The 144,179-nt window shown below is 41.2% G+C and overlaps 3 protein-coding genes and 1 long non-coding RNA gene across 9 annotated transcripts in view; 2 read left to right on the top strand and 2 right to left on the bottom strand.

The window, feature by feature from the left end:
• The first annotated feature begins 46,866 nt into the window (after positions 1–46,866).
• Positions 46,867–75,521, top strand: EYS (eyes shut homolog). Its single transcript, XM_044421441.1, has 4 exons — positions 46,867–46,928; positions 56,722–56,894; positions 69,869–70,030; positions 74,329–75,521. Exons 3-4 carry the CDS (start codon positions 69,916–69,918, stop codon positions 75,519–75,521), a joined length of 1,308 nt encoding a protein of 435 aa, XP_044277376.1. The 5' UTR covers positions 46,867–46,928; positions 56,722–56,894; positions 69,869–69,915.
• Positions 75,522–81,212: 5,691 nt separating this feature from the next.
• On the bottom strand, positions 81,213–130,878 carry PHF3 (PHD finger protein 3). 4 transcript variants are annotated; one of them, XM_044421587.1, is made up of 16 exons: positions 130,598–130,878; positions 120,097–120,365; positions 109,698–109,853; positions 107,390–109,199; positions 96,936–97,251; positions 95,462–95,648; positions 94,081–94,234; positions 93,849–94,005; positions 92,385–92,501; positions 90,830–90,961; positions 89,804–89,939; positions 89,255–89,453; positions 86,954–87,101; positions 86,160–86,249; positions 85,107–85,302; positions 81,213–84,646 (listed from the first exon to the last, which is right to left on the bottom strand). In XM_044421587.1, the coding sequence occupies exons 2-16, from the start codon at positions 120,338–120,340 to the stop codon at positions 82,509–82,511; spliced, it is 6,180 nt and encodes a 2,059-aa protein (XP_044277522.1). In that variant the 5' UTR covers positions 120,341–120,365; positions 130,598–130,878; the 3' UTR covers positions 81,213–82,508. The 4 variants fall into 4 exon arrangements, with proteins under 4 accessions (XP_044277522.1, XP_044277525.1, XP_044277523.1 ...); XM_044421590.1 differs by lacking the exon at positions 120,097–120,365 and adding an exon at positions 110,127–110,197 and having other exon boundaries at positions 130,598–130,877; XM_044421588.1 differs by lacking the exon at positions 130,598–130,878 and adding an exon at positions 110,127–110,197 and having other exon boundaries at positions 120,097–120,228.
• A 123-nt stretch (positions 130,879–131,001) lies between these two features.
• LOC123019089 lies at positions 131,002–131,755 on the top strand. Its single transcript, XR_006413848.1, has 2 exons — positions 131,002–131,531; positions 131,631–131,755. It is a non-coding gene; the product is annotated as an uncharacterized LOC123019089 (long non-coding RNA).
• An 11,076-nt stretch (positions 131,756–142,831) lies between these two features.
• Positions 142,832–144,179, bottom strand: part of PTP4A1 (protein tyrosine phosphatase 4A1) — a 12,958-nt gene continuing 11,610 nt past the window's right edge. For 2 of the 3 annotated variants that reach the window (XM_044421584.1, XM_044421585.1), the window contains exon 6: positions 142,832–144,140. In XM_044421584.1, the coding sequence (XP_044277519.1) occupies positions 144,023–144,140 (118 nt within the window). In that variant the 3' untranslated portion in view covers positions 142,832–144,022. The remainder of the gene's footprint in view (positions 144,141–144,179) is intronic. The other variant, XM_044421586.1, reaches the window with a different exon arrangement.

Below are 144,179 nucleotides of genomic sequence, written 5' to 3'. Positions count from 1 at the left end.
AACAGCATGATTTGTTTATCATCCTTAGCTAAAGACAAAGCAGAAATGAGAGCAGGAATGAACAATCTCTTTCTGCCCAAAAGAGGTTTTCCTATACAAACATCCCCCTAAAAGCCATGCCGAAAGTTTCTCACTGTGATTTAGGTCAAAGTGATCCTTTAAAATATTCAGAACTGACGCAAGGAGGTAGCTGTCCTTGAACAGTTATTTGATCTACACAAAGCTGAATGTGAAGTATCATGATTTGAAACAAACAAGTTTAGCCTCTCGCGGGCATGAACTCATCTTGCTAAGTACAACAGTAACTGTAAAATAGGCAGGTTGTGGATGGGTTGTCAAATCGAGAGACTGTGTAGTCCACTTTGCTGGGTCACAGTGGGGCTTTGCTTGGGCTCAACATAAAAAGGAGCCCAAATGTCTGGATCACCATCTATAAGGAGGCAGACAGAAGGAAATATTTACTGATCTGAAGGAAGCAAGAATAGTACCTTCCCACCAACCTGCTTCTCTTCAGGTACCCACAGAAGAACTAACAGCTGCTTGCTGTAGGCCACAGGCTGTACAAGCTGGAGAGCATGGCTTTCCAATCATAGCAGGACCCTCCTTTCCCCTGCACCCTAACTTTCCATACTGACAGGGCCAGCTTCCCCTCAACCCACTCCTAGGTGACCAAATTAAGTAGCACAGTCCAAGGTGGCCATGGCCTATGCTTCCATCCCTCCAAGATCAAGAACTGCTTTAGAAAGGGGAAGGAGGTGAAAGGGAGCAACGGATGCATGAAGAAAGCAACATGGACAGGTGAGGAATGCAGTGCATTATTATAATAAAAGAGAGTAGGAAAAGGTTTGGGTGTTTTAATTAGGAATATAGGCCAGTGTCAGCAGTCCTGGGAGGCACGGGAGGCACAGGAAAACATGTTGATGGGAGCCTGCAAAGGACGACGTTCCCCAAACAAGCAGTTGGGAGAAAGGCTGCTGGATTAGTGAGGGAGAAAGGAATGGCGGGATGCAGGTTCCACACCAAGGTGCCTGGGACGTGTGCCAGAGGCAGCTGGAGGGCCAAGGAGGAAGGAGAGGCAGAACAGCCACAGCAAGTCCCAAGGTCTTTTTTCTTTTTTGGTTATGTGTTTCCTGGTTTTTTTGATGATGCGTAAGTGACCGCTCTAACAATAAGTTACAAATAGAACCAGGGACTGTATTAAAGTATTTATTATTATTATTATTATTATTATTATTATTATTATTATTATTATTACTATTAGAACATTTCTATGCCACCCTTGCTGAAGCCTTGGGGCGGCTTACAACACAATAAAATACAATACAATACAAAAATGACAATATAAAATTAAAATTAATATATATACACACACACACACACACGATATAAAAGAAGTTATAAAAGAAAAGAAAAGAAAAGAAAAAAGAAAAGAAAAGGGACTTCTCTAGACTAGATAAAGGAATAAAGGGCTTAAAATAAATAAAGCTTTAATGCACTGAATAGTTTTGGATATAATTGTGAAAAAGAGTGCAATCCTATGCATTTCAGACAGAAAAAGTCATACTTTAAAAAATGCATAGAGTTGTGCCCAAAATACCTTATCCTATAGACAGATTGCATTGCAAGGGAAATCTCAGACAAACCATGCCAAGTTAGTTTGAGGCACAGAAACATTTAGGAAGTAACAAAATGTTGTTTAGGCTGCTCTTTGCTTGCTTTAGTTTTGAGCTGCCCAAGAAACAGCCTGCAGCAAGAGAGGTATGCAGAAGAATCACTTGAATTAATAAAATAGAAGAAATCACTGTGGAGTTTATTGCCTGAAAACCAGCTCTAATTTTGCTCCATGACTTTAAGAGGAGATACAAGTCCAGATTAAGTAGAAAATGAGAAGCAAAAGCCAAAGGAGAAAGCAGTGATGATAACAATAATAAAATGAGCAGCACAGTTTATTGTTTAATTTATTCCAAACTGTTGGATGACTGATTCTTTGGTGGTGCCACATTTGTGCTGCTACCAGCAGCTAACACTGTGGAAGCTGCTACTCATGAGTGATTGGAAGTGATTAAGGGGAGTGGTAATGTGGTAGACGTGAAGTTAGACCCTCATCTAAGGCAGCATCTTGGCCATAAGAAAAAAATCCAAACTATATTACATTATAGAGAAGTGTACACTGATAATGGATTGATACTGTGTTACTACCTTTATTAAGTATTACCACATAAAGATCAACTGGGACTAGCTAAAAGTAGAGTGAAGGGTCCCCTATATCCTGCTTTCCATTTTTATTTGTTTGTTTGTTTATTAAAACATTTTTAGCCATTTACATATTGTTCATTTAGCACAGCACTCTCAGAATGGTGTACAAGGTCCTGTTAAAACAGTGTACAATGTAACAATTTAAAAATAAATTTCAAACACAAACATCTGTCATAAAACCTCCTTACAGCAATAAAATTAATCAGGCATGTACAGTAATCAGCAGTAAACAAAAGCAATACATAATAAAAATCGACAATAAAATCAACAACTATTACACATGTACCAATAACAGTCTTAAAGCTAATATAAAACCAGATAATGAATTCAACAGTTAAAATGGTGAGTAAATAAAGAGGTCTTAACCTGGAACTGAAACGTACAAAATGTTGGTGCTAGTCATATGTCCCTCGTGAGCTGATCCCATAAATGGGGTACCACAACCAAGAAGGCCCTTCCCCTCACAGGCACAATATTTGCTTCCTTTAAAGTTGGCTCACGGAGAAGGATCTACAGAGATGAGCTGGCTAGCCATGCTATCTTCCCTAAGTCGCATGCTCGAGCACTGCTATAATGCCTTGAGCCATTACCCAGTGCCAGCTCAGCCAGCCATCGGGCACTCCTTCCATGTGAAGGATACAGTAAGAATTTCTAAATATGAACTGCTGAGAGAACATTCCCATACCCACTGTATTAATCTATAAAACTTGGCCTACAAAACCCAAGACCAAGCCTGCCCTTCCAGGAGGAAGGCAAACCCTGAGCATGGCCTGAGCATCACTTCCACCTCCCCAAGCCATGACCTGGCCATGTGGCTTGGCAGCACAGACGGTGGCAGGCAGGCACAGTTCAAGACCTTGTGTTGCCTCTCCCCAGGCCTTAACTGCAACCCTTGTAGCAGAATCGAAATCCCAGCCTGTGTTTTCTGCTTGTATTGGTCTACTATGGGAAGAGTGACAACACAGAGACCAAGGAGCATAAAAAAGGTAAAAGGTTAAGGTTTCCCCATGACATTAAAGTCCACTCATGTCTGACTCCAGGGGGTGGTGCTCACCTCCACTGCCTAGCCGAGGGAGCCAGCGTTTGTCTGCAGACAATCTCCGTGGGCATGTGGCCAGCATGACTAAACACCGAAGTGTACACCTGCATTCCACCAAGGAGCATAGCTGTTCTCTATTGTGCTGCTGTTCCGGAGCTTAACCTTTAAAATACATTTTTTCCCATCTTAGTGGAAGTAACTTAGCAGACAAGTTCAGGTCACACACTAGCCTGATTTAAAAACAAGAACAGATGTTTGGTGACTTTAAAAATAATTGTGCAGTCCTATTTTTAAAATTTCCTATTTATGGCATTTAATCTTATTGAAGGCTGCATCTAGTTGCTTATGTGTAGCAACTAGTGGTGTGTAACCATGGAAATCAATAGGATTTGTTCGAGCACAAATAGCAGGAGGAGCGTGCCCTGCAGTGAATGCTGGTAATGTTAATGCAGCTTCAGCGCACATGGAGGAGAAGGCAGAGTCCAAGGCTGCATCATGCCTCTTAGCTGGGCTGGTGGCAACGGGGCCAGCCCAGACTCCTTTGCCAGCTAAAGGAAAGCCTGAACGCCTGCCACCCCCAGCTTTACCACTGAAACCAAGCCCAATTCTGATCCCCACTGGTTGCCTTACCAGCAGTGCCACTTCACTCCGACGGCCTCACTCTGTTGCCCAGCAGCGTCAGTCCTGCAGAGGGCAAAACTGACATTACCTTAAATCTGTATCCAGCTGCTACAGGCAACCCCCACCCCCCAGAAATCAGGATCTTTTATTTATTTGTTTGTTTATTTTATTAAAACATTTCTATGCCGCCCCATTCGCCGAAGCCTCGGGGCGGCTCACAACACAAAATTAAAATACTAGAAATAACAATATAAAATATATAAAACAATATAAAAAATCTTTAAAACCTTTTCCCAATCCCCAAACAGAACTGGACTCCTGCACGCACTCAAGAGTGAAAAAGAAAAGAAGACGTGACTGCTAGATGCAAACTAATGTCTGTTTTGGCCAAGAGTTGAAAGGTCTCTTTGTTTCAGCCAGGGCTCAGGCTCTGAGTCTTGAAGTGAGGTCCACATCTCTGGACCAAGTGAAATGATGTTTAAGAAACAAAGTCTTAGCACTCATGGTATCCCTTCAGAGTGCATTTTCCACAGGGAAATAACCGCAGCACGTCTGAGAAAAGACTTCCCAGGTCAAAGCATGCAGTTTCCAGGCATATCAAAGCCCCGGCACCTCTAGATTTAGAAATCCTCTGGGATACATTAGGCACGGAGGAGTGTTTTTAAGACAGGGCTATTAAGTGCATTTGCTAGTGGTATTGCATTAATTCACGTTTTGTCACTTAGCGCAAAGACAGGAATACTGAGCAAACCCTGCTTTTTCTGTCAGTTTTTCTCTATGTATCATTTCAGAATGTGTTTCTGCACATGAAGATATCTGTTAACATCTATTGTTGGAGGAGAAAAATGTACCAGCAAAGGAAAATAAATGACAGCAGAATTCACTTATTTTGCCTAAAAGAAGGGTTTATTTCATTACCTATTCACATTGTGAATAATAACATTACAAGATTCAGTCTAATAATTGTGGGGTTTGCAGTTTGCATCTTGCATTTCCCCCAACTATCTGCCCTGCAGTGTACAAGCTGCCGGCTGTAGTGGATCCCTGGAAAAGTCTTTCTTTTTTATTTATTATTTTGTTTAGAAGAAATATTTATGAACTGCCTTCTGAACAAAGAAAAGCCCCAAAGGTGAAATAAAAAGCAAATTATTAAAACAATATCATATAGACAAATAAGGAACAGAAGATGGCCATAGGTAAAAGCAAGAAGATAAGTTAATTGCTACCAGTACAATAGCATAAAAATGTTTTAATAAATAAATAAATAAATAAATAAATAAAACAATGTTGATGGCCCACCTACAAGCCAAAGATGCAGTCCCAAGTTGAACTTACTACTTGGCCAGTCAGTGAGTGGAAGGGGCACAGTGCGAAGCTCTGCAGGCCTGGAGCATGTGTGCCCGTGCTTTCCATGGCACTAGATATTACCAGGCTGTCTGCCCATAGCAGCAGCCCAACGGCTCCTTCTCCCCCATAGCATCTGGAGTTGCTAAGGTAATGTGATGTCGTCGTCATCACACTGCAAGTTTCTGCAGTGAAGCAGAGAACAGGGAGAGTGGGGGAGACCTGTGCCATGTTTTCATGTTGCATGCTGACGTATCCACTGGTAAGGTGAAGAGGGGAGAAGGAAGTACACAGCAGCAGTCTCACATGGTATCGACCACACTGATTTGGTCCATCCTTTAGTTCTCCAGAGGAGAACGATAGGCGTCGGCCATCTGAGATTCATATGGCAGTGTTGCTGGTTCGCAGGCATACACAACAATTCACATGATAGTCTCTGAAGGAGAAAGAAGATACAGACTTCTATCAAACTTGGGATTCTTTTTATCATTGGCTAGAGAAATGGGACTACACACAGACTTAAATATGTTTATAGTTTAACAAAAAAAGAAAAAATGTGGGGGGCTTATCCAGTAGGTCTGATGTTATCAATGATTGATGCTTTTTTAGTTTTTTATTTTGTTAGGTATATATTAAGAATAAAACTTATTCAAAAAAAATTGCATGGATTATCTACTGTATGAGCAGTATACTGTCAGTGGAGAGAATTTACTAAAGATTATATGCCAGTGCATAGACTGATGTATAAATTTATGGATGTATTAAAGTCCAATCTGACTAGCCTAGCTGTAGTGAAAAGAAGGAGGTGATCATATACAGGTTATCCAGGAGGCAGGTCCAGGCATAAGGGGGAGCAAGGGAAAACAGGTGAGCCATGACAGGGAAGAATCAGGGAAACAGAGCTGTGCTCAAATCCTTAAGGGAAGGAACTCAGGAAGGGAGAGGGAGAGTTCAATAATGGAGACAGGATAGATAATGGCAGGGGAGACAGTTGCTCTAAGATGAAAGAGGACAGGTTCAGGATAGAAAATGAAGGGAGTAAATGAGGATGCTACAGTACTCCATTCATCAAAAGTGGCAGAGGAGAAAGAAGGGAAGGCTGAAGCACGTGCGAGAGGAGGAAGAATGGGGAAGGAGAAAACTATAGATGTCAAAGCGGGTGGATTCCACTTTTGCATTAGGCTGCATTTCACAACTTGACTTAGATTAAGTTCGACTGAACTCAGTAGGATTTCTTTCTGAATAGACATGACGAGGACCGTGCAGTGAAGGTAAAATGCTGAGCAGAGAGTAAAGAGCAGGGAAGGCCTAGCAGGACAACAAGGTTGTTGTTACATGACGTCAAGCCATCTCCAGCTTAAGGTGGCACTATAAGCAGATGCTTTCCAAATATTTGAGAGCCTTGCTCAACTCTTGCAAATTCAAGGCTGTGGCTTCTTTATACAATCAGTCTTATTTGGTCTTCACTTTCTTCTTTTGCTTTTACTGTCCTTAGCAGTGTTGTCTTCTCTGGTGAGTCTTGCTTTCTCTTCATATCCACAAAGTACAATAGCTTCAGTTTCATTAATTTTGCTTCCAGGAAAAGTTCTGGCTTGATTTGATCTAGTATCATCTTGTTCATCATTCTGATGGTCCAAAGAATTTGTGGAGTCCTCCTCTAGTACTATGTCTTGAACACTTCCCCTCAGCTTTCTTCACTGACCATTTTTCATACCCATACATAGTGATCAGGAATACAATAGTGTGGATGGTCTTGGCTTCGATCTCCAGTGAAATGTCCTAATACTTGATGGTCTTTTCTAGCTCCTTCATTGCTGCCCTTCCAAGTCTCAGTCTTCTGCAAGTTTCTTGGCTGCAGCCTCTCTTTGAGTTAGTAACTGAGCCAAGTGATGCGAAAGCTTTCACAATTTCAATTTCTTCATTGATGACAATAAATGTTTTATAATTCTTTTGCTGTCAAATTGTTGTTTTCTTAATATTCAGCTGCAGTTCTGCTTTTGCACTTTCTTTCTTCACTTTTAAAAGGGGTTATTTCAATTCACTGCTGCCTTCTGTCAATAATATGGTATCATCCTTATATCTTAAATGACTAAGGTCTCTTCCACCAGTCTTTGCTACTTCTTCCTCTGACCCTAATCCAGCATTCCTTATATGTTCTGCATACAAATTGAATAGATAGGGAAGTAAAATACACCCTCGTCTGATGTCTTTGCTTATAGGAAACTTTCTGTTACTCACAGTAGCTTCTTATCCATGATACTGGTTATACTTCAAGACAGTTAAGTCCAGAGGCACACCCATTTCTTTCAGGATCATCCAGAGCTTCTTGTGATCCATATAGTCAAAGGCTTTACTGGTCTATATCAGTCTATAAAGCATAGACTGATCTGATATTCCTTGGTGGGCTTCTTTGGCCAATATGATCTCAAATGCCCTTTTCTTTTAAGAATCCAGCTTGGACATCAGGCATTTTGCATCCCATACAGGGTAATAATCTTTGTTGCAACACCTTGAGCATCACTTTGCTTGCATGAGAAATTTGTGCAATGGTCCTATTATTGCATCCCCTGCCTTGGGGGGCTGAATATGTATTGAAGATTTCCAATCTGTGGGGTATTGTTTGTTTTCCATAATTGTTGGAATATTGTTAGATTTGGCCCAATTCAGTCTCTGCAGGTTGGAATACTCTTGTTTCTACCCTATCTACTCTGGGTGCTTTATTCCTTTCAAGTGCTTTTAGAGGATCTTTTAATTCACATTCAAACATTTCAGGATCTTTCTCATAAGATTCCTTGTCAAAGAAACTTATTGGTCCTTTTATATTTTCTGTTTAGTTTTTCTGGATAGTGTTTCCACCTTCTCTTTGTTTTATCCTGGTCAGATAAAATGCCCCCCTTTGGTCTTTCAGTATTCCTCATTTAGCATTGAATCTTCTGAAAGCATCTATTTTCTCATCTTTTTTTAACCAGCCATTGTAATAATTTTTTGATGCTGAAAATTTGCATTCCAGATTCTGACTTTGTTTGCTTTTGCTTCTTGCCTGTCCTTAACAATTATGAGTGTTTCCTCTGTCATCTAGTCAGGCTTTTATCTCCTTTTTGTTCATTTGCATTCTGATAATGTTTCCAGTTTCAGACAACAGCTCTTCTGGTTCATGGTCAATCGAGTTCAGTAATGCAAATCTGTTCATTATGTGTGCCTTAAATTCCTCAGGAATGTTATTTGAGTTGTATTTTGGCACTATGCATCTGTTAGTGATCTTTTTTAGCTTTACTCTGATTTGTGAGTCCGCTCCTAGCCTCGTTTTGACAGTGAGAATGTAGCTTCTCCATTTCCTGTTTCCAGTGACACAGTCAACTTAACTTCTGTATTGATGATGTCCATGTGTACAGTCCTCTGATCAGTTGCCTGAAATATGCATTTGCAATAAAGAGATGGTTGGCTTCATAGAATTCTATGAGTCCTTCTGCTTCATGCCTAAGCTATATTCTTCCACAATGCTGGGATTCTAATTTGTTTCCTACTTTTCCATTTGCATCACCTTTGATTTTCAGCATGCCTTGTTCTGCTGTGTTATCATTTCCCCATTGTATATTTCCATAAATTTTTCAATGCCTCCTTCTTCTTCAGCATCTGTTGTTGGAGTATAGACTGGAATGATGGTTGTGTTGATAGGTTTTCCAAGGGTCTGATTGATATATTTGGTAAGACAGAGTATTCTAGCCCGTTAATGCCAGAGCTACATTTTCCCTCAATATTACAGCCATTCTGTTTCTTCTGTGTTAGTCCTTTCCAGAGTAAAACCCTATATGCTTGTCTGACTGCAAACATCCCTTTCCAGACCACTTGAGTTTACTCACATGAAGTACTGGGATGTTTAATCATTCTAATTTTTGCCCTAAGGCTTTAGGTCTGCCTTGTTTCTCACTTCTCATGTTCCCTGTTCCACCTGTATGTGTTATACAGCATCAGACTTTCCTCTGCCTCTGTGCACATCAGCCCCCAAAATTCCTTTCAGCTTTGGTCTAGCTGTAGCATCAGTGAGAGTGCTATTTCTACTTGTCCTGTGTTCTTCCCCAGTAGCTAGTTGAATGTCTTCTAACCTGGCAGTCTCATCTTCTAGAATGATCTCTTGTTTCATTTTAGATTGCTTCATCATAGACTTTTCAAGGTGAGGCATTTTCAGAAGTGGTTTACCATTGGCTTCTTTTGCGTGGCATTAACCAGAGTTGGCCTGTGGGTCACTGCAGTTATCTGTGAAAGATTGTTTGCCAGGGTTGCCTTCAGCTACTCCTTCTGCCCACTAGAAGGCTTTCAGGAGTTTCTCCACCCCCATCACCATTGGAGATACCTATTCTTTTCTGTTGATGTGTACATTACTGTTGAAGAGTAGATGCAAGTTAGTCTGGAGACTCAGCTTTGACCAACCCGCTTTGGATGACCTTACTAGAACACCAAACTAGTGAGAAAGTTTGTCCTCTTAGTGGCATTACTTTGGCTTCTCCAATAGCTTCAAACCCCCTCAACACATGTGTATCCAAGAAGAGGATAACAAAGGTAGAGTAGAAGTATTTGAGATACCTAGAGTGATTTCAGATCAGAGAGGCATAATACAGCTTTTGGTTGATACTGTCAGTAGCTTAAAGCTCTCACCTTCCTTCAGCTTTAAGAAGACTCCCTTAGCCTGATGTCAGGATCTACAGACCCCACTCAACCGGCAAGGAGAGCTCAAACTCTCTTAATGGGAATACCAAAGAAAAGCTGACATGATGGTCAGAAGCTGAGCTTAATATATCTGCATTTAGAGACAGAGAACAAAAGCCAGAAAGGAAGTCAACACTATATGCCTGTCCATTAAGCTATACCTACATTCTGAAGTGCAGAGGGCACTGAGGAGTACTCTCTAAGCTTACAATAATGCACAGATAAGAACGTTAATAAATATAGTTCCCATCATCAAAGTGATCAACCCTCTTCCTCTCTCTGTGTGTGTATATGGGCTGTGTAAGGAATTTGTCGGAATCCCCAGGCTCAGCTCTGTGGGCTCCATGGACTTTACAGCAGCCCTGAGCCCATGCCCCTGGTGGGCACACCCATCTTTCATGGGGCGCTTGCCAGGAATCAAGCCCCATGCACTGGGCAAGCGATGCTCCTCTTCTGCACCTGCTGCCACCACTGGCTGCCCCGAGTAGGGGAGAAGGTGGGTTGCTGGGAATGGTGCCCGGCACGTCTGCTCACAGCACCCCTCTTCCATGTCCTGCAGCAACTCTCTGGGTGGCTGTAGCTGACATGGAAGGTTGTTAGTTGTGCAACCAGGATTCTGCAAGTGTTCACAGGTTTCCTGTTAGCTCAGCTTGGTTTGCAGGATTGGGCTACGTATGAGAGCAATTAGAGGGACGGATTCTGAAAGGATTTGTTCCAACCCACACATGAAGCATGGCTTACTCTAGCAAGGAGACCACTCTATCCGGAGATGCTTCATCCAGCTTTCCAGACTGGCCAGCTGTGCCGTCTATACTTTATTAAGCATTGCCTTCCGTAAGACAGCTGCTGCCTTACAGCCATCCTAGAGAGGTACTGACTCATATGGCCACAGAGGATTGCCCTCGACAAAATGGCTTCTGCCATAGCCCAATCCAAGGGGGTGTTTTGTGCAGCCTCCTCCAAGCTGGCTGAGCCACATCCTGTACCAGAGGAGCTATTTGCTCCATCTTGCGCAGAAAGCTTCCCTTGAGATGGCTGCTGATTCACATTCATGAATCATTTCATTATACAAGCTACCAAGCAAGTTCAATTGGCTAAGAAACCTTATTGATGTCTAAGATATGCGATACAAAAATGCTTTTTTCCCTCTTTTTTCCCCCACTGTCCTTACTCACATGATGCTATCTTAATACAAATGAGAACAATGAGGTATCAGAGGGGGGTGGTCTATATAATCATTGTGTGTCCTGTACTTGTTGGCATTAAATTTCCCTGGTTTTCAGTTTGCAAAGGAGAGAAACATCACTGGACACTATTTCAAATCACTGTTTAGCAGTAGCTGTGAAATGAAATGCTATTTTCACCTACCTGATGTGGCTTTGATGTCACACTCAGACATTAAAGGCAATTCAGAGTTTTGTCTAGTCACCTCGGGGGTTTTCAGTAACCAGAAACAAAAGGCACATCCATTTATTTCTCATCTATAGAGATCAGGTTTTCCAGGCTCACCAGAGGTATTAGCCACAATCTAAGTAAGCATTAATGCATATGTACACGGTTCATTACTAAGAACTTAATGATGATTTGGTGAACTGAGAAGAGCTAAGACCATTGAAACACAATCCTCATTTAGCAAGCATATTTGTCTTACGTATTGATCTGTGCTCAGGCACCATTACCTTGATATAAGGTTGGAAAGGCTGAAGACGTCTTTTCTTCAGATCTAATTTCCAGTGAAAGTGTAAGGCATTCACAGGTTATTCTCAATTATCCAATGCAGTTTTTACCCCCTCCCCACTCACCCCCCCTTTTTGTTGCTTTTCTTGTCATTCATTATTCTGAGGAAAAATAGGCTTTTTTAAAAGGGGTTGAAGTGAAGTATTGCTAAAATAAGAAAACCCAAGTAGGCGCATGACTGCATTATAGGTCTGTCAGCTACACTAAAGCCTTTGATTGTGTGGATCACAAAAATTGTGGCAAGTTCTTAAAGACATGGGAGTACCAGACCATCTTATTGTCTCTTGAGAAACTTGTATGTGGGTCAAGAAGCGACAGTGAGAACTGGACATGGAACCACTGATTGGTTCAAAATTGGGAAAGGCGTACAGCAAGGCTGTATGTTTCCCCCTGCCTATTTAACTTATATGCAGAGTGCATCATGAGAAAGGCCGGACTGGATGAATCTCAAGTCAGAATTAAGATTACCAGGAGAAATATCAACAAGCTCAGATATGCAGACAATAGCACTCTGATGGCAAAAAGTGAATAGGAAGTAAAGAGACTCTTGAGGAGAGGGCAAAAGTTGGCTTGAAACTCAACATTAAGAAAACTAAGATCATGGCATCTGGTCCTCTCACTTCCTGGCAAATAGATGGGGAAGAAATGGAGGTAGTGACAGATTTTTTTTCCTGGCCTCCAAGATCACCGCAGACGGGGACTGCAGCCAAGAAATTAAAAGACGCTTTCTCCTGGGCAGGAAAGCTATGGCAAATCTAGATAGCATACTAAAAAGGAGAGACATCACCCTGCCAACAAAAGTGTGTATAGTCAAGGCTATGGTTTTCCCAGTTGCAATGTATGGCTGTGAAAGCTGGACCATAAGGAATGCTGAGCGCCAAAGAATTGAGGCCTTTGAATTGTGGTGCTGGAGAAGACTCCTGCGAGTCCCTTGGACTGCAAGGCGATCAAAGCGGTCAGTCCTAGAGGAGATCAACCCTGACTGCTCTTTAGAAGGCCAGATCCTGAAGATGAAACTCAAATACTTTGGCCACCTAATGAGAAAGAACAACTCATTGCAGAAGACTCTGATGCTAGGAATGATTGATGGCAAAAGGAGAAGGGGACAGCAGAGGATGAGGTGACTAGATGGAGTCCCTGGGGCAATGGGTGTGGGCTTGGGTGGACTCCGAGAGATGATGGAGGACAGGAGAGCCTGGAGGAATGTTGTCCATGGGGTCGAGATGGGTTGGGCATGACTTTGCAACTAAACAAAAGAAAAAAAATCTGGTAGAGACCTTTGCCTTCAACCAGCAACAGGACTGGTCTTTCTGTGGACAGAATTGCTCTCATGAGGGTGCAACATGCTGGATAAGGTACAGCAGCAGAGCAGTAGCATTGGATTCCTGTGCAGAAGCTTGTGGCTCATGGCTGAAAGTGCAACAGCAGAAGTCCAGTTGCCAGCTGTGCTCACACTTCCCTGGATTAGAACTGGGATTACTGAGCAGATCAGTGTAAGGTAAAAGTAGGCCAGGGCTACAGTCCTAGGCCCACAGTGTCAGCTGTGGGGTAGTATAGAAATGAAAACCACCACCATCATCATCATCTGCAGCAGCTTCATACCCACACATTTGGGAATGAGCAGCACTGAGTTCAAGGTGCTTCTAGGCAAGGCTTTTGCTGTACAATCACCTTGATTCAAACAGAGAAATTGTATAAGGTCATATTTCCAGATGATGACCTCTCCCACTTCTAACCTTCCCATGTTTTCCCACCGCTTTTGTCTTAATTATTTCCACACACACACAAAATCTTCCAAGGAGGGAAAGACAGGACAGTGACAGGACCTGTCCATCTGAAAGCCATTTCTGAGTAAGCATGGAGCTTGCATGGTAGCAACCATCGTGTGGTTAACTTCTTGCATGGCTGAGGCTCCATGGTGGTGAAAATATAAAGAAAACATAAAGTTCAAAACCTAACATGTTTACCTGTGTGAACACAGTGGGGCTTACTTCTGCATTTGCATGAACAGGATTGAAGTCTTAGTCACAAACCTTTCCCCTGCCATCTCATTTTCTGTCCTCCTTACAGTGATTTGCCCAGTTTGCATGGTGCCTGTTATTTGTGGCACACTTTAACAAAACCTCAAAACTGCAGCTTGATCTTGCTTAGTTACAAGCTGCAATTTTTTAACATTTTTCTCATACTTTCAGATTTTTGGATTCCTATTTCCCTCACACTCCATCCAAACTCCCCCATGTCCACACACATATTTCAAAACAAGAAACCTGGGAGGGTTATTGAATCACAAAGTGCAATAACTTTGAAATTTAATCACACTCAAAAATATAAGTATATGTTTTAAAACATCTCTGAGCAAGAAATGTTTTCTCAAAAAATGCTTCTTACATTTCTTTTGTCTTAAACTTAACATGCTCTGACACTTCCTTTCAAATTTTATTAAATGCTATTTAACAGCCTTGCCTTTGCCTTCTCAGAATATATGGACTATAAACATTCTTTAAAAGTTAGCATGTTAAATGACCACAGACCTGCAGGGAGCTAAATGGCTTTCCCACCATATGCTTCCCTGCCAATGACACCACCACTTACTGTGTAAATTAAACCATGCAGGAAGCCTCCCGGGCTTTCCATCGCGGTAACTTACCAATTTATGCATTACCTTAATGGAACAATCAGTGCTGCTGAATCATTCATCTTTGGTTGGTTCCCATACCACCCTAGTAACCCATGCACATGCCTGACCGTGCCGCTTTGCAGCCGTTGTAGCAACAGCTCCCCATGGGCCAGGAGCTACTTACTTATTTTATTTAAAGCTTTTATATATCGTCCCATTACTGATGTCTCAGGACAGCTAGTAATGGGACGGTCACTCCCATATAGTCACTCACAACAATGCAGGGTGGTGATTAAGCACGTACAGATTGGTGAGTCGCAAGCTGGGTGGTAGAAAAGGAACCGGCTGCATTGGCTTTGCTGTTCACCTGTATTTAGCAGTCCACTGGATGGATCCAGGATTCCATCCATGAGAAGAAGGAGCCACCTGTGAGAAAAAGCTGGCACAGATCACCCCATTCAGCAAGACCTCTTTAATCTCTGGATAGCACTTTCAGGGGGCTGGAGGGGCTGTCATGGAAAAGTGTGGGTGAAATTTTCCTCTTCCGTCAGCACCGCTGATTCAGCATGAATCTTGCCCCTACATTCCATCTGCTCTTGAGCAAAACTCCAACTTTTCCTCTGTCCACTTCACTCCTTTACAATATTTTGGATTGCAAACTGCTCTCTGACAAGGGATATCTTTTCAGTTGTGAAACAAGATAGGAAAAACAGGTCTGAGCCCCCTTCCAGGCTATCCTTTGCATGTTCTATACATCCAGAACACACATTATCACTGATGTTTAATTGCTGATTTGATTTGAAACTGCTGGTAGGAATTTCGGTACTGGGACTGCTGTTAACCTTGACCTGAGATCTGCTAGTTTATGACTTAATCAGAACTGCTGCTTGTGTGGTACCATCTAGTGAGAAATGGCAGCTGAAAAGGATGAACTGAAAACATATATCCTGTATGACAAGTTCTAACTGGAGGTGTGATTCTGGATACTACATGGAGGGAAGGACAGTCAATTTTTATCAGTGGCTGATTCCTCCCAAAGACAAAGTCACCATGGCATGTTGGGGATCAAATGTTGCAGAAAGTTAGTGCTTGACTTGATGTCCTCTAAATTCTTAAAGTCTTTTGAATCCTGCTATCCATGCATGTCAGTGAATGCACTTATAATCTTGATTTCAGGAGGCTGTGTTGTCTGAGAGCGGAGCTTAACCCAACAAAAATCAGAACAGAAACCATTCATGTTACCTGCTTAAGTTTCCATTGAAGTCCTTTAAATAATGCATTAGTACCCATTCTTCTCTTGACATAAGGAAAGGTCAATGTGATCTCATTGTGATCTGTGTAGCTTGCTTGTGCACTAGTTTATGCAGAATCATGATTTCACCTTAGCTCATTTGTGAAAGTCTCCCCATTTTTACTTGTCCATAGGTTCAAGTGAAGTGTACATATTCCATATCTGTCCTGAGCAGTTCCTGCTTTTCCTGTCCTTTCAGGGAACATTATGCCTTTTTTGTCTCTCCTAGCAGCTGCCTCTCCATTCACTTCACTAAATTTATTTGCTTCATATACATATTTATATAATAAGCTACACCATGAGCAAGCATCAGATATTAAATAAAATTATCTATGCCCCTTGTACCACAGCTTTGTCAAAATAGCTTGCCCCAAATTCACCTTTTGTGCTTGAATGTGTCTTGTCAGAAGAAAAATATTTCTTTGATGTACTTTGCGTGTTCTAAACTGGGAAATTTAAGGTGGTGTTGGTGATAAGGGAAATCATAAAGTCTCTTGTTGCCTCTGTATGAAAACAGCCCAAGAACAATGTATAAAAGTATTCCCTGTTGGGCTTATTATTGGATGGTGAACTTACTGAATCTCCTCAGCTAACCTGGGCCAAGCCAAATCAATGCTTTGGTGGGAGTGTTTTGAAGTCAAAGAAAACATATGTTGGCATTTCAGTCCTGTCACTTCTATTTATTTATTTAGTAAACTTCTATGCCGCCCCATTCGCCGAAGCCTCGGGGCGGCTCACAGACATAAATAAACTTTGTTAAAATAATATAAATTAACAGTATAAGTTAAATTATTTTAATGACATTAAATTATATGTCATCTGTGGTATTAAAGAGTAAACATGATGCTGACTTTCAGTTAAGAGACTTGTCAATTTGGTCATATACAAGTCAGGACAATTTACAACTACAGTAAAGTTGTATGCATTAAAGACTGAGACCCTAGAGAGAGTGAACAATTCTGTGATAATCATATTAATTTGAATAGGACTTAAACAAGTTTCATATTCTTAGGATTAGGGCTTTACCACCTTCCCTACTTCTAATCCAGCCCATATCTTTTGTTCCACTGTGTTAATTTACACAACAAAAAGTTGTAGTAGGCAACTACCATTGCCCTCTTCTTTTCCAATAAGAGTCTTGAGAATGTTCGATTTTGTCCTTTCTTCCCTCCATTTAATTCATCAAGTGCTGCTGGCAAAATCCTTATATTTGATGTTCAATCATTTAGAAAACGTCTCTGAAAAAATAATTATTACCCATAAAGCTCTTCTTAAATGAATTAAGGTTTTATGTTTCCCTGTTATAATAGTAGTTTTTTTTAGACCCATTTAAAATTATTGTTGCTGCTTCTAAAAATTTTAAGGCACAGTGCTATGCAAGTTTAGACCCCCTCCAAAACAAAGACCTGCATCTTCTGGCATGCCCCAGCCAGCTATGATCATACTTCATCTTGTTTGTTCACTTCCTTTACAAAGCCTTGGAGAAACTCCTAAACTCAGAAAGACCTGAGCTGAGGGAGTTTTTCTGCCAGTGCCAGCTTTCCTTGATAGCAGTTTCCCACCTATGGTTTCATCCTTCATCTCCCAAGTTCCTGTTTGCAATGAAGGTTTCCAAGCATGGTTGGAACCTCATTGACCAACTAAGGCCTCCTCAGGAATGGACAATAGAGAAACTGCAGTTCTCAGAATCTGTGTCAGCGGTGGAGTTTCTGACCATGATCAGGAGTCTTGACTGAGGACATGAACCATGGAGACCCTCAAGGGACCTTCATAGTCTGCTGTTATTTACTGTTTCTGGTCTCCACCACTGCCACCCAAATCGTAACCAGGTATATTGTTGTAAGCCACTTACAGATTTCTATTGGAACAGTTAGTGGAATACAAGTATAATAAATAAATATTTGTGAAAGGGAGAAGGGAAGACTAAAATAGCAGCAAGGGAGTAGCTTCTGAAGAGGGCTTGTGCCAAGGTGAGTCTTTGCACGCAAAGATTCATAAGGGGAATTGATTCTGTTCATACCAACTTGGAAATTTTTAATGGGGTAAATGTGTATTCTGAGCCCTTCCATTGCAAAGGTTACTGCTCCCTTTAGAGGTGGCAGACTGCGAATACCATGCTCATAGTTTTCCAGCCACTCTTATTCTTCCAGATGGGAATCTGTCCAGTTACAGCCAGTGGAGTTGTTTTCACATGTGAAGCATACACGCCAAAGAACCAAGTCCTGAAATTCCTGGGATCCATTAAGCTTTTCTACACAAAGCTTGACAGGTGCAGGTGATACAAGTAACAAAGGCATAATTTTGCCCTTTTTATATGTCATACAGGGAATATACTGGCCAATTTACATCAAAGGCATCAATTACATGTTCCTCGTTCCCTACTCACAGATGTCTATGGGTTATTTAGAAGGTCTTGTAACCCTCCAGCTTCACTTCTGTGTCTAAACAGAACTTTCACTGAGGGTTTGTTTTTCTTAAAGAACGGGGGGATGCAGCATTTAATTGTGAAAATGAAAGAATACTCTTTTCTTTTTTTGTATTTTTGCCAGTCCACTATACCACACTGCCCTCTATATTACAGAAGCACAGGAAAGAAAGCATCCCTTGTATAGATTTTGGAACTCAATTCTGCAACAAAACGGAAAGCAGATTTGTCAAACTAACAGCCAACTAACTTCCTCATGTTAAAAAAGCTCAGCTGGATGTTATTACTCTGCCATGTCTGCTTTTTGTTTCCTTACAGAATCGAGATCCAAGCACCACACAAGGAGTGTGCACATTCTAAAAATCTTGCCAGAGGTGTTAGTTAGAGGGTCACCACGTCTTATAAAGATAAGTGGCCCTGAATAGCGAATAGCAAGTACATACTTGCATAGACTAAAATCTACAGGAAAGAAACCAGCTGAAATTAAAGGAGGATTTTTAAAAGATCCTGCCTTTTATTTAATAATATGCTTTGTAGTAAAAAAATGATCTTGAAATTTTTATTGGTATTTAGGAAATAATCAGAATTCTTTGTCCCTGTGAATAATTATTAAACACTTGGGAAATTTTACTAACTACCTCATGTTCTTATCATTCATTACTTCAGTGATACAATTCTATTGCATGTCTAACATGAAGATTTTCTTTTTGACAAAAGACTGATTCATTTGGCTGTTCTTCAGTCACATATAAGGAGTCTAAGGAAATCTAAAATGGATATTATAGCTTCATCTTGGGTGCCCTTGCCTCTCTATCTAGCTTAATAAGAGCAGTTCAACTATTCATTAGCCCTGTCCTTAATCCATTAGTTCCATTTATGTTTAAGGTTAGGTCAGTCAAATAAAATCAAGAAATTATCCAGAAGCATGCCAGCTTTTATGCCATGCAAGAGTGAGAGTGATTGCTTTGATGAATGCAAAGTATCTGTTCAAATGATGGAAAGAGTGGTGATGAAGGGAGTATGGGAAAGATGGAGCATCTTTGAAACTTCAGGTACACGTAACAAAGGGATAATGTTGGCTTTTTTATATGTCACACAGGGAATATACAAGCCAATTTGCATCGAAGGATTTTTGTATTGTATTGCATACTGTATTATTGCCTAAGATGACTGATACAGTTTCACTCTGAGCACATTCAAGTGGCAAGACAGGATTACAGAAAGACATACATTCAGTTCCTATTCCTGCCTACTTGGTTGATCATGGTTGGCACCCATGATCCAAGCAGATCCCCTGCTGATCTCTGCTTCTTCACAGGCCAGGCTGTACAAGACGTTGGAAGAACGTGGCCAGGTGAGCTGGTCCACAAAGCTGCCTCAGTACTGCAGTGTATAGTAAAGCCCTGTACTATACCCCAGTGCTGACTGTACTGGCAAATACCTGGAAGCTCACCTTCATCTGGGCTGAGAGGCAGGCAGAAGGGGCTGCAAATGTGGGGGGGGGGCAGGAGGGGAGTGCCCGAGGCCAAAATTTCAGGCCAAAAGCCTAGAGGAGGATGTGAGGGCAATGGAAGGCCTGTGCCAAACGTAGAGCCCATGGGATCCCCCTTGGTATCTCCTCACCATCAGTTGTCAGCCGTAAAGTTGAAGAAGAGCTAGAAAATGAGGCCTAGTTCAAATGTATTTTGTGCTCTGTCTGGAGGCTGCCCCTCTTTGCTCAGATCAGTTCACTGGACACAAAACCCCATTGAGTGACATTTAAAAAATAAATATTCTTGTTAGCAGAGATTAAGAACATTACAGTGGTTTTCCCCACTGATCCTGTGATCTTTCTGGAATTAGGATAAGCAACCGCATTTATTTTACTTATGTAGTTACATCAAAAGTGACAGAGAGAGAGGGTGAGCTAGAGCAAACCAGGCTTAATGAAAGATTATAATGAAAATATTTCCCAAGACTAATTGGCTGGGCATGACATTTATAAACAACTTCTTTTCCAACAACAATAAAAAAGGAGGAATGGACTTTTATTTTGCTTAACCTTTGTTGCCAGAGAACTGTACAGATCTGTCACACAAAATCTCCATTTGTGTTTAATGTACCGGTTTGATATATAGATGGGTTTTGCTGCCATCTAGTGCATTTTGGTATAAATAACTACCACCATCGGGATCTAAACTGATAAGGCTCGGAAAACAGACCAGTAGATCCACCGAATCAAATTTATATTTCAAGCAAAACAAAAACCGAAGGGAATGTGGCCTGGATAAACAGACATGGACAGATCACTCCTTTCTTTTGTCTATAGCAACCTTCCCCAACCCAACATCTCTCAGATATTTAGGCCAGAATCAGCCCCATCAGCTTGGCCAAAGAGCCAAAGCAATGAGAGTTACAGTCCAAACCATCTGGAGGATACCAGGTTGGGGGAAACTGGATTTCAGTAGGATGACCAAGCTTTTCCTGACACACGATGGATGAATGAAATAAATGTAAAACTCAATTTTTTAAAATTAAAATATATAGAAGAGTGACATTAGTAAGTGAATTGTTTTGTAACATTTTACTCTGTTTAGAGATAGTTCTGCCTAAAAGCCCTTTCATGTGTTACTCATAAAGTGGGGGGCATAATGTGATTCCTGCGGGGAGGGTACCCTCCTGTGCACTCATCCCATTACTTCAGGCATCCATGCGCTGGTGCGGTCACTGGAAGTGAAAAGTTCTATGCAGGAACCATAATCATGTGGCAAACCTGCATGTGAGGAGAGCATGAAGGGTGCTTAAAAGAGCAACACCGAGATATAGAGAAAGGGGGGGAGGTTTTCAACCTACTGATAGAAGGGGGTAACTCAGCTTCCCATATACACCATATCAACTAAATAAGAATGGAGAATTTCCAGCAGACCTCTTCCAACATGACCATTTCCAGGGTGTGCCTCTAAAATATTTGGTGGAAAACTTGAAACATGAAAGTGGCAAATAGCTGCATGGGATCCTGGGAAGCTGAACTGGCTGCTGTTCCCACTGGGTGTATTACTGGTGGCTGCAACAAAAGATGCTGGATTTGAGACTGGCAGTACAGGGTATCTCAGGGAACTCAGAACAAGCATTTTTTTTCCTTTAAAAAATGGTCCTGTGTTGTCAGGAAAGCCTATGAAAAATAGATTGCAATGTGAAGCTTTTAGGCCTTAATTGCTACTTGCATGATGAATAAGCTAAACATTGGAAATAAATAGCAAACTGGACCTTTGCTACATTCTGGATGAGCATGCGAGACAGAAAGAGATGCACAAAATTTCATAGTACTTTTATTATTAGCAAAGAACCACTCAAACAATATAATGCAAAGAAAAACAAATCAGGCCATTTGCCATATAATAGTAGTATAATGTTGAGATTCCATGGATTATTATATTGCTCATAAATTCTAAGTTACATTACACCACTGCTTTAAACCAGATACAGTAATACTGTATATTATTTTTTCAATAAAGCCTTTGAGCTTTTGCGCACACACAAAACAAAAATAGTACATTACATTGCAGCAAATGTACAGAAGCTTATTGCAGTAGAGTCCATTAAGATAACTTTAAATGAAAGGAGCTGAAATATAAGAACTAAACTCTGCATGTAGTTTTGATTTACTGTATTAGTGGAAGAGCATTATTTTATCCTTATGGCTACAGCGTTTATATTAAAGGCACTTGCCAGAACCATAAACATTACAAATTGTCATAAAACAATTCTGAAGCCTGATGGATGGAGCCTCTTGACTAGGCAGCCTAGAACTTTTAACATTTACTTGGTCTGTTGATAGCAAACCTTAAAATAGCTTATTACGACCCTATAACAAAGAGCACTCACTAGACATTTGTAATACGCTCTGCAAACTTTGAGTTTTTGCGGTTGTTCAGTGATGAGGACTTAGAGAGCAAATCACAAATCTTAATAGAGCGACTCTGCCATTTGTCCATGTCGTGGGACCCCACAGATGAGGTACCAAGGGCCTCCCTCCAACAAGGAAGTCTCTCAGGCCCTTTAAATGTCATTTAAGCATGCAGGACTCACTTTTCCATTCACAGCTCCCCCCACAGAGACGTCCTTCCGTGGCCCACCAATCTCAGCATGCCCCTCCACCCCAGTGCTCGGAGTGCCAATTCCATGGGAAAAGGCATGCAAACAGGACCAGGCCTTAAGCTAGGGTTATGCTGAGGGGCTCTCACCTGCACGGAAGCTTCTTGCAGAAAATTGTTTCCATGCTGAGTAATTCCCCCCTTTGATGAGATGCTTTTTAGAGCTGACTGCTTGTCCTCCTGTTAATAATGCCTGATGCCCCACTTCACCTTGCCTTGCCTCTCCACTGACTTGCTTCCTTTTGCTACCCTTCAGCTTCTGAATCTAAGTATCCTCTTCCTGCCTGAGGCCGAAACTACACAGGCAATGGAGCAAGGGAACAGAGTGGTGAGGTGGTAGAAAAGGGGGCACCATCTCAAGTTGCAGCTGGGGCTCAGGGTTAGGATGCTCCTCGAGATGTTAAATCTAGATTGCCCTGGGGCTGGGGAGCAGCATGCTGGAGAAGCAAGAACCAGCAGGAGATGCTGCCCAGGAAGATCAGCCTGGGCCCATCCATCAGCCAGCAAAAGAGCACCTGACAGAAGGAGCAGTTAGCCCAGCAACCTGAGGAGTAAATGGCGACTCAGCCCCCCACCTCCTTCCTCTTCCCTTCCTATGAGGAACAACAACATGTCTGCCCAGGAGTAAATCACACTGCCCGCCATGGTGCCCATATGCATGTCTCCTCAGAAGAGTTCAATTGTGCTTGCTTTTTGGGGAAGTCAGAAAAGGAGAACCACCGCTTGCACTTCAGGAACTGCCTCTGAGGAGAAGGAAACAGGGGTGCTAGTTCCACTGGCTCCACCTTAGAGAAGGCAAGAGAATGGCAACAGGCAGCACCCCAGCCTCCCCTCTGTCTCTCCCATTCCTTTCTTCTTCTGTGCAACTTGTGAGGGGACAGGAGCAGTTGCCAATTTAAAAAACTAAATAAATTTCCACTGGTTCATTCCCCCACACTTGCACAGAACAGCAGCAAAGGCGTTTTGCATAGATACCACAAGAGCACCCCCAGTGAATGGAAGGGGCTCTATTCTTGTCCCCTTTCTGGTTCCAGTCTTCATATTTTGGTGACAGGTACTGCAGTTCTATTTGCATGATATTTCTAAATTTGCATCTAAATTAGCATGTGTACATTTTGTACAGATTTTGTCCTCTTCTTTGGAGATGCATGCCCTCTTCCTTGGTGATTCATTAGTGGCCACCCTACCTATGGAAAGTTTGTGATTGTGCTGCTAAGGATAGGATTTCAACACTAACTCTACAAATAAGTAGATGCTTTTTTCTACACCTTGGTATCAGTATCACATGCAAATGCAAGTAGCGATAAACTTTGAGCAAGGAGCATAATATGGACTGGCACGTAGTGTCATTTTCATATTCTTTCTTCTTTCATTCTTTTTCATATTCTTTCTTCAAATGATGTCTCCTTTCATTGACACACTAACAAAATACCATTTATCTGAATTTATGTCAAACTGAAATGTGTCCTGTAAGTTTTACTAAAAGCAAAACTAACATCCTGAATTAAGTTTCATATGTTCCAGTGCCTGGCTTGCTTATCTTTCACCTTTGCTATTTGGAAATGTAATGGCAGATATTTATCTAGAAGGGTAACACAATTCACAATTGTGCAAGCCCCCACAATCTGCACCTCCCTTTTTAACAATGAATCTGAAACCCTGGTGTAGACATTTAAAGAGAAGGAAACTAGGGGGACTTGCAGATGTTTATCAGTTTAACCTGCTAAGGACATGATTACAATGATTCCTACAAGGATTGCAACAAAAGACAAAAGCATTGTCTAGAAATGAAGCCGAGTAGAAATGTGTTCCACTGAAATGATCACCACTGAAATAAATGGTGTTTACTTACTCCATAAGATTAATTTAGTGTGTATTCACTAAGCAATATATTGCTTCAGTAGAGAAAATACAGAGAAGGAGGGGGACAGATACACCTAGAATCACATGAAGAGCCCTGTTGGATTAGACCAAAGCTCCAGCATTTGGGATGCCTCTGGAAAATCCACAAGGAGGGCATGAGGGCAAGAGTCCTCACCTATTAATAGCTGTACTGCTATATGACTTTGAATATGGATGCTCCATGTAACCATCCCGGCTAAGGATGCCTGATCAGCTACCCTCAATCTCATTGCTAAGCCATCCAAGCGCTTACCTATCACCACTTCTAGTGGCACTGTCTCAGTAAATGAATACTGCATTGTTTGAAGAGGTGCAACCAAATCTTTTCCCCCTGGGATAGACTGGTCCTTCAGAGGGTGCTTGATTTATTATTATTATTATTATTATTATTATTATTATTATTATTATTATATTACTATAATGATATTATTGTAATGATATAATCATAATAAACCATTGATTATTATGCTGATAATAATTAAGAATAATTAAGAATAATATCTCCTCTGAGCCTCAGTATTCCAGATAAAAACTAAAACAGATTGCACAAGGCTGAAGCCTGCCCATCCCTTTCTTTCCCATTCTGCAATGATTTGCATACACGGGAACCACTCAAATCCAACCATATGAGCAAATGTTCAAGTCCGTGATGAAAGTTTGTTCCTGTGTGGAAGGTGATGCAGGTCAGTCGTAGCAACTGACTGTGGTAAGCTCTTTGGGATGCCTTTGGACAAGCTTACCAGAGATAATAGCAGGAATTAGATCATGATTTTAAGATATGTATAATATCTTCAATATCTTAATATCTCCTGTATATCTCTCTCAAGATATACAGGAAAAGCAACTTGGTGGAACAGCAGTTCTCCTTCCATACGGTCTCTTCTGCGGAAAGGATGCAAGTTGTCCTGCTTACTCCTGTGGAGATGTTGTGTGTCTTCTACTTTGTTCTGGCTGGGTTTGCTCTAAAATGATTACAGCTAACCCTGAGAAAAGGTTACTGGATAAATATTAGTTTCAGCATTTTTCCCCATTGCTTTTTATGTGTGCCAGTTCACGGGCTTGCGGGCCTCCTAAAGGAATGCCCTGTGCAGATTAAGGTGTCTGCTAATTGGGATGCATTTTGACAGTCACCTCTTTCCCCACGTGATGGAGATAGCAAAGAGTGCTTGAACTCATCGAGCTTTCCACCTGATGAGCGCAAGCAGGCTATACAAAGAATGAAAGCACTCCATGCAATAAGGGGGAAGAGACAGAATCTCTGATCCCTTCAATCCAGCGGCTGCCATTTCAAATATTATGGACTCCTGCCAGTGGGCTACACGGCTGAGCCAAAAGCAGAACTCGGCTTATTAGATGTATTGCAGTCATGAAGAGCTGGGTGCAACAAAAGAACAGAAGCACAGCTCAGCCCTAAAACAGAGTGCGCATTCGTTTAATAGCTACGCAGAACTATCTTTTCTTCAATGGAGCTCCATCCTTTTCCTCATACGTGCCAATATCAGAATTAAGACTACAGTTTAGATCCTGAGTCCACCATAGTCAGAGTAGGTCCATCAAAATCAAAGAGAGTTAAGCCAAACTTGGTTGGCTCCAGTCCCACTGATTTGTATGGGTACTTGCTAATTATGAATCATTATGCATCCAACCTCATTTATTTATTATTAACTTTGACAAGAACTAATGCCTCCATAGTTGTGCAGAACAAAGGACCGTCTAGTCTAGCACCTGTTTCCAGACTCTAAGAAGTCCGTGAACAGGACATGAAGATAATAGACTTCTTCTGTAGACCCAGCAATTGGCCTACAGTGCCATAGGGCACAGTGGGTCACCTCGAGCCCTTTCAAAGGTCCCCCCAAGGGGACCTGTGCTCCCTGAAAGACTGACCAACAGACCATTGCCAGCAGTGAAAGAACTCTGCCCAGAGAAGGAGGTCCACTCTCAGAGGTCTTCTATTGTGGTGGATGAAAGCTAGGCTGCTGGTGGCCCACCATGGTCTGGGCAGGACAGGGATGTGGCAAGAGCAGCCAAGGATCCACAGGATGCTAGGAACCATTATCCCCTCCAAATTCTCCCAGAGGGAACTGAAGCCTATGCCAGCCTTGGAGAAATAATACTTTTCCTCCCACTGAAAACAAGGCAGAGGGGGAGGCTGCTGCTGCAATCCCATGTGGACCCTACCTGGAGAACATCTGTCGATAAGAACAAGACTTAGGTTAGCCATGATCAACTTAAGTTACATGCATTTTAATGGGTCTACTTTAAGTAGGACTTACTTACTTTAGATTTTCCCATTGGATTTCAGGCCGCTGAATGGTGATAGGGCTCAGAATAGAGCAATGGGTTTGCCATTCATCTCTTTCACCATGATGAAATACCCGATTGCCATTCCCACCTCTTTTTCAAACAAGGCCAACATGTTTCTTTTTAAAAATGATTAAACCAGGAACAACACCCCCCCACACAAAGGAAACCATTTCTACGTCTTTCAAGAGATCCTTTCATGATTTTGATTACTTTTGTGGGGGAGGGGCATCTGACAACTATGAAAAGATTATACATACAAGATTAATTTGAAGTCTCTCATTAACTTTTCTGGGGGCTAAAAAGAAAAGATAATTGCACTGATCCATCACTCTCTGCACGATGCCTGGAGATAATTATGCCTCCCTTCAAAGAGGGACTGTGTCAGCTTCCACGAGACGGAGGATAAGCCTGCATTGCTCTGTGTGGGTTTTGTGGCTTCACGTACTGCAGCCAATTTAAAATGCTTATCCTGTGCGTGGTGTTCCACATACCCTTTTCCACACATGCAATCTTGTTCCTGTGCAAAAGGCTTCATTGAATGGCTGCCAATGTGAGCAGAAGCAATAAATTGCAGACCCAGAAAACTCTGCAAGGATGAAATGGCAGGCACCTGCTCTGTAGGCAATACATGATATTAATTACTTGCACTTACAAACCTATCAGAGCATATTCTCTGTGCTTCTGGGGAGGAAAACAAATTAATAAGGTCTAGTAAACAACTCTTTTTTTCTATTCTACCTGTCCTTAGACATTTATGCAAGTAAATATTGTTCCTTCTACAGGATGTACTAATGTATGAATAAACCATATGGTAATGTCCCTTTTATACATACACATGCACAGAGAGAGGGAGAGTTATAGAGGCTTAAAGTTGGCAACTGCTTGAACCAGAAAAAATAGTGAGATGTTCTGCAGTCACTGCTGTGCTTTTAACTGTACTTAATCTGTTGATCTAGGTAGGGCAGCTGATAGTATTTTCAGCATTGAAGGTGATATGACTCAGTCATCACTACCCAGGGTGATTAAATGCACCCACTTTCAGGTCTGGGAAAATGGCTGGATAGGTTGTTCCAGTGTTGGCAAACCAGTTTTCCCAGAGTACACTGGGACAAAAGAAATGCATGTGTACCCCAAGAGGCAGCAAAACTGGCCCCCTGGGTCCACCTGAAGAATGGCCCAATGACATCAACACAACTCCCAAGGTTGATCAAGGTGCCCTCTAAGGACTACCCCTGCTCTGCCTGGCCACCCCTCCTTCTCTCCACTCCCCCCCGCCCTCCAGGAGGGAACAAAATAAGTCCCTTTTTCTTTCTCCCTCCCCACTCACCAAAGCAGAAGTAGGGGGGAAAGACAAGTTTGTTTCCTTTAGAAAAATCCAGGGTGGTTCCAAATGAGCTTGAATTCCTCTGAATCCAGCCTGCCAATTCTGCAGTGGACCAGCTTTCTTAAGTTGCACACATTCTGTGGATTTATCAACTGCTTATTTTAAAAAGCTTTCATAATTTTACACAAAATCCATCACTGAAAAATGAGAAATAAAAAAGACAAATGAAAAATGTGCATGCGTGGACGTGCATGCACAACCCCCCCCCCATAGAGTGAAATGTGAAAATGCATATTTTGGGAGGATTTGCACATTTTCAGCAATGTGAATTCGTGCAAAGTATAAATTTGCAGAAACTGCATTCAAGCACATTTGCACAAAATCCATTTCCATCAGTAAGCAGATTATGGAATGAAAGGTGCCTGCGGATATTAAATCCGTTCCATTTGCATTTCACAGATTGGCAGACCCCTTTCATTCCACAAGCCCATCCATCCTTACTGCCCCTACTGCTTCCCAGATGGTGGGAAGAAAACAAACAGAGCCCCTGAGTCTCCTCCTCCTAAATGCTTTACAGAGCTTGCCAGGCCTGCTGGCGCTTTGCTGCCCAGCACACCCAACCACCTCTACGAAAAGGCTAGGAAAACAGAAGAAGGAGGGGAGCCTGCAGTGTCAGAACCCCGTCACTCACTTCTCCCCACTCTGCCCTCCACCGTTATTTACGAGGCCTGTGCTCAGGCGAAAAGAAAAGGATGCCCTTCTTTGTTTTTCAGGAAGGTTTATCGATGCTGTCAGGCTTCTGTGACAACACCCATAATTTTTGCTTGCTTGTTTGTTTGTGTAAAGACTTCAGAAGGCATCACTAGGATCAAACTGAGGACATGTAGGGAGGCTTGTCAGTTTTACAAAGTGTCTCTGTGTCTCCCCCCAGCCCAAAGTAATTCAGATTTTGGACCTAGACACACACAAACAATAGCCCTGTCACTTCTGGTTATCTGTTGCTAGGACCTGTTTTTGTTGATATGCGAAGATTTCCTAGCAGTATGTGTTATGTTTGCTTACTGACCATTTCGTCTGAAAAGTTTTCTTCTCCAAAATTTAACAGTGCCCCAGGGTACAGATCTCAGAGGGAGAGGTCAGATTCTGAAGATTTTTCACTATCTATTATGGGAGAACAAACCACTGTACTCTAAGCCAGGTAGCCTCCTAAATGTTCACTCTAGCAATGGCTGATTCCATTGCGCTTCTTTAAGCCTATCCCATTAGGGATAATGGGAGCAAGTGACCTTTTGAATCAGCTATAAAGGTCAGGACGTATGGCAGCTTTTCTCTCCCATTAAGCTGTGAATCATCTCATCTTGTATTTCATCCAGTTATGTTAAATTTCAGTGCCTCCAAACTCTCAAAATCACACTTACTGCACATTTGAAAAATGTCAACATTCCATTGCATAGCATTAGATTTCACACTTCTTTGGGGCTTTTTTTCTTTTTGATAACTTTCAACCAGGAATATGCACAATACAGCACTGAAGGACCAGTGAAAAGGTCAGTCTGCAAGAGTCGTCCACAGAGAAGAGAAAGATTGTGTTCAAAATGAAAAGGAAGAAGCAGGACAGTTGCTTGCTTCTGCCTGAATGATTGGGATTGGCATTGAGACGGACCTGGAGAACGACTAGCCACACAGTGCCGGCTCTGCAACGTAGGCTACGGTTACAGCATCGCTTACGGATGGCTGTGCTGCTTCTGCATAAATATCTTCAGAGAAGGAGAATCCCCTTTCCCACATGACGTGGAAGGCTCAAAACTACTTTCACTTAGGACTTTTCTCCTAGGGTTTGGCCAAAAACTGCTTCCCTACTGGCTTCCATCCTCTGGAGTGAAAGAGAAAGAAAAAACTTTCCCATGACAGGCTCTTGGGTTTTGGAAGATTGCAATTATGTCTTCCATTAATCTTCTCTTCTCTGGGCTAAATTTACCCAGCCCTTTCAACAGCTCCTCGGAGGACTTGTTTCCAGCTGTCACATCATCCAGGTTACTTTTCTCTGGAGTTTGGCTGTGGGGAATAGCACCTGCAAAGAATGAAGTATGATGTTTGGTGCTGTGTCCAGCCCTCATCTTGCTTCTACCTCCAGTTGATTGTACAAGGGTTCAGCTTCCTTCCTTCCTTCCTTCCTTCCTTCCTTCCTTCCTTCCTTCCTTCCTTCCTATGTGAGCAGAGCATCTGCGAGTGCCAAGTATTATTACATCACAGTAAGGAAAATTTGCAACCAAATATTAGGACCGGGGCGGGGGAGACCTCTTTCAGTCCAAGGGCTAAACTCCACTTCAAAGACACTCTCACAAGCCAATTTCCACTGGTGATTCAGGCAGAAAGCAAAATATCTGGAGCCACAAATTCCCCCAGATCCAGCATATTCCCCTGAAGCTCTCTGAGCTTTTCTGCTTGAGGCTTTGAACCTTCCACACTACCAAGGCTTCTGCTTGTTTCTTTATGGGATTTAGATCAGCACCTTTACACATGCCCCACCACCTTCTTTCTATATATTCCAGTATACAAGCACAAGGAAGTACTGGGCTATCGTGAAATTGTGTGAGTACAGGAAGGTTGCATACTGCAATTCACGTATAGTGCCAGACTTTCTTGATCTCAAAAGAGCCAAAGACAGGGCTGCAGAGAACGTGTGAGGCCCTGGAAGGTCAGCATGTCATGCAAAGCATTTGCAAACTGCCACAAGCGAGGAATCACAAGAGCACAATACATGTCTTGTGTAGCAAGACCCTAAGCCTTGAAGGAGGCATTTCTGACTTTTCAGAATGGGGGAAATGACACAAAAGCCAGAAAACAGGCAAACAATTTGTGGCTAGGGAGCGGGAATGGGAGCAGGAGAGGGGGTGGCCATCTGGGGGAACTCCAGGAAGGCCAGATGTGGCCACTGGCCTGAGATTTCCCACCCTGAAATCTCAGGTCATTGACACATTCCTAGCAAGTAACCATCCTCAGAGCCAAAACAGACGTGCAAGTGCCACTTTTAAGAGGGAATGGCCTTTCCCCAAAACTTTTTTTCAACCTCACTTTCAAATATAGAAATGATTTTCTAGTTCAGCCCCATGAATATTTTCTCAGGAAATTTATTTCCTAGGGATGAGCTTGTTCAGGTTCCGTAAATCTTCCTCAAAAGCTCCTTTGACTGTGTTTTCATTCTTAAACACAAGCTCCCCGTGCCCCTGCATTGGGAAAAATGTGCATTTTCAGTTGGGGAAAAACTGCATTTTTAAAGTGTGTGCTTTTCCCAGATGTAACCATGTCTGCTTAAACAAATGTGTATTCCTTCCCAGCCTCCATGTAGGCTAAAGCATGAACATGAGGAGGAAGAGAATTTGCACAAGTTTGCATTTTTGGAAGCTCTTTTTTACCCAAGAGTGCACTTCTGGATGCAAACACAGTCTCGGGATATTGCAAAACTATCCTAAGGATTGTAATCATACTCATGTTTAAGACTGTGAACAAGAACTGTTGAAAATTCTCAAAGATCCATATTTCCGAGCTGCAGTGTTGACTGGGCCTGCAAGTTCAGCCCCAGGATGTTTCCTGACACAAGCCTCATTAAAATGAACGGGAGATGCGCAAGAACACAGCCGGCTTGCTTCGGTGGGGATCTGTAGGAAAGCTTCTCAACAGACTGTGCCCTTCATGGGTAGCCTTCACGACTCTTACCTTTTTGACCAGGTATCAGGGCACACTGCAGGTATCCACATGATTGAAAATGCAAGCTCCTCTGTGCCTTCATTGGCATTCCTTTCTGGCTCGCCTCACCAGTAGCACTCACAGAAAACTTATTATCGCCTCTGATAGCAATGCCCGCTTTAAAAGCTGTCTGGAGGCATTATTCAAGAGGATTCAATCTGAAGGCTTTCCAGCTGGGATTCTCTCTGCCTGGGAACGGTGGGTGGGCTACTTTGAAATACACTAATGAACTGTTAGACATGGTGCGTGTCAGGAGAGTCACTTATTTTCATCTTTTAATACATGCAACCTTCTTGGCTCTGGATTTTTCTCCTTGTATTCTGGTTATGTATGTTCTTTCATAAAATTAGCCTAGGCATCACATTTACTTTGTTTTTTTAAGAGATTATCTCATTAAATTCTTAGTTAAGGAATTTGCTATCAGCTAAACTCTAAGCATTTATAATGCTGCTGTCAATATAAACAGTTTAACAGTCAAGAGTTTGGTGCAAAGATATGTGCAGAGGTCCCACTGAAATTGGCAGGCCTGAAGCCCACTGAGTTTGCTAAATGTATGGCTGTGAAAGCTGGACCATAAGGTAGGCTGAGTGCCAAAGGATTGAGGCCTTTGAATTGTGGTGCTGGAGGAGACTCCTGCGAGTCCCTTGGACAGCAAGGCGATCAAACCGGTCAGTCCTGGAGGAGATCAACCCTGACTGCTCTTTAGAAGGCCAGAGCCTGAAGATGAAACTCAAATACTTTGGCCACCTAATGAGAAGGAAGGACTCACTGGAGAAGAGCCTAATGCTGGGAACAACTGACAGCAAAAGAAGAAGGGGACGGCAGAGGATGAGGTGGCCTGATGGAGTCACTGAAGCAGTTGGTGTGAGCTTAAGTGGACTCCAGAGGATGGTGGAGGACAGGAAGGCCTGGAGGAATGTTGTCCATGGGGTCGTGATGGATCGGACACGACTTCGCGACTAACAACAACAACAACCACCTAGGCTTTCTTGTGATCAGTGCTGGAGATATTCTGTGGCTCATGTGCAGCTGCATTTAAAGCATGCACATTTAGAGAATTTGTGTGGTGTAGTGGTTAGGACCAGGACTCAGGAGATCCGGGTTCTAGTCCCTGCTCAGTCGTGGAGCCAACTGGGTGACTTTGGGGCAGTCACAGACTCTCAGCCCAGCCTACTGCACAGAGTTGTTGTAGGGATAAGATTGAGAGCAGCAGGAGGAGAATGATGCAAGCCAATCTGAGTTCATTGTAAGAAAAAGCAGGATATGCATCTATTTGATGTTGACTTTTAATTTATCAACTGGAATTTTGACCATTGCTGTTACTTAAGAATCATGTTATGCTGCTGTTTTATTGAGCTGTAGTCCAGTGCTTTAAAAAATAATTTTAATGGCTTTATCTTTTAAACTCTTCTGAAGAGGTCTGATTTATTTACTTAAACTTCTGCAAACCAGTGTAAGAGTTTTTCTTGGAACTGGTAAGCTTGGATTTAAGGCCAAGGCCAGCTCACTATTGTCCATTGCCATAGGCAATGCAACCTTGGAATGCCAGATACCCGGGGCAAGCATAGCCTTTAGTTCATGCCCCACTGAGTCAGCGATCTGCCATGCTGTAGTGGTTAGAGTTTCTGACAAGGGTAAGGAAGACCAGGACTCAAATTCACACTCAGTGACTAGGTAGTTAACACTAGCCCTACTAGGAGAAGACCCTTTAATGTCAGTCACATTCATTTTAATGGATCTGCAAGTAGGATCAGCATTGGCTCCACCCTATTGAGCAATGCCAAGCTTCCAGACCAAAGCTGCCCTCAAGGAGTTGCTATGGGGAGGGGCATGCATACCATCCCCTGCTCCTTGGAGGAACAGTGGGATGGATGTGCTTGTTCTGTCCCTGCTTTCATTCTTCCATGAGTTTACAGTGTTGTTGCTTTAAATTGTACATTGTGTTGAGGACCCCGGTAGGCAGAAAAATGATGATTTAAAGCAGGCCTTCCAGATGTATTTCTAATGGCAGAAAGTGAAGAGGAACGAAAGAGCTCCTTGATGCGGGTGAAAGAAGAGAGCGCAAAAGTTGGCTTGAAACTCAATATTAAGAAAACTAAGATGATGGCATCCAGTCCTTCCTGGAAAATAGAAGGGGAAGAAATGAAAGTAGTGACAGATTTTATTTTCTTGGGCTCCAAGATCACCCCAGATGGTGACTGCAGTCAAAAGAATTAAAAAGCTCTTGCTTCTTGGGAGGAAAGCTATGGCAAATCTAGACAGGATTCTAAAAAGCAGAGACATCACCCTGCCAACAAAAGTTTGTATTGTCAAAGCTATGGTTTTCCCGGTTGCAATGTGTGGCTATAAGAGTTGAACCATAAGGGAGGCTGAGCACTGAAGAATTGACGCTTTTGAATTGTGGTGTTGGAGAAGACTCCTGAGAGTCCCTTGGATGGCAAAGAAATCAAATCAGTCAATCCTAAAGGAAATCAACCCTGACTGTTCTCTAGAAGGACAGATACTGAAGCTGATGCTCAAATACTTTGGCCACCTAATGAGAAGGAAGGACTCACAGGAGAAGACCCTAATGCTGGGAACGATTGTCAGCAAAAGGAAAAGAGGACAACAGAGGATGAGGTGGCTGGATGGAGTCAGTAGTGCAATGGGTATGGAGTTGGGTGAACTCTGGGAGACAGTGGAGGACAGGAGAGCCTTGTGTGCTGTGGCCCATGGGGTTGTGAGGGGTCGGGCATGACTTTGCGACTGAACAAGACAATTTTCAGATGTATTGGATTAGCTCCTATAATTTTCAGCCAACATGGCCAAAGACGACCAACACATCTGAAGGGCACCAGGATGGAAACGGCTGTCAAAAATGCAGTGGAGGCCTCTGTGTCAACTGATGGAAAGAGGATGCTGGCTGAATGGCACTTTGTCTGGTCTATTCAGGCTGTTCTTATGACCAGGTACCAGAGCAGATGCATGCTCAATGCACGGGTGGTCTACAGCAAACATACATGCCACCCTCTATATTATTTGAGTTTCAGTTTCTCCACCATGTCCATAACCAAAACAAACTTGTTCATCAGACACATCCTAATGATGTATCTAAAGGTATAATTCCTGATGCAGCCGTGCCTTCCAGATGCATATGGACTTCCTCTTGCAAACGCCTCTCCCTTCACTCCAGGGACAGAGGCCCTCTCACATGTGGCTCTGCTCAGGTCAGTGGAGAAGCCCACCCTTTGTTTGGCCTTTGTCTCAGAGACTGATGTCTGAGAAGTGCCATATCACCCTAACCCTATTCTGTTGTTGCCCCTACTGGAAAAAAAACACCTGTAAGAACTTTGAGGGGAAGAACTTGTGCCTTGAGTTTTGTTCCCTTCCTCCTTCCCCTCAGTTCTTTCTCCTTTTCTGGTATATCCTTTAGACTGTAAGCCTGAGGGTAGGGTCCATCTCATTACTAATCCTTGCATATACTAAATAGATAAATAAAATCTAGTGTGATCGCCCCACAACCTCACATCATCTGGCCTTGGTAGGTTGTCCCTGGGTACAATTTCCTACCCCTGATTATATATCCCAAGAAATGAATGGCAAGGAAGGACTTGAAGTATTTTGAAGAGACTCTAAAACATCAACTAGAGTCATCAAGTATAATGCAGATTTGCAGAACATGTGCTTTGAGAGCAAACCACAAGCAAAGAAGTCATCAGATTTTCCAAGTCCATATGTGTATTCTTAGATGTGAGTAGAATAAGTTTAGTTAAATTACTGTGCCTTTCCCTTCTTTAAACATACTTTAAGGGTTTTTTAATAGCTTTTTTTTCTTTTAATCTAACAGTGACACAGAGAACTGGTTTTGTGAATGCTCAGCCCTCTACTCTGGGAAACTATGTCAGTTTTCAAACTGTGAGAAGAACCCATGTGGGAATGGAGCAACATGCTTTCCAAAATCCAACCAAGACACTGTGTGCCTCTGTCCATATGGAAGGACTGGAATTCTTTGTAATGAAGGTAAGTCAAATGCAGAACTCAGAGCTGTTTTGCTGCAACAGACATAGACAGAAATGTAATGATACTTCTTTGTTTTAAAGAACAAAGGGTTTTTTTATGCTTTCATGCAAATTAACACAATAGCTTCTTTCTGCTCCTTCCTTTTCAGTTGTTCATCCATACCTTAATTTCTTATTACCTAGCAAAGAAAGGCAGCTATGCCTTAAGCAGGTATGATTTATTAGAGCAGAGCATTAGCGAAGGTCAAACTCCCTCCAGTCTGATTTTGATTTAGTCCAATTAAATTTGTGGAATATTTGTTAGAAATTATATCCTGTTTAAAATTCTCCATTCGCCTAGAACCTTCTCTGCCACACATCCATTCCACAGAGAGCCCGCTTCCTTTCCTACTGTTAGTGAAGCTGCCATGTGGAATCTGTTAGTCAAACAGGGCATCGGTATCCCTGGGAAATGCCGCTCCCTTGGAGGTTCGTGGATGCTCCAGCTATGTGTGAGATGGCTGGGGAAGGGAACAAGGAGAAAGGCAGTGCTTCCTGTGCTTCCCTCTTTGGACACTGCAGTGAGTGGGGCTGAGGCATGCAAGGACAACCAAGTTCCTTCCTCTTTGCACACCCCCTGGAAAGGATGCTTGACTAAACAGGTTGACTTACTATTGAACCTGATTCCCTCCAGGTGAGGATTGTGTAATTGTGCAGTTTTCATGCTTTCTTCACTCACCTTTTATGTGGGGTTCATACGTTGCCTCCCATTTGCAACCCCCCGTCTTCTTCCAGGGTTATTTCCATCTTTTTTTCCTTCTCAGAGAAAGGTGTGTTTCTTTCGAGAAGGACAGAAGAGGCAAAAGACACAGGGCCAGATCCTCTTAGTGCTAGTCTTCCATATTCTGGAAATGGAAAATGACATATTCTCAATCCCTGTAAAATTTTGTGAAGGAAATAGGGCAAGTGCACCATAAAAGCCTTGAAAAAGTGATTAATCTACCACTCTCTGCTATATCCAAACCATGGAGCCGTGGCTTAATACTGTTTTCCAAACCAAGATCTCAAATAATGGAAAATTGCAGTTTAAGTTGACCAGGATTAGCACATGGAAGCTGGCATACCAAGAGAAGTCAGAGGAGCAGATAAAAGACTCCGGCTTGCATTCTTAACTGCTGAAGCTAAGCTGTGATGTGTGGTTTAGCCAGTGCTTTTTTTGTCATAGAATGCACTGGAACAGAGTTCCGGCACCTTTTTTCAACAGATTTTCCAAGTTTTAAAAGTAACTTTTGAAAATTTGATGTTTGGTCCACGTGGATTTGAATCGCCCTGTCGAGCGTAGCAGGTCAGCGACAAAATCATTACAACGGTGCATGTGGGCTGCTTGTGTGTCGAGTCCGATGCATGCGTGCTTCGTCCGCATTGGTTGTGATGGTGCTGCTCGGCTTGTGATTGGTCGTGTGGTCGCGTACTGAGTGCTTACTGAGGGCGGTGACCATTATGTTTCGTTACACAACTGACGTGTGTGGGTGTGTGTACAGTGATTGACTACGTGTGAAAGGTAAATAATTTCATGAGTTCCGGCACCTTTTTTCTTACAAAAAAAGCACTAGGTTTAGCAAACCACGAAATATGTCTGATCCTGGCCATGTTTTGCTGTTTCACTTGTCCAAACAGATTTCTGTATCTTTATTTTAAACAGCTGTTAATATTACCTATCCTAACTTCAGTGGGACAGACAGCTTTGGCTTTACCTCATTCCTGGCTTATTCAGCAATTCCAAATATCAGCCTCTACTACGAATTCCATGTGAAATTTCAGTTGGCAAAGCACAACTCATCACTGGAAGACAACCTGATCTTTTTTACGGGTCAGAAGGGCCAAGGTAAGCTATTCGAGTTGGTTTTGCTCCCACTTCCACCACTTCCTCTTCATGCAGCAACTGGGAAATAGGTACTTTTAAAAATACATGTAAGTTGTTAGATTTGGATTTTTGGGCAACTCAAGAACCATACATATAAAAACACACAACTTTATCTTTGCAGTTTCTTCAGTTATAGTTGCATTGCATAGAAAATACATCTCTTTAGAGATCTTAAACTATAAAAAATTATACTGTAGTGCTATTAAATGCTCTTTTTAAAAGAAATTATCCTTTCAAATCTATTAATCTTATGGCTGTTAATAAATTTGTTATTAATTTCTTAATATTCCATTTCCATTTCTTTTTGTGAAATGACAATGATGCAATCCCAGGATCTGTTTCAATATATAAATTTAATATTTTGCTAATTTCCTTGAAAACTACTTTCCAAAATGTCCTAATATTTTCACATTCCCACCATGTATGGAAATAAATACCCACTTTTTGACATCTCCAAATATATTGGCATACTTATTATCCATATAATATAATTTTACTGGTGTCAAATGCCATTTCCATGCTAATTAATACAAGTTTTCCTTTATTCTGGTTGACATACTTTTTAATATTTTCTTCATATTACTTATCTCATATTTTCCCCCATTCTTCCTTACTTATATGCCTTCCTAAATCAATTTCCCATGAGACCTTAAGAGGGTCATATTGATCCTCCATATCTAATAAAACCTTACAGATTTCATTTATTATCCCTCTTGTTTTCACAATATCTTGTTTTTCCTGGGGTAAAACAATCTCTTCAAACTTAACAATACTGATGCATTTACCATTTTTCTGCACCCATTCTTTAGTCCATTGTTCGAATTGCATAGCATTAAGCCAGGTTAATTTTTCTTCTCCTACTGCCACCTTTATCCTTTCCTTGTTTTTCATTTTCTCCAACCTATCTTTTAACCTAAAAACATGATTTCCAATCAAGTGAATAGCATAAGAACATTTGGAACATAGCTGTTAATGATAAGTTAACGTGTACTGTCAGGGTGAAAAATAGTTGACAAACAAGAATAATGACATTTGAAGGTTGTCCACTGAACATGTGTTAATAACCAGGAAGGGTATTAAACCTTTGTATGATTCAATGCAATTTTGGGTGGAGAGGGGGTTGTTCTGAGAGAGGGAAAGCATGAAAGAAAAAGAAAAGGAGAAGAGGGGTATATATAGGTACAATAAATAATTATCATTTAGTCAAAGGTCCAGCTGTGGGGGTGCATATTTCGTCTCCAGTGCTAAACAAACAATTGATTCTTTTAATGGATTAGTATGACACAATTTATCTGTATTGTAAGGGTTTTTCCCTCTCTTTTTAAATTTCTTGCTGTTATTGATGCAGTATGGTATAGTATGTATAGTATGATTAAGTTAGTTAATAAAATATTTTTAATGATCCAAACCAAGTCAAAACATAGCAATTTTTAAAAGTATCACTCTTCTGTCCTGAAATTGCTCCATCTAACATACAAGCTTGATTCTAATCACACATAGATGGGGTTGCTTATAGTTAGCCAGTCATGAGGGTCATGCACTTTGCCCAGGTTCAGAAGCAGGCACTTCTCAGTTCTCACATCGTTGTTCCTTGGCAGTGAAGAGAGGCTGCAAGGGCAAGTCCAGCTCAAACAGTTACCAGCAGCCCTGGGAACTGGGGAAGTGGGTTTACCACTTGTGAAACAGTTCATACTTCTGTGCATAGATTTGACTGCAAAGCTTAAAGGAGAAAATTAATCTGAATCATTTCACATTTGCTGCTACTAAAAATACTAGTTCTGACCATTTAGTTCCAGCTGTATGCAAGTGCTCTATAGAACATACAAATCACACATTCCCTACCCCATAAATATTTTATTTATTTGATGAATTTTTTGTATTTTATATGGGATTTTATATGGGATTTTAATGATTGCAAGCCGCCCCAAGGCTCATGCAATGGGGTGGCATATAAGTTGTATAAATAAATAAATAAATAATACCCATTCATCTTACATGAAGTAGTCACAGCAGGGATGTAAGGAGTGGTAAATTGGAAAATCTAAAGGAGGAACAGGATCTAGAAGATGTGGACTGTTATAATAGTAGGTCAGTGGTTGGAATGAGGGGCAGCTCCATCCCCCATACCCTCTGCCACCTGCTAGCACCACTTTGTAAACTGGTTTCATTAGAACTATCATCTTTTCTCACTATATAAAGGATATTAGTTACGGTACAGGTAAATTTCTTACACTGTGCTAAATTTGTTTTACTTGAAACTTTTATACATGAGGTACTTTTGTGTACCCATCATGCCCTGTTCACAGGTGTGATCTACTTCTGCTTGCAAACAGCACTTTCCACAAGTTTTTACAGCACGGAAAGTCATTTAATTGTGAAAGCAAATATGGCACGTCCACTTGTGTGCTGTATTAGTCCATTATACCACAGTGCCATCTAATGGCTATATAGTGGGAAGGCAGGAAAGGAAATGTCCTGATTCTCAATTCTGTGAGGAAAGCTGAAAGCAGATGCAGCAGATTAAAGTCTCATGCAGGAAAGCCCTTTGTCTTCGGTCCTCAGAGGTATTCAAGAGACACCAGTGTAAGAAGGGTCCTCCTGGCTGCGGCAGCCCCCTGCCTCATATCCTCTAGCCCAGGAGTTGCCCAGCCCTCTGGACCACCTTTGGAGGAACACAGGGGCTGAAATGAGAAGGAGACACAGGATAAGCCCAGTGCTATGCCTTACCTGAGTGAAGAGGCCTTCCACTAGTACAAAGCCTATCCTGCACAACAATGAAGCGATCCATATTTTTAAAAATTAGCAAAACACAGAAGGGCTACCCCTTTCCTCTAGCTAAATGAGCCACCATTTTCTAAACCTTGCCTTTTGTTGGAAACATAGAAGCAAAATATTGTTCAATAAATGCTATGTGCACCTCCTCTCGAGGCCTTCTTCATGTTGATATGAGCCAATGTCCTACAATGGGAAGAGTGCTGGACTGGGGACCCGGGAGATCCGTGTTCTAGACCTCCCTCAGCAATGAAGTTCACTGGGTGCATTTGGGCCAGTCACGCACTCTCAGCCTAACCTACCTCACAGGGCTGTTGTTGTGAGGCTAAAAAGGATCTATTTAAGCCTGAGGGTTCCTCACACAAGGAAAAAAGGTGCAATATAAATACAGTGCAATAATAATTATAACAACCGAACAGATCTATGGTCTGGCTCACTATAAATCAGCTACCAATGTTCCTTTGAAAATAAATTATCCTGCTGCAGATATTTTGACTGAGGGCACTTGCAAAAATCATTCCTAGAATTTTATGAAGAGTCCAGGGATCTCTAACTGAAGGTTCTTGTTTTCTTGCATGGCTTCTTCTGTCTTTTTTTCTTTTCCCCTAAAGAATATGTTAAGGTTTGAAAGATGGAATAGTTGCACATGTCTTTGGATTGGTAGTACTAAGAGTGATTCCTGTGGAACTTGAAGCTCCCTGAGTTTTACTGGGAATACGGGGGTGGGGGGGGATATGTAAATACTTTGATGAAAAAATCTGTGATTAACCAGCAGGGGGCATCTGGACACAAGCGGCAAGGAAAGATTCAGGAAGATGGATTTCCTTTCCATGGCTTAATATAGACTAACTTGTAAACTGATCAGGTTTTTAAAAATGAAATACAAGTAAATGTCCCCCCCCCCCCATATATATATCAACTACCTTTTAAAAGAATCAAATTTAACTTGGCTAACAAAAGTTTTCCTCCTCCCCAAAAGGCCTTTTGCACATTATCTTCTATTTTCTTCCATTCATCTGACTAGTTCTAGAAGCAAACCTGTATTTTATATGTTCCCTAAAGCATGATTACTTTGAATGCATTGATTGTCTTCCCGTTGCCTGCTCTAACTTTCCTTCAATTGGAAGAGCATAGGGGTGAAAGCACGGTCCAAAAAGCGCTGAATTAGCTAAGGACTGTCTGCGGAGTCAGCGGTGTTAAGTGCAGCGGGCAGCCCCATGAGAACTCCATGAACCCGACAGCACGCGGCAAAAGCTTCCAGAGAACAGTCGGTCTGCTAGCGTAAGGGGGACAGCGGTGGCCCAACTTCCTGCAGGGTAGGCAGGGACAGCCAATAATAGACCAGTACCACCTGAGCCAAGCCACCCTTAGACCTTACAGGACACACCTGGGGCACAGAAATAAGGATTCAAGTTGACATCCACAGGACATTTCAAGTCCTGAGCCAAAGTCTGCAAGCAGGAGCAAGACCAAAGAGAAGGCTCTGAATTTAGTACTGAGGGTTAACCCTTGAAACCAGAGCATAAACTTTGAAAGCAGTGTGAGGAAGGGGGAAAGGGTAGAAAGGTATATACAGAGGAGGCAATTCAGAGAAGGCATTTGGAACAGTGCCGCAGGCAAAAATAACAAACGAATCCCCAACTTTATCCTGTACTTTACCTAAATAAGAATATTCCATTAGAACAGGGCTCACAAGTCACTTGGAACACGCAGACAGAGACTGAAGACCAAGAAAAAGATGAAAGAAAAGCCTACAATGAAGACCAAATGGCAACAGTAGCTCCCCCAGTCTTAAGCCCCTCCCCAGCCTTTGCTAGTTGTGAGCTGAGCCTCCATAGCCAGTCCCTATCTAGCTGAATCTTTTGCTCAGAGAGAAGCCTCCTGGGCCAATCGTCACTGGGCTGAGCCACCTCTTCAGCTTTCAGAAGGGGAGGTGAGGAATGAGAAGCGCTCGCCACAGCCCAGCCGGGCTCATCTGCCTGATCTGGCAAGTGGTCCACTCCGGTCTTGAAGGCCGGGAGACCAGCTCAGTGTACGATAACCCACACAGGTGGTTTGGTTAGCATGTGCAGGCCCCTCTCCATGGAAAGGAGCATCCTTCCAGCAGCTAAAGCTGAACAGAAAATGGATTTCTCACTGATGTGTAAATTCCATGCACTGCCCATTTCCTGAACCTTCCTGGTCATGCTGCAGGTGATTGCTGCTTTGATGCAATTTTTTACAAATGCTGTTGTATAACAAACATATCCTTTTCTCTTGATTTCTACTAAATGCTGCATAGAACTCAAATCTGGGTCCAGACTGCACAGTACCAGACATCTTTCTTACACTAGCTGGGAAGCACATGCAAAGACTATTTCAGCTGTACCTATGGACTTTAATTCAATTATTGATGTTTTTACTCATGTCCAAACTAAGGTTGTACAAGAAGAGAGAGCTTGCATTCTTCTGGAGAAAATGAAAGAGTCCATGTCCACTTCAGATCTTTGGAATTATTTTGTGAGATCATTGCCACAAACCCAGCAAGGTCTTGCACATCACTTCATCATTTCATGAAAAACCCCTAGAGATTTTTGATTAAATTGAATTCAAAGTGAAAAAAAAAAAAACTGAATGCAAACTTCCTACAAGTGCATGACTAAAAAAATGTAAAAAGGGGAAAACAAGCAAGTCAGTGGTGTACCTAAGGCTGATGAAAAGCTTCCCCATGAGACGAATTTTACATAAAATCCTTTATTCCAGTACCGGGTGCCCTTGAAGCTGACTTGAAGAATAGAGCAATCATATTGTGACAAAAAGATGTATTCAAACCTCAGAAGAGCAGGTGTGTGAAGAGGTAAACCTGCAGATGAAAGGCTGCCCTGAAGATGCAGGTATCAACCTCACTGGAGAAAGAAAACACATCCATGCTTCTGTCAAGCAAAATAACTCAGATAAAGGAAAGTTATGCCACCACAATATGTGTCAAATCATTCTCCGAAATAAGACTCTGTTGGCTTTCCTTGATGTCAAAGTAAAAATGCAGCTCTTTTTTAGTCTAATGGTAACACTGCCATTTTGTCATTTTCACAGCTGAAAATAAATAAAAATGAACTGTGGACTCTTGGTGCTGCAAGAAAAAGATGCCAACACTAAGCATTATGTGCACAGAAAATAAACTTCTTAGCTTATCATTTGATGACATCATCCATGACTTTCCTTTTTTTTAAATCCTGAAAGAAAATGTTTTAAATGTGATGTGCAAAGAGAAGCAACTGTGCTGCTTCTGTTTACAATGTGCTAAACTGTATTGTTCTTATGTTCCTTAACATTAAGTTTTCAATTTCTTTTACACAGTCAAGTAAAACGTTATAAGGTTGTTGTTTTTTTTCATTTCAATTACATGCACAGGATTGCTGCAAATCTGTATGTTTTGTTTAGAATACCAGTATTAATTATTTTAATTACAAGCGACATTGCTATTTCCATTAAATAAATTCTAATCTCTGTGCTTGTATTGCTACAAAATAAAAGTCTTCAGTTTCATATATGCTAATTAAGAAATCATAAGGTATTTGGTAATGGAAGTAAAGCTTTATGCAAGGAGTAGGATGCATGTAGTTTTTTCATTGCCTCTTATTTTGTCATTACACTTTCTATTATAGTATACTTTTTTTTTCCTCTTTAGCTTTTATATCAAGGGGATTTAGAATCTTGACATGATTTAGGGTTTTGGCTTGCCTTAATTTAGCCTTCGCTCAGAGGTATTGCTTGTGATTCCTTTAATTCTCTTGACAAGTTGTCAAGTACCTCTTTTGTGAAGGAAATCACAAGTGATGGCTTTTCAAGCTAATTGTTGGGGGTCCTTAGAGATGTCCTCCAAGACTCGATCTATTGATATATACCAGGGGTGGCCAAACTGAGGCCTAGGAGCTGCATGTGGCTCTTGAGCTTATTCTGTAGCTCAGAGAGCTCAGGGTCCCCCTGCCCCCCATTCCAGCTCCCAGCACTGAGCTTTCCTGAGGCTGCTGGCCCCTCCCACTCAGGGTGGGCCTGCGGCCTCACAAGCACTTGCCCAGCATGTCTCACCCAGTCTTGCTGATGAGTGCAAAAGAGCTTTGGCAGTTCTCCAGGGGGCAACTCTGGTGGTGCTACTGGAGGCGGCGATGGAAGCAGCAGTTATTCTGGTGGTGACGGCATTTCCTTGGTGTCTTCAGCAGCAGCCACCTCAGCTGCAGCCCCATCCCTGGTGAAGAAGCCAAAGATGGAGCAAATCCAGGCTGACCATGAGCTCTTCTTTCAGGCCTTCAGGAGTGAGCATGGAATAATTGTGTAGGAAGGGAAGAGGGGCAGAAGGTAACAACCTCTCATGCACCATCTGCTCCGTCTCTGGCTTCTTCACCAGGGGTAGGGCCACAGATGAGGTGGCCCCCACTGAAGATGCTGAGAAAACACCACCATCAGAATAACCACTGCTCTGAGCAAGAAGAGAGTGAGTCAGCGGGCATCCTCACGAGCGCTCACCCTGCATTTCCCACCCACTCCTGCTGACTCTGAAGAACCAGCTTGGAAAGAGGTATCTTGACCCTCTTCCTGAATGGGAGAGAGTAGGGACCAGCCGCAGCTCCAAAGAGAATTTGTGCGGTTTAAGTGGCAGCCCCTGAAGGTGGCTGTCCTGTTGCTGCTCGTCCCTTCTGGAGCTCCTTCAAAGGTCCCTCATAGGACAAGGTCTCCAAGCTAGAATTCTAACAAGACGCTCTCAGGACTCCTCACTAAACTATAATTGCCAGGATTCTGCCTGTGACAACAGTAAAATGAACCCTGCTATTTTTGATTAATGTGACATTTGCTTTGAGTAGTTCTTGTTTCTAAAGGTCCATTTCTTTGGGGAAAGCATCCAGGTGTCTATGTGTCATATCGTGCACTTTTAAAAAATGATACACTGATAAGCACTTTCATAAAGTCATGATATATGCATCATAATAAATAAGCATTTGTCCATGTCTTGCAGCTCTCAGACATCTGACATTTACCGTATGTGGCTTTTCCTTTGAGCAAGTCTGGCCACTCCTGACGTATCCCTTTGTAATTTTATGGACTCTAGGTCTTAACGGTGATGATTTCCTCGTGCTTGGCCTACGCAAAGGCAGAGTGGTATACAGCTACAACCTGGGGTCCGGATCAGCCAAGATTATTAGTGAGCCACTGAATCTGACACGCCACATTCATGTGGTCAGCCTAGGAAGATCTCTTCAGGATGGCTGGATGAAGGTAAGAATTGCTTTGAAAGAGCTGCTTTGAAAGAGACACTGTTCTAGCTCGGGCCACCATGCATCAGTCACCCTCTTGCACTCTAACCCCTCTCACAAAGCTATTGCAAGGAGGAAATGGGCTGGGGGAAAATCATGTATATCACCCTGAACCCCTTGGAGGAATTGTCTTTTCTAAGGCTGGCATGCAAGCAGAACCTTAAAATACTCTCCAGAACCTTAACGGGTAAATGTCGTTTCTTTCACTGTGGTCCTAAGTGCAACGGGGTGAAGTCTGCATGTAGGATAACTATGAGCAGTGCCTCCTTCTTTCAGGAAAGGCCTTGCTCCATGGTAGTTCAGTGGCAGAGCACATGGTTTCATGGAGAAGGTTCCAGTTCAATCCCTGGCAGGTCCAAGTAGGAGTGGAAAATTCCTGCCTGAAACCCCAGAGAACTGCTGCCAGTCAGTGTTGTCAATACTGGTCTAGATGGAACCATGGTCTGACTTGGTAAAAGGCAGCTTGCTCAGTTCCCTAATTGTGGCCATCCAGTGCTGTGCTGCTTACAAGCTGCTCTTGACTTTCTGTGGAACTCAAGGAAATAGTACAAAAAGAGGCTGCCACTCAGGTGAAGAAAATAAAAAGGCCTCACTGAATTTGCATAAACATAGAAAAATCCCTTCCAAAGCCAACAAACTGAACTTCTGGGGTAACTTTATAACACCAGCAGATGTGCCTGAGGGGATAGCAATGCAAAATCTTTAAAAGCTTTGTTCTGGATGGAATTTTAACTCAAGGAGTTGCAATCAGCATAAGAATGGCAAGCATAGGTTATTAATGTTTTAATTTGCTTTTTTTCCTAAGGCCAGGCAAACTGAAAAATATGTAAAACAATAGTGGGTCTATTGACATTTCTCTGCATAACAGTGATTTGACCTACCAACTTAAAAAAAAAAAAATAACACAGCTTTCCTTCCATGGATTTTTATTAAGTTTGCTGGGGGGTTTAACTCAGAATCTTGGCTTTAAAATGAGATGAAGATGATCTGAACTGAACTGAATCAAGCTTGTGCCCAACTATGTCTGTGGCGCTTCAGGGGTGACTTTATCACCCCAGCCTTTTGGGATAAACACAAAAGCTTGAAATACAAAATTTGGACACATTTTCAATTGCACTTTGTGGCAATGTCATAAAAGAACAAGTCAGTAGGACTATTTATGTGTAAATTCTTGTAAGGTATGTGCACCTGAAGCACTAATGTCACCCCAAAATGCAGCATGAAGGTTGTAATAGGTGGAATCCCAATCTCTCCCCCATTATTAATTTTATGCATCTTGTTCTTCTCTTGGAACATAATAATATGAAAGACTTATTGAATTTCCTATGAGTAACAGATGTTTGTTTGCTTGTCGTTCATTCATTTGTTTGCTTTTAAGGTGGATGATGGTAAAAATAAAACCATTAGATCTCCAGGAAAGCTGGTTGGGCTTAATGTCTTCAGTCAGCTTTATGTAGGCGGTTATGTGGAATACATTCCAGAACTCCTCCCAAGTGGATCCATTTTTAAGAATAGTTTTCAAGGTAAGTATAATTTGCCTTGCATTTCATTCCCCTTTAAAATCCACTGTGTTTATATTAACAAGTTTATGTGTTTAAAAGGAAGCATATGTTTTCCTGGCAAATAAAAAGGACTGCAGGACAGGTGTCAGCTTTATGCAGAGCAATGACCAGGTTAGAAGGCATGCAAGAGAGAGTTGTATGCCACTTTATGTTACTAAAAATTTTATACCTGCCCATCAAAGCAGCATACAATGAAATAACAAGAATGATATTCAGTATATGCTTGAATCAAATAACATTTAAATGGAATTATCCATAAATACAATTGTAGGCCTGTTACAGAAAAGCATCAAAATCACAACTTGGAGGACTCCAAATGCCTTCTGAAATAACCCTTGCTGGATGCTGAAAAGCTGGCAGTAAGAGAAGAGATTACATTTCCCCCAAGAAGGTATTCCAGAATTTGGCGCTATCATGGAAAAGCCCTGTCCTTGCTGATATAGCAGTTGAGAGCCCAGATCACATCTCAGTGAGGGGTATATTCACATGGCCATCATGTCAGGCTGGGAAAAGCAAAACCATAGCCTAGAGGGCTCTGAGAGAAGGGTCAGCATCTGGGAAATGTGGTCCCAGCACCCGCCTACCTGTGTCTAGGCCCTGTCCTGAGCTTGTGCACAGGCACTGCTGCAGTTCATAGGAGCTTCTGCCCTGTCCTAAAGGGCAATTCTGCCTCTAAATGCTACAGCAAGGGGACATGTGCCATTATTCTGGAGCTGAGAAATTACCGCCATATTCATCCTGTCTGCTGCTTCGGCAGTATGGACATACTTCACATCAGCATTTACCAGAATAGCTAAGAAACTTAGGAGACAGGTTCAGGGAAGACAAAGGCCAGATTTGATTTCGTTATAAGCAAAGTCCTTTGGAAAAAATAAAAAGAAGTGGGAAAGATTATACATACGAGCTATACAAAAAGGATAATAGGATGACAGACCACTTTGAAGCAGAATCTGATGAAGAAAAGCCTGCAATATTCAAAAGTGAAGTGAAAGCTACTCTGAAAGTGGTTGCAAAGACTAAAGTACCTGGAATGGATAGGATGCCAATAGAACTATTCCAAGATGCAGAGAATAAATCAGTCCAAATCCTAACAAAAATATGTCAAAAATATGGAAAACAAAACAAGCTGATGCTCAAACTGTTGCAACGAAGAGTACTACTGTATTTGGAGCAAGAAAAGCCAGATGTTCAAGCCAGATCTGGAAAAGGAAGAGTGACTAGAGATCAAATTGCAAATAGACATTGGCTGCTAGAATACACCAAAGAATTTCAGAAAAAGATCGCTCTGTGCTGCATCAACTTCAGCAAAGCCTTTGATCACAGGAAGCTATGGATGGTTCTGAAATAAAGGGCTCCACCTTAGCAAGTTGACTGTCCTGATGCAGAACCTGTATCACAGAGGAGAAGCTACTGTGAGGACAGAATATGGAGAAGCAGAATGGTTTCCCATAGGACAAGATGTCAGACAAGGAAGCATTTGATCTCCCTTTCGGTTCAATCTGTAAGCAGGAAATATCATAAGGAAAGCTGGAATAGAATCGAGGAAGGAGTGAAAATGGGTGGAAGAAACATCACTATTTTAGGATATGCATATGATACCATAGTACTGGCAGAAAGCAGCAATGACTTGAACCAGCAACTGAGGAAAGTGAAAGAAGAAAGTACAAAAGCAAGACTGCAGGTGAATAGTAAGAAAACCAAAAAAAATTAAAAATCAACAAACAGCCACAGAAGAGTAACAGAACTTTACTGTTAATGATAAACAGATTTCACATACCTCAGCTCAGTCATCAATTCAAAGGGAAACTGCAGCCAAGAAGTCTGAAGAAGGCCAAGAGTTGGAAGGGCAGCAGTGAAGGAACTAGAAAAAAATATCGGTTGTATGGGTGTTTTACTGGAGACCAGGGTCAAGATTATCCAAACCATTTTATTCCTGATCACAATGTATGGGTGTGAAAGCTGGACAGTGAAGAAAGCTGATAGGGGGGAAATTGATACCTTCACAACGTGATGCTGGAGGAGAGCTTTGCAAATACCCTGGGCTGACAGAAAGACAAACAGGTGGGTCCTAGTTCAAATCAAGCCAGAGTTTTCCCTAGAAGCAAAAATGACAAAACTGAGGCTGACATACTTCAAAGACATCATGAGAAGGCAAGACTCACAAGAGAAGACAATCATGCTAGGGAAAGTCAAAGGCAGAAAAAGAAGGGGAAGCCCAGATATAAGATGGATTGAATCCATAAAGGAAGCAACAGTCTCCAGTTTGGAAGAACTGAACGCAACTGTCATGAACAAGACATTTTGGAGGGCTTTCACTGATAGGGCCACCCTAAGTTGGAGATGACTTGATGGCACATGACAATAACAAAGCCCTTTGGGAAAATTCTATATTTTGGAGATGAATCTCCACAGAATTTCCAGCTTTTTACTTTGGATTATGTCTAGCATAAATATGTAAACCAGAAGACAACTTGGGTTCTGGAGGTCCCCTGGGACTAGGTCTCCACATACAGACAGAGGAAACTGTTGTCTTGCACACTCTCACGTTTTCCGGAATTTAAAAATGCATTTGTTTGCAAGTGCAATTTGATGTGTATCTTTAGTAATTCATGCAAAGTTTAGTGGGGCTATTGCTATCAATCAAAGATCTAATATTTGAAGGCTGTGGGCTTCCCTCCACCATTTCTGGTGCTGAAAGACCCATACCCTCTGATTTAGGGAAAGAAAAAAAGCAAACACCAAAAATCACAGCCACCCCCAACCAAGCAGGGCTGTTTCCCTTGCAGGGCAAGGCATTGTCCTCTTTTTAATCATCTGGAAAAGTTGCCATTTTTAGTATCTCATCAGATTGCCTCTTAGGTTTAACATAAACTCAGGGAGCTGGCTGTGATTATTCTATGACATGCATGAATAACAGCTTTGTTTGTATTCCAGCAGCACTTCATTTCTGTATTTGGACAGTGTGCAGGTAACCATTAAGCCAAATGTGTCAGCCCTGGCATCACCTTATTTTCCATTACGGGCTTATTATGGTTTCTCTGGAACTCACTGTGCTCTTCTTTGGGTGTTTTCGTAGATCTCTGAGCCCTTTTCATTGGCAATCAAGGGCCACTTCAGGAACAGAACATCCTTCTGTGTTTATCAGATATTAGCAGGCAGGCCCAGAAAAAAAATCGATGTGCAAAAGCAATGAAAATATGATCTCTATCAGGCCTGCCCAGCCTGTCATGCACACACAGAGACGCACATCGGCCAAAACACCCCACTCCCACTCTCGCACTCCAGAGGCCTGAAGACTCCCTTGCAATGTTGCAGCATCAGGCAATTAATTCATGAAAAGTGCTGGGAAACAGGCATTCAGGAAAACAACCTAAATGAGTCTCAGGCACATGTCTGCATGCCATTTACATGTTTTTCAGCTTGTGCCAGTACAAAGTTAAGAATTCTCACAGGATGTTTTGAACTCAGATACCTGAGAACAAAAGGCATATGTTTGCATCCACTTTCAAGGAGGTGTTTATGAAGTTTATTCTTCCCCTTTTAAAATATACACATTGTGTATTTAGCTGCCTAGTTATTGTAGCTACAGGAGTGCAGCTTAAATGTGCAGCTGCACTTTCTCATAACAGCACAATTTTAAATTTTTGTTGTTGTTTTAGCATTTTCATGCCACCTTTTCTTCCAGGGAGGCATACATGATTTTCCTCCTCTCTGTTTTAACTTCACAACAACCCTGTGAGGTAGGATAGGCTGGAAGTCAGAGACTGGGTCAAATTTACCCCGCAAGCTTATGGCCAAGTAAGGATGTCCTACCAAGTCCAATTTTGCTACAACTACTGGCTTAATTAACATCTAGTTGGAGCCTTAGAGAACTACCTGCAATCAAATGGCACTATGGCTGAGCCCGGATACCGTGTTTTGCCTCCTAGTCTTTTGTAATATAAACTTTAAGTAACTATGGCTAATAGTTTGGCCAATTGCTATTAAACATGAGCTCATGGCAAAAACAGGGAGACCTTCCATCGTTTTGAAGTGAGAGCCAGTATGGTATAGTGGTCAGAATGCTGGGGGGGCGGGGGGGGGGGGTTCAAGTCCGCTCTTGACTTTGGGCCAGTCACTCATTCTCAATGCAACCTACCACACAGGGGTGTTGTGAGGGTAAAATAAAGAGGAGTGAAGGGATTGTGTAGGCTGCCTTGAGTTCCTTGCAGGAAAGGGGCAGCACGTACATACTCATATAATAAATAACAATGTAAGCTCCTGTTTCTTTCTTTGAAGGCTGCATTTTTGACATACAAGTTCGCACTGGGAGGGATCAACAGCTGAAAGCACCAGGGATCCCGGAAGGTCATCCCAATGCTGGCCGCAATGTGGGACAATGCGAACAATCTCCATGCCAGCTGATAAAATGTAGGAACGGTGGGACATGTGTGGAAAGCGGATCGACCCTTTAGTAAGTGTAAAGCATTTCAGTTAGCTCTTCTATGGGGTTGCATCAATTTCTTGCAATTTTCCCCCGCGCTTTTCAAATAGGTCATGTTTCCATTATAAACATGTCAGTGTCTTCCAAGGTTGTCCTTGTCCTTACACACACACACACAGTCATACCCAAGCACACCCAGCCCCCACCTGGCCCTAGCTCACCCTTGGCACCCCAAGCGCCATTTCTGGGTTTGATTGCGGCAAGCTCACCCTTAAGTAGCACATGCTTCATGTGCTGTGGGCAAGAAGGTCTGTTGCCTGGGAACCTGACGATGCTGCACAGACCAGCTTTTTGCCCATGCACAATGGCAGCTTCTGATCGTCAGATATGCACCTATGATTGATCTAGCCCAGTCTTCCTTAGCCAGATGTTCCGGACTGCAACTGTTATCATCTCCAGCCATTGCCCAGGTGGGGTGGGACTAATGGGAGCCACAGCGCAAAACAGCTGGACAAGGCTGCTCTCGCCTGTTCTTTCAAAAGCCACTTAGCGCTTATCTAGGCCTTCCTCCCACCCTATTATCCTGCTTCACCCTACACCCCAGGTGCCTTCTCTCATGACCTCTGCTGTGAAGGTTGCCACAGTCCCCCACCTTGCCTTTGCCTATGGCTGAGCCCAACACCAAGAAGCCGTGTGAGGCCATCACTCCCGGTGCTGTCGCTCCATCCTGCATCTGAATGGAGTCTTCTGACTGACAGCACTAGGAGCTCTCCATCCAAAAGTACCCCTGGTTATCTGACAGATGATAGTAGCCCAGCAAGGTCTGCTTTTAGCTGATTTTAGCTTTGAAGAGAGCGCAAACCCTGTTCGTGGTTAGGTCGTGAGCTAGGAAATGAGGAACTGCATTTCAGCAGACCATCTCGACCCCTTTCCGACGACCTCTGCAAAGCCAAAGGATGCCCCTTTGTAGTGCTTTCCCCACTGTTGCCTCAGAGCAGTCACGCTGCTTCCGGAACCTTCCTCTGACCTCAGAGAAAGCAGCTTGTCCCAGCCAGGAACAGGCAGGCTGCCTGTGGTCCCTGTCAGCAGTTGTTACTTGTCGGGGCCATCTTGCAGCATCCTTTGGATTACAGGACCATTTCCCAAAGCCCCTAATACAAGCCCTGCTTCTCTAGGAGTCTGCTCTGTTTTCAGACCCCATTTTGTTTCCAGGAAATAATTTCCTCCCAGGAATGTTACACTTTTTGAGATCGTACCTCTATGCCAGGGGTGGGCAATTAATTTTCCTATGGGGCCACAAGAGAAACTTTGACAGTTATTAAGGGCCAGACCAATACACTTACAGCTCTGCTCAATATATATCTCTGTAAAAACAATAAATGAAACATTACAATGATACAATGAAAATGTGGAGCACAGAACAACACTATTTAATGAATATTCACAAAAACATTAACATTACATGAAAAGCAATAAATTCAATTCAATATTACTTGTATAGCACAAATGTACAACATATGTAATCTCCCAGCACTTAACATAGTAAGGTACAGACCTTACGAATTATAACAGAACAGAGAAACAGAAAACTCAACAATCCAAGTTGCCTTTGGATTCCCTATAAATGCATCCAGCTTTGTTTGTTTGCATTACCTCAGTTCTTTTTTTGTTGTTGTTCAGTGAGAGAAATCTAGTCTGTTTTGGGCTTCAACAAGTGCACTGAAGTCAGGTTGAATATTTGCCAGTGACCTCATGCGGGCCAGTCAGGGTCAGCCATCGGGCCGGATGTGGCCCGCCGGCCGTACAATGCCCAGGTCTGTTCTGTGCTGATATTCTGTTCAATGCACTTAAATGGGACAGCCTGTTGCTATGGGGACAATACTGCTGACTTAAGTAGGTGCATCCATTTCCTCTGGAATTTTGTAAGGTAAACTGCACATTCTGCTTATCAGCTGGGTAAAACTCTGTTCTCTGGGTAAGTGAAATATAATATGTCAGATGCATTGAAATGGACCTTCAAAACTCACACTAATGTGTCTATAATACCAGCCATGCTTGAAAAAGTTTCCATTGCACAGTAACTGTCAGTATCCAATATGAAGAATGAAACTAACAGGAACAAGACTCTGACATTTGGTGATTTCTCAGTATTTATGAAAAATGAATGCATTAGTACGTGATCAAATGGTGCATTTTAGAAACGTTGGTTGTGTGAGGCTATCTCTAAAGTGAAACAATACCATAAAGCCAAAATTGTATGCTAGATCTGGCTGTTATGGATGAACTGAACAGAAGTCTATTATGCCTAGATCGTTGCTTATATATGATGAAGCACAGGTCATCAGTGAATGCAGGTAACATGAATAACAAGTTCCTAAGCAGATAGCAGTGGTTTTTTTCCTTTAACCTTTTCAGAGAGCCAAAAGGCATCTGTATGCCTGTGCGTCTGAGGGCTGTGACGGATTGCTCAATCTGGCAACCTGAAATGTACACCCAACAGGATCCTAATGCCCCTCCTACAGAAGCATGGGATCTAGTCCTCAGCCCCTGCGCTGATTCCATGCCTTAAGTTCTTTCCTTGTTAACCAAAGAGGGGGCAAATTACAGATCCACAAATTGCATCAATATCGTTTCCTCCCTATGGCTAATAGCCTGATGATTTAGACCTCTTACCCTTACCCATGGTGTATGTAGCAGTCCAAATGTTTCCTTTCATTGCTATATTTTAAGACAGAAACCGTAAACATACTGTGTGTACACACACAGTATCTCTCTCTCTCTCTCTCTCTCTGTGTGTGTGTGTGTGTGTGCGCGCGCGCGCGCAAAGTTCCTTAGAAGCGCCTTCAAGACAGGGCTGGGCAGACTTTGGGCTTGTGGACTCTACTTTACTGGAAACCCAAAATCCACCACTTGAAGCCTGAATCAAAAGACATCCACCTAGAATCATTCTGGGTCCAGGCCTTTGCCATGAGCACCAGAAAGGAATACAGCTCACAGTTCTTCCACATGAAAACCCAATGCTGGTTCACCCAGCCTTTCATTTCAACAGGAAGATGTGTTCCCCAGTGGCCATGAACTGCTTTGTTGATACCTGTTTGGTTTTGCTTTCCCATTAAAATGTCTTTTTGCATGGTCAGGCATGCTGCAAAGTACTGGCCTCTGGCTGCCTGCCATCTTCGTTCCCCCGAATGCTGCTAGACCCCACGTGGACCCAAATATGTCATTGAGAAGTAAATATGATGGGCAGCATCTTCAGCTTTAACACCACACTGGTATTGTTTAGGAGAAATTAAGACAAGAAGAGAGGAAAGTTAATTGAACAGTGCAATCCTATGAATGTCTACTCAAAAGTAATTCCTACTGAGCACGGTTGGACTAAATGTTTTGGGTTGAAGCCTAATTGAGTTAGCCTACATCAGATTAGTTTTGCTTAAATATGTTGTTGTTGCTGCTGAAATTAGGAAACAGCAAGATAAGAAAGTATGGGTCCCAAAATAGAAGATATTTTCAGGTGCCTGAAAAAAACCCTTCTGTTTTACTTAGCACATTTCAAAAAGAAATTTCTTTCATGAAGGGCTGCCTCTCTTTCCCCAGATATGTCATGGAAAATTTTTCTAATGTTTCCCCTGTTTAAAACAAAAAACATTAGAAAGATTTTCCACAGCATACTTGAAGAAAGGTAAGCGCCCTCTGAGTAAAGCCCTTTCCAAAAACGTGTTGGGCATAATAGACAGGCTTTTTTCCAGGCCTCTTCTCTTCTTTGTGCTGCTGACAATAGTCAACTAAGCTCTCCACAATGAGTGGTTTACATGACAAGGCAACCCAGCGTCATCGTGAGTTCTCATGTTGAGCAATCTGGAACCTGCAAGGTGGCTTGTTCATAGGCAACAAGCCACCCAACGGCCTATGATTCGTTATTGAGCCTGTTGGACCAACAATGGGTTTTTGTGCTGTGGAAAGAGGTATTAAGGAGCTTAGCAAGATTTGCAAAAATCCCTTGTCCCCAGTGTCAGGTGCCCCACGAATACCCAAGCAGCGCACAGAAGGAACCGGCAGTGACTTAGCGCCCCTCCCCTGCCATCATAAGTCCTTTGCCACTCACCTTTGGCTCCCTGCCCAAGCGGCACTCCGGAAGGGCTGACAACTTTTCATTACCCCATTCTTTATTTATTTTTTCAGAGCAAGAAATCCACACAACATTTCAAGCATTTCTTTTTTATCTTTTGTTGGACTTATACAAATGTCCACAGTTGCACGGGCCCAAAATGGTGGAGCGAGGATACACCATGGACATTGACTGAGAGAGATTGCAAACACTTCAGTTCCTCTTGATAGCTGTTGCAAATCAAGCTGCTGAGAGAAAGCAGAACTGAGAACATTCTTTATTTCTGCAACAGGGTGGTCATGAGATCACCCCCTTCACAACAATATCCTTAAGGTTCTTTTCTTCTTTTTTTGGTGCTGTGGGAGGTATTTTCAGGTTCCTAACACTTCTCCACCCTTTCCCAAGGTTCTGGCATCTCAGGAACATGAAGAAGTATGAGTCCACCAGCTCTACCGGCTGTCAAAGCCCCAGTTCCTTTTAAAAGGATATTCTTGGCAGGGCCATTCTGGATTTCTGGCCAGATTGATATGCAGGCATGAATCATATGCCCCTGTCAAGAAAACACATGGGTAGACCTGTCAAAAAGAAAAAAGAAAAAGCAGTGGGTTTGTTGAGAGCTGGCTCACACTTTTCCCAACACATTTTTTAAACATTTGTTAGGGAAAAGTTGCCAAAATTTCTTGTCCTGAAAAAAAAGGGCATTGATGAGCCAGTGACAACTGCAATGTGGGCAATTTGAAAGAGCTGTAACCACCTGTCAAAGCAGCAGGGAGAGCAAACATGGACGGTCCTGCTGCTTGGTCTTCTGCAATATCTGCAGGAAGGCTGGAGGGGAAGTAGTGGAGGAGGACCCACAGCAGGGCTGATATCTGTCAGCCCACCACGAGTTGTTTCATTCGAACCCACCCCGTTTAGCTGGGTAAGCTGTGACGTGAAGTTGCCCAGTGGGTAGAACAACTTACATTGTGTTACGATGGTATGGCATTACTAATTTAACCCCTTCCCCCATCTCCTTTCAGCTCCAAATCCACCTCCTAATCTTTCAAAGTAGAAGGATTATGTGGAGTTGAAAAGGAATACCAAGGGAAAGGGGTGAGATCACTGTTTCTTTGCTCCAGATTGCTTTTCTTTAAAACAAAATGAAAATGAAAAAGGCACAGGGGACGTCTTGTACATGGCTACCTTATTAATACTGTCTTCTTGTTTCTGTGTTGGGCACACTCTAGCTGTCTTTGTCCCACCGGCTGGAAAGGGGCGTTCTGCACAGAGACAATTTCAGTGTGTGATCCCGAGCACAGCCCTCTGCATAAGTGCCGGCAAGGTTCCACCTGTGTCCCACTGCCCGATGGCTACACCTGCCACTGTCCACTAGGAACCACTGGCATCTACTGTGATCAAGGTATGGCACAGACCTCCAATCCAGACCCCTGGGATGCTGTTACCAGACAGTTTTCCAGCAGCCTCTACTTTAATGTTAAGGGGGAAGTCGGGAGAGTTTTTCTGAAAATGAACTACAGTTAATAACAATATTATTAATAGATTTTGGTTCACGGTCTAATTTCCTAGGATTGGAAGACAAAGAACCTGAACTGCATGATCTGTGTGCCATTGTTGAAAGATTTCTGTGCCTGTTAGAAAATGAAAAGAGCGAATGCATTCTCAAAGTATGCATCTTTTTTCTTACTATATTGTGCTGTGGTTTTAGATCCTTTATCAGAAGAGTCTTTGAGTCCTGCTGGTCATGTTTGTCTGAATAACTTCCAGAGTCCAGGGAGAGCTCCAGGGCTTGAACTATACCAGTATTGGCTGGTTTGGCCAGCAAAGATGGTTAGCACAAGCTAGTGAGTGATGAAGATCTTCATTTGCGGGGTGATGCCTACATCTTTGAAGGAGACAATAAAACTTTCACAGACAAATCTTCAAAGAGATGGGTTTGTCAGGCTTTTTCTAACTGCTTATAGCTCAAGATTGTTTTGTAGAGGTACGTAGAGCAGTTCTTTCATTTTGTGAATTCGTGTATAAACAGGCTGCCCATCTCAGCAACCCAAGTACTGAATCATACAGTTCCCAGTCGCAGAGGAAGCTCCACATGGAATGCGTCGCAGTACTCCAGTCTTACCAAGGAATGAATCAGTGTGGTCAGTCTCTGACTGCGACACTACTCAGTGCAACTGTGGCATTGGACCAAGGTGCCCAGTGCAATGCCCTGAAGCTGGCCCTGCAGGGATGAGCAGAATTGCTGGAGTGCAGTGCCTTCTGCCCCACAGCTGGCAGAGCTGGTCCAGCAGGAAATCATGGTCAGTGGCATCAAAGCCACTGAGCAAAGAGAAGCAGCAACAGGCTGCATTCCTCCCATCCCTCTCCCAGTCAAGACCACCCATCAAAACTGATTCTCTCCAGAAACCAGGCCTCTCTGGGCATGAAATAAGAACCGACTGTTCTTCAGACAGTAGTAAATAACTGAATCAGCACTTAATGGCCTTAATTAGTAGCACACTGCCCTCTCATGTGATGTGCTACAAATGCAGATTATTCACATCTGACCCATATAAGACAGACAAGAATTAAAATATGTTCCTATGTTGTTATTTCAATAAACGTCATCAGTGAATAAAACTGAGAACAGAATCACTAGCAGAGAAATAGAGACTTAGTAATGAAAAGGCCTAGTGTCTGCTTTAAATTCCTTGACCTCCCGTTCCCCTTCTACTGGCAGCATAATGAACTGTCATGAGAATTTTCAAAGTACAGTTTTCCTTTTTTTATTGAATGGCAACCTGGAAACAATCAGTTGTTTATCCAGACTAAATACCACCTCATCTCTAGAGCGAAGATGGGGTACAGCATTGTGTGGCCCAGGAAAGTAGGAAACAGTGTGAAGAGACGAAGGAAATAAGCACTTAGGTAGTTAAGATATATAAACAGGAGTGCAAAAGAAATAGCAAGCACTCAGGATAGCAATGTAGCCTTGTCCGATGTCCAAGGGCAGCAGACAAAGGAAATGGCCTCAGAAGCAAGCTAAGCATTGGGCACCGAAAGCTGATTTGGACAGATGATTTCATGGTGCAGCAAGTGTGAATGAATATAACTGGTTGAACTTACTTATTTTATGGGGCAAGGAGCGCACAGGCATTCACCATGTTTCAGCCCACTGTCTTGCCAACCCGGTGCCTTCCTGATGTGCCAGATTGCAAATCCAAACATTTGCAAATGCAAATGCCCAATGACCATGATGGTTGGGGATGATGGGAGCATGGCTGGATAGCCCCAGACTGAGGGAGGGTGGCTTTGCAGCTGATGTTCATTGTAGTCCAGCACATCTGGAGGGCCCCAGGTTAGAGAAGGCTGCTTAAGAGCACGAGTTGGTGTCAAGTCATTGTGTTTTCCAGAGTTTGGGAGCTGCATGTGAAAGAGCTTTACCCAGCTGCCCTGGCGTCGTCCTAGTTCCCTATGAAGCTGACCCAGACAACAGCCACTGCACACGTGTTCAGTGGCGGTTCCCCATTGCTGGCAGCTCAGTTATGGGAGGCATCTGACATGAGCTGAGTCTGATTGGAGACGATGGGTTGGATCCAGGATTTGCCTTCTGTGACCAGAAGGGCTCTTCCCATAGAAGATGCCTCTGGCAGCTTGGTGGTGGTGGAGACATCCCCCTCCACCCATATGCCACAGCTCATCCCATTCAGCAGGGTTTGGAGCAGCTGCTCTGGGGAGGAGTGGTTGAGGAAACCTGCTTCTGCTTCTGCCAGCTTGGTGGATGCAAGTGGAATTGGATCCTCCTGAAGATTGTGTGCCCCATGTTTTCTTAGAATATCCATGTGCAGAGCCAAATCAATCCGCGTCGTCATTTGTCGACCCTGTTAGACCCAAAGCTCTTTTAACCTAGTAGTTTCCCTACAGTTGGGAAAAGATGGAAGAGGAGCATGCGGAGTTGGCTTGTTGACCATGCAGACTTCAAGCTCAGGCCTGCCTAAGGCTACAGGCCTGAGAAGAACACGAGCATCCAAGGCAATAGCTGACAATGGGCTCTCACCACCACCAAGGGTGATTGGCATGGGTTGATGCATCAGCTCATTGAATCAGAGCTCATGGAGTTACCTGCTTTGGTTAAAAAGATAGCCAGTTAGTCAGACAGATACTTTTTTCTATCATGAAAGGAACATTTGGATCTGAGCTAGCATTTGGCAGCCTGCAACAGTGTTTAAGTCTGTTGCTGAGGTGAAAACTATGTGGCATGAGAATTGATGTCAGGATTAGCTCTTTGGCAGAAACAAGTGAAGCTTTGGTTGTATGAAGGGCAAGAATATTAGGAGGTCAAAGTATTGTGTGTTTTTTGTTTAGTATGGTTAACATCACCCATTTGTTTCCTCCCCTAGTAAAGATTGTTATGACTCAAATATCAACAGGATCCAGTGCCTGTAAAGGTCATGGCTCTCCCCAAAGCACAAACTATTCCAGCCCCAACAGCCTATCTACCACCGTTCCATCTGGCATGTGCAAAATCTCCATTTCCAAAGCTTCCAGCATCGCGGGAATGTGAGGAAAGGCACTGTGCAAGCTTCCAGAAAAGAACACGTAGTATCTGACTAACCAAATAAAAGGGGTTTAGGCAAATGCAGTTGCTTGTAGAAATCAGACAGTACTCACTGAGAAGTGAGCAGCTTTGGAGTGGTCAAAATCCTAAACACATTTAGGAAAATAACATGTTTAGGAATTCCATATAAACAAATTAGGAGGCTAGGCATATTTCTCAGCCATGTCCAAAGCAAGAATCTCTTGCTTTTGGAAAGAAGAAGGGGAAGAAAAGGAGAAGAAGGAAGGTCAGCTGTTACATATGGTCATGCACATGCTCTTAGTACGTATGTAGTATGCATGTATAGATACGTATATCTGTATGCTCGTAGATACAGATCCTGATCCCCAGGAGGTCCCTGCTGCAAGGCTGGTTGCTCTCAAACAGGAATGAAGATTTGTGCACCTAGAGGAGCTTTCAGATGTGATAGGAAGTAGAAGAGACAGCTGGACCTCATCTTGGCACAATGCCCTTCCTTCTCCTGCCCCTGCTTCCGTATCATAGAGACACTGCAAGCAGCTCCTAGGCCATTCATTCTAAATCCACAGTGGGAGCCCTCTTTACACATGATCCCTTGCAGCTATGCCTTAGCCCCACAGAAAGATACCTGGCAGCAAGCCCTAAAAACTTCCATAAAGCTTATTCCCAAGTAATAAGTTTAGATTTTGACCAATCCAGAACTGTTTGCTTTCAAGTGAGTATTCTTGATTCCAATTGAACAAGCCTTTTAATGTCTTTTTTGTCCCGCTTCAACTGTGATGCCAAATGGACTGTAAAATTTCCAAAGCTGAAGAACAGCTGTGTACATTATATTATTTGGAAATCTTAAATAAGGTTCTTGGCACTCTTCTCTGACATTTTTTCTAGCTCTCTTCAACTTTCCTAACCTTTAATACTGAGCTTACTCCACTTGGCTTAACCTGAAATTGAGCTCAGCAAGCAAAACGATATATTTTTCCAAGCTCACGTCACATTCTGCTTGTGCTCCAAATGACACGAGCAACCTGGCCACTGACCCCTTACCTTCTGAGGTGACAACAATGGCAAAGGTGGCTCTCTGGGCGCTCCCTCCTGGGAAAATGGAGTCTCGTGGGGCAGCCTGCCAGGCACCTGAGAAAGTGCTTCCCCAAAGAACTCCACTAACTTCAGGAATGCCCCACTTCCCACAGACATTAATACCTAGTGTGGAAGATGCATGGGACCAAGGGAGGGAAGGGGACCTCTAGGGAGAGACCTGGCGTGCCACCCAATCAGATAAATGGGAAGCAGGGGAGAGAATCAAGGGCCAGGGGGTGATGGGAGCGCGCTCAGACTAAAACCTGAGCTGGATTTCAGCTCAGACTGGAGACCAGCAATATAGGCTTTGTATTGTGAATCAGGAAATTGCAGGCTTGGGTCACATTGCTAGTAACTTTTTTTTTAGCATGGGGTTAATCATCTCCATTTAAACAAAGCAGCAAGGTGGTTCTCCAAGTGAAAGGTATACCTTTTAGCCCTACCGAATAGGGTGAGAGAAGGAAAGTCACATGTCAGGTATGTGGGTTTTAAAGCAGCAAACTGGCATACAGAAGGACCAGAGCACAACCCAGATCCTAAATGTCCATGGAAAGAGCTCTGCTTTCGAAACACGCTGCCAGATACTATCTTTGTCCCTGCTGTTATTTGTAACTTTAAAGCCATGTCGATAGAGCCATAATGAAAGGTTTTCCCTAGATGGCAGTGTAGGACAAAAATTTGGCTGCCTAAAAGCATTGCTTAAACAGCATCGTTATTGCCCCTATACTTATAAATGGGCACTTGGGAAAGTTTCTGTTTCTCTTACATTCTCTACATAAGCAGATAAAATATGGGGAGAAAGGGTTTTAGAAAATAGGTCAGATAAGAAGAGAGCGTGGCGATCAAAATGGCTAACTACACTTAGTCAGGTTTCATGTTCCAGATATGCAAACTAAGCGTGTGAATATTACTTATTGTCATAGATTTGCCACTCCTGCAGTCAAATCTTGCATGTTTACAGAGGACTAGTGAGGTTAGCAGTGCTAGTAAGGTGAGCAGGCTCAGTGCCCAGTAAGTACGGACAGGATTGCAGTTCGGTAGCTAACTGCTGGCCATCTGATCCATATCCTGCTGGAATGTGTGAGCTGTTTGACAGTGGAACCATTTGCCTCAGAAGCTGGTAGACCAGCAGTCTGGGTAGAAGTTTTTCATCAGAGACCAGCAATCCAGCAAGCTGCTGCAGTGGGTTTCGTGGGTGAGAGGCCCCTTCTAATTTCGTGCTTCTGCCTAGCCATTTTGTCCTGCTGAACTAGCTGTGCAAGCGTGTGCGTGCATTTAAGGTTCCATGAAAGCTGACCAGTGTTTTTAAGCCATGCAAAATGCCACAAACTGAAAGCATCTGATGCAGTGCCACTTTACTGAGCTGATATCTCTACAAGTGAAAAAAGGGTGGGCACTTATTTGCTAGTTTTTTAAAACACAATGTGTGTCTTGCAGAAGTTTATCCAACTGAATCTTATGCCCTTGTTAGAATATTTGCAGCACGTTGAACTAACACCTTTCTGTAGTTACCATAGCAATGTTGTTTGGTACAGATAAACTGCGCTTTTTGCATTTTGTGCAAAGGCCAAGCATACATTTGAATATTAGGGAAACACAAAAAAGATACGTATGAAATGCTCTCATATTATATCAAGACATCGTTCCTAAGCAGTGTCGTTGTACAGATCCATTTACATTAAGTTTATTTTATTTTATTTTATTTTATTTTATTTTATTTTATTTTACAGTTATAAAATTCTATCCAGTTCCAGGGATCCCAGGATGGTGATACATTAAGCAGCACACATAAATAGAATATAGATATACAATCAAACCACTCATTAAAACAACATTAAGTCTTAAAATATATGGCCCGGCACCAAAATGAATAAAGCATCGGTGCCAGGCTCCCCTCTCTGGGGAACAGATCCCAAATCCGGGGCATACCGCAGAAAAGGCCCTTCTCCAGGTAGCCGCTCTTCTGATCTCCTTCAAGTTTTGCTTGAGAACTCTTTTTCAGTAGAATCTGAGATCACATGGTTGATCCTTTTTCATGTCACAGCAGTTATCAAAAAGAGTAATCCTAGAAGACACCTTGCAGGATAACATACCTGCTTTCTCAGAAGGTGAAGGAACTCAAAATAGTGGTAGCAATATACCCTGTGCAAGATGAATGCAAAGTCCTTGTGGATACCAATAGTATATAGGAAACTACCTTATGCTGGGTCAGACCATCTAGCTCAGTACTGGTAGCAGCACTCCAGGATGTTATGAGGTTGAATTGTTTTCCAGCCCAGCCTGGAGGATTGAGGACCTTCTGCATATAAAGACTGTGCTCTGCCACTGAGCTGGGGCCCTCTCCCTCTAGGGATATAGGAATCCAGGACACAAACCATCTGGTGATGACTCTCACAGGGCATTTACATCTGGTGCCTGGCCATCGCACGGATAAACGCAAGCCTTTGCAGCAGCGTAACGAACCAGTTTTTGTATTTAGAGCCTTTAGGATTCATTCAGAGAGCAGCCTAATAACCAGCATCTTACAAGCAACTCATTGGCCTTGAAGTCAAGAGCAATGCCATGACCTGGGCTTCAGCCTGCTCTGGCTGGTTATGTTGGAAATGTTAACCAACAGATCTTCCAGCCTGTCTTATCAAATACAGGATGCCACTTCAGTGGATCCTGAAATGAAGTTGCCATGCCTACTGGTTACAGCTATGGTGATGAAAGAGCATGACGTCAGGCATATTTTTTCAGATTCCATGGTAAAATATTGCTTTGGGCTGGGTTGATTTTCGCTGATAATAGAGAAAGCAAACTTTAAAGTGAGGCAATCTCTTGATTAGGCAGACTGGAGATGCAGGTCATTCTCTTCCATACCTGGTGCAAATCCCATTCAGGTAAGTTAGCTGACACAGACACTGCTCAATAAGTCTGGACATATAACGCATTTAACATAGCTTGAATGGTTATATCTTCTTTTCCCCACAACCCAACACAATCTGAGAGGGTACCATCTCTCAGAATTGAAGATCAACATGGTCACGCCTTTAGATTTCTGTATTTCATGACATGCAGATGTCAAACACAGCTGGAAAGCCACCTTTGATTGAAAATGAGGTTAATATTTTATTGTGCAGTTCTGAACCATCCTCAAGTTCTTCAGTGAATCCCATATTCTGAAGTCCTTATCCACAATCACTTTGAGGGCACATCCCTCCAGACTAGCAGCTTTGGGAGACAACCTGTTGGGAAACACAGCCAATTATTGTGCTCTGTGAGCTGTGACATGCTCTGTTCCACATCTTTGTGCTCTTCAGGTTTTTTTTTTAATATGAAAACATATTCCTAACTAAAGAAATATATGAGATGAGTCTGGCCTGCAGTCTTGCAACCTGTTTTCCTTGACATTGTCCCTCTCCTTTTTCCCATTATTGAAACCAGTTTTGCTTTTAACCAGTGCATGAGCGGGACTCCTGCCATGTATTTCTTGAATTCATGGGCCATTAGACGATATCTAAAAGGGCATCTTGAAGTGATATTTCCCAATACAAAACAGAACAGTTAAAACGTTTAGAAAATAAAAACATGCCTCCGTTAAAGACAATTTAAACCATAAAGCAAGCACCCTAGATTAAAGCACCACAGCTAGAGTGCTAGCAATCAGTGAAAAGAGTAGCACAATCAATCAGAGGTGGCCTGGTAAACAGAGCACAATTGGCAGCTCCCGGAATAGCAGCTGGGAGGCCATTCTGTAAGTCGGATGCCACCATAGAGCAGGCCCACTTCAGAGATGCTGCCCGGTGGCAGTTTGGAGGTGGTGCTCAGCCCAACAAGGCTTCCTCCAAGGATCTAGCAGCTGAGCAGGCTTCTACTAGGGGGGCTGCAAGTTTTCATTTCATTGCTGCACTGCCAAAGTTCTCTGGACCCCATACAAACATTAAAAACGTACAAAATTGGATTTATTTATTTATTTATTTATTTATTTATTTATTTATTTATATCCTGCCTTTTTCCTACAAAGGGCTCAAGGCAGCTTACATCATTTTCCTCCTCCATCTTATCCCCACAACAACAACCCTGTGAGGTAGGCTGGGCTGAGAGTCTGTGACTGGATATGGTACTGAGCATAAAAGTGGCTTATATATAAACAGCCCGTGCACACCCACCAGTACACCTCAGAGTGTGTGAGTGATTACAACTATCAACAATAAGAATAGTAGAACTTGCTCTTCTCTTATGCCTAACAGCAGAGGAAGGTCCTAGGCTGGCACCAGAAAAAATGTTGGCATAATTTGGGCATTTATGCGGAGGCTGCTCCATAATAGAGGTGTGTGTGTGGCATGACCAAAAGACCTTGCTGGCATATTCTGAGCTTCCCTTGGAGAAGGTGTGCAGACAATGGCCTTGGATGACGAGCACAGTGTACTGGTCGGTCCTGCAGTGATAGACACTCCATGGGGTATTGTAGTCCGGAGTCATGTATAAGTCAAAATCAGCACTTTGAATCAGGGTCAGAAATGTGCAGGCAGGCAGTGCAATCAGGCCAGATTTTACCTACTGAATGGTCTTAGCAAAAATCCACACAGTTGTAAAGCTCCGCCATTCGAGCCAAGATAAAAGAAGCATATTCAGAAGAAGCCAGGCTGGATGGAATGGGAAAGGGACTCATCCCACGAGTTTGGGCCCATCCGCAGTGTGCAAGATTTTGTCATGTCTTCCACTGCCGCTGAAAAAATGAAGGCTGCGCAGTGAGGTATGTGGACAGTTCATGCCTGTTGCTGAGGCTCCAGCTAGAGCAGTGAAGCGTGGCAGTGAGATCCATCAGTGCTCCATAATCCATCCAGCCCAGGTATCCGTTTACCAACCTGAATTGTAGTATGAATTTTGGATCAGCCCAGGGCTGTCCCAGCAGCCCTGGGCTGTCCCAGCATCAATAGATGCATGTTTTAGCATTCTTCTCTGCAGTGATCCCTGGATACCAGTTAACATTCCTAGAATTTGGCAGGTTTCTTTCCCCATTGCTCAGGTTGGTTTATCAACTTATACAGTATTAAGAATCCCATACATCTCTGGATCATTAGTCTTCTCTTTCAGGATTACCGTATAGCATAATTTTAACACTGGATGGAAATCTTTATAAGTTTCTTCTTATACCTTTTGTAGCTGAATGCTTTGCACTGTTTTATTGGTAGATTTACTTTAGTATTATATGCTGCACAGTTTTCAGTCTGTGCTTCTGATTTGACAAGGTGTCATTTTATTATTGTTCGTTGCTATTTCATATATCATGCTTTTAATTTACCTTTGGTTGGTAAACTGTCTAAAAGCGTAAAGATACATCTAAACTCACACTAAGGCATGCAGCAATGTATTAATAAAGCTTGAAAAATGAGTTAACGTGGTACGGAGCTTGCTTTATCACTGCATCTCAGTATTGCAGTAGCAATGGCAATGGGAAAGGGTTTAGAATCAGGACATTCATCAGCACCAGAATAATATCAACATAAAATTATGCTGTACCTTTATAATGATCCACATACCCACATTTCCAGTTTGTCTTTCCATTCGGTCTGCCATATTCTAATTCTGAAGATTACACTCAAATACTTTGGCCATCTAATGAGAAGGAAGGACTCCCTTCCTTCTCATTAGATGGAAGAGTCTAATGCTGGGAACAATAGATGGCAAAAGAAGAAGGGGACAGCAGAGAATGAGGTGGCTAGATGGAGTCACTGAAGCAGTCGGCGTGAGCTTGAGTGGACTCCGGGGGATGGTGGAGGACAGGAAGGCCTGGAGGAATGCTGTCCATGGGGTCATGATGGGTCAGACACAACTTCGCGACTAACAACAACAATTCTAATTTACTTCCCATAATATTACAAAAGTCCCTTGTCTACCCTGTATCATATCCAATTCACCTTGGAGACAAACCAGGCATGGTGCAAAAGACCCACGATCCAGTCCCCTGACAACTTCTTATCTACTCTGGCTATTTAACACAGGCTGTCAATTTGCTTGGCTCCCACATTTCCCCAATCTGTATCATCTCCCAGAAGTTGCTCTTGGTGCCAACTAGAGGAAAAAGCAGCACAAAACAGAGCCTGCCCCTCCCACCAGCACAGCTGATACCTCCCTGCGCCACTGACGTCCTGGTCTACCCTTTCCTTATGCAACTGTTTATCAGATGCAAGACTCCTGGGAGTAGCAATCACAGATATTTTGTTCAATACGTGGTTTTGCCCTTGCTGTTGGCATCGAGATTCCCAGGGAATTATGATGGCCAAACGTTGTCAAAAGGGTTTTCTTGTAATGAAGCTGTGGAATGCTAGAAGCACAAAGAAACAGTGTGGGACGTGAGCACAGCATTGCCTACAGAGAGAGGCATCCATGACAACAACAAGAGAAAAGACTGGGAGATAAAGTTAAGAGAGTGAACTGGGTGCATCGTAAGGCACCTGGCAGTGAATAATGAGCGCAAGAGGGAGAGGGAGACGTACCGCAGCAGCAGCCATTGCAAAGTCAACACAGTCCCGTGACTCTAATTGGTCCAGGGGGACTTACATCTTAAACTCTTCTTACATTTAATGATGTGTTCGTGTCCGGGTTTTGTTTCTGAGTATGCTTTCCGTTATTTCGCAAATGGTCGAGAGGCAACTGTTTGCTTTAGAGTCTAAAGAAATTCCTTGCAATATCTTTAAGGGACACTTTGCAGCCCAGCTAATATCACAACATTATTTCTTCTGAGGACATTCTAATAGAATGGTATTTTTAACCCTTTCTCAGCTCTGTCTCAAAGCATTCTGCTGACTAATTCACCTTTAATGTGAAAAGCAAATTTTCCATTTGCCAAAAAAGATAATTCGGAAATGCAACACTGTCTTCAGCCATGCATTTAATAAGAATTGGCTTGGATACTGACTTCAAGCAGGAATAGCAGACATGAGGGTGACTTCTTTTTCTCAGTCCTGCAGATAAAACAACATACTGTGGAGATGCTGCTTTTTAACATGGTCATCCCTCTGGCCAATATTATTATCTTTTTAAAGTAATTTTTATTATTATTTTTTCTACTAACTAACAAAAAGAAACTAAAAATCATCAATCATCAGACACATCAGAACTCCTGGGTCAGCCCCCCATACTTTTTTTTATGGTAATCCATAAACATATTTAAGTCTATGCATAGTTCCGTTTCTCTAGCCAATAATAAAAAGAATTCCAAGTTTGATAGGAGTATGTATCCTGTTTCTCCTTCAGAGACAAAGTCAATCTGTCCATTTCGGCACAGTCCAAGATATTTTTTAAAATCAATTCATCAGTAGGTGGTTCTTCACTCCTCCAATGTTGGGCAAATGCAATCCTCGCTGCAGTAATTACATGTAGAATCAAATACATTGCTTGATTATCAACATCATCAGGTACAATGCCTAATAAGAAAACTTCAGATTTAAATATTAGAGGTTTTTGTAACATTCCCTCAAGCCATTTATGTATTTTAACCCAGTATTTTTTTGCCTTATCACAAGACCACCACATATGATAAAAAGTACCCGGTTTATGTTTGCATTTCCAACATCCATTTGACATGTTTGGAAACATTTTAGCTAATCTATTTGGTAATAGATACCATATATAAAACATTTTATGCAAATTTTCTTTATATGCGGTTGCTAATGTTACTTTCATATTTCTTTCCCACAGCTTTTGCCATTTCTGTAGCTCAATATTGTATCCAAAATGTTGTGTCCATGTTATCATAATTTCCTTAACTTGTTCATCTTTCATTCTCCTATCCAAAAGAAAATTATCATTTAATCGTTTTCTCATCTGATTTTAAGATCACTTGGTCAAATGTTGTTAACTCCTTATAAAAACCCCACATTTTATCATCTTTAACATATCTCGATTGTATTTGAACCTTCCTCTGGCCAATATTATTGTGGCATCAGAGAAGTGAGGTGTCTTCCATATATGATTCCAACTTGCATATCTCAACCAAATGTGCAGCAAGATGCCAGAACCATCCAGTCCGCCTGCATCTCAGCAGACTTTCACCCAAAATGTGCACACACCTGTATGGTAATACCCATCTGGGTCAGTTTAACAGCCTGGAGGCATCTCTACCCAGGTCCATCAGATGTTGCCTGGAACTAGCCAACGCAGCTCACCTGGTAGCCAGCGTGGAGCATGGTATTTTCTCTGCCTTTGAATTCCATTTAGGAGCATCTCAGTGCCATTTTTAATTATTATTTTTGGTCTTGTGATTGGTTTGCAGAAGGCTACTAGACGAATCCATTTTATCTAGAAAAGCACACCTTGTCGGCTACACCATTGCCTCCTGTAAGATGCATGGCTTTTTCACCTCAACCCTCAGCTACATGGTGGCTGCGTGTGCCCTTCCCTGCCTCATGGCAAAGCAGTTGCAGGCATCCACTACTACCGGCAGAATTCACCTTTGAGCAAACCACTCCAGGTGTCCCTGTGAGGCATTACAGTTGCATGCCAAGAGCAAAATCCTGCATGAAGCGCCAGATGCACATGCCTAGCTTACACTGGATTTATTGCTAACACCTGTAGAAAATATATATTTAAGTTTAGAGGAAAGTTATTGTTTTAAAACACACACCTCTTTTCAGTCTTGCATTTGAGTTAAAGTTTGCCTTAGGAGAAAGCATTGTGCTTTGTATTGCTAGTGCTAAAGCAAAAACCCGTCACTGTCCGTTAGAGAGATGATGTTATTTTTCTGTTTTGTTTTGTAGCCCTAACCATAAGTGATGCATCTTTCAGTAGCAACAAATCTTCCTGGATGTCCTTTGATTCCTTCAATATTCGACACAAGGTTCATATCCAGCTGCAATTCCAGACCCATTCGGAAAATGGCATCCTCTTTTATACTGCCCAGCACCTGAGTCCAAGATCAGGTAGGAGGTGATGAAAGCAAACATACATGACTCTTCTTTAGTTCTTTATCAACTGAGTTGGTTCTTTATCAACTGAGGAAGATGAATAAACTAACCTCACACACTCACACTCACACTCACTCACACTCACCATGCCTGGAGGTGAGAGACTTGTTCTGCATTCTTGATAAACATACTCTTAGGTCAGCCAAGATCACTGTAGTTCGTGTCATATGAAGAGTGCTGGGAAGTTGCATCGGAAGGGTGTTTCAAGAAAGGCAGCTTCTAGTACCGTCCATTGTGTGGGTCACCCCAGGGTAGGAGATACTGGACAGAGCAAGGGAAGGCCTTCTTCACATAGCACATTGTGAAGCCATGGAATTCACCTCTGCAAGGTGGAGTACTGTGCACCAAATTGGATAGCTTAAAAGGAGCAGAATGCATGGAGGAGAGGGCTATGGTGACCTCTAGTTCTGATGGTGCAAACCAGTTGCTGGGGAATATGGGAAGGAGGGTGCAGGTTGGCCATCATGTGAAAGGAATGCTGCCTTCGATGGGCCTTTGGCCAGGACAGCAGGGCTCTTCTTATGTGCTTAGGCAAGCCCGGAGGAGAATTTTCTTTCCATCCCCCTTCCCCCCTTGGGTGGGGGGTGCCTCCCGACTTGTTTTACCCGCACAGGAGGTGTGATATGGGCAGTGTCTGCTCCCTCCCCATTTTCTTTATTTCTCATGCATGAATCAATCGCAAAGCTGCTTTGTTTCCTGGTGATGTTTTCTCCAAATGGATGAGGAAAGGCCGCCTGTGAAACAGCCAAGCTGTGTATCCACCCCCTTGCTTCTTTAGCAGCAACAGCTTTTCTTAATTTTATTAAGCTTCTATCACTCCCCCTCCCCTCTACATTTGATGTGGTTTCTTTGTTCCTTGGTGTGTTTGCCTCCTCCCTGGTCTGATTACCATTTCATCGCTATTGTGGGTGGGTTTTTTTACACTTTCTAAAATTAGTGAAAATGTACCTATTTCACTTAAAACCAGATGGTTATTGTGCCACTTTGTCCATGCATCATTGTGGATTTAAAAAGAACGCCACAGCACTGATGAAGAGGATTGTGGGTGTCATCCAATCTCCTCCTTGCTACTGACCTTTGAAAGGGAAATCAAGTTAAACAGAGAGAAATTGGGAAGTCTTGTTTCCTCAAAAGCTTGGGACCCTTTGCATGCGAGGGGTTAGGAGACAGACACTCCTGCTTCATCAGGAGCCTCCCTTCCCACCATGCTCCAGAGGGTGGAGAAGGCAGGGAATAGCTGACACTGCACTGCAATGAGTTTGGTCAAAGCTGAAGTGTGGACTTGACCACACAGTTCATGGTCTCCTTGGCACTGAAACTTCTCCCCACCATCATCAGCCTCTTCAGGAAGTGTTCTCCACCATCATCATGAACTGAATGGGGGAATTCCTCTTCTCACCACTGCCATTCCCATGGGGAAACTGCTCCTTTACTGGGCAGTCCTATGGGGTTTCTTAATTATTCTGTTTCATGCCTAAGGAACTCTCTGCCACTATAATGCAAAATTCCCCAAGTGGAACATTTCCCACTGTCACCAATCTGCTAGAATACTTCAAAACCTCCTAGTAGTTGGCATGAGACAGGTACCAACTTGAACAATCAAACCAATTATTTATTAAAGGAACGTTTTGGATATAAGCAACTGATAATATTTATTTTGGGGACTTCAAAAGTCTGATTAGTGACAATTCTTTAGGACTGATAAGGCACTGCTGCTTTCTAAGAATGTCTTTTACCTCAGGCCAAATCCCCTAAATCTCCACCCAGCCAAATGGCCTTCTAACCAGATCTGGCTTCTGGAAGTAGTCTTCTTCTGAAACACAAGCTTCTCCTGCTGTATTACTGGCTTGGACAGGTGATCTGTGTTCCTACTGCCTACCTGTACGTCCTTCCTCTGGCAGTTCAAGGTTCTCCCTTTTGGCCTGGCTACCTGCTTAAGATCTTCAAGAAATGCATGGGCACGGTAGTTCAGACATGGAAGAAAAGTTCCACTCACTTGATTTTTAAATACAAGGCCACATTCTGGACCTCCCTCCTCTTGTCTTTGGGTTATTCTGAACCAAAGAAAGGGCACTGTATGTGTCCACAGGGCTTTGCCAAATGGGTGACATTGAGAATACTCAGGGCATGTCAACCTTATTATCTAAGCCCCCACAAGACGTGCACAGCCTCCAGCCTTAGCTTTGGCCTCACCTACTGCCTTTCTCTGCAAACCCACTTCTGCAGCTGCATAGCCATAGCCTCAGCCCTCCACTTTCATTGGAAGTGACCGCTTGAATGCCAGGCGAACACAGAGGCAGCCTTCAGCCAGGCAGTCCCCTCGACAGTCTTGAAGTGACATCTTTTTCCACTGATGAGTCTGCCTTATCAGTCACTTGTGCCTGAGTCACAGAGATCATGAAAGTAGAGGACACGCTGCTTACCTGTACGCGTTGATCACCAAGTGGCCACCTGTGAGCCCTCAGAGAGCCCTCTTCTCTGCCACATCTCTTTACTTGTGTCTCTGCTACGGCAGACTTGGAGCTGAGGCAGGAACCATGCCTAAAGCTCTGTGCAGCTCTGGAACGTTGCGAACGAAGGCTCTGAACAGGCAGTGAGCCTCTACCAGTGAGTTCACAGACGACCGCTCAAAGAACTAGAGTTACAGGTGGGCAGCCTGTCCTTCCTGCTCACAGCCTCAAGGCAACCCAGGACCCCCCCCCCCTTAAGTATTCATTTCCTTGTACATGGTTTTGCTTTGTTTTTAAAGGAGAAACAGAACCCCTTCCTTCCTTGGTCCTCACCCCTTCTTGTTCTTCAAACAGGTGTGGCAGTGGAGTCAGGTCCTGGCATATCACTGCCTCAGTCAAAACCATTCCTCTCAAGCAACACAGAAGCGCAGCACCAAGTCACCTGTGAAAAATGTTCTGCTCTTCTGGGTTTCTTGGTAGGTTTGGGTCCACCTTTACTACTAGTAGAAGAAGAGCACTTTCTTCATTCTACCCTCTACTCCTGCTACTCCTTCCCAAGCCAGGCCCTGCCTATATTACAAACCTGACTAACATACTATGTCTGGAACCAGATAAAAAGTGGAGATGGAATTAAGGGATAGCATTAAGCAGGAGGACTGATGTGAAGAGAAGAGCATGTGTATTCCCTGCCAAACCAAAACCAGACCGTCGAAGTAAAAAAGAACATTGTCCTTTGGACAGTCTTGGCACTTAACTCTCTTTGTAGAAAAACAAACAACAAAAGTAGAGGAGAAGAACTTATATCCAAGATTGCAATCTTAGGCATAGTTGTTTGGAAAATGAACTCCATTGAAATCATGGGGCTAACTTCCAACTGTATTTTGAAAAAGGGTATTTGTAACAGGATGTGAAACATAAGCCGGTTCTCTTAAGCTCTAACAGGAACATTTCCTCAGAACTCTTTCATTCAGTCATTTTCCTCTCCAGGTAAAACACCTCCCTTCAGTAGAGTAGCATAATGTATGGAGAATAGCCATATTCTCAATAAATTCCATTTGAAGTTAGAGAGAAGAAAAAATGAGCCTTGCCTCTGTTATGTTTGCCCTCCAATATCGACTGATGAAAGGCCCAAAAGTATTCTCAGCAGCTGCCAAAAGAAATGAAAGGGACTTCTGTTGCTTAATTTGCAAAGCACCTTACATAAAGCCTTCCCTTTCGCCACCGTTGTATAAGCCTTTGCAATTTAAGCCTTAACCATTTCTTTTGCCACTTATGTAAGCTTTAACCAACACTGTCCACACCTCACAGCCACTTGCTGCAACGAAGGCCTGCTGCATGATTTCGGATTGAAGGCTCATGGCAATGCAGTTGGTCAGTCGACTGCTGCGACTGAACACAATGCAATGCGTTTAGGATGCAAGAATCTCTCTAGGATTGTAAATTTGAAGAGAGGCATCACCCCCTTCCTTATCTTGTCCTTGCCATTTTCTAAAAATCATTTCCTTCCCAACTCCACCCCCTCTCCCCCCACTACCACTTTGCATTCGATTCGCAAACAGCTGTACCACTTCTGCATTTGGCCTGCATAACGTGTGACCTGCCATTCCAAAGGGACTACAAGCCACATAAGGAGGGATACCAGGGGCTCTCGTCTCACTACTTGCCTTTGAACTGCAGAACAACTGAGCTGCCAAGCATCTGCCATGCCATATGTGGTGGGGCACAGTGGACTTGTCAGGTCACGAGTTGTGCAGTCACTATGCTTTTTGGATTGCTGGAACATTCTGTTTTTCTTCTCCCTAGGTGATTTCTTAAGTATCTCCTTAGCAAGCGGATATGTACAACTGCGCTACAACCTTGGTGACAGAACTGTAATTTTGCAGACATTTCAGAATGTACGCATCACAAACGGCACATGGTACCTACTTAAAGCAGGAAGAGTTGGCAATGAAGGCTACCTGGACCTCAACGGCATCAATATAACCCAGAAACCCACCAGTGGCATGACTGCCTTAGACACACACACAGATTTCTATGTAGGAGGGGTATCTCCTTTAAGCATGGTTAATCCCATGGCGGTTAAGAATGAGCCCATTGGCTTTACTGGCTGCATTCGAGAGGTTCTGGTCAATGACAAAGAATTAAAACTCACTGAGCACAGTGCTAAAGGTGGTGCAAATATAGGGGATTGTGATGGAACCCCTTGTGGGTACAAAGTATGTAAAAACAATGGAACATGTAGATTTGAAACCTCTAGTTTTTCTTGCTTATGCCCCAAGCACTGGACGGGTAAGTTATGTGAACAATCTATTTATTGTTCAAATAGTAAGTGCCTGCATGGTGGTATTTGTATTCCCAATCCTGTTCTATTTTCATCCAGGTGTGCATGTAGACTTGGCTGGACAGGCCTCCAGTGTGAAAAACAGGTATCATTTTTTAGTGCAAAATTCACAGGTAATTCATTCATCAAATACAGAGATCCCATTTATCATACAAGGGACCTCAGATTTACTAAACTCTCTTTCAATTTTACTACCAGTCAGATGCATGGTTTACTTGTATGGTTAGGAAAGGCGGAGAATGAAGACAATGATTTCCTTGCAGTAGGACTTGCTGACGGAATGCTGAAAGTTGTAGTTAACCTTGGAGAAAGAATTGGCATCCCTCTTGTTGTACGCACAAATTCTCTGTGTTGCAAAAAATGGCATTTTGTCACCATTGCACAAAATGAGACACTCATTAAAGTGTATCTTGATGGGGAACTGGTTCTCTTTGAAGATCTAGACCCACAAAGAAAATACTTAGTTCTAAACTATGCAGGCATTTGCTATTTTGGAGGATTTGGGCTTGATGAGAGTGTACAAACTGTTACCTCAGGGCTTTTTAATCAGGGGCTAATTGGTAAAATTAAGGATGTTGCTCTCTTTCATGATTCCAAGAAGATCATGCTCATTAAGGCAGAAGGCTATAATATCTATAGTGGAGATAAGGATTAAATAAAAGCTGTCTTTATATGTAGGTATGAGATAAAACTCTACTTACCATGCATAATCCACAATAAAATAATGAAAATGTGCAGGCAAATAACTGGTTGGTTCAAATCAGCATGTGAAATTTGGGACATTGTCTCCCAAGACTAACATGTCATATATCCTCTGTCGCCCCCTCATGCCTACCAACAAGCACTGCCTCTAGACCATATAGTTTAGTCCAAGTCCTACTGTTTCCTTTCTCTTCCTTCATCTTCCACCATTATTTCCTCAGGTGCAAGCTTTTTAGGCTATTTGTCCTACTTTTAGTCACTTTCCCTCTAGAACAGTAGTAGTCGTGGTCATAGTCCTCTTTTGCTACATCTGAATGGCTAGGAGTCCTCTCAATTTAGCCCCCCCCCCTTGCCACTTCCTGATTCTCTGGTGTGCTCCCTAAGGCCCAGCTGCCTTTCCCAGTTTCCAAGTCTTCCCTGCCACAGCTACAAAAGATAGATTTGAAACTATTCCTTAGAAATGACAAATCAACCTTGCTTAAACTCACTTCACCTTCTTAAAGTAAAGAAAATGTGGTTCTAAACTTTCTTGGCCAATGCTTGAAAGAAAATCACTAGTATTTTCATTAAAGTTGAAGTAATCAAATTAAAGTATTATTTAGATAATAGGAAAACTTATTTTCTATATTTACTGTGGTTAGTAGTTCTGTATACCCAAGGATCAATGAAATGAAACTACAGGGGTATCTCAGCTCACGAACACCTCAGTTCACAACCAAATCGGGTTGCAAACAGAAATTTCATAAAAATTTTGCCACAGGTCACAAACTCTGCATCGGGTGACCGTCACGAGCGCACCAGCCTTCCCTGCACAGGTGCAATCATGGTCATGCTGGGGGGGGGGGGGAGATGGCCCCCATTGTGCTTGGGGGGGGGGGGGTGGCTGGGATCCCCCCAGCCCCCCCCCCCCCCCCCCCAGTGTGCCCACGATCGCACCCATCTCACCCCATCCTCGAGCACGTTTGTGGTCATCTCACCCCCGCAGCACAATCGCTTGGGGTGGTGGGGAGATGGCCATGATCTTTGTTGTTCTTTGTCACTTTGCTTCACATTTATGTGAGTGAAAAAAAAAAGTTACCGGATTAATCTTATTTACATTGAACCTTCTGGGGAAGTTTGACTTGGCTCACGACCAGTTTGGGTCACGGCCGGTTTGTGAGCCAAGGTACCACTGTAATTTTCAATACAGAAATAAATGATATGCACTTTCTGTTAGCATCTTCTCATTGTCATTTTCTTCCTTTAAGCTTTAGAATTATTCAGAAATTGAATACAAAATAAGAAATAAACATTTACAATTTTTTGTCAAACGTATTTTCAGGGGGAGATGACAACACATCTTCTGTTTGTGTTCCTTCATTCTAATCTGTTTGGAAGCAAGAATTTTGAAAAAAATGCACATAAAAATGAAAAATGGCTGGATTTTAAATATGGTATTAAGAGGGCTTAGAGGGGACCGAGGAAGGAACAGTCTGTAGAGCTTACGTGAGTTTGCTAGAAAATATTCATTTAATCTTTGTCACATCCCACATGCGTCACTGATGCAGGTATTTCCTACTTTCTTGAGATGGTAAAATGGACTGTATGTATGGATGCAGATGTGGAATGCTATTGTTGAACGCTACACACACACACAAAGCAATGCATATAGCCAAGTTCTCCATTTCCTCAGGCCTGGAATGACTCCTCAGAATGCCTTTGTGTGACCACTTCTTTTATTTCCATTAAGGCCCTTCTCAAAATTCACTTTTTCAATGCAGCCTTTGGACCATCCCCTTCGTTCCTGTAATGGCCTTCCCAACCTGCTATCCTCCAGATATTTTGGATACCAACTCCTACAATCTGCAAACATTGGGTATGCTGGCTGGGGCTGATGGTCAAAAATATCTGGAAGGACATCAGGTTAGGGTGCTAAACCAAAGTATCTAAAAATGAAAATAATTGCATCCTCTTTTCCTATTTACCCATCCCTCAATTCCCATATGCAATCCTACTTTTCAATCTCAAGGTACTATTTTATTTTTGTTTCAGAGCAGAGGGAAGGACATGATGCAGCATTCAAAAATGAGATTTTTGAGCCTGCAGCCCAAAATAGATTGTCCATTCTTCAGTACAGGAAACTATCACTTATTTAAGTGGACTTGTATCACCTTCACTGCAAAACTATAAAGCTAAAAGCAGTAGTTCTAAATCCAACTCATAGCACTTTTAAGAGTTTGGAACACTAATTTTAAAGAGCTGCTTAAAATCTAAAACAGAAAGGACCATACATGCTCATCCTGGGAGTGAGTTACAAAGATATGCAGCTACTCCAGAAAAAGCCCTGTCAGTGATCTATGTCAGCCTCTAGTCTAGCCCAGGCCTTGGGGTGTTGATGCTGATGGGTTAATATTAAATTGTTATAGGAGTTTTATGGGTAATAGAAGTACTTTCAGGAAGCATGTGGCAAGCATTTTATTTTCATATGCAGGGTTTTCCCCCCAAAATTTATTTCTAGCACATTGAGTCGAACATCATGCTGCTAAACAGATTTATGTGGAAATTCCAGTGATTTCAAACTCACTTCGGAGTGTACTTACCATTTCAGCTTTTGAGATACTTATTTTCTAAGAAGCACTCAATTCACTAGAATAAATATGAACTTCCCCTATCAATACTGATACCTCACTGCTTGGAATAAACAGAAACTGTGGCAGTTCTAAACCTGTACCCACATAAATATGTATGGAAATAAAAACAGTATCTGTTCTATAGCGCTTAAATAAATTATAGCAGCTACAACAGTTAATGTCTCCCTTCAGTTGCTTGTTTTTATTGTGAAATAAAATGTTTATATCATAGTGGGGGGTTTCCTCTCTATTTTGTACTGAAATAATTCAGAAAACAGAGCTGTTGCCTGACCCAGTGGGTTGACTCCAGTGGCATCAAATCCACCAGCAGGACAGACACTACCAGTGTAGACCCTTCCCTCACGCACCTCAGATTTGCTCCAGGAGATGGTGCGGCCTTCAGGAGACTTGAGGTGAAGGTTACATGGGGGAAGGAGCAGATTTGTTCTTGTAACATTGGATTACTTTCCCAAATGTCATTCAGTCATTTATTTGCATTTGTGGATGTAGTTCTTGGGATATGTTAAGGGGACTGTGGCCTTGCTCCTTTTGGGAGAAGAGCCACTCAGGCAACAAATAGGCTGGACAAGAGGGCAACTACCATCCTACTTAGTTTTCTCCTATAATTCTGAGTTATCAGTGCTTGAATCTATGAGAGGTCTGAGATCACACAATTTGGAACTAATGAGAGCTATGGTTCATTACTTATAGCGAAGTCCAACAGAAAAATTATTGCCTTCTCAATAGGGCAAATGTATGCAAGATTTCAAAGGACTTAGTAAGATTCTGAAAGACCACATTTAGACATCTAGGATGCCCTGTCAAATGCACCTTTGGAATTTCCCCCGCTCCGATTACAACCCAACATTTTGACTGTTGTTGTGGAACATCTCTTCAATTGTCATACCAATGGGTACAAACTAATGAGCCAAACACATTCCTTGGCATACCTCTGACTCCACTGTCCTAGTTCCTTTTGCAAACCTGATTTGCACTACAAAGCAACCTAGCTTAAGTTAACTTACTCACTGAGGCTGTGTTGTGCCAGGTACTTATGGGTGTAACTTGCTGAGTATTCAGAATGAAGGTGATAGAGGTTGTTTGCAGGCTAAACAACCCTCATTATTGCTTCTTTTAGGGTTATTTGAACATTGTCTAAACCATAAACAACTTCTGCCCCCTGGATTCACACAAGATGGCATCCAGGCCCCATGGAAAATGGCACCTCACTCGGTGTGCCATTTATCTTACCACACAGGTTAATTAGGCTATGGTGGGCTGTCACATTGTGAAAACCAGGTTAAAAGCTCCAAATACTGGTACTGGCCTGTGAACTGATAACTGAATGCTTAGGACAAAACTACAGCAGGCATTTGTCATTGATAGCCAACTTCATGGGCTGCTTGATGACAGTAAGGAGGTGGATTAAGAGAAACTTGGCATCTTTGGCTAGAACCTCCCCTCTTGGAAGTAGCCTATGATGATGGCAGCTACCATTTTCCAAGTCCTTTGCTATCCTATGATATGCTGGAGCATCAGTCATCCTACAATGTGTATCAAGAATACAGAAAAATAGGTCTACCTCAGTGGAGGTAAACCTCCTGTGTTTTCATTTCTAGCTAGACAATTCTGCACCGTGCTTTCTCGCCCTACATGTGTCATGAACTGTTTTGTGAACAATCCATCTTCCAATTGTGAAGCCCAGTTGGTGGGGCACTAGCTAGATAAGCTGCTTTACAACAACCTTCCTTTTTTCAGTATCTAGCAGGTCTTGAATTTTATACAATGCTAGAACTCTAGGAGATAGACACTTACTCTATAGAGTACATGTGCAGAATCTTGTTTCACGTGTCATATCACAAAACTACACCCTTTCCCCACAACAATATATGCAGGAGCAGGGTTAAGTTTTCTACATATTAAGACTAAAAAAGGGAAGGGAACAAAAGAATAGGAAAATGCTTCACTAACCCACTTTATGACAAAATACTAACAGGTGGAGGGCAGGGGAAGATGGAAAAGGCTTTTGCCAAGTAGTCCAAAAGAAAATCTATTAAGGCAAAAAAACATCCACCAGTCAAATAAAGACTGAGATAAGGTGTCCTTCCTGACCTCTGACACATGAGTTTAGGTACTAGCCAAACAGCCAAAAGGGCTGAGAGAGCATGAGCACCCGGCACTCTGGTCAGTAGGCACATACCAAAGGAGAGATAGCACGACGACACTGTGGGAAAGTGTGCTGTACTTTTCACATATTCAGCATTGATCCATTACTGTTAACCTCGTAGACTTTACATAAGCATGCAAGGAAACACAAGGAATAGACAGCTCAAACTGGTTCCTGCTTTGGGAAAAGAGAAGAGGGGAGGGGAGGGGAGGGCAGAGTAGCTAAAATTCTTTGCTCTTCAGTTGTTCTCTATTTGAACTAATGCAAGTGAGACACACTCCTGGACTTTATTTGATATGACAGCTCAGATTCAGTGCTACACAATAAATGGATATGGTTCCCTCTTGCAAATTCCTCTAAAATGCTATATGCCAATTCCCAAATATTCCTGTTTTGGAAACCATTCAGAATCGATATGCTAGCACAATACCAACGGTTTACCTACCCCCTTTCCCCATACCCCTATACTAATAATGAAACTAATTTCTGGTATGTTTGATATCATGCAGGTTATTATTCTGGCTTTCTACTTTCTGTAAGAGGAAAGAGTCCAGAAGTCTGGCTCTTGGCCTTGGGAAACCAGCTGGGTAAAAATCACTGATTAGAGGTTGTTCACAAGAGCGACTGAAACATGTAAAGCTGTGGCTGAAGCAACTGGGAGATGAAAAGGACACTATCAGCTGGCATATAAAAAGGCTAAGTGCAGATTCCAGCACCTCCCATGTGCAAAAATTTACATCCGCATGCAATGTGATCTTGGACTTCTCTTTCACACGAACACAGTCTAAGTGGTACTTTTTAAAAAGCATTTCTTAAAAGCCAACAATCTAGTTACATTTTTAAATAAAAGCTACCATCAAGCATTATATATGATATAGCATTTTTAATTTGACTATATAAAGCCATGTGCAAGGTTTGCAAAACGGCTGTTATATTTAAATATGATTTTAAAATAGCCTAACAATTTGTTTTAATCATATATTATTGGAAGAAAGTTTCTTTTGATACCAAAGTGCAAAAATTTAGGTTCATTGCTCAGGTGAGTTACTCAAGAAGGTTCCTTATGCACAATGCTCTTAATTTTACTTGGTATTTTGGAACAGGTTGTTGAACAGAACAGTGCAATGGTATCTGACAGAAATAGCAATATACTATAGTTTTCCACAGAAAGTCACACAATTTTTACTTATCTATTTATTAAAAACCCTAGGGTTATTAAAAATTACCAGTCATGAATTGTAAAGCCAAGCCACATTTATACATCATTCTGTTATATTGTTTTAGCCTATTGCTTCACATCTATTAAAATCAAACAAACAACAGCTGTGAGAAGGCTTTATCATTTGTAGAATCAAAATATCCCTTAAAATATTTACATTTTACAATATAAAGGATAGTAAAACACAATGTCATGTACAAGCTTAGGTATTCAAGTTTTGAAAGCATGGGAAATGGTTGGAAAATTAATTCAAATCATAGCATAAAGGCTAATGGTGTAAAATATTAAAATAAATGTGCCCTAAAGCAACCGAACTGGAACCAGGTGGCCTTCTAATTTCTGCTCACAAGCTGTTTCAGATGTGTGGGAAATATCTGATGATCAATACTGCTCTTTTTCTTGTGGTTGTTCTTCTGAATGTCTTCACTGCCATTCAGCTTCTTATGTATACTGAATATGAATATGGTTTCTGAGGCTCTGCCAAAGTCCATTTTAAAAAAGCCAGTGCCGTCTCAGAAGAATGAGAAGAATCCACCCTTAGAGTTAACTGGAAGAGCATCAAAGAGAGAGCACAAACCACTATAGACTGCAAATATCTCAACTGAAGTCAAATCTGACAAAGAACCTTTATGCGCCTTTTATTGCATATTAATAGGAAACCCTTACAATCTTGACTATACAAGCAATGTAAAATGTTGGAACTATTCAGTTCTACTCCTAGGTCAATAGAAAGTAAAGAAAATGAATAAATGGTACATGGACTGATACCGAACCAGACTTGTTTCTACAAAACACTAAACACGGAATATAAAAAAGGAGAATTGATGGCACAATTATACCCAAGCATATATATTTTTTACAGAGAGTTTTAGGATGTATGTAAAACAGATTATATCTTGTTCATTTAAAACATTAGAAGACAACCTGTGCCTTTTTTCTTTTGCTTTACCTTTTGCTTTTCCCTCGGTCACTATGGTCCCTGTCTTTGTGATGTTTCTCACGGTTCTTTTCACTATCTCGCTCTCTATGTCTCTCCCTGCTTTTTTCTCTCTCTTTCTCCTTTTCATGAGTGCGCTCCTCGCTTTTAGGCACTTCCTTCTTTTCAGGATTCCTACTTTCTCTTGAGGATTTGCCTTCAGCGTCCTTATCACTATGTGAAAGCCGTGATCTCTCTTTGTCCCGATGCCCTTCCTCCCTGTTCTTCCGCTCTCTTTCTTTATCCTGGCTTCTCTCTCTATGCCTATTCCTTTCAGACTCTGGCTCCCAGTCATGCCTGCCCTTTTTCTGGTGGGGAGATTCACTGTAAAACCTTTGCCTATGCTGATCGCTTTTCCTCCTGCTAAATGCCCTCTCCAGTTGTGGGGCTTGCCGGCCCCAAGGGTCACTGTGACGCCTTTCTGGTCTCCTGGTGTCTCTACTCTGAAAGAAGTGTTCTGGCCCTGAGAATCTCGACTGCTTGTGGGCCAGGGGGGGTGCTGGTGTAACTGGCCCAACAAAATGCGGGGGCTGACCTGAAAGATGGAGAGCAGGGGGCCAAGGCACCAAGGGGGGCTGAGCAAAGCCAAAGCCTGGAGGAGGAAGGAGTGGAGGGGGCAAATGAGGGGGAAACCCAAACAGGGGGTTGTTCTGCGGAGGGAAGGCAGGGGCAACATTTCCCTGGAACGGAAAACCAGGTGGAGTACTTTTAGTGTGCTGGAAATTGGGCTGTGGAGTCCTGATTGGCGAGAAGTTGCTACCTGCAGCAGGACTGGATATTTTGGTGCTGAACTCAGAACGGCAAGAATTTTCCGTTTCAAACTGAGATGACGACGACGACGATGACGGCGGAGGCAGCGGCAGTAACCCTCGCCTGACAGTGTGCACTGTCTCAATGTTTTGCAGCAGTGCTTCTTTGTGCAACTGATTTGTATCTTCCAGCTGTGAGGAACAGGCACTGTCAGCTTTAGAGGCCTTCTTGCATGCTTGACTCTCACTCTGATCTGGGGCCAGGTCATTTCCTGAAGGCTGCTTATTGTCAACATTTGTCTGTTCCATCTCTGGTATCTCTGGCTGTTGACTGCATTGCATTTCTTCAGTTTTAATACTGTCGCCTTCATTTTCTGAGCTACTGTTCTGTAGGCTTCGTCCAGCTGCTTGCCTTGGATCCCTTTTAAAATTAATGAACTGTGGAGATTTTGAACTATTATGTGTCACAGAATCAACCGCTGTTAAACCTGTATTATTGCTCCCAGCTCCTTTCCCCATGCTTGATGGGACAGGAAAATCTGTGGTTCTTTCATTTTCCTGAGAAATGTTATCTGTATCACCCAACTTTTGACTATTTTCTGTCATTTCTTTGGTTTCTTTGTTCTGTGAAAGAATAGTTAGGTTTGCTAAAAATGCTTCAGTAGAAACATCTGGTGGTTTCCCCTTAAGACTTAGACTTGTCAGATTACCTGTAGAGAAGGAGACATCTGCTACCGGTGTATCAGTTGCTAAGATACTGTCAGTGGATTCTTTTGAGCTGTCCTTTTTACTCTTAGTTTCTTCAATGCCAGCAGTTATTTCTGGAATGTCCATTTTTTCTTCTTTTATGCTTGCCTGTTTATCTGATAAAGGCAGATCTGTACTAGCAAACTGATCTACTGCTGGTTCAGACATCTGCCCTGTAGTATCCAAAAGGCTTTTTAGAATATCATCTACAGGTAATGGTTTACTTGCTAGCTCAAGGGCAGAAGACTGGTTTTCCCATCCAACCAAAACTCCAGGAAGGAACCGCAGGGGCTTTGGTGGCTCAAGTTTTATGCTCTCCACAACAGGTTCATTCACTGTTATATCTTCTGTATTAGACTGTTGTGACTTAATCCTCTGTTTGTGCAACACAGCTGTGAAAGAGTTAAAGAAGTCATTTTCTTCTTCCTTTTCTACTAATTCAGAATGAAGGATTTCAGTTTTGCTTGGTTTATTTTTCTTTTCTGGTAGCAAATTTTCAGGACCTTCTTCAGCATGACTAGAGCTTGTATTAGTGATTGCACTGAACTGTCTTTTTAGCTTCTGACGAATGATCAAACCCAGTAGCAAATTGGGTCGGTGTACTTCAATCCCTAAATTAAAAAATCACAGTAGTATAATTAATAAGATAAAAATGATTCTCAAGAGAAAAAAAAGTTTCAACCAGAAAGCTACCTATATCTTTGCAATCTGAAAAGGCTCACGTGAGTCACATGTATTATTAACTGTAACTGGAGAAGTATTAATCAAATGTACTCTTTCATCTCTCCCAAGAGTCTGCCTTGTAAGTAGAACTCCTGCCCTACAAATAGCTAGTACTTGTAAATCAAGACTATTAACTTTATTTATTAGCTGAGAAGAAATGCATATTTGTTGTATATATTTAACAATTACAAAATACACATGTTTCATGAATGTTCCCAAATAAAAGTTTAAAACTATTAGTGTTTTAGGATACTGAAAACTTCTGCAACTGAAATGTTAAAAGCTAGATCTCTATTCCAAACATCCCTTGGGTCCAAAACAGGTTTTCTGTCTACTTTTGTTACTTACCAGGACCATCAAAAGGCACCAACTGATGTGGAATTTTATCAGAGGCACCTAAAGGAATAATATATAAATCCTTGATTTGCTTCATGTTATTGGCTGCTACTCCATAACGCTTCCTGCTGCTGAAGTATGCAAAGAGCAAAGTATATGAAATCTGATCTTCTTCTGTCACAGGGGTGAAACGGACAACACAGATTTCCTGTTGAGAAGAGGAGGAGGCAGTTAATTTACAAATCATCAAGTCTTTTTTTCAAACTAGAATTCAGTACTGCAGGGGTGGGGAATACAAGAAAACTGCGAGCCACCCCCACCCAAACTTTTGGAAACGTGCTGGAAAAGTAGTCTTCAGTGTTTAAGCGGCAGACATTTTGGCAAAACAAAATCAGTGCGAAAGCCCCCCTTGCTCCCTACCACATCTGTCCCCCCACTGCCCATCACCCGCATCTGCTTCCCCCCTCCCCCAACCTCCACATCTGTCTCTTTTCCCGTGCCTTTCCACCTGCCCCCAAGCCAACGTTCCTCTCTGTCCTCCCTTCACCCCTTGTTCAATTTATCGCCTTCTTCCCTGCCCACCAGAAGAGCAAAAGCCAGTGGTTTTTTAGAAAGTCAGCCACATGCAAATGCCTGGCCCTGAGGGGTTCTTCCTCAGAATTAGGATCTGCAGGGGTGTCTCTGGAGACTGCCTGTACTTCAAGTGTTCTCCAAGGAGACCCCACTTCCCATAAAGGGAGAAAGCATGGCAGCAGCAGTTCCTCTTGGCAGGAGAAGGGGGAAGCACACGATTTGCAGCTCCTCCAGCTTCACTGTCTCAGATTTGCAAGCTGCCAGTGAAGCTTTTGTGCCAGTGGGCCACAGGCATGGGTCCTACAGTGAAGGCCTGCAGACTAGAAGCTCTCTCCCTAAAACCAGAGAAAACATCTCCACGGGAGCACTCAGAAATGTTAGTAGTAGGAGGAGGAGGATCAGGAGGAGCAGCAGCAGCAGCAGCAAAGAACATTTTAAATATAGGAAAACATTAATGAACACTTTACTTCAAGAATAATAAATCTGTTTCACCTTTGTCCCTGAAGCTTTTATTTTGTCGACATATTCCCACACGGTCTGAGGTGATATCCTGCCACCTACTTGGATGCTATCTGGCAAATCCTATGAGGAAAAAAAGATTATGTCTCTACTGTAAAACAACAGTCACTCTTACAATGATTACTATATATATATATAAACATCTTAAAGACATTACAGAGGTTATTTTATGGACATAACAATTTTACAACTAAATCAGAACTAATAGTAGATTCCTTTCCATTCTTCTCAATGCACAGCATTTTACAAAATTATACCAAATGGGCCAGTGAGCAAAAAGGCCATCAAAAGGTGCAGGAAACATAGGATTAAGATTAGGGTTTAATTCCCTGCTCTATCTTCTAGTTACCATCCTAAAGTACTAGATGGTAACTAGAAGATACAGCAGGAAATTAAACAAGACTAAATATGACAACTGGAAGCATCTATTAAAGCAGCCAATCCGGTGCCCTCCAGATGTGCTGAACTACCACTCTCAGCATCCCCAACCAGTGCGACCAATGGCTGAGCTGACTGAGGGTGATGGGAATTGTAGGGCAACACTTCTGAATGGCATCAGACCATTAAGAGATGTTTCTAGTCATCATGCCCAGGCTTTGGGAAGGTGGTATCAAGCAACAGCTTGGTCCAAACTCCAGACCTTTCTAGGTCTGGAGCACTTCTTGGCAGTTTTTACACTAATATATGCCAAAGATTTAACGTCCTTGCTGAAAAGAAAATACAGAGACATTTTCAAGAAAAGGTGATAATGCAATTGAGTACATTACCTCTGTCAAACTTTCAAAAGAGCCAGAGATCGGGTAAGCCTTGATAACAAACTTTGCAACAGATGGCATGTTGATTAAGCCCTTCCAAATGAAGTTCAGACGAGCCAGAAATAGTGTTTCACTTTCAACAGTGCCAGGTGTTTCTGATCTGAAGAATGAGAGTGTGCAAAAAGTAATGTCTACAAGCTATCCATCCTATGAAATTGGGGGTGGGGACAGCAGGAAACAGCTGCTGGAACATTCCACATTAAAAGAAATATGTGAAAGATTAGTAGCAATTTCAAGGTGTTTGCTTTTGTTTTAACACCAATGAGCCAGCAGCAGAAGAATAATGAAAAACGATAATACTGAAGAAAAGCAAACTAAGATAGGGTCTTCCTTATAAGGGTACTTCTGGTCATTTGTGCAGTCAGATGCATGGGTTTGCCAGACCCTAACCCAGGATTCTTCTAAGCTAGAAAGTTACTTTGGCAGCTCCCCCATTTCCCTTCCCATCCTCTGACCACATGTGCAGTGTGGCATGGCTCCCACCTTCCCACACAATTCAAACTTCCAACCAACACAGTGGCTATAAAAGGGGAAGCAAAGTTTAAGCAGCTGCAAAATAATCCCTATGGCAAGGTTAGGATGGTGGGTTTTGAACATCTGACCAGATGACCTACAGTTAAAGGCAGACAACCTATTTCTCTTTGACCTGATCGCTTAGCAGTCCCACAAGTGGGCAGAGTAGTAAGATCATTTATCAGAGATGGGCAAGTGCTAAAAAGCCAGAAAGCAGATCAGAACCCTTTTAAAGGAGGTGTCCCTCCTGGCCAGGATATACTACTGGGAATGCTGAATCAAAGGAGGTGGCTGGGATCATGCAGCAGCCTGACAAAGGTCTACCACCATAACTACCCACACTGTTAGATGTCGCAAACAGCTATGTGGAATGAGGTAAGATAATTGTGGGGGTGGAGCAGGGCAGGGAGTTTAGCCAGGTAGTAAGACAAGGAGCTATCCAGAGAGAACCAGAAGGCAAGTACTGCACAGAGTCTGGCTTTCCTTCTCCGGATCCTCACAGCAAAGAAACAGTGCCATGTTTGTCTGAAGCCCCCAGTGCAGTTCAGATAAGAAACCAGTACCTCGCGATCATGTAGGGAGGATTCCAAAGGCATGGGCAGGTTAGAGAAGAGGACTAGGAGGGCAATGCTTTGGTGAATGTAGAAAGGAGACACCAGTTTCAGGGGAAAGGAAATGTCTGTATTTCAGTCCACTTTGTCTCTGTGCATTAATAAGAATGGACCATGTCTGAGGGCTAGGCCATCTCACAGATGTTACTGCAAGCAGAAGGGCAACTTACTAAGACAAGAGCCTTGGAGACCACACAGTCAGCAGTTCTATGTTAACGCTTCTGCAACCCTAACAGTAATCCTACCACACTATTTATTTTATTTATTTATTGCATTTATATACCACCCCAATAGCCCAGAGGGCTCTCTGGGTAGTTTACAGACATTAAAACCCCAAATAAAGTATCCAGTCCTAAACAAATAAATTGACTACACCACGACTGAGTATAAAATAACATGGTTTAAATGAATTAAATGAATAAATATACCATTAAAATTAATTAACTTTAAAATATTGGTTAAATAAAAAGGTATTGACCTGGCGCCAAAAAGCATATAATGATGGTGCCAGGTGGACCTCTCTAGGGAGCGCATTCCATAGTCGGGGCGCCACCGCAGAGAAAGCTCTCCTTCGAGTACTCTGTCTCCTAACCTCTTTCAAAGAAGGTTCCCGGAGGAGGACCTCTGCTGCTGAAATTAATTATTATTCAGTCATCACAGAAAATAAGGGCATTTCAGATGTGTGGTGCATGTATCACAGGCGCTAATTCACACCCCAAACATACATTACAATGACCAGAAGCATGAATTTCAATGGTGCATTTGTATATGTTGTTCCCCATAAGAAACTCATCTATACATTTGTTTTGGAGGCACAAGGAGCATCCCATCCACAAAAGAAATTAAGATTTTGATATGGTAACTCTTACATGAAGTATCACTTAGTGAATTTTCATACAACAGAGTCACACATTCAGGTCTTTCTGAAAATCTGAGCAGTTTTCAATTTACACTTCTGTTTGAAACATTTTACTCCTTATCCTTATCTATAGAATGCAACCTTCCTGCCAAGGGAATTCAGCACCTTATTTTAAACAATGCAATTCAATTTGGTATTTAATTCACACATGATATTAGCTAGTACAGGAGGCATAATACTTTGAGACAAGTGGCAAACAAAAACCATTACCTAGAGCTTGAAGCAGAGACCAGTGCTGGATTTGTCAACTCACTATCATCCTCTAGTAATTCTGAAGCTAAAATGCTTGTTGTTGAAGAAAGTGCATCTGCTATGCTTTCAGCTTCATTGTCTGATGGTTTACGGGCAACTCCAACTGAAACTTTGACATTTTTCCCAGAAAGGTCATCACTAGGAGGCGCCATTCGACCTTGAAAGGGCAAGTTAGAAAAACTTTACTAAAGCACTCACCAGTTATCACTCTCATGACCAAAAAAAAAAAAAATCTGATCATGCTATTAAACAACAATTCTTGACATGGTGTTTAAAATGTTGGCTAACATTAAAAAGGAAGCACAGGCTATTGCTATAATCTAAAGACACTCAACCACTTCTAGATACTTATTAAAGAAACTATCATTTTATGGTTCATCCTACTAAGAAGCTCCCATTTGTTTTCTCACTAATATTATGAAAAATGTTATCCGTCAGGAGTTCAGTATGTAGTAGGGGAAGAGGATGAGGCAAGCAGTAATTTCAGTACAAGCTAGTTAGTATTACCTATGCAGATTTTACAGTTAAGGTCAAATAAATGGTTTTTATGTTGACTTGTTGTATCAGGATTGGCCGATTCATCAATTTCTTTATCTTTTTCAGTCTCTTCTATCTTCTCCAGCATTTTAAGTGAAGTAGGTTCCTGCACATAAGGAGACAGATAATTTGTTGATACTGTTGTATTAAAAATGCTGCATTTTACAAAAACTAAGCAGTGACAAATTATAGCATGGTAAGTAACCGAAGTTGTGTAGGGTGTGGGGAGTGGGAGATTTTTCATCACTTCCAAAGCTCTGCTGGCTCACCCCAGCCAGGACAAATAAAGGGAGTGGTATTAGCATTTCCTTCATTTCCAGCAGTTCTGTTATCCCCATTGCATCCCACAGGTTTCAGGAGAAATGCCTACACCAACTTCAGGCTGATGTACATATCCAGATCTGGGGCATCATGGGGAGACAAGATGACTTGATACCAGTGGATTCAAGCTTGCCACGTCTCTAGTCCTGGAATGTTCTATTTTGACCCCTGGTGAAAACACTGCTGGCAGGAGATTTATTCTCTGAACTTTCTGCTGGCCTACCAGAATTCAGCAGAGCAAATATGCTCTCTACGCCAGCATCAGGATTCACCTTCCATGTCTTAATACCTTCAGGTTCTGCAGGTCAGTACTGCACTCATAGTTGTACTGTGTATCATCCCAGAACATTAAAAGTTTAGAAAAATTAATGCTTCATTCAGTCCATATACACACTCACTATTACATGACATTGTAATTTACATGCATAAACAAGCTCTTATCATTAAAATTAACAGGGAACTACTGTTTATCTTTCTGCCAGCTCTTTCTCTCTCCCCCTTAGCCCATGTCTTCTTTCATATACATCAGGTTACTAAGGAAGGTACTGATTACTCTTGCCAGAGGGCTGAACTAATTGCAAGCAGAAGATTTTTGAAAATAGGCAAAAAGAATGCTTTCCTTACTTAGCAAAATCAATACATTGTTTATTTTAAATATACAAGTTTAAATTTTACCTGAATTTCTATAGCTGCTTCTTGCTCCTTTACTGGAGTCTCACTCTCAATTTCTATTTCTCCTTTGTGAGTAATTTTTGTAATTGGCCGTCTTTCAACTTCTCTCTGCTCTTTTTCTATCATTTCAATTGTCTATCAAGTAATAAGATATAACAGATTAGCTAAGCAGTTTGAAAACCTAAGAAAATGCCATCAGAAGATACCTTAAGAGATAAACCCTAAGATAAAGAAATACAGACCATGTTAGAGAGGAAAAATGGATTTCTTCTTTTGCATTATTTATTTAGCATGACCAGTTGGCTGGGGGGGGATTTCTATTAGGGCTGGAAACCCAATGGGTTTCCTGGGCTCAGCTTCTCAAAGTCTGATCTGCTTAAACTCACTCGCAGTTGTGAGTTCAAGTTCCTTGCGAGCACGTCCAGCACTCACCAGGAAACAGGCCCCACATGCTCACTGCACCAGCGGCAGCCTGTGTTTGTGCTGCACGTGACGTGAAAGGAGGTGGCTGGCTGCTGGTAACTCGGCTCTCCAACAGTTTGGAGAGCTCTCACACATAGGCACAGCACTACCCGGCAAAATTCAAATATTACTTTTTCGCCTGAGAAAAGTCCTCCAATATGGCAACAATTAAAAGGATGTAACCTCTGCAAAGAGGAAGCCGCTTCCAACACACATTGGCCTGGCCTTCTCTAATAGCTGGAGAAGCAGAGGGATCAGAAATGACTATGTGTACACAGCGCACAGGTACATACGCACCCGTTCTCCCAGGGTCTCTCTGCCATTACTACAGGCTTTCCCATCAACTAAGAGCAATCCGATAGACAAGTAATACTTGCTTGTCACTACCTCACAGCAGTCATATGATTGAAAAAATCTGGATCAATTAAATCTCACTTTCTAAACCCTTTTTGTTTTAAGCCAGTTTAGATAAACTTAGAAATTTGTGCTTGCTTAAAACATAATCTCATTTAAAATTCACAAAGAACAGCTCATGTTTGAAGAAAGAAGCCATTAGACTTCAGAGAATGCAAAGTACTGGGAGGTGGTCATGGGTCACCAGCTACAACCACTACCTTGATGCAGAACTAGAACCTTTTGCTAGAGAGAGAGAGGCTGCAAGCTTAGTGGCACAGCATACGCTTTGCAAGCAGAAGGTACCACAGCTTGCTAGTGTGGGCAATACTGGTCTAGATAGGATGACTCAATATAAGTTAGCTTCTTGTGTCTTTTTTTGATACTCAGCACATCAAATTTTCCCTCATTTGCATATACTGTTACTCTGAATAAAGTCCAGTAGTGCAATATGGATTCACCTCTGATAATGTTGTTGTTTAACTTGGGAACAAACTACAGTTTAACATACAAAATTCCACAACTTGAGTCAGTAGGAACATTTATCAAACAATCCTAGTTTCTTTGTAATCTAAGACTAAATTTTAAGCTCAGATTCCACAGAGCATTCCATAGGATGTGGAAGATAACTCCATCTCTGAAATTGGAATGAATTACCACCAGGAAATTGGTAATCTATTAAGTATTCATGGATAAGCCATACATGTCTGTTTTCTCTTTTTCTCCATGCAGCTAATTCTTTGGAAGCCAATTCTTCTGGACTCATTCGTATGAGATGGTCTGGAGCAACTTCGCCTTTCAATACTCTCTTAAATAGTATCTGGAAGAACAACAGTTTATCAATTATTACATAATCAGCCAACATCCTAAAGATTCTTAATGCAAATACAATAAAAACAAGAATTCTAGCCTAGATATTTCGATCCCACTTGTACATACTTCACTAAAATTGCTCTATTTTCTGTACAGAGGCTTCCCAAACCCCATGCTCTCCAGATGTCCTGGCTCCAATTCCCATCATTCACACCTAGTGTGGCCAGTTAAAAGGAATGCTGGGAGTTGTAGCCCAAAACCTGCAGTAGACAACTGGTTGGGGAAAGCTGTCCTACAGAAATTCTACACTAATATATACTACAATCAACATTAATGGCTTTGGTGATTCAGTTAAGGTGTTCTGCCGTAAAGCTAGAATTAAAGTTTGTTTCAATGTACTTGTCATTATTGCTTTTGAAAAATGTTTACACTATCTAAAAAGATATGTCTAAAAACCCTGAGTTTTCAATGCTGCTACATTTTTTAACAATACTGACTGAAAAAAGAACATTTCAACCTGCTCCACAGTCCCATAAAAATGAAGGTCATGGAGGAGTGTTGATTACTCTTTTTCACTTGTTTATTTTGAGCAGAGATACAGCATCTTTGTGCTCCAAACATTGGACCTAAAGAATGAACTGATTTTAAACATGTTCATATTTTAACCATGTGCATATTCTCCACTGCATGTTAAACATTCTTGTTGAAGGAGGAACAACCAAGAATTTTAAGTTATGCTCTGTTGTTGCTCTTCACAACCCTCAATTCCAGGTTCACACATCACATTCAACAATCCAGAAATGGGTCATTCCTGGGTTGTTCAGAAACTAATCCAAAATTGCAGCAGCAACCAGGCAGAAGGCAGCACATATGCATGCTCACAGCTGCACAGCCCTAACAACTCATGGGTTAAGTATCTCATAAATGGTTGTTATGTGCAAACCAAGTCATAGACTTAGGGTGGGGGAAGTTTAAGTGGAAAGGGGGACAAATAGAACAAATGAACAATGAGCACCATTATTAAAGCATGCTAGCTCCTGGAAGAAAATAAGTACTATTTAAAGATTCCAGGATACATAAGCAGTATCCAATATTCTATAGAGTCCACAGAACCAACCAAAAGTGCAACAAAGATACACTGCTTCTTAAATCAACTGCCAAAACACGAAAAAGCACTAATCTCAGTACAGGACAGGTCAACTGAGCTACTTTCTGTGAGCTACTCTGGCCTGTCTCAGTCTGGAAACAAGTCTTTTGAGTTCTTTCAAGTTGCTTTAGGAAGTGCTAGCAGCAGGTCCCACCAGCCATGAGCAGCACTGGATGCTGTCCACAGGTAACAGATGACACCACATACCTTGTTTTTTGGATCTTTCAGATTGAATATCAAGCTTCTGTACTTATTCTTGTACTTAGAATCAGTATCCCGAAAAAAGGAAAAGAGTTCTTTTTCAATCTTAGTTGCAACTTTTGCTGCCCTTTCTTCTGAAATCTTCAGGGTAGAATCTGCAAGTCTGAAACAAGACATATATTGTAGATATTTTTCTGTTAACAACATATAATATCATTCACTTGTATAACATCTATACCTTTTTTCCAAGATTTCTTTAAGTGACTGCCTAACACTCTGTCTTATCTGGTCAGCAGAAGGTTTGGACGCAGAGGCAGCAGGTGGGTGAACACTACTGGCTGTTCCTCCTTTCTCTGTTCTCTTTTTCTTGACTTCCTGTTTATCCTGGGCACCTACATTAAAATATCATCAAAGCAGCATTGTTAGATAGCTTCTGTAACTTTACTTCAAAATTTCGCAGGAAAGAACTGATACAACATTTCCTCTGAATATACAATGAGCAAGTAATTTTGAATTAGCAGATTTTCTTAACAAAGAAACAAGAAGTTCTGTGCAAGGTTTTATTGCAACAAGTAAACCAAGTCCTTCATTACCTGGATTCAACTGGTTTCAGGATAGCCAGCAAAAGAAACATTTTGATCCTTCAATTTCTCTCATGCTATTTACTTCAAAGAAAGCAAGCTTCAATCCCAGCTATAATGGCTCTCAGGCTTACCTACTTACAGAATTGTTGTGAGGTCAAAAGGGAGAGATGAGGTGGACTATAAAAGCCAACCTGGGCTCCTTGATGGAAATAGGTGCAATATAAATATAGATAAATTATATTCACAGTGTGCTTTAATGAAAAATTAGTTGATAAAACCTTATGCTGGAATAAGGAGGCAATTTGCCCACTTTCAACACAGGGATACAACTCCAATAAGTTGTATGTAGTTTTGGAGATGAAAATCACTGTTCACATGCTTGCGTAGCACCCCCTAGAGCATGGGTCCTCAAACTACGGCCCGCAGGTCAGATCGGGCCCGCCATGCCCATTTATCTGGACTGCCTCAGAGGTTTTGGACTCCCCGTGCTTGCTGCTGCTTGCTTCATCATGCGCGCAGCAAGGTGCCAGCTTGGAGATCGTTTTGGACTCGCTCGGAGAAAATGATCGCCAGGTGAGCAAAAGCCACTGCCTCGCCGCGTGCACACCCACCAGCACCACCACCGCCTCACTGCGCACAGTGAGGCAGCGGCTTGCTTGCTCAGAGGTCATTTTGGACTCGCTTGGACATCTCCGAGCAAGCAAGCTGCTGCCTCGCCACATGCACGCCGCCACTGCCATCTCACCAGCCCATGCCTGTGGGCACCCCCGCCTAACCGGCCCGTGCCCACCGCCTCCACCTTTCAACTGGCCCCGTTGAAAAGGTTTGAGGAGTCCTGCCCTAGACCAAAGACAGCAGCTCTCTGACTAGCCACTGCTTGTAATTCTGCAGTTTACAATTCTGACCGCACGTTAACAATTATTCACTTTCCACACAGAAAATAGCTCAGGAATCCATAAAATGAGTGCATTTCATTCCATGGATACATATTACGCCTTAAACTACTTTTTAAAAAGATACCTTACTTTAACCAACCTGATTTTGTTGTACTTTCACTTGAACAAGAGACATTAAGACTGTCTCTATTTATTTTCTCATGTTTGTCTTCAGTAGATCTGCAATGAACTGTAGCCATTTGTCCTGTTTTCCTAACAGGAATTTGCTGCCCCTTTTTCATTTCAGAATCTTTGCACTCGGATATAGATTTTCCATCACCAGATTCCTGAAACAAGCATTAATAAACAAGAAAAAGAACAATGATCAAAGTTCTTTCACACAGTACAATTCACAGTGTGAAGTTTTAGTCAAGACAAGCTATGCAGTGGAAATTATGCATGTTACCATTCCACTTAAGGGATTATTGCTTTATTTATTTTGCATATGTTCAATATATGTTCCCAGGCAGCTAATAAAGTAATAATAAAAATACAATAAAAAGAAGAGAATAAAACAAAGCTTACAAACTAATACAACAAGCGAAAAGAACAACACAAAATAAAATCCAAACAGAATAGTTAAGATGAGCAGTTCTCCAAAGCTTAGGAAAACAGACATAGTTTTGCTTGGCATCTAAAAAATAGTAACAAGAAAGCCAGGTAAATTTTCTTGGGGAGGGCATTCCAGCTAGAATGACCCACCACTGAGGAAAATCACTTTCTCTGCCCTGCCCTGCAGCTGGCAAGGACATCTGGAGAAAGGGCACTGGTGAGAACCTCAGTGGACAAGAGGAATATAAACCAGCATGCCATTAAACAGCAGCATCTATGGCAGCTGCAGGAGGGACTTGAGGGTAGAACAGGTCTCATATCTCCATGTGAATTGTGTATTTCAAAGGACCATACACTAAAAAAAGATTTATATATCTAATAAGAAGCAACCATAACTGCCACAAGGAAGGCAAATATTTCACTCACAGTGTGTAGCTGAGGTAGAAATTATACGCAAAGAGGAGTTTGTTTTTAAAGTTACCTCTGCAAAAAGTAACGGACAGTGCTCAAAGACTAAATACACTAACTTCATTGCACTATCAGAAGTTAATGTTAGCACAATGGGGAGCTGGTACGTGCTAGTACAACACTGGAAACTAGCCCAAAGTTATCTGAGGGTTGTTTCTCCTTCAAACAAGCCATGCCACCCAGGTTCGGATGACGCAACAAGCTATGCCCAGGTGGGTAATAAGGAAAATGGTGCTTGGCATGTGCTTGGGATTAAAACAAGCTTGTAGCCTCTTTGATCCCATTAACTAGCCCATTTGCTCAACAAACTTTTCTTTGATAACATGTTTGCCAAATTAATGTGCATTTCTACCTGATGAAGTGGTATCAACACTAGCAAAGAGACATATTCCAATAAGACACATACTTATCAGTTCAGTCTTTTGAACAGTTCTCATTTAAACTAAAACAAGATTTGTAGACTATCAACACTTCAAAACAGACAATTCTAAATAAGTACCAAGCTACTATAGTCTATACAAATTATACATGGTTAAGAATAGTTCATTTCTTACCCGTTTAAAAATCTTGACCTTGTGCTTTACTGAATCTTCTCCCTGCTTCGTTTTATTTTGAGGACACACAGGGGTTTGCTTTGATACTCCAGGCTTTTCACATTCCATTGTTCTGCCTTCTTTTGCTGTTTCCAGTTTCACCTGTGCATCCAGCATACTTTGATCAAGTATATCTGGTTTTTTGTCCTCTTCAGCACAACATTTCACACATACATATTCCTTGTCTTCTTCACCCATCTGCCGTGCTTGAGAGAGACTCAACCCAACACAGTCACCATGAAACCAATCATCACATCTACCACAGCCTACCATGAACCTGAAACAAAGGGAAAATACATCAATGCAAGTTTTTTTTTCCATTAAAAGATCATAGCTTAATCTTTCTCATAGAACAGCTTTCTCTCTGCTTACGGAATTTCAAGTTGAAGATTACATCCACTGCTCCAGCCTTACAACATGGTATGAAATGCCAAGGATATACACCAAACAGGGGTTTTGTTACACTAGCCCTGCAAGTTTGGGTATCAAACTGATTCATTCTACTTTGAAATACACAGAGTTAATTTTAAATATATCCATCAAAAGGAAATAAAAGGTAAATGCAGTTGCCTCTTTGTATCCTGGAAGGATTCATTCTCTTACGGTATAGAAAAGATACAACCTATCAGAGGAATTTAAGCCCTATACAATTGTCCTAGATCATCCAACTATTCACAAGTGAAAACTCAGTTTTGATAACTGGGCATCACCTTTCACATCCTTCAAATATTCAAAATGGTTGAATGGAAATCTGAGATTTACAAAATCTTGAATGTTAAGGTCACCTAACACTAAGGTCCTAATCTTCAAGACTTTTCCCTTTAATCACTTTACTAGACTAAAAAGTAACCACAATCTTTACATTGTATTGAACATGCAGCAGGTGGGGAAATACCAATCTGTTAATCAACTACCCTTTTTGAGTTTGACTGGAGGCACATGGTAGGCATGTCATGAGCAGAGCTGACTGGAGCTGGGCATCAGGGTAGATGGCCCAGGAGGCCCCTTCTGACTCACTCTGTTTCTATGATATAAAATTTTAGAAAACAAACAAAACACCTGGGCAAAATCTAAGGATAGACTTCTGTTGACTTTTTCTATCCAAAGTATTCTATCTACTTTGTCAACCACCGACTGGAACTTAGAAAATCAAGCTGTCTACAACACCAGAACTAAAATCCATAGTAGAAAACACCAATTAACTTTAAAGGTGTTCCATATTAGCTTGAATAACATTTTTCACAAGCTTGCAAGTAAATCTGTCCTTAAGATTTGCAAGCTTTAATATTTGATTATGCTAAAACAAATGTGAAGGTGAAATCCTTCTGCCAAGAGTTCACCAAGACAACAGTTTTACAAGTCTGTCATTACATGCAGTTTCAAGCAACTACATATAATAATTGTAATATGGATGGACATGATGCAATTTTTAGCATTAAGGCACAAGAGCATCAATATCTGACTTAAACCTTACATTCTTCCACCCACACATAGCGCACGCTGTCTGAAAGTATGACAGACATTTTGTAAACAATGAGGAGGAAACTAGTAAGAACACACACACACTAATCATGTATGAAAATGAGTTTAATTCTGTAGGCTTTGTGCCAGCATTGGCCTGTTGCCTTCTAATAACCAGCTGTATGTGTTAATGCTGCATTAACAATTTGTTTATATTTAATTCAGAAGGAAGTACATTCCAGCCACTTGCTCAGACATATACGTTTTTCAGCTCTCCCAGTCTTGAATATTAAAGCTAGAGCATGATAGGAATAGAAAAGGTATTATATCCACCCCAATCCCATTCCTACACATTGACAGTGCCTGTCCACTGACAGACTAGGATCTTCCAGAGGGGTAAATTCCCTATCCATTCTGCAGTTCCCATACAGCCATCCCATCCACTAAGAATTGAGGAACCCTCTGGAGCAGATTTAGAGGCACTTTGGGAGATGGCAATGATGGGAGAAGAGAGGAAGTGAGCACTGCAGAAACAGAAGTATACTATGAGCAGGCAGTGCTAGATGTGAGCCATTATTGAGTAATAAACTTGATAACAGCTGAGTTCACTGCCAAGTATTGTTATAGCATCTGTCACACTTCCTGGGATAATCAGAATAACTTGCAGTATATGACCGATCTTTCCTGAAGAAGGAATGATCATGAAGTTTTATGCCAAAAGAACAGCATTCCAGAGAATTATGTTTCAATATCCTCCAAATGATTGCAACCTTCTTAAATGACAACATAAAATACATCTGGCAAGTCTATTAAAATGTTAAACTACTAATGTTCAGTCTGCAATATAGTGGACTGGTCAATGGAGAATAGTGATATATTAAGAACTGGTGTGAAAGATGAATTTTTATTTGGTTTATGAAGATGTTAAACATTGGAAATAATGTCTAAAAGCTGGGGTAAGCACATGAAATAAAAATCAGAAACTGTTTTATGTAGGTATTTGTATAATTACAAATTAGAAATTGGCAGAAAAATAAGAAAAGGCAAACCATAACTGATCATGCATCTCTGATAATTATGTAGTGCAGTACTTGCACAGCAGGAACCCATACTCAAATAGAGAGGCAGTCCTTGAAAGTAAAATTTGCAAAATGTCTCCTGCCTGTCTGGGTATTAGATTATGGTTAATATGGTTTGGATCAAGAATAAAGTTTATATTCTTGAAATATTAACAACTATTTTATTAAAAAGAATGTTTGATAATGCCAAAAATGTAGAGCTTTTGTCCCGTTTCTTTAGATGATTACACACTCAAAAGATATTAAATTTGTTTTGCAGCAATGCTGAATGCTTGAGCGTGATGACTGATAGAGACACACTGTTCCCTGTCCTAAGCAAAAGGCAGCAACAGCTGATCTTTCTTTCAGGGATAGCAGTTGCCATTTTGATTCAGCCAGTTATTTTTTTAAGTCAACACTTCATAACCTTTCAAGAGCAAGTCTGAGGTGCATTCTCTGTCTATCATTCCAGCAAGGATTTTGCCACAGCCAAAAACTAGAATAATAGGAAAATGGGACTTCTTATGGTTATCATTTGTATTTCACTGATTGTAGGAAAAAAACAAATTCTAACCAGGACTGCATCAAGATCATTCTAGAACTAACTGATCTGTACATGGCTTTGGTCAGTGATCCCCACAGTCCAATGTAAATTAGTCATTTGTTGAATTCTTCACAAATACATAAGCATTGCAAATGTATACACACCCATGAGGTTGCCACTTTTAACAAAATCATTTTACAATTAGAATAACATACTACAGCATGCTTATATAAAGAGTTTGCATTAAGAATTGATTTCTGATCCAACATTAATTGAAAAAAACCTATCTGCAACAAGGACTATTTTGTTTCTAAATAAATTACATTTATAGGACCATCATTTATTAACATTAAAAATGCTATAAATTAAATTACTATTTTAACTACCATTAACTCCAGAGAATCTACTTGATGTATGACTAAGTCTGGATTCAACTCATTATGAGCTAATCCATAAACATTCATTGATTTAGTGAGCAAATTTATGGCTTCAATTATTATTGAAAAATCCTGCCCTGTAACCCACACATGGATACTATGTTAACATACAACCTGATTAAACCAGGTATACTCAATGGAACACAATTCTGTGGGATGGAGATACCTGTTTATGTAACTCTGCTTAGACTACACTGGATCTGCATAAAGGCACTACAGAATTCTATGCAGCATGCCTGCTAGACATGCTCCAGCAACTCCCATAAATCTCCAGAGCAAGCCTGGGGGCTGGGGCCTAGGGCCTGGGGCCTGGGGGGGCACAAAGGAAGCAGGAAGAGGGGATCTACTTAGCCATCAGACAGGCACACCTGAATGAAACCCTCACTTCACTGTATCAGAAAAACACTGGCTATTTTAATTTTTTGCTAACGTGATCAACACATTCTGAATGTAATGAAGGGTGAAGTCAGGTATGCCGAACATGGAACTTAAAAAAAATAAAAAAGAAAGTGTTTTCTCTGAAAGAAAACGGAAAGCCACAATCAAATGGCTTTAAACCATTTGGAAGAAGGGCCACTAGCATAACTGGAAAGTAGAACATACTAGTGCAATCCAAGAAACTACCCAAAATTACCATTTTCCAAATGGGAAAGTCAGCCCATCTGGGTCAGTAGCACAGGTACATTCTAACTGTGCTACCAAGTACTATTTTCTATGACAATAGCAGAACCAGATACCACCCATGCCTCTCAATTTGCTTTTCTAAAATTGTAACAAAACCTCTCCATCAGAGGAAGATGTTTTGAGGATAATGGCATTATGGTTGAAATTCAGCTAGTGAAAATGTGGAGTTGCTGCTAAGGAATGTTAGTTAAAAAAATGTGGAAGGTGTGACAAATGTCTATACGTGTCATTCAGGAATGGCTGAAGGTTTAAAAAACCAAAGAAATCTCTCTCTCATAGTTTTTGTAGGTGTATGTAACTGCAGTAGTACTCAATATCCTGGCCCACTAACACTAAAAGTTCTGGCTGAGGTCTGCTTCATAGTTTGATGTCCAAGCGTATTAGCCATGTTGTAAGACTGGATTAGAAGATGTACAACTGCAACAGAAAGAAAAGAAAACTGTTTTAAAATATTAATCATGAGGGTAGTATTAAATACTTTTAATAGGCTTTCAACCGAAACCATCATGATGCAGCAAAGCGCCAATTATACACATTGGTGCTCTTAAGCTTCATTCAATAAAAGTTCTGAATGCAGTAAGACAAGCAAAGTGAATGCCTGCTATAAGCACAAGTACAGAAATAAACATGTTGGATTATGGAGTCCTTTTGTACACCCAAATTTCCATTTGACATGCTGCAATCCAATACTCAAAGTACTACCTTTAAACAGATCAATTCAATATCCAGACTATCTTTTTCAAATAAACCATCTCTCAGGTGAAACACTGGCAAACTAAAATGTTTTGCTGGGTAGGTGGAAACCCTCTGCTAGATGAGTCCCTAAAAAGAAATACACAAGTCCAAGTTCACTTTATTGAAAACATACAGCATTAAGATTCAAAGAATCAAGCCAGCTGCCCAGATTGGTTATAATACAAAACATTATTCATTTATCACATAACAGTATATCCATGAGCTATATTTTTACATTATGCACATGTGCATGCAAACACATTAAAGTATTGTTTCATTATTTTTCCCATTTTTTATGGCAAGCAGATATGCGAACATCCATCTGTGAGGACAACAGTCAACTGACTGTTTGAACACACAATCCTATTGGAGTCATTTTCTAATACTCTTTAACACGTCTAGGCGTGCCTGTATGAAATGCATATTTTTCTAATTGGTGAACATACATTAATACATTTTGTGCACCTTTAATTACCCTGGCTTATGTCTAGAAAAACACATTGTTTATATAGGCATAGTGAGAAGCTAATTTCAAAATCACATGAAAACAGAGAGAAACAACTGTACCAACATCTGAATTATCTGTAGCTAACAATATGAAAACAGTATTAACTGCCAATCCATTATGTTATACACAGATGAAGTGAGGAAGCTGGTGTGTTCCCGCAACAAAGTCCATGATCAGGGTATAGTTGTAGAATATTATAATCAGAACAACTTGAACCTCATACTAAATACTAAATGGAAGAATAATTTGCAGTGCTCAGTTAAAGAAACATATAAACATTGAGAAAGGCTTTACAAGAAAACTATATATAGACTAATAGAGAATATATCTGTTAGTCACATATTGCTCTGGAAACTCCAACATTTTCATTTGGATGTACTTTTTCACTTTAATAAAAATAAAGTTATCAAACATGAGTTCAGACTAGTAGTAAAGCACATATTTGATAATTATAATTTCCACTGATTTTTTCCCAAATGCTACACTGTTCTGTATAAAAATACACTGGAAAGGCACACTGGCAGCTAAATACCAAAATACATATAGTGTACATATCTATTAATAAAGGGTTTAACTATATGTAATTTCTATATTTGCAACTTTTTAAATGCAGATTTTAACCTTACTGACATACTTTGTAGGGCTGAATACAGACTTAGGGAAGTTTGATGGAAGTGAACTTCCTTGTTTTCTCCTCCCCACAACAGCCTTTCTGTTAATGGAAACTGCCTCCCCCTCTATTTGGAGAGATCCCACGTGCCCTCCCAACACAGCCTACCCCATTCAGCAGTGTCCCCAATACTCTCTGCAGCATTTGGGAGGCTGTGTGGGCTACCGCAGCAATGAGGCAACAGATAAGTGTGCTTCCAGCAACCCTGTTGCACAAAAACTCATTTAGTGGAAGCGAATTTAAAGAAACTAACCATTTTTTTCAGATGTCTATTGCTACTCTGATATTTGTGATTTGATTATCCATTTTCTTATCAATATGCTTAACATATGACAAAAGTGAGCAATTCTACAACTACTGAAATTTTATGATAGCTGTATTTTGGACATCTATATAATACAACTAGTAGCACTGATTTATTATTTACAGAATGAAGACTATACTGGGAGTTACACAGCTTTTCTCAGCCTTGTCAATTAATTGTTTGCGCAAGATGGTGTTTTTATTCATTGTGTTAAACAAGTTTTTATTAGTGTTGTACGCTGCCTTAAATGCCATTTTTGACAGAGAGGTGGTGCTACAGTGGTAACAAATCAAATCAAAAAATAAAGCCAGTTGAGTTTTCCATATATATCACCTTTGCCTAGCATATACTGCTTTCTGTAACTGCTGTTCCAATAATGAGCCAGTCACAATGGTAATTCTGAAATCTGAATGCCTGATAGATAATACATTGTATGGTTCCAGGCTTGCTTAATTGCAATTAGGTCCCACTGAAATCAATGGAACATAACCTTTGACTACTTTCTCATGTTAATTTCAATGGGACCAAAGTGCACCCAACCTTTCTATACAAGTACTGTATGAATAGGATGGAGCTTTTAGTCTGGTTCTGATAAAGTGTCTAACATTCATATCTGCACTGCTATAAGAATATTTGTTCTAATGTATTTATTATGACAAAATACTTTATCTAAGTATATCCCTTCTTTTTAAACCTATCTTGACTTAAACATCATCTGCACATCAAGAGGTTCCACAAGGTTAATGGGCAGGGAAACCAGCTGCTAGGACTTGCCTCTGAACACTGCACATTTAATGCAGGTCAGGAAGGGGAGTGCACCACCCTGGGAGGCCCAGCTGCACAGGCCTCCTCCATGCACACAGCCAGCTTCCCCCTTCAGGGCTTCACTCACTCAATGCCCACTGCCTTGAGACTGGGGCAGCAACGTAACCCTGCTATACTTTAACCATGCGAAGTTATTTCATATCATTAGCATGAGATGGGGGGGGGGATCAACAGCTTCCCCATCCATTTCCTGCAGCCCCCTGAAAATGAAACTCTGGGAGCTCCCCCAGTCCAAATGGAGCACATGTGGAGAATGTTGCTAGGGCTGCTTGGCCCATCCCCTCCTGATTCCAGACAAAAGCAGTTCTTCCAGCAGAAAAACTGTATTAGTTTAGTCGCATTTTTAATCAGCCACTGAAAGCCACAATACAATACTAACATTTCAGATTAGGATGGAAACTGAAGGGAAACCTAAAACATACAGGTTTCTTTTTTTTTAAAGCGCCATATTTTTACTACAAGTGCAAAACGTGTTCTTAATGCATTTTTTCTAAAACCCATAGTTAATATGTGATGGTCTATAAATCATGGGCCATATTCTATACTGCTGGCATGCCTCTGCTAGTCCTATTATGCTACTGGAATGGACCGGTGGTGCAACAGAACTCGTGGTTCCTGAAAAGAACACTGAAATAATCAGAGAAGCTGTAAGCTCTGCTGAAGACTAGCACTGCTGCTCACTTCTGGTTGTTTCAGGAAACGCTAGTTCCTGTTGCGCTAGTGTGGGAGCAATACAGGATACAGCCCCATATATCTCATGTTCCTTTTTTTTTTTAAAAAAAAGGAATGATCAAATTATAGATGGCACAAGAGATAATTAAAACAGTGTCAAGAGTTGCAAGCAAATTTCAAAGAAAATATGCCAGTTTTTTTCCCATTCAAATTTGAGGCACATCAAAGATCCCTGAGCTACACACAGACGCTTCACTGTAAGAACATCTCAGTGCCCCTTCTTAAAGCAATCTTGAATTTTGCTTAACAAATGAAATCCACACAAATTGTTTCACAAGTCCTATTTGAATGTCTCCCTATTCCACACACATAACACTCAACAATTAAGAGAAGGTAAACTCCTTTATGAAATGCCCATACATGTTCATCAGAGGTACCTGGAAACCAGGTTTCAATTTTGCCCTTATGTCTCCCCACCATGCTTAAATACCAGCTTATTTTTTTAACATTCAGAAATCATTTCTGTTTATTAGATTCCAAACTAGTTGGGGTGAGAGGTCTACAAATTATGTTGGTAAAAACAGATGATTTTTACATTATGAAGTCAGAAGATTATTTATTCTAAGATTGTCAAGAACATATTATAAAAGGTAGTAAATTGAGGTATTATTTCTGTCAGTTGTTAAGAAGCAGCAGCTTTGTTCCACTTGAGTTCCACTAAGTGCCTGGAAATATTTCATTCATTAAAGGACAAAAGGTTTTAGATAAAATGAGAAATGTTGTGAAATACCTCTTTATATTGTTGTGAACCAATCCCAATCTTTACATTTAAAGAGTGGTTGGGCCCAAGTTTAAAAACAAAAAGGGATCTGCTGATGAAGAAAGCTAAACCCTCTCTTCCCACCCACAGCTTACTTCCCCACAGCTCAACACTCAACCTCCTTTTTCTCCATCTAAGCTCCAGTCCTAGAGGAACACAAGAGAATCAGAGGGAAATAGGTTGATTATTCAGTTGTACTTATTCGCTCATCTTTTTTACAACCCATAAATCTGTACTTTTGGGTTGGCACATTAACAAGCACCCATGATTTAGTAAAGCATAATTAATTAAACCATAGTTTGTCATTACATGTGAACCAGGTCTCAAAGATCTACAAAAGAGATCATTCGATGTTTTTAATTATAGAAATGATTAGCATCCTATTTCTATATTAAAATAAAACTTTCTTGCGCAGAATTAGGTTTTAAATTTGCATGCAGTAATTTGGAGAATCTATGTACAAAACACAAAAGCAATAGAATTATTAACATAACTGACTATAAAGACTTAGAATTTTGAAAATATTCATTTTAAAAAAAAATCCAGTGACTACCTCTAAGGGGAAATTTATCTCATGCACAGATCTCTAGGAATATTCAGTCTTGCTGCACTTCCACAACAGTTCTTAAAATAATACAATGAAGTTTATGCTATTGAGTCATTATATTTTAAAATATATACAAGTGTTCCAATAAAATGATTTTCAGGTAACATTTAACACTGCTTTGAATATAAGATTTTAAAATCACATTAAGTGCACTTTTTTCCAAATATAAGTTTAGACTTTTTGTCTTGAATCAAAGATTTTAGTTCAGCTATGTTTCACTACAAGAGAAACAAAAATACTAGGATATTTATATAGCAGACTTCCCTGAAATGACCCACTTCAGATGTTCTGGGCTACAACTCCTATCTTCCCTGACACTGGACATGCTCACTGGGGATGCCACAAATTGTAGGAGAAAGTACCTGACAAGACCTGGATTGAAAAATGCTATTCTAAAGCATGTGACATTATTACAGTACACTTTTTAAAACTTTTAATTAATATAAGCTAAGCATATTAATTAGAACTCAATCAATTTAGAACATTAGAAGATAATTATTTTTCCCCAGTAGCCCTATCCAACCATAGAGTACATAGTTCTGCAAAGCAAATACCATGGTTATTACCCCCCAAAAAAGACCATTTATGATCTGTAAGGTCAGTATAGAAATAGTTGGGACTCGCAGACTTTTGTGGGTGCAGTTCCCACAACTGCCAATTAAGGGTGACCATTGGCTTGCATTGTCTTTTGCAAGAGCTATAGAACTAAGAACTCTTCCTTCTTGTTTGGTTTTCTAGGCTACGATCTGATGCATACTATGAGGAAGTGCATTCCACAGAACACTGTAGAAACTACTGCATAGTAACCTTTCATTCTGTCAGACTCTTTCATTGGTGTAAGCAAGCTTCTTTAGTTACAGTCTAAGACCATTTTGTTTACTCTTTTGCTTTTCTACACTGTAGCTATGGGACATTTTTTCTGAAGTCAACATGCAATATGGCAGATATTAAAATTAGTTTAAAAAGTCTTTTTGTGTTTCATTTGAAAAAGATAGTCTGGGCCCTAGACATGAGAAGCATATTTTGGATTGCAGAAAAGTTGAAAGAATAAATAACATCTACAAACACACCAACATATACAAAGACACACCTGTTGCCATGTGGCTTTCTGCAAAACCCACACTGCTTACTAGGTACCCAGAGACTTTTGCTTTCACTGGGAGAGAGGTGTTCTGAGCTCTCCCGTTTTATAGTAGAAATATTATCTGGAATGAATAGTGGTGGCTCATCAACCGAAAGACTTTTGCTGCTTCTTCTCTGACGAGGCTGAAGGCTCTTTTCTAATTTTCTGAGTTTCAGTTTTTCTTTTTCATCTTCTTTCAAATAATCTACAGGTGCTCCTGAGCAATCCTTTTTCCCTCCTTCATCCTTAATGCAATTATTTGTTTTTAGAAGTTGGTGTTTCTGTAGTTGCTTCTGGCTGTGGTGTGGCAATGGCCCTTGCTTGGGATGCGCTGGTCCAGACACCACGGGCGTGATTTCTTTTGAAGCAGCATGACGGCTGGAAGACCTGGCACTAGTTCGCTCTGTTGATAGCTTCCGTACCTGTGCTGGGATTTGGACCCGTGGAATGTTTTTCCCTGCTACATTTGGCTCCTTTTTTAGAGCCACTCCAGAATCATGGCTCTGAGCCTTCATGTCCTTATCAGCATGTTTTTTCCTAACTTTCACTGGCTTATGGAAATGCTGGAGTTCTTCCAACTCTGCTGAATGACGTTTCAGACTTAATGAAGAATGACTGTGAACCCCTGAAAGATCTTGTGTTTTAGCATGTACTTCCTGGTTTAAAGGAGTTAATTTTTGCTGGGCAGCTTGCTTAGACTTGGCATGTTTGACCTTTACATTTTTTACACATTTTGATGAAATGCTAGAATGCTCATCTTCCTGCAATCCCAGTGTCTCGTGTTCTGCCATATTTACATTGTCAGACTCCTGATGTGCAGTTTGGACTGGAATGTCTTGACCTGCATCCCCTTCAAAAGTATTTGTTTCTGATTTGGAAGTGGTATCTATGCTTTTTGACTCAGTCTGATCTACATCCATGCTACCTAAAGGAGGATCATCTTTTGACTCAGCCTTTTTAGGGTCATCTAAAGGTTCTGGTTTGTCTTCTTCTGGAAAGTTAATTTTATGACCCATGTCCATACTAGCCTGTAAGCCTGAGCTGTCTTCAGGTTTTCCATCCACAAAGTTGGAATGAACGGTAAGAGTTTCCTGAATTTTACTTTCATTCTCATAAGTTCCAGTAACAAATGGAATATCAACCATTCCAGTTCCCTTACTTTCATCATCCATGTTAGTTTCATTCAGCCGTGCCTCTCCTTTATTGTCTGTCTTTTCTTCTGAAGACATTTCGAATGTACATTTATTCTCCACAGTCTCATCTCCTCCTTTTTTAAGCATATTGTTATTTTTTACTGAACTAGCCTCCACATAAGCAGATGATACCAAGCCCACCCCAACACTATCATGTTCACTTTCTACAACTTCTGACCTATTCTCCATTTCTTCAGCCGGGGAACTGGTCCCTGGTAAACAAGAAGCATTTTGTCCTTCATGCGGTGCTTCCTCTCTTTCTTCCTGCTTAGGAATTCCATGTTCACTATTTGCTTTTACTTCATCTGAATCTGCACAACATGCAACCCATTCGGAATTGGCTGAAGGCGGCTGTGATGCTTCTTTTGCCACTTCATGCTGGTAGGGTTCATTATTAATGTGCTCAACCTCTTTCAAATGCTCTCGGATATTACCATCTTCCCATTTAGTCTGCCCTTTCTCCTGCTGCTTCAGTCCTCCCTTTTGGGCAGATCCAGTCTTTACAGCGGATTTCTTTGCAGTAACAGATGGTGGAACATTTGAACGCTTGGCTAATGTACTCTGCCGTAGACTTCGTACTGGTTCTGTTACAAGAAATAAGTGATTAAACCGTTTATTCATTTTTTGAAAAAACAAACTAAAACAAACTAAGTTATTTGTATGATTTAATACTGTAAAAAAGTCAATAATACTGTAAGTTGCTCTTAAACAAGTGTTCAAGTTGAGAGATGGATACTTTGCTCATAACACACTAAACATAGCATCTTTACAAGTTATCAAGAGGGAACAAGAAACTAGGCTCTTGAAGCCTACCAATGGAAACATTAAAAATCTTACATCATAGCTTCCTTACATGCTAAAAATTCCTGAATATTATGTAAAGAATGGTGCAGTCAAATAATAACTAGTTTACATTTAAAATATTACTTCAAAACATTTATAAATAAAATATAAACCCAAGAAAATGTAAAAGAAAATGATATTTAAATGCTCTAATGGTTTCCTGTAACAGCTAATCAAAATTCTCAATGACACACAGAGTAGGTTGCACTAAGCAAACAGTACAGAATATCCAATTATACCTTGTGCCATTAAACGTGGAGATTTTCTTGGTGATTTGACTGAAGTCCCATCCATTTGGTCCCTCAAATTCCTGTTAGCCGAAAGATCATCTTCATCAATGGCATTGCGGGCAGCTTCTTTAACTCCTTCATCCATAATATCATCGAGTCCAACAACTAAAATACAAACAAATAAATCCTTAAACCTTAAAAGTATCGATTGATGCAACAGTTTCATGAAAGTAGCTGGGAACGTCAACACTAGCTAAAAGAAAATGATGGGTAATGGGGTAGGGGCGGGGGTTAAAAAAAAAAAAAGATTAAAGCATGATTAGGAAGCATGATGTACAAATTTCCCACAAGGCAGGTAAAACAAGTGGTCATCCAGAGCAGTATATTTCTTATACGGTCCTTCAGAAAGAGAGTCATAGCCATTTTTAATGGACTCACATTTTATTGATTTGCCACAGGAAGTTCTCAGTCCTTAAAGGATCAGCTGTCCCCTCACTGTCCCTTCCCACCTAAGAGAAAGAGAATTTAACAATGGAAAGGGCTGATCCAAACGTGACAATCTCCTTTATCTATATCATTTTAGTAGTTTGATTTTAGACTTTAAATCTAGAACATGTTAGTCTACAGCTTGGAAACTATTAATAGAGGATTCACTTGCCAAACTTCCAGACAGATTCTAAAAGCTACCACTTAAGGCTGCAATCCTACTCTCACTTAAATGAGGCATGCCCCCTTGGACTCAGTGAAATTTACCTCCATTTAAACTTATCCAGGGTTCACATCAGGTTGCTATCCATCACTAAGGTCAGTTCACATGTGAAATGTGTACACAAGTCCTGCACAACTTGTGATCTGCCAAACTAACAGTCCACCTGCAGGGTGTTTGACATTCCCTTGGTTTTGCAATTTCAGTCAAGCAGTAAAGGTATCAGATTTAGTAATCCCTGGCAAGCCATGAGTAATGCAGGCCTTGGGTATGCCATTAATAATGAAAAGCAGCTTGAGTGTTTATTATGATTCAAGTACACAGGTCACTCAGATTATTCTGTATAGAAAAAACTGTTGAGCATAACGTAGTCTTAAGCTATAGAAGATCAAAAATATTCAGGCAGCATAACTCCATGATAGCTGGTATCTTCAATTCTTCTCCATTACAAGGTAGATATGTTCAAATCAAAGTGATTTAAAATTAAGTATTTAAATAAGCCTTCCTCAAACTGAGGCTATTCCATATATGTTGGTCTACAACTCTACTGACTCACACAGTGTTCATGAGAGTTACACTGCTACACACCTGTTTAGGGAAGGCTTCTTTAAATTATGATTTAAGCTTACAATAAAAAAGATCAATTTTAATATGTGATTTAAATCAGGTCCCACTGAAAATGTCATAATCCAGGGTACAAATCAGTCCACTAAGCCATATAAATTTGCAACTAAATATAGCATCATTGGACTGTACAGGAAGAGATTTTGGGAGGGGGTTAATTTGATCTTTACTAATTTTAGAACATTATAGAAGCTGCCACTAACCTGATGCCCCTCAAGTGTTTTGGACTTCTACTCCTAGCATTCCTGTCAATGCTGCCTTAGGATGATGGGACTTCAAGTCCCAAACATCTAGAAGGCACCAAACTAGGAAAGGCTGCATTACATAATACTCTCGTTTATATGGGGAACTGAGTGAAAATGCTTGGGCTCAATTCAGTATCATATAAGCAAACTTTCACTTGCTCTACTCTCCTCTGCACTTCACACACACTGGTTCATTTTAACATTCTTCTAACTCAAGGTATCTGACAGGAAGCAGTAATTCAGTGTAGATGTTTACTGTAGGATTTACATTCAGATTTAATATAAACCACAAAAAGTTTAATATTTACAACATGTTTAAAAGTAGAAAAACCTGATTTAAATGAAATAACATTAACTTTATCCACTGGCATAGAAAAACTAAACACATTGTTCTAAAAAGAGAAAGTCATTCATTAACCCTAACCCTAACCCTAGCATCTCCCCAACTGATGGTGGCCCAGATACTACTTGACAACCTCCAGTAAAGGATGCCTCCTACACACACACACACACACACACACACACACACACACACAGGGAAATTGGTTCCTAAAGTAAAGTAATGTTCTCAAAGAAGATAAAGGTTAATGCTCAACCAATATATACCCTCCTGTAATTAAATCCATTACATCTAGTTCAGTCCCTGAAACATCACTAAACCAACCTTCACACTCTTCTCTGTGACAGATATTCAGTTATTTAAAGAATGCTATCATGCCCCCTACCTCTAGTCTTCACTTCTCTAGGCGAAACATACTCAGTTCTTTCAACCACTCCTTACAGCTTGTTTTCCACACTGCTGTCCATCCCATCCTTACTTATTCCTATATGCTGTACTCTCTTTCAAAGTTTGACACCCAAAATGAGACACAATAACTCAGAAAAGGTCTGACTAGTATGGCATATAGTGGAACCATTACTTCTTGTGACTTGAAAACTTTAGTCTAAAACCATCCCTTGCCATGTTCAGTTTCTTTTCTACAAGTCTGGGGTACTTATCTTTACTTGCCCCTAATGGCCTTCATACAAGTCCTTTAAAAAAAAACCCAGCCTACTCCTATATTCAGCTTTTTTTATAGCGTTTCTGATGTCTCCCATTTTTTTCTCATGGGGAATGTTTGCAATTGCATCCTTGGTAATTTCTAGCTGGAGTGTAGTGTAGTAGTTAGTGTGTTAGCCTTGGATACAAGCAATGAAGGTTCCCATCTCCACTTGACCAAAAAGGTCATTGAATGACTTTGGGCTAGTCACTGACTCTCAGTCTAATCTACCACCCAGGGTTGTTGTGAGGATAAGACTGATAGGAGAAGGATTATGGAAGACATGTTGAGTTCCTTGAAGGAAAAAAGACGGAATATAAATGTAATATAATAAATGAACAGTACCTTCCCATGGAAGTGTTATACTTCTAAATTGCACAATCAACATGTCCTGTTTAACTTGCGGTCTTTTCCTTCTACATTTCTTTTCCTAATTTGTTATTTTTAATGAACTCAACAATATAATATATATATATATAAAAATTAGTGTAGTGAAAAGGAAAACATAATTAAAACACACTAAAGGAGCCCTCAAGGTACCACATTTACAAAATGCTCATACATCTAACCAATCGCATTGTAATCATCTTCTCCAGTTTTTCTTCCCCTACAGGACAGAAAATTATAGGAAGTAATAATCTATTTATAAGCACCCATAGATGCTTCACTTTAGCAACTACTTATATATGTTAGGATTTTATAGTTCTTTATCATCATTTACACTCAGTATTTGCTCTCAAAGCTAATCACCCAATGACCTGGTTCACATGTCACAAAAACCTGCCATAGGTAACCAGCCATAGTGAATTGTCATGTCAACGAAACCCAGATTGCTTCACAAAGGGTGGGCTATTTACAGGCAACAAGCACCCGACACAACATGGCATGTTCTAGAGGATGTTCAACCCACTAACAGTTGTCAGATTGCACAAACCCGGGAGAGCAGATAAATTGTGTGTTATGAGATCAGCACACAAGCTACCCAGCAAAGGGTGGGGGGGAGAACCCTCCTGTTCTCTGCAATCCCATTTGTGCCATTGCCAGTGACAGCCCCTCCCACCAAGGCAACACTTTGGAGTACCATCACTGGTTCACCACCCTTTTCTTCTCCCCCCCCGCAATGCTTGCTATTTTTATAATTGTTGTTCCTGTTATAAATCTCTCACAAGCATGCAGTTATGATGGTCTGATATGAGAAGTTTTGCCAAAGGGTTAGGGTTTCTTGTACTTTTCAGTTATCAAAGAGAGAACTGAAGTGAATGGGCAACTCACATGGAAACTGAAAAGGTGAAACTACATATACAGTTGCCAGGGACAGGTTGTCACTGACAACTGAAAATTACCAGTAAAGGGGTAAAGGCAGCAAAAGGTGCAGCTCAAGGGTGGAGAACAAAATCCTCCCGACTTGTCAATGCAAACCTTTCAACTTTAAGTATTGAACTGACAGCTTTAGTTACCTCTGCTTTTTCAACACTTCCCCCAAGTCTACAGCTATGCAAAAAAGGAAAGCTATTAATTTAGTCCATGTTTCACTGCTCCCTTTTGGAGCACTTACTGATTAAATTACTGCGCTTCCTTGACAATTAAAAAAAACCTGAAAAAAGAGGTGAATGGCAAGGAGTGAATGGGGCCCTTGGGGAGGCAGGTGTGATTACTACTGGTCCTTGAGCCCCACTCACACCATTCCATTCTGATACTTCTTAAGGGTTTTTTTTTAACTGCTGGGAAAATTTCAGCATGGGGGTAGTTAGGAAAAATACACGAATTTAGAATCTGGGAAGTAAATGGAGGAGAGTTTTGCATACATCAAAGAGTTGGAAAGTAAACAGAGAAAAAATGTATGCACCTGCATTAACTGCTCTGTTAATGCAGGAATGCAAATTTCCCTTCCATTTACAACACAGAGTAACAGTGGCAGTAAGTGCTCCAAAACAGAGCTTCAAAAAAGGAGGGTAAGTATTTTCCATTTATAAAAGAGCTGAAAATGCAGAGAAGTGTTAAAAAGGCATCTGGCACTTAGAACTGTCAGTGCAATACATAAAAACAGGGGAATCATACTGACAAAGACATTTTATCTCCACACCACTTTTGGGTGCACCTTGTATTACTACTAGGGAGGCAGACACTGACAACCATGTGTAAATCCGCATATGTACAGTCCCATCATGTCAGTTTGTTTCCAACTGCTGATCCCTTCAACTGCTGTAACAGACAAGGAAATTGATCAGTAAGACTTCTCATATCTGACAGTTGCAAGTGTACTCCTATGCACTTGCAAAAGCTCTAATGAAGAAGGGAAGAAAATTGCAAGCACTATTACACAATATTCTGGAGCCAAAAAATATAATCCCAATTGCACTTCTCTGAAGGGATAGCAATCGAAGCAGGGAGGGAAGACAAGGGGTTCTGTCACTGGGATTATGGCAGGCGACCAAAGGAATATGAGGAAAGAGCAATTCAGTCTGTTGGGTGCTTTGGGGTTGCTCCATAAGCAGCCCATACTGTGTGACTTATTTTCCATGACATGTGAATGCAGCCCGTGTCTCTTTTGCTTCTCTTTTAAAGTAAGGACTTTTGGAAAATATCTCAGTATTTCTTTCATATCAAGTAATTTCCTTTTATATATGTTTATGTGGCAAAAGGTATTTAAATGCTAGTCAACTCCTAGGGCAAATCGACCCTTTTATGAAGGAACTTTTGAGACCCATTGTTAAAGCTGCTCAGTAATGCATAAATACATGCATGCCTATTACATTTTGGGAAAATCAGTAAAAGTTGTGTGATAACTGAATTAATGATTAGCCTATTTTTCTATTTTAACGAACTAAACCAATTAGTCAACATTTTCTAGCATTTATAACTTTCCAATTTTCCAATTATTTCATACTTGCATTCAGACACTATCAATGACAGTCTAGCCTTGGGATACACATATGACAGTCTTTGGGCCAAAAATTGCCCCACTTCATGGATGCAGCTTTTGCACTCCATTTGCAAAATTCCACTATTCCTGCACTCCCTTTGAATATCTTGAAACTGCTTAGAAAGATCAAAGCAAAGAAGAAACAGCTTTCCCAACTGAATACTCAGAAGAAAAGAGAATATAGCAGCAGATAGACAAGTGAAAGAAAAAATATTTCTGCACATTCCATCTCCTTTCAAATGAGTGAGAAAAAAAAAAGATTCAACTTGTCTTAGATAAAGTAAGAGACACCCTCCACAAAAAAAACACATACACAAATCAAGTTAGCAGTTGAATTTGACTGCTTGAACTTCTCGAACACAGGTAGCTGTTTATACCAAGTCAAACCACTGGTTTTGTATTGTCAATATGGACTTGCATTAGGTTTTCAGGTTGGAATTTTCCCGGTTCTGCTTGGAGAAGCCAGGGGTTGAATTTAGGACATACTGCATGCAAAGCACATGCTTTACCGGTGAGCTACTGCAGTACTACTAAGAGCAAAGGTGGCAATTATACAGGCACATGCAAAATTGTGAAAAATGAGAGGAAAAGGCCTTTAAATACAAGATGCTGAGCACCATAGTGAGTTTTAAAGAGAACAGATCTTCATAATTTCAAGTTCTTTGGACTGAAGTTAAATATATATTTAAAGCCTATACATCTTTGCCATAATTATTCTCTGGCATAAGAAATGGCCAAGATAACAATTAGACAATAAAGCAATTTAAGATGAGTAACAAGCCCAAATATAATTACAACACTGCAAGCTGCCTATCAAATTGCTTGAAAACAGTGATATCAACATGCATGTCATTTATATATGCAGGAAAAATTGTCTAGGATGTAAAAAGGATGTCTTAAAATCATAGTTTAAAAGAAAGGATTTCTCATGGTAGTATTAGTGCAAAATAAGATACACAGTTTAATTAAGGCCATAAAATATTTTAAGAAAACTTGGGAGTATTTAAAAATCGCCATAAAACACTCATACCACTCCTCATCAAAGGCACAAAAATGCCCAAAGAGATTCATTAAGTAAAAGATTGAAAAACCTGTTGAAATAAATTCCACTAGAAGTTTTACCCCAATAAGCCAAAGAAAGAAAACCACAACACTGGTAAACTAAAAACAAATAAGGAAAGCTAAGAACAAAACATTGGAGCAACTAACTACCTAAACATAATAGCACAGAAGTCAGAAACTAACTGGACAGGCAGTGGGACAACTGCATAATAATGATGTAAAAGGAATATATGTATGTATGTATGTATGAACCCAGGTAGCATGACTTCTTGGGGAGGAAAACAACCTTCAAAGAATCTATGTCCTGCCCAATTTAAGAAACCTATTTTATAACATACTTTTAAGCACCAAGAAGGAGACCCACTTAAATCAACTTTCCTATTTTGAAAACCAGTTATTTACTAAACAAGCATGGATATTATTTGGCAGCTATAATATTTACAACATGATGGTGTGAGACTAAATAAAGCTTTTATGTCACCTAATCTAAAATCATGCATCATTCATCCACTGTACACACCAAAAATTTATCTGCTTAGAGACACTTTTCTCTCCCTGTAAGCTTTCAAGGAAATTAAGCAAGATCACTTCCTTGAAGGCTGCAATTTGGCAACCATTTTCCAATCTGTGGCCACAATGCAATTATACCACAGCAATGTACTCTATACAAGGCTAGAAGAACATATAGAAACTGCAACTGATGTATCTATGCTGACAACCAATGCAAAGTACTGAAATTTTAGATAGGGGTTTCTTTTTCAACATGCACAGGACTGAACCCTAAAATGGATCAGGGCTTGGGTAACTGAGAGATCAGCTGTCTTGCTTTGAACCTGTATGGCTATTAAGATCTACAAATAAGCCTCTTTAGATTTGTTTGTCAAGTATGTGAGATGGAGCTTTCTATTATATTGCTTCCAAGGAAACATTTTCCTTCAGAGCAAAGATTTCCACTTTCTTGGCTTGTCAGAAAAGAATTAAGACAAACTTCTCATCTGCGTTTTAAAATTATGAACACTGCTTTACTATTTTACTATTGATTTTCATTTTATATCTATTTTCCCTTATTAGGTATTGTTTTCATATTGTTGTTCATTACTTGGGTGTCCTTTGTGGAAAGCCAGCATGCAAATATAAATCAACAGAAAGCACACTGACCTGGAAAAACCATCTCCATTAAACAAAGTGAAACTTGTTTCCAAGTAAACATTCATAGGATCAGACTCAGAAGCAGTAGTAGTACTTGTAGTATTTCTCAATGAGTTGGAAACTATAAACGTTTTTGTAGTTTGACTAGCAGATATAAATATTCATAACTTGAGAGCTGAACACACTACAGAGCTGAAGGAGTTGAAGAACAAACAGGCTTCAAGAATATCATACCAGTACGAAGAATAGATCTTCTAGGAAAGGAGTGGGCTAGCTGGTACCCTTCAAATGTTTTAGATTACTAAAGGCAATATGGCGAATGGATAAGGATTATGGGAGCTACAGTCCAAAAAGCTGGAGGACATTAAGTGGCCTGTCCCATTAGATCCAAGCATCTGTGGTGACATGCTAGTCTGGGCTCAGGAGAGAGCCCACAATAATAAACAGAATATGTTACTTAATTTGTGTTCTTTATATGCTTGCTAGCATATAAATTACACAAATGTGCAGTGACTTTCCTACTTTCTTATCAAGGACATCTGAACAGTACTGAGAATAGCACTAAGCTCAAAAACCATGCCAGTTTTTCAGTTCTTCCTAACTGAAAGGGCCAATGTTCAACATTCCTTCAGACACAAGAGCCCACAGATAGAAAAAACAGCAAGAGCCAGTGTAATGAAGTGGTTAAAGCATTGGGCAGGGATCTGGGAGATCTGGGTGCTAGTCCCCACTCGTCTATTAAGTTCACTGGGTGACTCTGTTCCAGCCACTGACTCTCAGTCTAACCTACCTTACATGTCTGTTTTAAGGATAAGAATGAGAGGAAGAGTAGGATTATGAAGCGACTTTGAGCTCCTTGAGGGAAGAAAGGCAGGATATGAATGAGAGAGAAAGGCAGTGAGCGCGCGCACCAACTTTAAGGCAACAGTAACATATAACCTGGCAACCTCATTGTTATAATGTAAAAAAATGCTTCCCAAAAAAATTTTGACTGGGGACAGGGAGGACAATTTCAGTTGCAGTAGTGGTATTATCATCACAAAAAGCTGCATCTGTAAGCATAAATGTACTAGTTCAGATATCACTTCTTCCATGAACCTAGGCTCAGGAGCTAGTTATTTATTTAGGCTGTATTTAAGGGTAAAACATGTGGTCAGTCTTTGCATTATACTTTTAAACATAATGCAAAGCAGAAAAAATGATTTACAGTACTATATACATGCTACATAGCATGATCTTAAAGTACTTAAGGTAATTTTAGGTTTGATACTAGCTGTGTATACGCTGTGCATTCCCTCCCCACTCTATTCCATCTGTAGCTTCAAAAGCTTCTATAAATTTTACACCTCTAACCTCATACATGCTAGGGTGTTGGCTATCATACACTCTATTAACGGCAAGGAAATTCTGTGTCTGGACTCACCAGACAATTCAATGTTTTGAACTGGCATTTAGCATTATACCATCCCTTCCATGTGAAGCTGTATCAACCCAAATTCTAGTTACATTCATGATCACTCTCTTTCTATAAAATTGCCACAGTTAATGACTAAAGATTAAAGTAGAAAATATAGTTGTTTTTTCCAATAATATTTGCCAAAAAAAGTTCAAAATCCATTTTAAGAAAAATTGTCCTGCAACTCTATTTAATCATTCGATCCCAATAGAATCCTAAGCACAACAGTCACTACAGGTATTTAGGGTTAGAACAGTCCTCATTACTTAATATTCAGGGGTCATTCAGTATTGACATTAATGATCATAAAATGGTAGAGATGCAGTTAAAGATTAGAATCTTGGACCCTCTAATCAGCACAGCAGGACTGCCTACAAGCTAAGCATTTTTTTTTTTTCAGTTTTAAACATATGTCCTACAGATGGGTTTTCCCAATTTTCATCATGAAATACCTTGAACAATTTAGGCAACAATAGGAAAGAGGACTGGAGTTCAGGACCTGCACCAATCACATGGGAAAGGCAGATATACAGTAGCATGAAAGGAAAGGAAGATAGAATGATTCTGTAGGTTTAGAAAACAGCTAAAACATCTCAGGACCAATAGCACAGATCCCAAAATATCAAGCACATTATTATCCTACCTATTTATGAAGCTGTTATACAGAGTACTAGCATGATAATTTTTATATTAAATTATTCAATGTATTAGGTATCCCAGACAGAGGGACCATTTTATAGCATATACCTCAAAAACTTTCTGAACTGAGGCACACTTCAACAAACTGAAACCATCTCAACAAAGATATATCTGTTATCCTCTCTAATCTGCCTAATGATGACTTTACATCTTTTTAAGCAAATTAAAAAGAAATGTTTTTTGAAACCGATGCACCCTAAAACTGCATACTGCAAGTTATAGTAGCTTATCATGGATATCATACTATGCAAACAAATCCCTATTTTAGTAAAATAAAGAGTAACCGAACACAGTTACAAGCATGCCTCTCCAGATCTCATTTTAAGACCACTTAATCTCTTTCTTATAGTTATTGCAGGTGAATTGAGGGCCAGCTAGTGCTTGAACCTCAGGCTCTAAATCATGAAGCACAACAGAGAAGAAAACCATGTTTTCAGAACAAAGGGTTCAAAACTACAATGCTGCTCTACTTAAAACTGTAAACTTAGAAATATTAAGAGTTACCTGTTGAACAAGGCATCTGGAAATTGGGATCAGTGCTATCCAAAACAGGCAAACAGAACTGAGCACTTGCAGATCCTAGCATAGGGTCCTTATCACTGAGCATGTTCTTCAGCGAATCCTCTAAGACATTTTGACTTGTACTAAAATCATCACAGACTTCATTCTCCAGGTTGGATCCTAGAAATAGGGCATCATCTAAGTGTTCAGTAGGAATTAAATGGTTAAATGTATCAACTATATCCATGAAGACTCCTGTGTGTCTTTAATCCCTATAGAAAGACAAGAAAAATACCATAAGAAAAATAAACTATGAATTATAAATTACCTAAAAAATAACAAATGTGATCTGGCTTATTACTAATTTCTACAGCTCCTAGAAAGCTGTTTCTCTTTATTAAATAAATCTAACTCAAATTAATAGTAATATATTTTTCAATAAAAGAAAAATTGTCAATTTATTTTTAAGCTTTATGTGAAGTCAAATAAAAGACCATACACAGATCTGGGTACACCAGCAACTGCTTCTCTGCTACAAGGGAAGAGGGCAAAATTTACAGTTCAGAAATGGTTGGCAGGGATGTGTACTAAATTCTCTCTCACTCACTCCCTTTCTCACCATGTTTTATATAGTGGCGTGTATGTGTGTGTTTAAATACACTATATAATTACACAAATACACACTAACCAGTTTCTCCCCAGTCAGTTAACTAATAACAGAGCAGAGCAAGGGTCCATCTAATCAAAATCCTTTTTAAGTAATGGCCAACCAACTCTCTATGGGGTGCAACGGCATACAGCTTCCAGAACTGGGAATCCAGGATAGAAGTTGTTGAAGGGAGAGATGCAGGACTGTCTTGTCCATAGCTGTTCCTTTGCAGTGCCCTTCTACATCTCTTACCTTCCAAGCAAAGTTCCCAAGCATGGGCTCTATCATATTAAATGGGAAAAGGCAATGAAGAAAGGAAATGTGTTGTCAGGGAAAACAGCACATAAAGTATTAAGTGTCCCACATCCACCTGCTTCTTCTCCCCATAAATTAAAACCCCATCTCCATGTAGCAGAGAGCAATGGCATAGCTTGAGAGACTCCTGTTTGCCACCAATAATGCAAAGCAGACTTGAAAGGCATTCAGATCTGGATGGTCCTTAAATCACATCCTTCCAAATAGACAGCTAACGTCTTCAGTTCTCACTGAAGTTGACCAATTTGCATATTAACCTGAAAAGCTATGATCTGCAGGGAAAATCAATATCTCAGTTCATGTCAAGATCTACCACTACACTAGAACTATCACTTAAGCCATAACAAGGTTGTCCCTGGATTATTTTTCATTTATTAAAAGAATCTTATAATAGCAAGCCTATTATACCTTTTAAGAGTAAAGTTAAGGAGTAGACTTTTAACAAGCTCTGCACAAAATAAGGTACTATCAATGTGCCCTAGCATGGTTCTCCACATGGAAGGTACAAAATGAAAAGCAAGTCCCATGTCAGAACAGTCGTATAAAAAGCTACCAGTTAGGGTAAAGCTTGGTAAAAGCAACAAGTCTGAGCGAGACCCTAATTCTAAAAGATAAGTTATGGTGCCATTAAGAAAACAGTGAAGGAAATGGGTATAACTGGCTAGATTCCAACAGTCAATCCTTCATTACTGAGCAATTTTCTAGAATCTCCATAAACTGTTTCATATGAATACTTATTTAAAAAATAGGTTCCATGATCACCATGTTTTCAACAAGCTTCAAAAAGCATTGTATTAAAAGAAGCTGCTTTCTAAGTGTCTAAATGTTATTATTTCAGCTGACAGTTACCTTTCAATTTGATTATGCAGTATTAAAACTGGTTGTTGAATTCCAGTTGTCAGAATTCAGTACAAGTGCCAGTTACATCTGTGTTCTACTGCATAAAGCTTTGACAATATGTTATACCTCAAAGTGCACTCCTACTTATTTCTATAAAGGGCATTAGGAAGAGAATTCCATTCAGAAAACTTTATTTAAAATTACTTATATTCACTTCTGTTCAACAAAATCAGAATTTTACAACCAGTATTTCTTATTTTCTCTTGCCTATTTAATGGATTGCATCCAAAAAGTAACTTGTAATCATGAAACAGTGCATCACTGAAAAAGCTAAAGTCTTTGAGCTCCTACTTAACAAGAATCTGTCTAATCAGCAGCACTGAGTATGCCCTATATCGGCACTTGTTCCAGTAGAACATGCCATATTTTCTAAATGAAATGTTTGTGTAATTAATTAATGTTTGCAGAAAGGAATCTTTAGCAAAAGCTACTCCAATTCCCATATACACACTTCATTATCAATATCAATCAGTTGTTAATAGATTCATGGCTAGTATTTAGGGAAACAATTATCTTTATTCAGCAGTTCTCACACGTCTTTTTGAAAAGTTACTAGGGTCTCAGAAAATCACAAGTGCTACAAATCAAAGCAACTCATATTTACTAGCTCTCCCCTTTGGTGTCAGTCACAAGTGACAAAATTTGCACTGTATTATGATTATCATGAGCCATGCTGCAAAGAAACTTCACTTTAACTGGTAATGTTTAGAGGGAAATGAATAGATTGCAGCACTGCTGTATTAAGAAAATCACAGGCCCCAGTACAGGGCCTTGTTAACCCGTTAAATATTCTAGCCCTCGTCAATAGCCTTGCTCTCTTGTCATCAGAAAAATAAAACAAGTGCGGGGCCAAATACAAATATTCTAGACCAGTGATGGCAAACCTTTTAGAGACCAAGTGCCCAAACTGCAACCCAAAACCCACTTATTTATCGCAAAGTGCCAACACTGCAGATTCAAATATGCCAGAGGGACAGCACAACGCTAAAAGAATCTCAGTCTCCTATTCAGAACATCTCTTTCATAAAACTTAGATATTAAATTTCATTTTTTCATAAGAAAACTCGAAGTTAAAATCTTGTGATAATAAAAACAAATGTATTAAAACTCACAGCCAGTCTTGGCAGCACACAGACCGGCCATGCAAAAGCTCGGACAAGTCACAGCTAATGAGTCACAGCCCGTGACATCATTGCCTGGCACTGCTACTCCTTTCCAAGCATGCACATGGCCCCTATGTGTGCTGTTATCTGATGCTCAGCTGCTGGGGCGATGCTGAGGTGACTTGGCTCATGTGTCAACAGAGCGGGCTCTGCGTGCTGCTGCGGCACACGTGCCATAGGTTCGCCACCACTGTTCTAGACTGTTCCACAGCCTTTCCAAGACTCCATGAATGGAATTCATGGACCATAATGTAAGCTTCTGCTCCAGTTATTATACCCTAGCTCTTCTTTCAGATCTAAAGAGTTGCTATTTCCTTTTTTTAACATTATGTGTTCAGAAAACTGTTTTAAATGTAAGGTAATAGAAATATGTTATAGGAAATGGAAGACAATAGTTCTAACATTCTTCTCCCTACATAATGCTATGGTTAGGTGCTCTACAACCTCTGAAGAATTCAAGCCTAGGAGATTTTAGCAGATGTACAGAAGCCATTGCAAGGTCATAACCTTCAAAGTACCATTTAATAGCTATAATCCTAGAAGTTGTGAGCAGCCATGCAGAACGAGGGTACTGAGGCTCATATAAGACCACCACCTCTCACCAGCCACCCAAGGAAATCATGGCAACTGAGGATACTTCCTGCTTTTCTAAAATATCCATGTCACATGACGTACTTCAAACTGATTTTCCCAATATTTTCTAACTGGAAAGAGGCTCTATATTTACACATCTCAGACTAAATCACCCATAAATATGCAGATTCTTTCCGTTTGTCTTTCAGCTGCTAATCCTGTTTGTTTGTACTAATCTCATATGTCTCCTTCTTCCATGTCTGTACCAGTGTTTAGTGTTAACCATTCACTTCTGCTCAGCTACAGAAAATGTTTAGGTCCACAACAGCAGATGATAGAACCATCTAGCTAGCCAATATCTCAGCCAGAAGCCCATACCTGGACGCATTCTAGCCCATTCAACTCACAAATAAGTTACAAGCCTACACATAAAATTGCTATCCTCCTAAGAAACTAGAGGGGGAAATATACCCTCCTTCTCTGAGCACAGAAAAACAAGCTGTCCAACTCAGCAGGCTAGTCAAAAAGTTGGCTTCTATCAAGAAGGCTGGTGGAAGAAGAATATAGCATGGTATTACTCCTCTTACTGCATTTCCATGCTAGATGTGAAGGAACAGATTTTTCTTCCTCTTCAGCTAGGCTAACCTAGCTAAAGAGGGCAGCATATATGGGCCCAGCCAGTCTCATAACACTAAGAGACACATTAGGCTGAAACAGTGACTGGTCCATGCCTCAAACCTGAGCACTATGGCAGAGTAAAAACCCAGGTTTTATCTGTCCCAAGTCCAGCACTGTAAGCACTACATGGGCACTACGGAGTGGGCATACACAGCATGATTTTAAATTTTAAAAATGGTCCCAGACAGTCCAAAGTTGTTCACCCTATACTAGAAAGATCTCTTTAGAAAGATCTCTTGTGCAGTGGCAATTTCAATAAAGCAACCATTATGCAGGTTAATTAATTATATTGACCTGAAAATAACTTACCAAGTACAATATTCCAAGCTAGTTTCAAGTTAAATTCTTCTTTATCAGAATTTACTTGCAGTCTTAAACCTATTGAGACGGTAAATCCCTAACCTAAGGACACTGATGAACAAAAATCTTGTACAAAGAACTGCAAAACAAACAAAGGGACATACGAGAGTCATACAGATAGAAGAGTCAAAAGAAAGATCTTTTTTGATCTCAGCCTGAAAAAGCCAACAGAAGAATGTGTTCCTCCATTCCAGAAAGGCACTCAACCAGGAATTTGGGAGCAATTGCTTCACTTTGTAAACCTATCACTTTAAAACCTTCTTCTGAAATATAAAGACTTACAGGAGGATATACTATGGCATTACTCCTCTCACTGCATTTATTGTAATGTGTTGTGTTGTGCAGTTTTAGAAAAATCTCACAGTGCAGAAATGGCCGAAAGACACAAATTTAATATTGGTTGGAAAGTCTTCCTAGACTTTTACTAACTACATTTTGTGACAATGTATTTTTTCATATTAGAAAACATTAAAAAGTTTATAGTTGCACTTAACACAGCCATATATTACTGAATTACACACAGAACATCTTACTGTCTGGCACACTTCAGATCCTAAAACAGACGTCTTGATTTTGTAAAATTGATCTTTTTTCTGTAAGTACAAGTCTGTCCATCAAGTTAATTGAACCCACTGGTACGATATAATCCAGAAAAATAAATAAATAATAGTATTCCACTATGACCTTAAACTCTCTGAAGATAGCACTGTCAACAGCCAACAGATTTGCAAAAAGTAAGGACCAATAGAAACATTTGCCGAAGTATATTTATGTATCCATTAATTCCCAATTGCTTTAAAAATTTAAAAAATAGCAATCAACACTTCAATTTTCCTAAAGCAGGCAGACGTTCCAAAAAAGCAATTAGAGATTGGTTTGCTTTTGAAATCCCTCATTATCCATGAATTCTATGCCTGTTTTAAATGGATGGTGCACTGAAATCAAAGCATTGATTCCAGAGTTAGGTAGTATCATCTGCACCTAGCAGAAAGTGGTTCTTTCCTATGAAATCCCCTCCAGCCCACTGAAAATGCCACACAGAAAGTTAGGAGACCCTGCTAAATGGGGGAGAGCTGTTGTGGAGGGGAGGGACACCAAAAACTGAGTGGGAAGTCCCATCCTTTTGTATTCAAGTCAGTGTTTTTAAGGATAAACATTCCAGCATACATTTGGATGATTTAAAGGACACGTTTAAATGTTAAATATTAATTCTGAATATTCAGCAAGGTCTCTCAACTTTGGCAGAAATTGACTGCAGTGATTAGGTACAATAGGCTGGAATCAGTGACAGGCCCAAAGTCTTATCAATACAATGAAAGCTTCATGACCAAGTGGAATCTCAAACCCAGACCTTTGCAGACCCAATCCAACATTCTAACCACTATAGAACACTGTATTTTGAACATTACATTCATCTCAGACCTCCTAAAGGTGCATGAGCATATTTTATGGAATACTGATTGCTAAGCTTAAGCTAGCCAACAACAAATTGAGGAATTGTTTCCAAAACTTCCCACACTATCCATAATTTCAAGAGGACTGCAATCTATGAATAATACTTGCCTATGAAGATAATTTAGAACAATATTAATTTACCATGAAATATTTCACCAATTATAAATTTAATTTGTCATGTTCTGCTCTTTAGCAAACATACTTTGAAGTTAGCAGTATAGAAATAACTTGAACTTCAAGTCAATGTGTTTAAAATTGCCAAGTTAATCTACTTTTCATATTCAGCACTTCTATACTACGTGTAAGAGCTTTTAAACAATTTGGGTAACTTTTCATATCAGGATGGATAACTCTTTACAAAGCATGTCAAAACTGTGGTCCCTAAGTATCAGTGGCACATCTATGTTACAGTTCATCAGGATGCAAAGAGCACATTTATCACATTCCTAGTGGTACATGTCTGGCAGCCCACATAAAGAACAGAGACTGCAAGCTTGACATACCTTCCTCAGAGTTTTAAAGAAGCAACACTGTTCAAACTAATAACCTCATTAATTGTAACAATCATGAAAAGGCAGGAGATAATGGGATATAGTACAGAGATTACTGGCTACATTTCCCCAGCCAATAATTCAGCTTCTACATCCCTGTCATTGACCCCCTACCAAACTAGTCCAGACAAAGGTGGGATGTAGTCAGTACCCTAAAATATCTAGAAAACCATACAAAATAGTAAGTAGTTTTTAGGGGCTGAAGCAGTGTGCCTTTATTTCAATAAATTTCTATGCTATTATTTACTTAAATGCAGGTTATAATTATATTAAAAATATTCTGCTGGATTAAATAACCATGCTGTTAAAGATGCTACACAAAAGCAACACCTGCTTAAATTCTAAATCTTAAATGGTTTCTAGGAAACAGAACCAGGCTTCAATAAAACTCTAGGGAAAAGTTCAACAGCTGTAGAGCAGCTACTGGGAATGCTTTCTGCCATGGCCTAATAGCATGGATTTAGCATAGAGATGATCTAGTCCAAGAGAACATTCTTACCCTACTTTGAGATAAATCAAGATAGAATGTACTAGAAGTGCATGTCCAAAATTCTGTACTGGCAGGGCAAGAGGAGAAAGAGTTCACAGCATGCAAAGGACCTTGTAAAAGCCCCAATAATGAAGCCAAGCAAGAAAATATACTATTGAGCTATGTAGAGAGGCAACAGAAGCGAGACAGAAAACACAAATAGTATCAAACATCAAATCAGAACTCCTTTGGAGAAGAAACAAAAGTAGTCTAAAAGAGAATGGTAATTATAGAGCCTTCCTGAAAAATTGCTCTAAGCTAATTTAATAATGCCTTTAAATCAGTTTGACAGTTATGACCTGGATTCCCTTTCATTGCTTATTTTGAATGTAGTTCAACAACATAGCTGTATTTTCTCAACTCTCCAATAAATTCTGAATTCAAGCATTTATTCACATGTAGCCAACTAGATTATTTTACAAATACTACAGAATAAACAACTCAATAAGAATTAGTTACAAAGTAATGCATCCCTCCCATTCTCCCTCCCTGATGAAAAAATACAACATGTGCTACAGATATAATCAGAGGAATGTGAGACTATAACATTTCTCATGCCTGCCTGCCATCATTCCAATACAGGCAGTCCCCAGGTTACGAACAACCCATACTTATGAACAAACTGTCATAAAGTCTATTAATTTAAAAATACGAATTAAAGGTCTACTGCAGGAAATCATCACCACCATAGAGAGGGAGGCAGCGAAAGAGTAGAGAGGGAGGCCTCCAAAGCAGGCCTTCCTGCCCTATCCATATGGAGAGAGAAATCTGCATTTCCTTGCTGCAAAGAGGAGGCCCTGATGAGTTTGGGTACAAGGGGAGGACTAGAAATATTTGTGCTTTTTCCACTTTTTCAGGGACTCTGAGCCCCTAACCCCCATAAATGTGGAGGGCCAACTATACATGATTTGACTAACATACAAATACAACTAAAAAATGAATTTCTGTTTCTTCAGGAACAGTATCATTCGTAACTCAGGGACTGCCTGTACATTTAACACACCCATGCTTTAATCCAGGATAGCTGGAGAAAGTGCTAGCCACAGATCATACAAGAATGCAAGAAATTAGGACAGCAAGCCTACCTATGCTTACTGGGACTCAGTCAATTAATTCAGTGCAACTTCTTAGTAAACAATGGTACAACCTGACCATTAGAAATTTAACATGCAGCAGCTAAAAACTAAATGCCAAGTTGTTTGTTGCCTCTGCTCAAGTGGTAAGACAACAATTACCACAGTCCAACAGAAGCTCAAGAAATCAAAGGAAATTACAAGGAATAGGGCAGGATGAGAAAAAAGGCAAACAGTTTTCTCACAACCTGTCTCAAGGGTGCAGCCAACAAGCTCTCCATATGATTTCAACACACACACATAGTACTTTTGGCACTACTGAGAATCTGAATATAAAAGTGCCCATAACTCACCAACAGTAAACACAAAATCAACAACATCATGAATAAGTGCAAAAAGAATAAAGCCTGAATAAAAATTGCTGCTATAATGTCAAAGTTTATTTTACATTTTGTGAGAAATTTCTAAGAAGCTGAACAATTTTTGTATGTACATCTCAAAAATGTAAAAACTAGTCCTTACTGGGAAAATTCCAAATATGTCCATGTCTGTGACATGGTTCAAACAGATGCATAAAAATACTCAAGAGCAAATCAGAAATGAGAGAGAACATCAACGTCTGTTGAAGGGTCTTATCTGCAGATGGATGGCACAAAAACACAGGCCAGAAGTTTGTACCAGATTCAAAGACAATTGGGAAAGAGCATATCAATACCTGATCAGTGGGTGGGAGTGCTGTACTTAGGTAATGCAACATAGATCAGCAAATGCTCTTGACTGTACACTACACACATGAAAATGTGCAAATTTGGGGACAAGACACAGGCAAAAGCTCATAAACATTTGATGTCAATTAGTTATGTATCAAAATAATAAATTATTCTGCCATACACACAACGAACTTGGTTAAGCATTGTACACAGCGAAATACTTCTGCTGTCTCACCACCCTTTCAATACATGCTTATGGGGAAAGTATGATAGTCCAAGCTAATGACAGCAAAGATCCTGGAGGGGGTTAGTTATGCTATACCAATCAACTCAGCATACATGCACATTAAAAAAATTGTCACTGGGTTAATGATGGCTAAGAGACTAATTATGACTCTCTCTACACTGCAGAAGGAAAAGGGGGTGGGGGCTTCCTGATGTTGTTGGCCTGCAACTGCCATCACCCTCACTATTGGCTATGCTGATTAGGGCTAATAGAAATAGAATAGTAGAGGGGCCATAAAGGCCATGAAGGTCCAACCCCCTGCTGTTGCAGGACACCAATTTACACCATCTCACTCAGATGGCTGTCCAGTTTCTTTTTGAATGTCTCCAGTGTGGGGGAGGCCACCACCTCTCTAGGCAGCTGGTTCCACTGTCACACTGCTCTGACAGGGAGGAAGCTTTTCCTGATAGCTAGCTGCAGTTGGCTACATGTTCCACACCCCTGCTATACATACTTAAGAAGAGCCACGTGGGAGCAGACCAAGGATCGCTCCAGTCCAGCATTCTGTTCGTGCAGCAGCCAAAGAAAAGCCACAAGTGGGTCCTAAGTGCAACAGCACCCTCCCTGGCTCATACAGCCATGCTGCCATTGATAGTGGAACTGACAAGCAGCCATCAGGACGAATAGCCTTGGACAGCCTTATCCTCGCGCCTAGGAGTAAGCTCAGCTGAGCTCAATGGGAATGCTACTTTTCATTAAACCGCAAGAATGAAATTTTCGCGCGAGCGCAGACACAGGCAAGACCCCCTCGGATTCAACCGGCCTTACTGCTAAGCATGCAACCTTGCGCTGCTCAACCGCGCGGGCTGGTGGGGGGGGGCGGTCAAGAGTCGTGGCCTCTTGGGAAGGAGAGCTGGGAGGCGAGAGGCGTGCGGTGGGGCTACAGCAGGAGGGCCCGAGGCCTCGAGGGAAGCCGCCCGGGGTGCGCTTACTCGACAGGAAGCCCGGCGGCGGCGGCGGAGCGCCAGTAGGGAGCGCGCGAGCGAAGAGGCGGGGTCAGGAGAAGAGGCCAGGAAAAACGAGGGGGGAGAGAAGCGGAGTATTAGCATGAGGGAGAAGGTGGGGCAGAAGACCCGGATCATGGGGGTTCGGGCCGAGGCTCGTTCGCGGGGGCGACCGGGCGGGGGAGGGCGAGATGACACGCGCTGACTAGGACCCGACAGCAGCCTCAGACCTACGCACAGCCCCCAAGCTTTCTGCCTAGGCCGCAGTCCTCTACCAGGTCCCGTTCCCCACCACCAACACAAGAAGACAGCATTTACCTGCGTCGGCCAGGGGCGCGCGCTCCCTCGCTTGGCCGGGTGCTGTTGGCTGTTTTTCGTCCCCTCGCGCTTACGTCTCTCTCCTTGCACCGCAGCCCCAGGCCGGGGGTGGGGGGAGGGGAAGGAATGCTACCGTGCGGAAGTGGAAGAGCGCGAGGGAGGGTTGGAGGTGGGCGGAGTCAGGACTGGTGGCTGTTACTGCTTGGCTGACTAAGAGGAACACGTCCGGGTTTCTTCGCTCCTTCTCTCTCCCCCCCCTTCCCTGGCCAGCAGGTGGTCCCTGCCGCTCGTCTAGCCTGACAGTCACTGCCGGCCGCGTGCCCACGCTTGTTTGTAGGCGCGCTCACTTGAAGCGGCAGTGGGGGGAGAAGGAGGGAGAGCCAAGCGGCTGAGCGGGCGTCGGAGGCCACGTTCACGTGATGGTGCTGTTTACTCTGCGCGTGGTTGGGTCCGTGCGCATGCGCCATAACCTCCTGTCCGCCCCCTCCTTGGAGCTTCCCTCGGAGATCCGTTTGTGAGTGTGGGGCGTGGTTTGCTCTTCGGCGAGCGCCGCTGTCAGGCGCTTGGTCACAGTTTAAATGGCCTTCCTGAAAAGCGGAGGTTTCCTGAGAGAAATAGCTCTTTTCCCTCCATTGCTAGGCTTGACTGTCAGACATTCTAGACAGATAGATAGCCGTCTCCACACGGACTTTTGTGTGCGGTGTTGAATTTTCGCTGCGCTGTGGAGATGCCGAGCTTCCAGCCCGTGCCCAGAACGCCACGCATTTGGATCGAGACTGACGCGGGAAAGGCTTGGTATCCACAGCATCTTTATTCAGAAGTCAGTCCTTTGGGGGGCCTGCTTAAAGAGTTCTGTATGTGAACTGGACCACACAGCTACCTATGATTATTGGTGCATGGTCGAATGTGTCCCCGTGCAAAAGGGAAAATCCATGTAAGTTCAAAACTCGCTTTCAACCTGCAGGCAATTATTTGGTTTGCTTTTGCACAAACACGACCAATCCATCTTGTGGCATGCTTATTCTTTGCTCAGGTGCTGCAGCCTGCTGAAAACGAATTCCGCTGGGCATCATTTTTCCTCTGGTGCAGCAAAATCACAAAAGCACAGAAACAGAATACTAGAGTTGGAAGGGTCTTAATAAAACCATCAAGTCCAAACCCTTGCTCAAGTGTGGTTACATCTTAAAGGCTTACCAAGTTTAAGTAAGTAAGGTGAAATCCTATACTGGTTTAGACAGAAAAAAGGCCTTCAATTTCCAGCATGCACCAGCCAGAATGGTGGATGTTCTAGTCCTTTGGTGTGTGTAAACTGTGTGTGTAAACATACATAGGATTCCATCCTTGTGCAAATCAGAAACTGTTTTCATTGTTTGTGAACTAGAGTCTGCATTCAGTATGAACTATTCCTTATAAGAGATGTATCTCTGTCACATTTCAAGCTTTTCATTTTTTGAAACATGTTATTTATTTATTTATGTATTTATTAAAACATTTCTATGCCGCCCCTTGCCGAAGCCTCGGGGCGGCTCACAGCACAAAATAAAATACAATAAAATACAAAAATAACAATATAAAATTAACAATATAAAATAAATAACAATATAAAAGAAGTCGCCCTGGCCAGATAAATAAGCAAATATTGTTAACAATTAAAATGACGCTTAAATAAAATTGACGCTTTTAATTGTTATGTGTTCTTGGCATTCAAATTAGGTTTCACTTGAGCCCTGGCTCAAAATTAAACTCTGGTCCTATAGAGAGCCTGCTTGCTAATGGAAGAAAATGTAGTGTTTCATTAACATCTTCAATTTTCTTTAGATAAGAGATATTGTAGTCTTTTAAATGTTTCATTATACCTCAGTAAAACTCAGTAAAACTCAAACGTATTAAATCCATTACATCCATATATGCTCGGCCGCCCCTTGAGATCTGTGGGAGAGGCCCTTCTCCAGGAACCCTCCGTGAAGGAAATTAGGAGGGTAGGTACTCGGAGGAGGGCTTTCTCTGCGGTGGCGCCCAATCTATGGAATGCGCTCCCCAGAGAGGTCCGCCTGGCGCCGTCGTTATTTGCTTTTCGGCGCCAGGCGAAGACCTTTTTATTTAAGCGTCATTTTAATTGTTAACAATATTTGCTTATTTATCTGGCCAGGGCAACTTCTTTTATATTGTTATTTATTTTATATTGCTAATTTTATATTGTTATTTTTGTATTTTGTTGTATTTTATTTTGTGTTGTGAGCCACCCCGAGGCTTCGGCAAGGGGCGGCATAGAAATGTTTTAATAAATAAATAAATCTCAGTAAATCAGAGCAAACTGAAAAGTTGCCACCTTTTCCCCTTCAACAATCTCACAGTTAGGACTTCATGCTAAAATATGAGTTGAAAATTCATTACAAATCTACACCTAGAATGGCTTTCTTAACCAGAAATAATATTACTCTAATGAACTTATACTCCATTTTATTTATTGTTAAGTTCAAGAGCAGAGTCACTGCAAACAAAATATTAGACTGTGTAGATTGATCATGGAAGTTGCTTGAGATTTCATAACACTGAGAGACTGACAAATAAGAGCATCAATTGTTGTGATAAATTATTGTCCCATTATAAGAAAGAAGTGGGTTACACAGTATTTTGGGTGGAATTAACTTCCATTGTAGCCAGTGCAAAATACTGCACAAATGCACAATGTATTTGTTTTCTATCCCACTTTTTTCTCTTAAAGAACTCAAACAGCTTACATCATTCTCCTCCTCCTCCTCCTCTCAATATTATACCCACAACAACAACCCTGTGAGATTGGTTGGGCTGAGAGTTTGTGACTGGCCCAAAGTCACCCATATGTTGAGAGGTACAGTCCAGTACCATATACTGATGCATCAAGCATCACATCAGAGCTAGAACAAGCACATCTGTCCACATTAAGCAGACTTCTGCTCCATTTATTTCTCTGTTATGTCCATATCACTGTAAGGAACCCAAGATAGGTTGCATAATCCTCCTCCTCTTCCATTCTATCCTCTCAACAAAATTTCTGTGAGGTGTTAGGCTATAAGTGACTGGCCTAAAGTCACCCAATGAGTTTCAGGACCAAGTGGGGACTAGTACCTGGATATTTCCTCAGTCCCAGTCCAACACTGACCACTGCACCACACTTAGGCACTCTGTGTCACATGCTCTCTTTCTCTCTTTATTCTTCTATTGATAATTATTTTGCTGCATGTTATAATCTAAGAATGGATTGCAAACATACCACTGGGAACTATGAGAAATAGTCACTACTGTTTAGAATTGGAGTTTGTGCACATACAACATACAGTCAAAACAATATTCAACTGAAGAGCTCACTCAGCAGTTTCCTGTTACTCATACTGTGTGGCAGCTGGGGTTAGCCTGAAGAAGTCTTAAGAAGGAAAAAAAAAACCAAGCTGGTAAACCAAGGCAGGCTGGGGAGGTCATTCCATAACTGGAGGCACTACCGAGAGGGCCTTCTCCTTCCCTGTCACCTTCTAAGCCTCCCTTGGACGTGGCACCCAGAGCACGTTAGATGATGAGTATAATGCACAGGTAGTTTCATGCCAGAAGAGGAACTTCATCATGAATTGGTCTCCCAAGTCATCAAGAATTGCTCTCCCAAAGCTTTATAGGTCAAAACCAGCATTGTGAATTAGGCTCAAAAACAGAAGCAGCCAATACAAGTGGGCAGGACCTGTAGTCTTCTGGTCCATGTTAATCTGGCTGCCAGATTTTGCACAAGGTGCAGCTTTTGAACTGTCCTCCAATATACTGCCACACAGAGCACTTTGCAATAATCTGGTTTCAAGGAATAGACAACTTCCCTGGTCAATTTTATGCATATTCAGATGAATATATGTGGGGCAGAGCTTGCCATCCCTGATGTACACATTTTGACTACCCATAGATGCAGAATGTTTAAATAGATGTTTGATATTCTAATAATGCCATAATATTTGCTACGTTGTTTTAGGATTGGAAATTAGAAATAAATATTAGTAAATAGCAGCCTTTTCATTCAAACATAAAAATCCCATGGTATTAAAAGATGATTTTTTCAAGTTACACATGCTTCATAAATGATAAAATAATATATACTTTATCATTATACTATCTTCTGATCTATAACTCTCAATGGTCAAAAAAGCAGCTGTTTCCAGGGTCAGCAAACCCTGTGACTCCAACTCCAAATTCCTAAATTCAGAATTTCTAGATTTTTCCTGAGTTGCTGGCTTTCAGCTTTGGCTAATGATAAACATATAAATGGTGAAGGATGGATGGATGGATGGATGGATGGATGGATGGATGGATGTTGGCACCTGGTGAACTTACTCTTGTAATATGCCAGACTGATAATACATGCAGATCTATATATATTTATTGAATTGGAGCCTCTGGAGGCTTGGAAAAAGAATTATTATTTCCCCCTTTCCTCTTGTCACAAGGTCATGACAGTTAAGATGGTATCCTGTGGGCTAGTAAGGAATAGGGCAGACGGAAGGTTCTACAGCAGATGTTGAAACCTCTGGCAAGTGGACAGAGACAGGTTATCCTGTGTTCCACCATAAAATGGGACATTGCCACAGTGACAAACCCAAGGATTAGGTACAGTACAGGGTAGAAGAATAGTGAGAGAAATCCCTTTCCCCATTGTCTGCCTTGGACATCCACTGCCTTCCCTCTAATGGTGTAATAACTCTGAGGTGATCAAGTATAGATTTTAATCCCTCATGTCAAATGCAAGCAACTTTGACGAGATCAAGCTCCAGCTTTAGTCTCCGGGAACTCATTAGCAGCCATACCGCTACCGCCATAATTTCTGCTGCCAAATTTTCACAGCAATTCAGCAGTGATCAAAAAGCTACAATTTCACTGCAGTGGGAATTGTTGTGCCAAGTGGCAGGATATAAATTTCTAACTAAAGGTGCAACCCTATGGATGTTTGGATAGAAGGCCTACAGCTCCCAGTATTTCCCAGCTAGAAGTGTTTTCCCCCCCTTTTTTTTCCTTTTTTGTTGGAATTTGCATATGATTCCATTCTATATGCTCTCTTCTTCACTCCTCTCTCAGTAATGCACCCCTGTCAAGTGCTGTTTTTGATAGAGCCATTAAAAACTAATCCTCGTATCCTTGTTTTTAAGCCTATAATTTTACTATTACAAATTTTCTCTTTATGCTTTTATTCAACAGACTCTATATACTTATGCTTAAGCACATGAATCACTTTGTAAATGATATCATATATGATCTCCATGGTGAACATATTGCCTCAATGCATGAATGTGTATTTTATTTGCTTGAGTAATTAAGATGCATCATGGTTTCCTTACATAGCCCTTCCTTTCCTTGTAACATTATTCGTACCTAGTTCTTCTGAGGAGGAATGCACAAGGCTGCAGCTGAAAAGACCAGAGTGGTTTAAAGGCTTTGTAACGCTTTAGTTTTGTGGCTATAGACTCCTTTCCCACGCACCACATGCTGTTGTTGCTGAGATCCCAACTTTCCATATAATTGTGGGCCCCTGCTTACAAGTATCTGCCCTCCTCACAAGCCCACAATTTTATTGAGGGCTTTTTTTGTTTGGTTGGTTGGTTTGGCATGTAATGTAGCTGCATCACCATCATGGGCACTTATTGCACTAGTCACAACCTCACCTTCTCAATTTTTGGCTTTCTTTTAAATATGGAATTTATTATTTTTTTCTTTTTACAAGTTTTTTTTTTCACTTTGAGCACATCTCTGCTTTATGGCATAAATATTCATATAGGCCTTTGAAACAGGCAAATGAGTATACACAAAAGGAAAATCCAGACAAGCCTGCCCCATCACTTGCTTCAGTGCCCTGACATTTCAAAGCATTTTTTCTTCCTGGTACTAGTCTCTTTGAAGGACTTACATGCCGCCCCCAGCATTACAGGCCACCTCTCAATGGATAGTGTGAGTCAGTGTGTGGGTTATAACTTATTAACATGTGAGGAAATGAGTTTATTGGCAAGCAACACCCCCTTACTCTCCATTAAGTTTGAGTTAATGGTTACATTATGTCTGGATGAGTTAAGGCTATCACCCAATGCAATGGTAGCACTACAAGGGAATGCACTGCCATCATACCTAATAAAATAACTGGCATTTGAATTAGTGGCATATAAATGCTACAGTATATATGGATACAGTATTTGGTCTGCTGTTTTTGCAGCTTTTACATAACTGTCTGATCAATGGCTGTATTTTCATACAAGTGCGTGTGCACACACGCACACACTTATAAAGCTGCTATAAGAGAATTATTCAAATTTATGTAATTTTTTTCTTCATTACTTCATTCTTTTTATAGTTTTGTTTCATCCTGTTGAAATTCACAATAAACATCAATTTTGAAAGTCCTTATAAAATAATGTATTGTACAAGTCCTAATTTGCCTTGTGTTCTGCCAAGCTCACCTCTCTGAACCAAAGGCTAGTAGTTTCCTGACAATTGCACACTGCAAGACATTCACACAAATGCAGTACCACATAGATCCTTAGTTCTTTCTAGCTTGTGCTTAAAATATTATGCACTCCAAGGCCTGATGTCAGAGATCAGCATAGTTGGGCAACTGCTAAAGCTCACACCTCTGCTGGGAACTTTCTAGCAATCTTCAGAGCCTCCTGCTCTTGCTGCTGTTCCTCCTTACTCAATAGGCAAATTTTGGGGTACTGTTACAGCAAACAGTCAATATTCTTTAGCACAATACCATGCATGCTGGGAATGGCAGAACTCTTCTTCCTTCCTAAACATGCATGGAAAGGCACCACTAGTTTATATTTTACCACCATAAGAGGAACTGTTTGGATCTTCCCTTGCTGACATCAAAATAGCTTGCCCAGTCCCTGTGGATTGGCCCTTCCAGTCATTGGCCACTGAGGGGGTATTTAATCCATCTGCTGCAATTGTCCTGAAGATGGTATTTAGTGATAGAGACATTTTCTTTTGATGTTCTTTTTGATCTGTGATAAACCATGGGATATCCAATTTACATGGGCAAGACTGAGATCTAAATTTCTAAAGGTACTTCAATAAAAGCAAATTAATCTGGCAGAAACACATGGAATGAAGAAACACTTTTAAGAGTAGAGAGGGTGTCTGCATAATACAGATTCAAAGTATTGGTTATAGTAGAAATATAGCAATTAGTTCAAAGTATGTTAGCCTGCTAATTTCTCTTCTTTCTTCATGTTGCCATTCATCTGTCTCATCCAGGAAAAAAATGCTTTATTTAATTGAAAAAAAAATGAACTTATGCAGTTGTTTGACAGTTCATCTTGTACAAACCCTTTAACACCTGTTGCATTTCCACGTGTTGTGGCATGACCAGACTGTGTATGGCTAGGGAAAGATTGGATCACAATTAATGCTCAGGCGCTCAGAAACACTTACCGTATTTTTCGCTCTACAAGACGCGCCTGACCATAAGACGCACCTAGTTTTTAGAGGAGGAAAACAAGAAAAAAAAATATTCAGAATCAAATGGGCACATAATCACAGGTACATTCCTCATCACTTCCCCATGGGCTGCACATCTGACAGACTTACTGCACACACATGTTCGCTCTATAAGATGCACAGACATTTCCCCTTTTGAGGGGGAAAAAGTGCGTCTAATAGAGCAAAAAATACGGTATTTGTGTTTTTTCAGTCTCTTGATCTCTGCCTCCCTCTTTATTAAATTTCCCCTCCCCCTGGCTAGGTAATCCATTTTATTAACACAATGGTAGTTCAACATTTTGAGAAGTGGTACTTCTTTGCAGTTTCCTATAACACCAGAATTAGTCTATGAACCAAGACCTCCTTACTTCAGTCTGTAGGCTGCTCAGACTGGAGATTTTCAGACCAACATCTACCATTCCCCATGACCTAAACTGCTATCTTACAATTATGGACTAGTGGTGCCAGCTCTCCTCTGCCCCCAAGGACCAAAATGAACAACTCACTTCAAAGTCCTATCAGTTTTAAAAAATGGGACAAAGCTTTTACGACTTTGCTTTAACATTCTCTATCTCCCCCTCAGCCCTAAGACAAATAGTAAAAAGGCTGCTGATGTAGTGGAGGGGCACGGATTACAGGATATGGATTCTGCCGTGAAGGTTCCTGGAATATGTGACAGAACCAGCTGCAGGGCTGAGAGGTAAAGAGGAAGCCACCACAGCAAGTTGATATGCAAGCTTGCCCATTACTGGTTGGATCCAGGATCTGCCTTCCTTGGATGGAAAGGCCCTGCTCATAAAAGGCGCCCGTCTTTGGGGGATCCCACCCCCACATCACACTCACCTATTCAGCAAAGTCCATTAACTTCTATGCAGCATTTTCAAGCAGCCACTGTAGGAAGGAGGGGCACTGAACTTACCTCTCTGCCAGCTCAGTCACGCACACCAAAACCTAGTTTCAGCCCTCTATTGCTAAGTAAAACCAGGTTCTCAGATTTTACATGCAAGACTGCATATCAACTGCACCTACATGCCTTGTCTGGCATTTTTAAACTTTTTCTATTTTTGCATCTATGCATGTGACAAGTGCTGAAAAGAATTTTGTATACTGTTTTAGTCTAAATAGCAGCTTTGAGTTCTTCAGTGCTACAGTACGGTGCTACAGTATTGCCCTATGAAGCATCTTGTTTTATTGCTTGAAAAGGGATCCTTCTCACTATTCAACCTATTGGCCACTTCATACTATTCAACCTACAGGGGTACCTTGGCCCCACTTATGGAATGCGCTCCCCAGAGAGGTCTGCCTGGTGCTGTCGTTGTTTGTTTTTCGGCACCAGGCCAAGACTTTTTTATATAAGCGTTATTTTAATTAATTGCTGATTTATTTATTGGTGTTATGTTAATGTTTCCAGTTTTTTATGTAATTGTATTGATATTTATTTGTTGGAAGCCGCCCCGAGGCTTATGCGAATGGGGAGGCATACAAGAATTCAAAATAAATAAATAAATCCATTCCAGGACTCCAGTCATGACCCAAATTGGCCATGAGCAAAGTCAAATTTCCCCATAAGGATCAATGTAAATAAGGTTAATCCATTCTGCAACTATTTTTTTAACTCACAATTGGAAACAAAGTGACAAAGAACAACAAAGATCGCGGCCATCTCCCCCCACCCCCAGCGATGGAGCGGTGGGGTGGGGGGAGACGGGCATGATCGCGGGCATGCTGGGGGTGAGGCAGGCACAGAGGGAGGTGGGCGTGGGGGGAGGTGGGCATGGGCATGCGGGGGAAAGGCGGGTGTGTGTGGGGGCAGGCGTTGGCATGGGCACGCTCAGGCAGGGAACATGGGCACAATCGCGGCCATCTCCCCCCCAGCATGATCCAGCATGACCGTGATCACGCCAGTGCAGGGAAGGCAGGCACACTTGTGATTGTCACCCAGCGCAGAGTTCGTGACCTGCAGCAAAATGTTTATGAAATTTCTGTTCGCAACCTGATTTGGTCCTGAACTGAGGCATTCCTGAGCCGACATACCACTGTTTATTAAGCAATCCACTCATGTAAATTCATTCAAAAAATTATTGTAGCAAGCCAGTGAGGCACAAGGGCTTCATACGGCAAAACAAGCCCAGGACAATGTGGACATCTTTGATGGTCTCAGCCACTGCATCTTCCCCTTTTGAATATGGGCCTAAAAGACCAAGCAGAAATGGCTGTGCATGGAATGTTAAGTTGTAAACAAGTACAATTTCTGACATAACACAACTGCATCACTGGTCATGAGGCATTGTTTAAGGCATCATTGTCCAACCAGCATGAAATAAGTCGTCTTAAAACCAGACGGTTTATTGACTTCTACTTTAAGGTGTCACATTGTAACATGAACTGGCTTAGGATTTTGCCTGGTAAGGAAGAATTAACAGACAAGAAGGGCAAATTGTTACAATTGGTGGGTGTTCAGTCAGTGGGATGCTGGTGCGCAAGGTCACATGAAGGCTGGAAAGGATCTTGGTATGCAGAAGGGAGAGATACTGTAAATTACACCCCAAAACAGAACTTACACTCAAGGGCAGGAGATTGCAGCAATAAGGGCAATTGGCTTTCATCTGAGATGAATCAGGGAACATCACCCCATGGACCACCCTGATTCAGGTTGCGGGGGGTGGAAATAAACCTAGGGGCCTGAAGGGGCTCAGGGTACCTCTTTGAGGAGAGGTTCCATTTTTGTTGCCAGACTCTGTGCAGAACCTGGTCCTACAGTTGATATACTCTGTGTGTGTATAGCTAAGGCTAGACTGTTATCTTGTGCCCAAGGGGGGCAACAAAGCCTGGGACTTGGGATGCTTTGGTTGACCTCAAATTGTATCGTTGCTCTCCAAACGTTAGCTCTCCAAATATTGCTCTCTTTCTTTCCCTTCCCTCCCCCTTTTGTTCCAAGTGTATTTGTTTTAGCTATTTAGTACCCCCACTTTTAGTGTTTTAAAAAATCCACATTTTTCCTTAACACTTGGGTTGTCAAGTGCTGAGTATCTGGTCCAGGGTTCTGGGACTGGGGAGTTTCTGGGTGGAACTTTTAGCCCAGTTGGCTGTGGGAGTGGGGAATCCTGGGCAGCTGTCCGCTACACACGACTGCCTTAATCATAGCAGGTAAACACAATTAGTCCTCTGAAATCTTAACAAGGATATCGACTTCAATTCATGGTACCTTTCAGTCATTTTTGTCCAACACATTTTAAGCTCCTGATTGAAATGTATGTTGCTCATTTGCTCCACCATCCCAGTCCTTAGTCAATTGTTCTCCTTGCCCACCAGTTCTTGGTCAGGTGACCATAGCCTTGTAAGGACCGCAGGCAGAAATGGCACTGTATTGATGCAATGTGAATTAAAACACAGGGATTACATAGACATTGGCCTTTGCCTACATCATTAAGTTTGTGTAGCATCAGTGTTCTTTCCTGCAGTAATCAACTTCCTGAGAGTTCTTGAATAGCAGACTGGGAAGTACACAATCCAGTGTGCTCAAGTCTGGAAGGCAGCTCTTCAGCTATGTGGTGGGGAGAGCAGAAGATATCTGAAGGTACAGAAAGATCTAAGGACTGGTAGAACCTCGGGCTGGCAGCAGTTAATAAGAAAAATAGGAAGGCGAGCCAACTAAAACATCCGATTACAAGTTATGTTGCACCTAATTCCACAGCTCTGGCTGAAAGCAATTGACAAGTGAACTGGCATACTAATTTCAAGAACAGCCAGCTCTCCAATGAAAGCACTTAAATGGCTTTAAATGAGAAGTATCTAAAGAACTGTATCCAGTGAACATAATTTGAAACACCACCTACTGAAATTCAGTCCCATTTCCCCTTCCAACAATAATGCTTGTTTGACCAGTCCTCAGGACCTCTTGCCAGATTAAGTGACAGCACTAAATTTCAAGTGTATACTTGGACTAGTGGAATCCTACCTGAGACTACCTATAATCTTCAGGAAGCTGTGTGTGTGTGAAATGCAGATCTCAGGAGTACTATATCCAGCCCTCTGTTGCAGGTCAAGGTATTGATTAGAAATTCCTCCCTGCTTCACAAAGGAATGGTGGGAGAATCACTTCTACTATGAGCAACGGGAGAACTATGGGCAACAGCTTTTTTCCTCCTAGGGATAGTAGTGGGAAACGCTGAATTTTCAACAAAATATGAAAAGACTGTAGCTTCCTCTGCTCTTTTGGTACAGTCCCAAGGAAAAAGTTCCCCTTAATAACTGATGAGTTTCCAAGTGATAGGTTAACCATTAGCATTTTACATCAGCTTGGTGATTGCTACAGAGACCAAAGAACTCCTTTGCTGTACTTTGGCTTCAAATACATTTTTAAATGCTGTTCGAAACATTCTGCATTACAACAGATTCAAAATCTGGTTTGAAATCAACCAAAATGGCACACAACCCTAAGCACAAGTTTTAGTTCACAATACTGGAACATTTCTCTCCTGTTACAGGTACTACCTAACTGAAGGTAGTGACCTTTTTCTAGTCAATCAACACTGCTTGTGCCTCAGAATTTTAGTCCTGATATGACAGAAAAAAAGAAAAACTTCCTAAGTGTAGTTACTGTTAGAACCAATGAGTTCAGAAAAACAAAGCACAGAGAGGAACAGATTTGTTCCTTCTGCTGTGATTCCAATCTAAATGGCGGTCATAGCAAGATTTAGACCAGAGTGTGCTTCCCTGTCCTCCCTTAACCCAAAGATGAAATGTCAGGTTAACTGCAATGCAGCTTTGAGTTTATTTAGATGTTTGAGCTCTCGCACTAGATTTTACAAGCTGGTGAACACTGGCAAATTATTTCTCCCACAGTACTATAACCACACATTCCCAAGACAGTATAAATATGGTTGAACATTAATACACACCACCATTTTTATCAATTACATAACAAATTATCAAGTATCCAAATATTAAGTTACGCAGCTCAAAAGGCATACAAAATATTACAGAGATCTGCCACATTAATGGCAGAAACTCAAGGAAAGAACCCAATCACTTTCAACAAAGCAATAGTTGGTAAACAACTTCCAATAAGTACAATAAAAGAAATTACAAGATCTTCAGAAATTTTATGATTAAGAATTTTCAGCTACAATAAAGCATTTCTACATTAAAAAAATATTTACTAAAGTAAAGGGCATATTCTATACTTCCTGCACAAGACAAAAGGCAACATTTTACTAGAAATATTTATTAGTCCCCCTCCCATTCTTTTACAGGCAATCTGCTAAAGTTGCACATTAAGTGCCAATATTTATTTAACTGTAAGGCTTTTTGTCTGGAGACATCAAAGACTTGTGTGCTTCTGTACAGCGTGAAGGATTATTTTTTTATAAGGAACTGGAGAATGTATGTATATGAAGAGGGTTAAGTAACAAAAGTTTAGACACCAAAAGTGACCAAGTCAGTAAACTGTGTGCAAATCCTGATGCTCATTCTAGTGCGATTGTGGGAGACAAACATGGTGCATAGGGGGATAGTTCTATGTAGCCCTATCCATGGGGGAGGGAAAAGACAGTTTGGAAGAGGGCAAAGATCTGGATAGCTGTAGTTACTGGGAAACTACACTGTGGTATACAGAAATAATGTGCTGGGCTTTTGGCACCTAATCTCTACTCAAGTTGTGGTAGATCTATTGGGACTTGAATGAAAAATACTGAACTACATGATTAAGGATACTTTAATTATACAAATTACAAATAAGACATAAAAGGCCATGTACATTTCTTATTCTCTAAAAAAGGATCAACTAACCAAAGATGCTCTCCTGTCAATGCTCTGGCCTACTCCTATAGAAGCTTCATGTAACCTAGTTAGACATACATGTAGTTTTCCATGTAACATGCCCAATTCTAGTTTTAGTCTTCTACTTCCAAAGCAGCAATATAGGCAGCTTGGTTTTTTTTTTTTTTACTGAATACAACAGTTGTTACGATGACCATTTGAATCTTTAAAACGCAGTCGCATCTTGGGACGATATTTCTCCAAATAAAGAAGCTGCTTGCTGTTAAAGGCTCCACGTCGCTTCCTAAACAGAATTCAAGTGCAAGATAGATTAATGAGACAC

This window comes from Varanus komodoensis, unplaced genomic scaffold, assembly GCF_004798865.1.
Source record: "Varanus komodoensis strain SLA01 unplaced genomic scaffold, ASM479886v1 scaffold12, whole genome shotgun sequence".
NCBI classification, from domain to species: domain Eukaryota; kingdom Metazoa; phylum Chordata; class Lepidosauria; order Squamata; family Varanidae; genus Varanus; species Varanus komodoensis.
Note: the sequence above shows the minus strand (reverse complement) of the source record. Positions and strands in the feature narration are given on the sequence as shown.

Coding starts and splice junctions, on each gene's coding strand:
- PHF3 (XM_044421587.1), bottom strand. CDS start 120,340: ATGGATATAGTTGATACATTTAACCATTTAATTCCTACTGAACACTTA. Junction 85,303..86,159: donor TAAAAGCTTCAGGGACAAAG/GTGAAACAGATT, acceptor TCTTCTCAACAG/GAAATCTGTGTTGTCCGTTT. Junction 84,647..85,106: donor GGTGCCTTTTGATGGTCCTG/GTAAGTAACAAA, acceptor TTTTTAATTTAG/GGATTGAAGTACACCGACCC.
- EYS (XM_044421441.1), top strand. CDS start 69,916: ATGTCCTTTGATTCCTTCAATATTCGACACAAGGTTCATATCCAGCTG. Junction 70,031..74,328: donor GCACCTGAGTCCAAGATCAG/GTAGGAGGTGAT, acceptor TCTTCTCCCTAG/GTGATTTCTTAAGTATCTCC.